Consider the following 121,896-nt stretch of genomic DNA (forward strand, 5'->3'; position numbering starts at 1 on the left):
TATCGAATTTGGATTTATTCAATACTAAATGTGTTTAATGATTAAATAGTGATGCACATAAAACATCCCTTGCCCAAAGGTATAAGTACCATCCATTCCAAGGATCGAACCCCGACTATCATGTCTCTACCCAGACCCCTTACCAAGTCACCTCTGATACTACACTCTAAATTACAGGGATTTGAAATAAGTCCACATGGACTGTATAAGGGACCAATCGAATTCCGGATTTAGTTTCAATCCTTAAGATTAATTTTTAAATCTCGAAAGATTTAAATTTAAATCATTTGAGATTTAAATCTAAGTCTTTAGGATTAAAACTAAATCCAGAAATCGATTGGTCACTAACTACAGTCCATCTGGACTTATTTTTACATCCCTATCATTTAGATTGTAGTAACGCATCTACCATGATAATAATAGGGCGATACACCTTTTGATGTATAGTATGTTTGTCTCAAACTGTCAATTATTTTTTTTTCAATGCAAGTCAGCTTAATCAGGGGCCTGTTGCAGAAAGAGGTGCGTTTAAACGCAAGTCAAAAAATCAATCGCAAGTCCCAAATGCGCGCTGTTGATTGGTTGAAAATCAAGTTGCGCGTGATTTTTTGAGTTGCGATTGATTGCAACTCTTTCTGCAACGGACCCCTGGACTGATCATTGCATAGCGCACAGAGGTGAAGAGAGGGTACCTACCCGCCCCGCCCCCATAACGACCCAAATAAAGGATTGTTTTAGCCTGTCAATTTTTTTCAGATAACATTCACACTTTCACACATTCCTTGTAAATCCTTGATGATCTACTATTGATACACAACCATACAAAAATCAACTGAATGCCAATAAAGATGTCATAAACCTATACAATATGACACTTTTGACAGTAACTTACTACCCTCGATAAGCACACTAACTGTTATAGATGTTCATAGTAGTGTGCTTATCGAGGGTAGTAAGAAACTTCTATAGCTTATTATTTAAAAGAAGAGTTGGCAAAAGAAAGTACTGTAATTCAGTTATTTTCATCTGCTTATTTATATGATACTAAATTTTATTTTCTTATTGAGTGAGGATCCCTCATGAAATGGATTAAGTTGTAGGTATTAAAAACAGAAAATTAACAATACGAAAACAGAAGGAAGAAAAAAATCATTGAAATTAAAATTATGTGTTTGGTGCCATGGTAGATGGAAGGTGATAAATGAAATGTGCAGATATCGAAGAGATTACGTTCTTCCTTCTTTTCGATGTGAAATCAAGGGGCGGGGAGGGGGGTACAAATTGTGGGGTGGAGTGGGTTAAAGAGGACGGCCCCATAAAGAGCAGAGATCTTAATTGGGCGTGCAAGTGACATTCATTGATGGATGATCAAGCGGGCAGGCCAGGCAGCCAGGCAGGCTGGGGGTTACCATTGACCGGTCGAGTACTGTCTTAATCAAACACAGAAATGTCTTGAGATTTGACAATTTAAAGGGTTCAGTGCCCCAGTAAGTGGGGCCCATGTGGATTTTCTCACATGCGATTCTCTTTCAGGCACGAATAGAGTTGTTTGTTTTTACCACTTGTGCGGGAATTAATATGAATGGACAGAAGACACTATAATTATGGCTTCGTCTTCAACTTCATGAACTCAAGATTTGCAGATGCTTACGATTACGATCATAACCAGGGATAGTAGTGTGGGGGCTATATAAGAGGCTGCAGCCTTTAAAAAAAAATCACAAAAGAGATATTTTGTAACATCATTATATTGTGTTTCCAGCATTGCCATTATATTAACTTTATTATTCCGCCTATTTTACTTTTTGCGTGCAACCTATATGTATATTACAAAATTAATCATCAATTTATAAATTATCGATTCTTCTATATATGGACACTCGATATGCTCTTAAATTAGAAAACTAACAACTTAAGTTTACTTTTTCAATTCAATTCAATTCAGGTTTATTGCAAAAAACATGATTGGCAGTCACAGACTGAATAGTACATGTTTACACAATACCAATATATAACAATTATCAAAATTACTAAGATAAACAATGAATATACAAATTAAAATTACATATGTGCAGTTTTCAACCTGATTTGTAATAATCTTGAATATAATTTTCTGTACAGGAATAATTGAAATATGTTTTGTTATTTATATATGTCAACATGTACAGAAGAAACTGTAATTGTTGAAAATGGAAATAAACGAATGAAATGAAATGTAGTGAAATCAAAATGGATTTAAAATGGATAAAAATAAAATGATAGATAATAGTACAATATTGCACTTTCATTACACAAATTTCAAACTTATTTACCATGGTACTTATTTAATAATCTTGTCAGACTTGGAAGAGCACTGTTCTGAAATCTTTTTGTTTTACATGGAATCTCCTTATATTTATTCATATGTCGTAAATTGAAAGTGTTTGTTTTCAGTGGAGGTAACCAGTTTTTGTACAATAAAATTCATTTCTAACTTTAAAGCGAAATCTGTGGTAAGTTTTACTCTTCGAATTTCAAGCGATGTCAAATTTAAGGTATTTAGAGCCATGTCGTAAGATAGATACTTGGTTCCCAAGTTTGTTTGTTTGTTTCAAAGTAAGAGATGCGGCGAATATAGGTACACAATACTCTAGGACTGGTCTTACATACCCTAATTACACTGTTAACTAATCACATTCAGATAGATTGTAAGCTTTCAATCTTCTTAGCATGTATAACTTTTTATTGCTCTTTTTCATTATTTCGGTTACATGAGCATTCCACTTTAAATCATTCTGAATTGTAATTCCTATAGGATTTTCTCCCCCCCCCCCTTCTCCCTCTCTCCCCCTCATTCTCTCTCTCCCTCCCTACCCACATCTCTCTCCCTTGATCCCTCCTACATAGCACCCTCTCTTCATATCTCTCCTCGCTCCTTTTTTCGCACACACACACACCCTCACACACAACTCACACACACCCTCACACAGATGCCGTGTATGCCATAGCGCTTTGCCTTCGTGTAATCCCGTTGAGAATTCTGTCCATATAAACATGATAAAGTTATCACACGAAATCACCAATTTGTACAGTAAATAATACCAATAATCCGGTATGCCTTGCAGTCTTTTTAGGACGTATTGAAAAAGAAAATATTCTTATTGGTTCCTCTTATTCCCTCCTGCCTTCTGACCCCTTCCCTTGCACCATCTCATCAAACAAACCTATTAGTGAGATTTTGGACACGCACCAGTAATGAAATTGCATTAAAATTCGGTCTTCCTCAATCGCTCTCTCATTAAATCCGCCTATTTCTTCATCGCTCGTTTAAACTTGGCCACGGAGGCAAAATGCCTCCAATTTTCTCGGTGCGGATATGAAAATAATTCTTGCCAACTCGAACACGTATTTGTTCATTTTTGGGGTATATCCGTTTCTTAATATCGTGCACGCTCAGAGGACATTCGAGGCAATTCTAACCATTTAAGGGTACAAATTTCTCTCTAAAATCAGATTGCCCATTTCAATTCGTCTTACAAACGGTAATTATCGTCCCTTTTGAGTCAATTCGCAACCTTTGTAATCAGGGACGTTCTTATATGATCTGGTAATGAGTTCGTGAACAAACTTCACGCATAATCACACCAGACTTGAGTTGATTCTTATTATTCCTTTTTTATTTTATTTATTCATTTTTTTTTTTTTTGGGGGGGGGGCTTGGAGGGCTGTAGCGATATATGTGATCTTTGTCAGCTTGTACAAAATCAAACAGCATGAGACAAGCTGACACTGTCAAATTAGAATGTATTGCAATAAACTTCCTTGCAATTAATTTTAAATGAATAAGATTGAAAAATTGATTCTGCGGCAAATCATATTTATCCATGCATATATTTTCCGGTGCAGGAAAAAAATCAGGAATTCGCTAAATGTGTATACATTCATTGCAAGACTTATTTGGTGACTGAAACATTGGTTAAGGTTAATAATGTGAACTTCCAAATCTGTAGTGAATATCTAATCTTTTTTCATCAGTTGATTTTGACAAAGACCCAAGACATTTACATTTCACATTTGATGATAATTAGTGTTCTTTCTGGGTAATGTTATAATTATTATTTTCATAATGGCCTTGTACCAAAAATAAAATCATATATATAATATGAAAAATATAGAGAATACTTGTTTCTCGAGCGCAGAAATTATGAGCATACGTGAATTGTAAGAGTTCCTGAAATGCTTAAAAGTAAATGAAAAAGGGAAAAGAAAACATGATTGTTTTCATGTAAAGCCACGAATAATCTACTGAAACACGTTTTTTATTTTATTCAATCACACCATTACAGCTCTAGGATAGACACCTTTCAAATAAGTAGTGATGACTGGAACAGTGAGCAACATATTTCATTTGAACTTCCGAACTACATGTATAGGGAGAAGTTTGAAGTATATCATGTCACGTTCCCAACAACTATGTATCCGGATGATTTGGCAATAGATATTTATCGTTTTTACTATTCCGAATTTTTTAATACTCAAGGGAAATGTGTCTCGTCTTCTATTATTGAAATACAATTGTATTACAACGATTGGTAGACATGGGGGCAGTGACTACATAAATTAGGGGAGAAGGGAATATTAAAAACTAGGGGGAAAAAACAACCAAAAAACGGTTATGCGTCCAGCAGAGAATAGGGAAAGGGGAGGGGAAAGAGAAATAGGGTCGAGAGTCAAGTATCGTGGAAAAGATAAAGCAGTTCATGTGTTATACATTGTACTCATTAAGGAATGAAAGTTTTAGGTGTTTTTTAACATAATAAACTAAAATAAGAGTAACTAAAATTTCTAAGATTTTTTTTTAAAGTTTGATGTGTCGTTCAAATACTGATATACAGACAAGAGTTTGATAGAGAAAGAAATAGGGAGGACGAGTGAGTGGGCAAAAAAATGAGGGGGACATAGAGGGAGGGGGACAAGGAAAGTGAGATTAAAGATTGAAAACTGATTATATCTTCGAATTCTATAAATTGACCACCTGAAAGAGAGAGAGAGAGAGAGAGATAGTAGGAACATGTTTGTGATTTTGCTTAACGGAAATGAATTCAACTGAAGCAGTGCTGTCCATCCTATGTTGTTTCTTGAGCATTTCTTTTTGCAGTGTTTAATTGGTAACACGGCCAGGTCGCGCGCTCATCAACGGGATAGGCCAACAACGTATATAGATGAGCAAGTCGAATACGTGCAAATAATGAGGCCTCAAGTTTCTACCCAGGGCGTTGTATTTTGCAAGTGAACATGATGAGACACCGCCATTTGCAGTACATTAATTCCGATAAGATTTATTGATTGCATCAATTTCAGTCAAAATATATGAAAACAAACATTGTCTAATATGAATATCAATTGAACAATCAGTCTCATCCAAATCGATTTTTTTTTATTTGAAGCCCTAAACACATAAATCTTCCATCAACATTTTGAGCTTAGATGGAGTTCCAAAATAAAATTAGGTGAAATGGAAAAATAAAACTATATATGTCAATCTCTCTCGACCCTTTATTATCATCCACTCATCCAAATAAATAAATATAAAATAATTATACATAGTTCATCCATGGTTTGGTCATCAAAGCATCCCCCAATAGAACCAGCAACACGCTGTATTATTATCGGTATCCGACGCCATTGGGGGAAACAAGTTGCAGTATTTTTATATAAACATTCAAATGTAAAAAAATAATACAAAAAAATAATAAAAAATAAAATCAGATTGATCAGAGACCTAACTAATATTATTGATACTAAAGATAACCATCATGATTATTGCATGCCAATAATAGGTGTATTATTTTATGTTTTAATAATTCGTGACTACAGTGATATCATAACAATCGACTACGAATTAAAGTCGAATTTTACCCTTTCTACAAGCAAGGAACTTATTCACAACCAAAATGTCGATATTGGTATTTGTTTAACATTTCCATTTTGAACCTGAAATATAGACATTTCAGCTGTGTATACTTCCAAAAAAAGTGTGACACATTCTTTCTGTTGTGAATGAGGTCGCAGGTAGATCGTAATGTGTCCGGCGTTTCTCCGCTGATTAATCGTACCAATAATGAGTTCATATCTACGGTAGTAAGCAGGCAGTGCTGCTGTTGCCATCCGGTTGGGTATTGAGCGTCAGGGGTTAGTTCTTATTTGATATAATCCATTAAAACGCTGTTAATTGATTGGTGAAAAGTAAACCACGTGACAAATTCTATATTTGCCTACCAACATATAAAGTGGTGCTTGCTGACCTCACAGATTAACAACTTTGATATATCCTGTCATAATTGTTGTTTTTATATAATATTATTTTGGCACGTTGGGTATGCACGAAATAATGTATATTGCAGTGTGTGCTACATTAATAAATGCGACGCAATTATCACTATTTTAAATAAAAGTTCGTTGCCCTTCGTATTATCTTTTTATCATCCGCTCTTCAGTGGATTATTAAAAACTTTTGCTCTCTCGGTGACATGAATGTACTAGTCACGCCATCTTTTATTAGCTTAGATTCGGAAAGAGCTCAACCCAAATCTATTCAGATATGATACTTTGTTCTATTACTTTCACCAACAGTAATTATTCTTTTAATGTTACGAGGATTAGAAAAAAACAACACTCCCTGAATTCTCACTTTAGTTGACTGAAACAAATTACAAAACGGAGAATGAGATAATACCATGAGTTGCAGGATGCACGCACAATCTTCCGAATTGAAATACTGCACAACTGCACGGTGAACTGCCAGGGGAATACCTTATTCCATTTATCCACAACTTCTTCTTCAGTCTTCTTTTCTTCTTACCCCTACATTATTTTTCCTTCTCCTCCCCCTCATTCCTCCATACTATTCTCCCTCTAATCTCATTAATGTAAGTATCTCTCTCTCTCTCTCTCTGCCTCCGTCTGCTACCTTCCGCCTCTCTTTCCTCTCTACTCTCTGTATTGCTCTACCCTCTCTCCCTCTCTCTCTCTCTCTCCCTTACTCTTTCCATTTAATTCGAACTTAACTTTTTATAATTATCTCTGATAACAAAAAATATTGAGATCTTTTTAGGCACATACATTTTTATACATTCATTCAAAAAGTTGTTCAATTCAAGTGTGCTCCTGATTTCCCCTTTTTGTATCCCGACCTGCCATTATCTTTAAGACTTTCCGGAATTTAATAAAGGATACTGTCATTATTTCAGATTTGGTATAACGGCAATCATGCTCAAGTTATTTGGGTATGCGTCATTATATTACATGTATAATGTATGGTTTTATTTGATAGGTGACACAATGTTATGGATATCACAAAGATTCTACATTTTAACCAAAGGCCAGTAAACAAAAGGGTGTCATCCAGAAACAGGATAAAGTACAAAGCACGGACACGTCCGAAATTTTTGCCTCTTTCCCGCCTTTTTATGATTGGTATTGACATTCGTTTTGTGTATTAAAGATATTGATAACACGTCTTACGAATCAAGTTAAATTGGTTTTATATCGAACTACTTGTGCATGTAATTAGAGGTGGTCACTTTTTACCAGAACAGCTTTGTCAGTTCGTGCTTTGTATTTATATCAGCCTCTACACAAATTATTACATTATTTGTATATTCATTTTCATCATTGTTGTGTCATATAGTTTCCATTAACTATTTTCCTTGTAAACTGATGATCCTATTTAAAGACCATTAATAAAAAATCAAATAGCATCCCGTTATTTTACTATCACTTACGATTTCTTTCTCGGGAGGCAATGATACGTAAATTGATTTTAAAAAACCTTATGGAAGCGAGCGAGCAAAGCAACTGAGCATGTCAATATGAAAATAAACGATTTGGTAATATGAACATGATGGCATGCCTGGATTCTTATTATTAATTTAGTGTTACAAAAAGAGGATTTTATTTTGAGGAACCTATCTATTTGTTCTAAGGGGAGTAAAAGAACATGGTGAATCCATTCTAATCGATTCATAAACCCATTATTTCGTGATTGTTAAAGGTATTGTTTAACTTTGTGAGCAGCCGATTTAAAAAATTCTCAAACCAAGATGAAACATGTGTACAAGTGCATGTATTAGAACTAATAAACCCTGAAAACAACCATTATTGAGAATAAAAAGCTAAAACTACAAGGCAAACCCCGATTTTGTAAATAGGTGTCTTATAGACGCCTAAATACTACACATAAGTGTATGGGATGAAATTAAGATGGTGTTTCCGGTCCCTTTATATTTCAATTTTTGAAGCACTAAATAATTATTTTCGAACGCAATTTTTCTGGGCTTCATTTTTTTGTAAAATATCACATACACAGGTGACAAGTGTGACCTTCTAGCTCAGCTTTTTTTTAAGTCAAACCAATGTTAACAAATCACTTTAAGGCATTTCTACCGGCTGAGGAGACATGTTCTCAACCCACTCATTTCGCATTCTTGTATTTTTCTCTCAACATTCAAGACCAGTCCTTCACTCAACCCATTGTTCCGCCACTTATTGCGTGACTTCACTCTCATTAGCTGGCAAGTGAATCAATGAGGCAAGATTTTTCGCACAGACTAACAGACCATTCATAAAAATGGCGCCAATTTGCCAGATGTCGTCATCAATATCGGCCCCCCAAATCTGGCATGAATCACAAGTTTACTTTGTCACTATTACATCGTGGTCTTTATAGAAAATGATCTCATCCGCCCTCCCTTTCAGAACTCATCATGCCCGCTGTTTATTATCGCCAAATTGCCGATTGTGAATAACAATGTATTCGTCAGTATGAGTTCTACTGTATCCGACCATTATCAAGATGTTTTTTTCTCCTGCTCGTTGCTTAAGCCTGCATGAGTCTTGCGTACATTCCATTGGCCCAAAATACCGAGCGTTGAATGCTTCAGACATTAAAATATTAATGTATGCAGGGTTTTCTCAGCATATAGTCTGCGAAAGGAATTATAACCAATCCCGAATACGTGGATTTATTTGCAAAATATTCATCATGATACTAACATGTTAATCTATTTGTATATCGAAGGAATTACGAGGGTACATCCCTTAAAACTACAAAGTAAACTTCCATTTAGTCTTGGGACGAAAATTGTGATCGTTATGTTATGTGAATAACGATATTTTCATCATATTTTATCACAATAATCATGTTCATCTGTTCATCGTGATTCTAAGGGCTTATTATCTGCATTTTCCGCTGTTCATTTCTATTCTACAAAGTATTCGTTGATGTATCTGAAACGTGATTGATTAGCAAGATTGTGTCCTAACCGAACGTCATTCGAGCATTAAATGACTGTGACCGTGACATTTTGAGGGTGCAAGGTGCTAGCTCATGAGACGCCTCCATCATCATCATCATAATCATATTCTCCTCCTCCTTCTTCTTCTTCTTCTTCTTCTCCTCCTTCTTCTTCTTCTTCCATTTCTTCTTGTTTTTCTTCATCTCCTTATTATCATAATCAGTATTATTATTATTGTTATTATTATTATCATTATTATTATCTTTTTTTCTTCTTCTCCTTCTTATTGATATGTGAATTGTGGAAGTGGTTATGATGGTGAGGAGGGAATTGCTAATGTGACGTCATGCTTGAATAAAAGCCAACAGAAAAATGTGTTTCCATAAACATGATAATGAGCAGATGTGTTATGCTACAATAAAATTGTGTAGTCCCATCCATGCCTTTCTTTGTTTCAAATGTTCCCATTCACATAGATACTGACTTAAAACAACACGCCACTTCCTGCTAGTGGGACTGCTGTAGCATCAGGGCGTGCCTATTCTTCGTCCACTACCATGATCATCAGCGCAGACGACCCCAAAATGACCAAAAGAGAGGTAGAGCATAAAGACAAAAAAAATCTCAACCTCGACTTGGCGCCGAGTAATTTGAACAGAAAAAATTGATCAGCCCATCCCGGGTTTATCTTTATTAAGTCCTTAAGAATCTCTCGCTATGCGTGTCTGTTGTCTACGAGGCGACGGAGGGGCCTGTAAAATTGATTCCTCATTTCAATTAAGGACGGACTGAAAGGAAAACATTGGCACCGTAGCACGGCTCGTGTCTCCGCTCTAAGCCAGATAGGAAAATATGAAATGACCACTAATGATAAAAACTAGATCGTAATATAGGAGCCTATACCTTGGGAATTATCCGTTGCTTTTTTGGCGTGCCATCAGAGTGCGACACACGAGCTAAAAGACAGTCCTTAACCCGTTTCATTCTCTCTACTACTTTAATTATCTTAATAAAAACATAAGCATGATTCATCAAATTATGAAATTAGTTGTACTACACTTCTGACGTCTTTGACTAACGAGGAAGCGCTTTAATGGAATAGATATATGATTCCATTTATTCCGACTCGGCTTGGGTGTAACGAAATGTTTCTGAAGAACTTCAATTCTTCTCGCTCGCATCTAAGAAATTTGCTTCAATTTGGAGATGTATTTAGACTTATTGGGACGGGCGCGGCGTGCTCATGCTAACATCGCGAATCATCACACTTCCTTCTCGCAATTGTCTTATGAAAACTTTGACGACGAATTCTGGGGGGTGTAATTTCTGTCTCGCTTTCATCTCTCTTCGCCACTGGCGAAACTGAAGATGACGGGATGGTGGGTAGCCAGAGGGTAACGGCAGGAGAAGTATTGGAGCAGGCGCGGGATGGGTGATGGATCATTAGTCCTGTTCTATCTTCTTATCTTCAGTGTCAAGAAAGAAGTGCCTGTCTCATCTCCCGACCCTAAGGCGATTCCCCTTGTCTTCTTAACCACAGTCAAAGTCCCTCTCTCTGGCAGAACTTCCACATTGCTTAGTTGCTTAGATTCTACAAATTCTGTCAATTTGGCATGTGGTTTTTCATGGTAAATGTATCTTTATCACTTGGTGTAAATTGGCAGTATGCAACGTTGAACTAAATCCCTTTTTTCGTACATTAGCCATCTGCTTTGTGCAAAGACCTTTTCCATTCCTCGTCTCCCCTTCACCCCCCCCCCTAGCTCACTTCACCTTCCCAAACCTCCTTCTCTTCGGCCTCATCTTAACCATCAGCATCTTCTTTTCCCTGAATGCCATCTCTATATCCATCTGTCTTGTCACACTTTATTTGCTTATTGTCTACAGTTTAGTAAGCAACCGAATAAGATGAACAAAATCTTTCAATGTTACTAAAAAAAACGAATACAACTGTCAATTTGAGTACTATCATTTTAACAATTTACACTCCTACATGCTCTCCCCCACCCCATATCCTGTTAAATTGTCACTTGGTCTACACAAATTTCTGATATCTAATATCCTTTTAGCCCCCGAAATAACATTTTTTTTCCATGTTGAATAATTTCGAGTTAGACCCGCTACGCCTAATATCCACATGGTCTAACACCGCTAAGTCCATGTTATATAACTGTTTATGCAACATTCTCTTATTTGAAATGAAAAACAAATAAAAAAAGGCCCTCTTGGCATCGGAACAAATGAGAATTAGCCTAAGTAGGTAATACTAAGTAAGCATAGTGTAGGTCAAACGGTATAGACAAAATTGACAGTATACCTAATGGTTAGGATTATCTAAGAAATAGAGGTAGAGGTATTGTGGCAGAGTGGATAACTCTCCGGACTTTGACCCACAAGATCCGGGGTTCAAATCCCACCACATCACTCGCATCCTTTGGCAAGGCGTTTAATCTACCTTTGTCACTCTTCGCCCAGGTGTAGTAAATGGGTACCCGGTATAGGAAGGAATTCCTTGAACTAATACCGTGCTAAAGCCGGGGTAATAGTTATGCAGCGCTTTGAAACATCTACTAGTATATTAAGCGCTATATAAATGTTGCATATTATCATTACTAATAGACCATTATTGATTGTACACCGAGTGAAAATTATTCGTCTCACACCAACATACATGGTGCCATGATATTTGCTCCGGCGACAATTACACTTTAATGGAGTGACCAACATCAACCCTGGATTTGACACTATACCATATCCCAATCCTAACCCCAAACCTAACATGTATAAAACCCTATTTCAACCCTTGACCTTAGCCTAAAACTTAGACGAAATAAGACCTGGGAGGTGTTTCACAAAGATTTAAGTATGACTTAGGTCGCTCTTAAATGTCGACGCGTACATGATATGCAACGCGCAATCTTATTGATCAATACGCAGTAGTGCGCGTCCTCTTGGCATGATCTGACCAATGCTGTCATGCCTTTTATACTGCGCGCAACTAGACATTTAAGAGCGACTTTAAGTCATACTTAAATCTTTGTGAAACACCCCCCTGGAAGCAATAATTGTCGCAAGAGCAAATGTCGTGCCAACGCCCTACGACATAGTGAAAAAAGGTTGTCATTTGTTTGTACAACGCTTTTTACTATATGAACCTTACCATAGTTGTTTAGACAGTTAAAATGGATGTTTAAAATCTCAAAAATAACAATGTTTAATTTTTTTTATATTTAGTTCGTTTTGAATAAATTAAGCGTGGTTGTTTAAACTGTTAAACAACTTATGTAAGGTTCATAGCAAACAATGTTGTATAACATTAAAAAAAAAAAGTTTTAGCCGTGCATGTTCTCCATGTCACACCACCTCCCTAAATACATGGCAATGCAAACGTATACTGCTCGAAAGAACCTCTGTCCTTCCGGTCATTCTCCTCTACCAAAAATAGACCATTCATAAACTTTTACAGAGAATAACAAAAGTGAACTTCCATGCTCTAATAGTTTCTGACAGCGACATCGCATTGTGTCGTCGGGTTTATGAATGAATAATATCATAGAATAACCCCTCTTTCATCTTTCATGCCATGATTTTGCCTTGCTTGCATGAATGCGGTGTGTCTCGGTTTATTTTGAAGGATTTTGAGTGGGATTTTGTTCTTTCATTATTGACATCACTTACACCAAACGTTCGCACACCCACGTTTCGTGTAACCAAAAATTATTTCGTTTGCATGTTTACATATTTATTATCATGTAAATGTATGATGTCGTATCAAAAAAATGTAAATACATAGGTCTTGTTTCTCCATTGTTGTTTATGTATTCGTGGGTGTCTTTTTTTTTTGGGGGGGGGTAAACGCTCGCCTCCGTGAACTCTCAAGCTATCAATTTAGCCAGTGTTAATTTTTTGTTTTGTAATGATTTATTTATTTATTTCGGTATAAAAAATGCACATAGCAGCCTTACGGCTGAATTGTGTATAATTTACAAAAATAATTGATACATACAATACATATACAATAGTTAAAAAAATGAAGATATTGAAATAGCACACAAATAACTAAACTCTGATCTGGATTCAATGAATAATGGTAGAAGGATTTAACCAATGAATCTACTAAATGAAGATTTTATAACGTAATTCAATACGGTTGCTTTGGGATGTATATGTCAAATAAATATGCCATCTTTCATGTACCCCGTGTAAACCAATCACCTCTGCTGCAATGATTATACTATATCAGCAGCAGAGGCAAAGGTCTTAAAATCACACAATTCAAACCATGAAGCGAATTATTTTTTAATCTCAATTTGATAATGAAAAACAAGTTGACATATATAACTGGCATTTGGATAGTCGCAACTTTATAAAAAAAAACAGTGCTCGTTAATTTCATTATAATTCAATCAGGTTTTACTCGAAATGAAGGAAACTAGCGTTGATGATTTTTTTTTTTCAAATATGAAGTATCCGAGCCAACTTCCGCTTTCTTGCTGTTTAAGTCGATGTATGTGGCTTGTCGCGCATTTTGTGCCGCTTCGTTGCCCGGTCACCATGCCCGACATCATGGCGAGGTGTTTGTCTTACAACAGGGGGTATAGCAACATCATCATTCACGAAAGCGATGACCGTGTCATTCTGAGAACCTTTGCTGATTTGAGCCAAACTGACATCCCAAACTGGGTTAGAATTTGATTTTGAGGCTGTCAAAACAATGATGTGCTCGGGTCAAGATTTGACATAGTTCAAACTGACAGCCGTAGTGTATTCCACGTGGAAATTTACGGATAGTATGATTTTAATCCCTAAAATGAACGATTTAGAATGATTTTGAGATTGTCTGAACGTTTGTTGTTGTTCATATAGGCAGATCCAGGAGGGGACGAAGCGCCCCCCCCCCCCTTCCAACGCCAAAAAGGTAAATATATATTTTTTAAATGGAAGGAGGGGTGAAGAAAGAGAGGAGGAAAAGAATAAATGGAACAAGGGGAGGGAAATAATTGGAAAATATAAAAACTTTCCCATTGTTTTTGCGATACAAAGCTATAGTTCTTAATTTTTTTATAAATTACTTAAAATGTATATAGTTTTCAAAACTATATACTAGAGCTGTACGCTCGCATCAGTTGTTTGATTGTACCTATGGTTACCAAAAGGGAAATGAATGTCCAAATTACGAAGTGCATTGTTTTTTAAAGAATGCAAAATACACAACGCTTCGCAAAGGATAAAATGGGGGAATATTAACAATATACACCATGATTTAGTATTCACAAAAGAAATATCTTTCATGTGATAAATATCAAAGCATTCAAAGCAATTCAAATAAAATCAACAATCAAGTAAATGCGTAGCTAAAGTAAAGCAGTATTAGTACAGATTGAGAAAAGGTATAATTAATAACTTATGTTTGAAAAGTATTACTCAGTAACTCAATACAAAAAAAACAAATCTTTAACGAAAGCGCTCTATAGTTATTTCAACCTTACGGTCAAACCTCTGTCGACAATTTGTACAGGCGCCATTCTCGCGGCCATGACGTTATACGTACAAAGAGATCAAAAATAATGAACGCAATGGGCATTCACCACACTGCGGCGCCACGTTCGGGCACACTCCTTCAATATTATATAACAAAATCTTTTCTCTTTTTTTTTGCCTTATACACCAAATCTGAAATGAATAATCAATTTTACATTATGTATTTATAAAGTATGAAATTATACTGACCATCTAACTCTATATGATATAAACAAAACAAAACTCAAATGTTTTATAAAAAAAAATTCAACAGAGATGAAATTGTTTAAACGGGATACCTTGCCATCATTGACCCCTTACGATTTATTTTTACGACAAGGATATCATTAGACATGTTAGAAGATCTAAATATCTACACGTTCTGATGTTAACGTTTTCATCCGAATGTATAAAAACACTCTAAATATTGGTATTTCTGACCCGGGTATTTCTGAAAAGTAGGCTTGCAACATTGCTGTGGGTTTTTTTTTGTAATAGCTGATAAATGCATTTTTTTATCCATCTTAGCATCACTTCATCCTTTTGCATGTTTAAGGCCATCAAACGAGTTATTTTTACTCATGGAGGTGCACATTCTTCGTATTGATCAGTGTATGCATTCACAAGGGAATTGGACAAATTAGGAGGCGCCAGGATCTGACAAGAGTGATCCATTCTTTGAAAAATGCATGGCTTCCTTATTGACTGTCAACCTATTCTTGAAGAGGAGTTTTTAAGGAAGTGTTTAATCCTTTTAATATCTATTGGTTTTATCTGCTTGCTGGGGTCTTAGGGAGTTCACCAAGCGGAACTAGCTCACAGAATCGATGGGTAACCTTCCGTGAATTAGATGCATATCGGGGAGGGGTAAGCATGGAGGGATATTGTGAGAACGAATGGGAGGGGGGGTTAAGGAGTAGAAGGGAAAGGGGATCAAAAACAGTATAGAACATGTAGAAGGGGAAGAAGATGAGGAATGACAGGAAAATTATCTCAGGTAATTACTGAGAAGTAACCATCCAGTTATGTGTTGCACCATGCTATCTGTTGAAAACTTAACAGGAAGAAGAAGGGGATATTTCTATTTTTTTAAAAAGATCTGAAAATATAATAAAAACTCAAATATGAATGTGAAGATAAACAGGACAAGAAAGAACGATAGAAACACGAAGATGGACAAAATTGGGAAGAAGTGTGAGATTCTGTTTGTTTCGTTTTGTTTTGTTTAATTTTGTTGATATTTACGTGTTCTGAAGGGCTTGCATGTATATTTCTTATGCGTTTTGTTTTGAAGGAGCTTTCAGAGACAGGGGGGAGGGGGTGGGGGAGGAGGGGGATGAGAAAAGAGGATTAAGCGGAAAGGGGTGAGTAAATTATCAAAGTGCAAATTCTTTTGAAAAGGGTGTTTATGTGTGAAATGTCAGCGATAATTATCCCGGATAAAGATCGATACGCGTGTTAAAAGTATTTGATTCAGTAATAATCCACGAGTGTTAATCTCCTTTGACTCTTTCCGTTACAGTCACTGCACTGAGTCTCGGTGGCTTCACTCCCAATACGTTAAAGACCACCCCCCCCCCCAAAAAAAAAAAATAATAATGATACGGTAACAGTAATGACGAAAATACTTAAATAGATAAATCAAGCGATAGAATGATAAGTAAATTATCTATGAATACGTAAGTTAATAGATGAATGAATAATTAAACAAATAAGCATAAATGTATAATGTATGTATAAATGTATAAATTTGTATAGATGTATAAATTAAGAATTAATGAATAAATAAATACATTCATACATACATAAAGAAAGACATGAATAAGTCTGTAAATAGATAAAAAAAAAGATACTGATCAAATAAATAAATATAACGACAATGAAAAGAACAAATAGAATAATTTAATTTTATATGACGAAACTTGCATTCATAGATATACCTCAAATGAAGGTAAAAACATTCTTCCAAATGCATACATCGCCACATGACTGTGGAGATCAATCGTATTTGCTTTTTAACTATTGACCTTTTTATTATCAACGTTCTTAGTAAAAATAAGCATAGCATATACCCATGACATATAACTGAAGTTTAGTATGTTAAAATGGAAAGACAATGGACCAATTTTAAGAGAATTTGGGGACGGTAGGGCAAGAGTGCCCCCCCCCCCCCGCCCCTGATGCAAATGTTAATGACCTTTATTTTTTGCGTGTCCGGAAATCTTTGGAAGCTCGCTTCCGGAAATGATAATGAACTTTGACCTGTTTGTCCCCCACTTCTCCCCGACTCAGAAGATCATACGTCACGATGGTTTATTTCCAATTCGTCCAATTGCCAACTCGTCTACTATCATTTGGTCTTCCATCAGTTCGTCCACTCACCACATGGTCTACTTTCATTCAGTTTATTGTCATTCCGTCTGATAACCAGTTGGTCCAATAGCCATTTAGTCCATATACCATTTGGTCTGATTAAACTAAAGTGCTAATTGTGCAAAGTGAATGAAAATGAAATGGGTATTAGACCAACTGCTTATTAGACGAAATGGTAATAGACGAAATGCTTATGGATGGAATGGCATTAGACTAAATGAAGGTAGACCATGTGGTGAGTGGGCGAGTTGGCAGTGGACGAACTGGCAATTTACCCGCCACGATAAAGATACATGAAAAAAAACACAAGGCTTATCCACGATGCAACATACACCCCCCCTGTTTTATTTTTTTCTATCTCTTTCTTTGTATCTTTTTTCTTCAAATCTTTCTCGAAAACATTTAATACAAATTGAATATAGATATCGCCAATTAATCATAGGTATAATTTACGATTCTTTGAGAGTTTTCAAAGGGATTATCATTCTTTGTTCTTTCCTTCTTTAAATCCCGAATGGTATTCGCACACTTCAAACGCAAAATGCCGACCTTTTCATCACAAAAGATCCAGTCTACAATTATATTTAGTGTGGTTTTTAACCTACAACAAATCAGATATAAATAATTATATATATCCGGGCAAAAGCCGTTGTTTGTCTACAGATGTAAAATCGGGGTCGTACTTTAAAATCTGCTTAGCGTAGTGGAGAGTTGGTAAATGGGTGACACAGTTTGTGGTGGGGATCGATGAATCGACATGTCTTCTTTTTGAAGGGGTATATATTTTGGTCTTCATTTGCAATAGAGAAGGCGATAAAGATCGATGCGATGGATTTTCGAGTTGCGACTTTAAACTCCCTGCAATTGATCTGATATCCCCTTACTTGTGGGATCCATGGTAGAATATTTTGTTCCAATTTCACATTCCTGGTTGACATTTTTTTTATAAAATTGAGATTTTACATGACACAGAATTTCACTTTTGAATTTCGAAACAAATTATTTACTCTCTTTTTACATAACTTTTTTTAAAGGTAAAAGTCGTGTCAACTTGGTGTTTGGTAAATCCGGACAAGAAGTTTATCTTAAGAACAATTTTCTTTGATTTTTTTATTGATATTCGTTATGTGGGGAAACACAATCGTTGCTAACAATATTTTTATTTTGAGAATGTTTAGGGTTAGTAAATATATGTTAATTTTCCTCACATCTGATCTATACAAAACTCTTTGATTTATTGAAATCGAGTAAATTTACTTTGACTAAACCTATATTTGCATCAATACCTACAAGATTTAAGTAACTGAATTTATTTCCTCTATCTAAGTACTATTCACTGGTATCACTCGTTAAGTTGATTATAATTATATGGGTCATTATTATCATGATGATTTAAATGAAAATTGTGGGCAATTCAGAAATTCTATGGCTACAAGGTATGAAATAAAATAAACTAGTTGTTTGGAACACTTTGTATCTTGGAATATTAGAGTTTTGTTTGTTTTTTTTTTAGTTGTTTTCTTTGTATGATTCTTAGATTGGTTGTATTCATTTTCGAATAAGTAAGAATTAAAATAAAAAGAAATTAGATGTACAAAATGAGAAATAAAAAACAACCTGTATGCATGGATAACACATTGGAAGAAAGCCCAATTAAGCCGTTTCAATAAAGCAGTAGCCTTCTACCTTAATAAGGTTAAGTATGAAAGTTCATTAACCATCTTTATGGGGATGTAATTGGGAGGACGTGACCAGACAAGCCGAGAGGACAGCCCCAGATGTGGAGCCCCTAAATCACCATGATACCGATTACCGAAGATCGTTGGGTGAAGATCCGCATATCCATTGTACTCAATTGTTCATGTCCTAAATACAAAACTGCTTAATTTGTGCTATCTCTTCTCACTCTTAATAACCGATCTCGAACTATTAAATCTACAGCGCTAGGTGACTCTGGCGCCACGTACCCAAAGCTGGTATGAAAGAACCCCGATAGGAAGTGTATAGCTCCCTTATTACCCGTCTCCGAGCTCAATGGGGTGCTATTCTGCACCCCTATTGTCGACTGGCGCTCCTCCGTCGGAGCTCCTATTGTAACCGTTTAAGTGGCAACATACAATCTACTAAAGAATTACTTAATATAAGTTGCTCTTACTATTAAAGTGTTGTGTTAGAAGGGATTAACGAACGCTGGACCTGGGCATCCTATTCTCAAACTTTTTTCTTGTCGAAACCCACAATTTCTTTGATGTTTGCGAGACGCCTTAAACTCTTTATACAGCTATATACACTCGTGACAAAACAAACGATTCTGCTAATCAAACACTTTATTGCCATTTCTATTCATTGCGTTTGAAAGCAATAACACTTGTCAGGCAAAGAAGGTTTGTTGATTTATCCTCTGGTGGAAATGACTACTGTTCATTTTTTGCGACTTCACGTCGAGTCTGTGAAAAAAACTGTCTCCAGACTGCCAATTGCTTCAAATCGAGGATAGTTCGAAACTTAATTAGGCCATCCCTTCATGTCCATTCACTTCAAAACAAAATTATTTGTTGGCGAAAGATCAACCTAGCTTGCACTATCAACCTATTTATAAAAAATATGAATTATGAAAAAAAACTAATATCAAGTGAAATATTGTATCAGCGTTACATAAAATAGAAACAAAGACCATTCTGCAATCAAAATTTTATCCATCTTTTTAATTATAATGTTGCAATGCTCTGTTATATTCGTTATCCTTGCATGGCATTATGAAGTCATTATGATCATTCAGAATTCATGTATAACTTTCAAACAGAGGAGCTCTTTTTAAGTCTTCTAATCGGTCATCAGTGCTTTTGGAAGGGCAGAGGAGACGAATAATAATAATTGGTCAGCACATCGGTCGTCACCGTACTCGTTTTCCTTTTCGACATCAAAGATGGCGACACGAAGGACGTCTTTGTTCTACAAGGGGAGAAAATATTTTTTGAGTCTGAAAGAATGTTGGGGGCTAATCACGGTTGATCTGAAGTGTATGAGAGTGGATGTTATCCCAAGTCAAGGAATAATACAGTCCCAAGAGAAGCCCAAATGTTCGCATAATCCATAATTGCATGCTATCAATCAAACTTTTAGCGGTGAATCAAAACTTTTCATGAAAGAGAGATTTTTTCTATCTTCTTTAAACCTCCCTTTTTTCTCAACATCCAATTTAGGAAGCGGTCTTTGATGTGAATGAGATAGAAACGAGTGGTAATCATACATAGATATAAAAGTTAAAAGTTTGGCGATTCTGAATGGTTTCAGTAGATTTTACATCGAAACTACTAAAGCTACGTACGGTCACACTAACGAAACGAACTCCAAGCCGACGAAATGTATGTCGTTAAAATATCGTCGTAACTTCTGTCGTCGACCTGCAGTCGGTTAACCCTATGTGATTGTAACAAGACAATGAAGAAAATTAAGTCTCTGTGTCATGAAAATCGTTATCAAATTATAGAAATTGCATACGTGGAAAAAATCTTACTCATTACCAGTATATTAAATTATTGTTATCTGATTTACTTGGTGTCATTAAAGAAAGAAATCATGGGATCATCACGATCATAGTCTTTCACAAAATGTTATTTTTGATATGAAATGACCAATTCGATCCTATATATATTTTGCATCTAAAAATAAATATAAAACAACCTTTAACATTATCATATTTATAGAAGATGTGTACTAAACTATTTTTCAAAAATCTCATTTTTGTTAATTGCAACTTCGATGATGATGGCGATGGATTTACGACACTTTTTTGTTTGCATGTAGCGTGAATATTATTATAAACACTGGCGCACTTTTTAAGCATTCCTGCTGATCCATGACATTCGCTGTTAGTGCCGGGGCCGGATTCTTGAGACTTTTAAATTATAGGTCTTTTTCATCTTCTTTTTCCTTTTCTTTTTTTACATATACATTCAATTGGATTTATGCTTAAGTTGTCATCCCTTTGTACTTTTACACTATGTATACGAATATTTGTTTTTATAGGAGGCTGTATTCTATATACAAGCTCCGCTTTTTAGCAGCCATTCTCAACCTGTTTATATGATGTTTATGATTATGATATTCACACAAATTTTCTTTTTGTCTTATTGCTTAAAACAAATTGTAAACACATAATATATGTTGGAAATGGAAGGAAATGAAATGAAAATAAATAACAACTTTTATTTAGTTTCTATTATCACTATAGCATCATTATTATTGTCACTGTTATAATGATGATAATGGCGATTTTTAACATTAGTAGTAGTATTATTACTATTATCATGATTATTATTATCATTATTAATTAGTAATATTTCGATTTTTACGTTATATAGTTTTGTCATCATCATTATTCGAAACTTAAAAACAATAGTAAATACCGAGTTAGATCCGGGAAGTATCTCACCTACCGGTAAAAGTCAACCAGGGAAATGTGAACACGGAAACCCCAGGCACCCGGCCACAAAGAGTTCGCCGGACGGGCAAATACCCGATGTGTGAGGGTAAAACCGTCCCCTACAATATTGGGAGGGAGAAAGGGAGGGGATATGATGTATCAATCGACTGTCCTCGCTATCTTGTTTTGTTGTCCCGAAACACGTTAGGTGAAAGGCGAGGCGCGGCGAACAAACGGATGATTGGATCTTTGACAGCCGGGGCGACAAGTTGCCAGACAGAGAGAGGTCTCCGTCCTGAACACCAACAATGGAGGGATGGCGTCGAGGGGACTTAGCGCTCTTACCAACCAATTATCATCCAGAAGAACTTCTATAGGATCATCACCCGCCTGTAACAAAGAACCCCTTCCACCGAACACCAATGGCACAGTGATAACACCGAATGATAGCAGCATCATAAAAGAGAGACATAAGGATGATAAACTCTATTCATTTTATTGCAATTATACTCGATTGCTAGTTGATTTAATGTCGATTTTTCTCTGTCTCTCTCTTTCCTCCTTCCAAGCGGTTGGAAGGTATTGGTGGTAATAACCGGTCTACAATGATTGGTTCGATGGGACTTCTTGATAAAGTCATTCTTGTGGTGTTGGAGCCGAGACTCTTTAGGCGCGAATCAATTTATTGAGAAAATTGGGGATGTTTAAATGTGGCGTCAGGCGAATAGCCTGGTAGGGCTGCGCCGTGTTTTTTTTTTTTTTTTTTTTGGGGGGGGGGGTAGAAAGGTGACGGGGGTCTTTATTGAAGGGCATAAAGCCTACACTTACCGATTTCTAATCGACAATCACACGTCAAAGACCTTCTTCATGGGCACATGGATTAGAGGGGGGTAAAGAAAGAGGGCCATTTCATTGACTCCGGGCTTCGGGTTTATTAAAGGAAGGATGGACTAACTGCATCTAAATTGCAGCTAATCATGTGATTTAATGCTCCGTGGGATAATGAAGGTAAAGAATGGAAAACTCGCCGGACGAGCTCGGATGCAGCTTCATTGAGATAAAAAGAAGTGATAAAAGAACATACAACGGAAGAATCCTTTCTTTGCTCAAGTCAAACATTTCCGTAATTGAATAATGCTTGATTAAAGATGAAGATATTGGGAGAAGTCAATTATGGAAAAGAGGGATATCAGAAGATATAACCCGAGGATGTGGGGTTTGCACTAAAATCAACTTCTGCGATGTGGCGCCAAGTATTGTTCAGACATAATCACTCGCTTTCACCTCGTCATGGATTCCGATGATAGTTCTCCCCTCCAATAACAATAACTACCGTTTTTCATTCATGCAACTATCAAATAATTTCGTTTTTTGAATTGTCCTCTTTAAAAGTCAGACTTATGCCCAAGAAGTCGATGAGATTATTTTCAGTTTATGACCATTTGCGGAAAACCAAACAGAATGTGTGTCTTTAAACTCGGAATGTTTAATATAATTATCTGTTTCAATGCCGTTGCTATTATGTAGTATGATTATGATGTGTAAGAGTTCATTGCAATGTATAAACAATCATTATTTGTTTACAAGTGGACGTTAGTTTATCCTTATCTTCTTAAATGACAATGCCAATTAGATATTAGGAGAATAGTTTTATTTACGGGTTCAAATCAGTTTTAAACAACATTATTACCATCGAAACCATTTAATTTCATTTCAAAGTAAGTCTGATAATTTGAAATACTTCTTAATTTTGAAACGAGATGAACCTTTATTTTATTTAATCATTATGAATAGCCAAGTAAAGGAATGAACAAAGGAAACAAACTCGTTTCAGCATATATAATTGGGCTGAACTTTCTTTCAGGGGGCAATGTGGCATTACAGAACAGAAAACGATTACCTGTATTTTTTTCATGATTCAGACGTTCACTCAAAATGAGAATGTTTACGAAAGCGTTTTCATCAATATGATTGTATCGTTTGACGGTAGTCGTATATCTGATAACACTTTTTCTGGACTGTGAATGGAAAAGAAATAGAAGTGTCTGAGAGTAACCATGGAAACGGTCGGATAATCTTCCTTCCACTACCACGGATCACGCTAATAGGGTGCAAGGTGTTACAGGTAACTGTCTAGAAATAAAATGAATTTCATCTTCTTTATGCTTAAAGGAAAATTGTCATACTCTGTCCTGGTCTATATATGTCGTGCAGGATATGTGCAAGTCGAAAGTCTGGAATAGTTCTCAAGCCTGGTCAATAATCAGGTAGATAATGTATTATATATAGTTTCTAGATGAGGCAAGTCTTTGAAGGGGCTCCGTTCAGAATTAATGATCAAAACTTAGCAAATCTGCGAGATATTGAAGCGAGCACATATTAAAATCTAAGTCAACTCGACCGGATGAATGAGTAATAATAATATTTTTTTTTATCTTTGCAGTTTTTATTCGTCATAGAAATAATCAAAGTATACAAAACATATCGTTGCACTTCAATAAAAGAGAACATTGTATAACTACATACAACATAATCTTAATTTACAAGAAAATTGTACCCTAGCGCTGCCGACAGGACGATCCATTAACCGAAGAAGAAAGGGGGTACGGTAATACCCAACGGTCCCGTGTCGACCTGGCGGCATCGCCGGGGTATAGCGCAACCCCCAAAATATGACATTTTCATGAATTAACATGACCGAAAACACCACTACAACATGAACAGAAGATAAAACAAAGTCACACAAAAAAAAGATTACACAAAATATTAATCTACAGTGGTTACAATTTATGCTATGGAAAAATACTTGTTTCTGTTTTGCCATTTTACATTGTGTAATAATAATAATACTATAGGATATTTATATTGCGCACATATCCACCTTGTTAGGTGCTCAAGGCGCTCCTATTACCCGGCTAAGCTAGGCGTTCATAGCGCACACAGCTTCTTAAAAAATTACTTCCTACCGGTACCCATTTACCTCACCTGGGTTGAGTGCAGCACATTGTGCATCAGTTTCTCGCTGAAGGAAATTACGCCATGGCTGGGATTCGAACCCACGACCCTCTGTTTCAAAGTCCGAAGACTAATCCACTGGGCCTCAACGCTCCACAAAGAAGAGTAAAGAAATCATTAGCACTCTTCTTTTCGGTGATAATCATAAGAGAATGATTTTTACTGTACCGAATGCTTTAGATATTTTCGTCAAGGTTGCAATACCTTAAGGATTAAATACAAATGAGCATTGTTGCTGCAGTACCGTAGTAATACATTTTCATTGACCAATAATAGTTTGATTGGTCTTTTGCGAGCACTTACGACAAATTATATTTTCCAGACGTAAGATAAGAAAATTGCCCCTTCGTGAAGATATTTTTCTTTGTGTGAATGACAAGCGACTTGGGGGTATTAAAATACACCGCGTTTTTTTTTCAAATTTCTCATCCCGTTCCATGCGAACACATTAATGACTCATAACCGATGATCCTATTATTGTTAAATGTCCAGGCCTTTCATGACCCATTATGTAATCGTGTTTTCATGGTATAGTGTCATTATGACCTTCTTTGCTAATGTTCCAACGCCACCTATAAAGAGAGCCGTTCCGTAATTCTAAATCTTCCATGATAATTGGCGTTCGAAAGGAGTATCTCTCGTGGTGCAAAAAATCCCTATCCTCGTTATTCCTATTGTTATCATTGACATACTCCCACCTCATATTCATTGTAGCATGAAAAGAGCATTCGGCGCCGCTGTCATCATTCGAATCACGTGATTAGAGAGGACCAACCGTGTGTCTCTGCCGACGGTAAGCTATTTGACCAGCGTCAAAGTTTTGTTGGTAACGATTAGCATATCTTTTGCTGCGCGTCACGCCGCAATAAGCGGTCTAATTGGCGTTGCCCTTTTGGTTTAAATCACGGTTGATACATCTAAAAACTCCATTTTATCCAGGCATGCTGAAATAGATGATGGAATATCCTTTTATCTCTCATCCTATTCATGCTGTTTCGAGGGTGAAAAACGGCACACATCTGCTGAGGTTCTTTTTTGTCAAGATAATACAGGAACTGTTTTAATAGCCGGGTGCGTAACACTTACAGCCCGCGAAATAGCCCATTGTGAATTAATTCCACCCTATCTCGATCACTTGGAAGTTCATTAAATTGGTCCTGTTCTGTATGCTGGCTGGTAGTTTAGTTGTGTAGGGTTGAATGGTCTTTCTGCTGCCAGTTAATTAGGAGACTGGATTGAAGCAGGAAAATGGCACCAATAAAGTTTGACAATGGTCGTTAACAGATCGAGTGGACTCACCCATTCTCCGGTTGTGAAACACGAAATTGACAGTTTCTTGTTTGCGATTGCCATGACCCTTCCGCTGTCAGATTCATGACTTCTTTTCGAGATCCATTGTTATTGTCAGGGGCGGATCCAGGATTTTGAAATAGGGGGGCGCCAGCGGCGAGGGAGCGAAGCGACCGAGCGGGGGGAGGGTGTGGGAGGGGGGACGGCAAGGACTTTTTCAAAAAATCATGTCCAAAAGTCGTATTTTGAGAGCACCTTTAGAAGAAAAATGCACACTTAAATCACTGTAACTTCATGAATAAAAGACACATACTGACTCATTTAGGAGCTGGTTTCCAGTCACACACCGTATAAGCGGTCATTCAAAACATACATTTGGCAAAGGCTCTTCACTCGCTTGCATCGTGTGATTGAAACGTCAAATTTAAATGATACGAAACTGAGACTTGTAATCGATAAGTTCCGAATAATCCATTCTGTTTATTGTCATTTGTGTATTTACATTGTGTGTTTCAAGCGAGAATTGTTTAGTCGTATGGCAACATGCATAAAATTTGGTTCTTTTTTCTCCAAAATGCACAGTAAATTGTTACAAACTACAGAAAAAACGACATCATCTTCTAGTAATCAACCTTTTCCAGGCGCGTACGCAGGATTTTTGAAAGGGGGGGGTTCGAGCTGATTTTTTTTTTAAATCTCCCGCCCAGTCTCTAAAAAGTGATGAGCGGGGGGGGGAGGTGATGATTTTTTTTTTTTTTTTTTTCAGCGCTGCAAATAAGACAATAACATTTAAGTGGGGATGGGGTATGTAACAGTGCGGTCATGACCCGCGAGCGAGCAGAAATGTTCTTGTTTTTGCGTTGAAAACATAACCTTTTTGTCAATAGTTTGTTGGTATCATAGTCGATGCTACATGTCCTTCGGATCGTAGCACTCATGATATGGCCTTGATCAGAACACTAGAAACTTGAGAAATGTCATGAATAATTACGAGCGAGCGGAGCGAGCGAGCCGAAATGTTTGCGTTTTTTCCGTCAAAACATACAATTCTTCTCAATAGCTTGTTGGTAATGATTACATATTAGTTGATGATACATGTCCTTCTGCTCGTAAGTCTCATGATATGGCCTTGAACAAGAGACTAGAAACTTAAGAAATTTCATAAATGATTACGAGCGAGCGGAGTGAGCGAGCCGAAATTTTCGCGTTTTCCCGTCAAAACATACATTTCTTGTCAATAGTTTGTTAGTAAATCAAGTATTAGTCGATGCTACATGTCCTTCTATTCGTAACACTCATAATACGGCCTTGAACAGGAGACTAGATACTTATGGAATTTCATAAATTATTACGAGCGAGCGGAGCGAGCTAACCGACATTTTAGCGTTTTCCGTCATTTTGGTTTTCATATTGGTAAAACATATTTTGTAAGAAAACGTATGTCTTTGTCTTGGTTCACTTGTATTCATAAGTATAAATCATGATAATCATGTATGGCCTTGTTAATGGCGATACCGTGATCATGTCGGCGACATGCGGAAATAAAAGATATAATAAAATGGAGCGAGCGGAAATTTTTTCTGTGTTTTTCGTCGGAAACATGAGATTCTGTTCATTATTGCTGTCACATTATTGGGTAGGGGAACTGTCCGTAACCAGACCAAGGAGTTATCAGGCGCTTGCCCGATAACTCCTTGACCAGACCGACCTCTGGGGAGACAAGCAAAAAAACAAAAAAAAGGGGAAAAAAGGAAACGAAAAGTGGGGGGGGGGGTTGAACCCCCTAATACCCCCCCCCCCCCTTGCGTACGCGCCTGACCTTTTCCCTCGTATTATTTTCAAATCATCTTCAATAATCCAGTCATTCTGCACAACCTCAAAGTAATATAATGCTTCTTAAGGGGATTCTCATCATTTTTATTGTTTACGTTCAAAGTCTCTCATCGCGTTGCCATCTTAACTTATGACCAGCCAGGATGAAATTGTATTTATATTTATTTTAACATAAGATAATCAATTTTTACGAAGCACTTGTTAAAACTATACCACAAATAATTAAATAAGGTCAATGATAAAATGCTAGAAAATACATGTAAGGAGCTTTGATATCCAGTCCATAATTGTATAAGTTATAACTATCAGTGGTAGAAAATGTAAAATAAACCGAGGCTCGTCTTCGGTATACAGAGTTCAGAAGGCATTTTGTAAGCTTTTCATTTATGAAAACAACTGTTTAGACCATGAATTCATATAGGCTTCCAATTTGATGTTTTTTCTACATGTTGAATCAATGTATACTAGCTTTCCAACCAACTTAGTCTGCACGAAAGTATTTTTATTCTCCCCCCCCCCCCCCCCCCCCCCCCGTCACACAAAATCTTCGCTCCTTACGCTGTCATATAGCTGCCTATACACAGCAAACGCGGAGTGGGGTCGACTGGTGATTGAGAATATACAATTTTGCTCCTTGATAATTCGTTGGAATGATTGCTTCGGCGAAACTTAGTTGGGGCGCCCTGCCTCTGAATCTACCAGAAAGTGTAAAAGTTAGTGTACATTAAATACAAATATGTCTGACCTATACATTTCAGTGAAAACGTACATGACCAAGGCAGAATGATAATGCTGCGCACGTGGCGCCCGATATAGGGCTTCATCTTTGAGTGAAGAATAATCTCGGGGATAGACATTATCATTCGCATCGTTGACACTTTCTCTCGCGATCTGTTACTTACAATTTACATGTATTTGCCATAAAGACGGACAAACGCATGTTACAAAAAACACAAAATTTCGGGAAAAAATGATATCCAATCCAACATCTTCACACTGGTCACTGCACTGCAACTCCCGATTACAAGTGGTGCAACTTTCCAACCAATCGACTTGCGCGCCCTGGAATTCCGGAATTTACATATTGCAATACAGTATGACAGAGGTGCATTTGTGCGAACACAAAGGCCATGAGCGTAAGTTAAAATATAGTTTTGACTAGATCTAGCCCTTGAAATTGACTACATTGTACCAATCCAGTAAATATAACCATCAAAAAAAAAAAAAAAATCCGGCGAAAATAGGGGGGGCGCGCGCCCGGGGCGCCCCCCTCTGGATCCGCCACTGATTGTCGTACTTTGACCCGACCTTTCCACCTCCATTTTCTTTCTAGCCATTTACCTTCATCATGATATTATGTTATGTTAATCCATATGATTATCATCATGATCAGAATCGGCTGACCGGGCTCTTACCGGCCATTTTTTTTTTTAAATCTCCCGCCGACTTCCTTCCAATACTTGACTCATTCGATATGGAGTTTATTTCCACAATGTTTCAACAATCATGAACTAATTTATAAGAATTTCAGGTGTAAAAGCACTCCTGAAAAAAAGAGAAATTAACCGTATGGTATGAAAGATCAACATGAATAATGAGGATTCATACACTTTATCCACATACAAAATATGAATAAGGGACAAGATTGGTAGTCATAGCATTGGCGTGATCAGCTGATACTGTAACACTTATAACACAAAGGGTGTGCACTCAATAAATAAAGAAAAATATTGTAAACGTATTATATATATATATATATATATATATATATATATATATATATATATATATATATATATGCTAGTAAAATCATTATGTAATGAATTACTATTAATGAAATTGGCATGGAGTGTTAGATTCTCATAATTCATCTGCCGAAGCTAGAAACGAAAGGGCTTTGAACATGTTTGTTTGTTTGTTTGCTTGAAATTTATTTCTGCGTTCCACATGTTCAACATAATACAACATAGTCAATTATTACATAGATTTTACATATATATACATTTTAGACACACGTATCATTTACAATCTCTTTCTAAATATAAAAAAGTATATGAAAATATTATTTAACTGAATTTCAGAACGCAGGAGTCCGTCGTCATGAGCGACCTGCTTGATGTTGACGACGGCCTCAAGGTAAAATGTGATTTAATTATGCTGATATATCTTTCTCGCTCAGTTAACAAAACTGTTATTTACACGGGTTTATAATATAGTATTTGCTAATAATTTCCACAAGCCAATGCACATTAAAACTTGCCATGATATGATTTTAAAAATCATAATAGGATATTTTAATCATATGTCTGCTACATCAATGCACTGGCTTATTTAATCTGTATAGATACTTTGCAATCCACTGAGAAGCATAGATCCTGATTAGGAAAAAAAAGATTAAAATGTCATTATACACGAGATCTTTCCAAATTTTAAGAGTGACAAAGACGGTTACGCCTTTGGGGGACATATATAGGCTTTTGTGGAGACATAAACTAATATATACAGAGGCTGTATATCGTATCTAGTCAACCCCCAAGTACAGCATCGATTCATGTTTGATGATTTTAAACCATTTCTTGTTGGTCTTTCTCTCGAGTCATGGTGTGGTAGCACGCCAGGTAGGCGCCGAAAAACAATCCCTAAAACATAGTCTCTCATCGGCGCCTCGAGTGGCCTCAATATTGGTTCTAGGACCGGTTGCTGAAGGAGTCGTCATCAAACACAACTTCCTCCAAATCAGACGTAGCGTGAATTTGACCCAATCAGAAGGGAACATCTGGGGTTTGCGTTAGATTTTCTGGGTTCCGTTTAAACGCAATTCTCTCTGTAACGAGCCCCCGCTCATCCATCTTGCGTTGAATGGGGAAGGGAAGGTAAATACCAAAACTGTTAATTGTGGAGTGCGGGCTGTAGTGGGTTCTGGCATTCCTTCGGTTGGATGGTGTCAAAAAACTTCTGTTTTTATCAAGTGTTTGGAGAACCATTCTCGACGGTGTTTAATGCCGCTGGTTCAGACCACTTCAATTTCTTTGTTTCATTTCAAACTTACTGGTTTCGAGGGTGCAGCCTCTGGAAATTGATTCTACAATATCGGATCAAATATAATCATTTCTATAAAGGGAGTTGACATAAAAGTAAATGAAAATGGGGAATTGAATGAATTAAGTTCTGTTGATCAATAATTAAAAGAGTTATTTAGATTACACATGGCAACTAGATGAGCGAACTATACCCATTCATTATAGACAATCATTAATTCAAATAAAAAAATACTATACCATGTATACGGTAACATAATTATGATGTATCATAATTATGATGTAACATGTGAAATTCACGACTCAAGCAATATCGGATAATGGGTAATGTCATTAAAATGCAAAAGGGATTTAAGAATTGTTATTGAGCGTCTATAATTATAGTGTCGAAAGAAAGAGGGCAAAAATGAATTCTCAAAATTGTATGACGATGTTTTAAATGCACTAAGACTTTTGTAGGGCTTAATTCCAAGCCAGCTAAAGAGGTCTTCTGAAATTGGCATGTTATAGCCATCAAACCAGTAATGTTCTTGACGTTCTGATGACAACAATGATCAAGATTGTCGTGATATCATGATGGTCGATATCATTCGATTATGATGGCTGATAAATGTCACTGTCACCGTGAGTTTTCTCCAGATCCTACCCCATGAATTGCCCTCAAGCTGAAATTAAACAAAGCCCAAGAAAGAAAAAATAAACATGGCAATCTAGGTTCCACTTTTCATTACTATATCACGGAAAAGTTAAGATGAAAATTAAACAAAGCCCAAGGAAGGATAAAGGCTTGAAAAATAAACATGACAATTTAGGTTCGACTTTTCATTACTACATCACGCAAAAAAAGTGCATTTAGGCTCTCTATTCTCGAATGTTTAAGGAAATCAAAAGGATTGGCTGCTCAGGTTTTTATTAAAAGTTGGTGGCGTGAAAGACAAAACGATAAGGAAAGTGAGAACAGGAGGAGCCTGGATTTAATTCCAAAGCGACGAAGGTTGACTGTCAGGTTAGAACATGATGGATTAGTCTTTTCCTCCAGTTAACAAGCCAGCGTGCAAGCAGACGATCGGGTTTTGTCCGCCAAAACGCGCGGCTATTTATTCGGACACGAAACGGGGTTCCTCCCCGCTTCGTTCGCTCAATGTCGGTGTATGTCTAATGAAGACGACATCCCAACGCCGCATTTTCTTATTACTAGATACGTGTACGGTGACACCAATAGGAAACTCTCTCTAGATTGCGCGCGCTATGTAATTCGTTCTTTTCAAAAAGGCCAGAACTCGTACATGACTTATATTCCTAGAACCTAATTGAGAGAAAGTGTCATATATAACGTCTGCGTGGTCTATTTTTTATTTTTAATTGTGATTTATTGGGGGAGTGAGGGGAGATGGCAATTTCCTTGGTAGTTCATATTGATGTTGGGTCTTTCGTGTACTTGGCTTTATTCGTGCCACCACCATCCTTGCACTTGGGGGAATAAAGTTGTTGTAAGTAAAAGGATTATGGGGAGGATTATGATAACGTGATGATAATCATCGCCACCATCATATCTTTAAGATAATGTTGATGATGGAGATATGTCAGAGCTGAATTCAGAGTTGTATGCAAAAGAGAGGAGAGAAGGCACTGAAATGATCGAAGTGTGGAGTCTGCAGCTTTTGCATTTTCCATCAACAAATGGAGCGATGTAGAGCTTACTTTGGGAAATTTTGTGTTTTTCTTAACATTGAGTGCATTGGGTAAAATTGAATTTATTATGAGAGGACAATATGCCTTCAATTTCGCTGTAGTCTAACTTAAATTGGGGCTCAGAATATGCGAAGAAATTTAACCATGAATAAAACAAAACGCTTTCATGAAATAGGCCTATGTGGTAAATAATAACAAGCAACTCTCTGTACAAAAATACGTTGGTAATAGACAACATCTCACCACAAAGACAATATTGACATCTATACCTGTACGTTTTGATTTTAGTAGTGCCATGAATATGTGAACAATTAGCAATTATGACCAAAATAAAACCAAGGTGACTTGTTAAGTATTCGTCTGGGTAATATGTACAAAGCGATTAATCTTCATTCCACTGACAAACAAAGCAATCAAAAACCCTAAAGATAAATATTGCTGGTGTACCGTTTCACAAAAATGGCTATGTTTGAATTGTGTTGAAATCCATATATATTTGTGAGTTTTTTAAAGTTCATACTTAGAAGAGGATCTAGTAAAAAAGAAATCAGTGCCCTTCAGTTTTCTGAGTGTCGGCTGTCGAAAATATTTCTTTGTTATAAGTGTGATAAAAGTGATGGTGTATTATACTAAAGTACCTGTCATTTCTCTGTTTACTCTCTTCAATGGTTTTCTGTGACTATTCGTGAAGCAAGTAGTGATGAAACGAAATATACAGTATTTGCGTCACCCTATATGACTTATGCCTTGATTTTAATTTGAAATATTTTCCATTCGACATTACTTCACCTTATCATACTCCTATTTTCTGAGAATAACAGCATCATCTATCATCCCTGATCTCCCTCTACACTTTTTCACTTGATCTTTATTTTGTTGGAAAGAAAATGAAATTGAATTTAAATATAAGGGAAAATAAATTAATTGAAATTAGATAAAAATATGTGAATTTAAATTAAATGAACTTTCCTTTTTCTCTTGCATCCCCTTATACTTTGACTTATCAAAATAATGCACATTTGTATATCATGTATATCCCTCTTTCAAAAATATGGAATTCACCCCCACCCTCCCCTCATCACGTAATTTACTGCACCCTTATGGAATTTTCCTAAACTTTGGGGTTTTACTAATTGATTTGCTTTATTATTCATTTCGATACAGCATGGGAATAGGAATAAGACTTGACTCAATGCGTCGATGACCGGGAGAGGTTTAAATCAAGGTTTTTCTTCCAATAAGTCAAATAAGATACATACATTTGAATTCTTGTAAACAGGATGAATTAACATACTGAAGTAAGCCGATTTTCATCTGTATAATCATTATTTGACCTATCACCCATTATTTGCTTTTCAAAGAAATAGGTATTTTTACTATTTTGTACCGATTTCTTTGTGTTTTATATTCTTGAGACGTTTGATGAAAATATTTTTTCAACTTTTATAGATTTCTTTCTCAAAGTAGCTATTTGCATGTTTGTTTTTCAATAACTAAATGAATGTTTATCTGTTTCTGTTTGTGGTAACTCCCGTAGGAACTCGGCAGGACAGCATTTTGCTGGTAAACGCCAAGCTGGTATATAACCAGCTATGAAACATTTTACGTCTAGGTTAATCAGTCATAGTGGCTGACGTTATAGACGACAGATATCACTCTCGGGCCTTTTTATCAAAGTGGGGACAATGGCAGAGTTGGGATTCGAAATCACAACCTTGCAATTATGAGTCCAATGCTCTAACCACTGGACCACACGACCCGTGTGGGTCTCAGAATGCGGTGAGGACTAAGAGTGATATTTTTCTATAATTCGTTCTATTCATAGTTTATGAATTGAGAACAGCAAAATGTCATGTAACATAAGCCCGTCATCAGTTATTTCAGGTCGAGAAAGTGAGCTTTTTTTTTTACTAATAGTCAATGTTTATTTCGATGATTAATACAAGACCGTCATTCTTAATGCAGAGACAGATGTGAATAGCCATAATTGGGCAAATTGAGTCGTCTGTATGATTATGCAAAATAGATAGCGATTGCTCGACGCAATTCCAAATGGAACGGATAGCAGAGGTGACGTCACAATGAAACAAACACACGCGGACGAAAATGACTTCCGCTTTATGGTTCGAGTCGAATCCAAATTATTTCATTAAATTAGCACCGACTGCATTATTCAATGCGGACTTTAAATTAGATCTATTTAATGCGATAATTAGATGCAAAGATTGTAGATGTGATACGTCCAAACATCATTCTCTTATCAATGTTTTTTTTTAACCTGACAAGACAAGGAAAAGATTGGAGTGGAAAAGTAAATAAAATATATCAATTAAAAACTAAGTAGTTGCAGTAAAGCACTGATTTCGTAAGAAAGTCTGTAAAACCAAGGTAAGGTATTACTATATCACCGTGGCTTTAGATCTGGCACAGTTACATAAACTGATGTTTGTGAAATCATAAAATCTAAGCTGAGAAAACGATCACACTGAAGATCACCAACACAGATATAGGCACACGTTGTCGGGACAGTGTATCATTATTGCTTGAATAAATAAAAGTGCCCGAATCCGCGCCTATTTTGCTAATTTCTCAGCAATTACACAATTTCTTCCAGAATCTTTTGGCACGTATTTTTTTATTCATACAAACAGACACTTGGGTGGTCATTATATTGGATTCTGTAAAAAGCCATTTTGAGATCGTTACCACAACTGGCATTTATCTTTAACATTGTGAGCGGCGTGTTAAAAATATGAAAAAGGGTTTGTGTGTACGATGAGAAGAGTCTTCTTCTATCTTGACAATGTGATCCCAAATAGAAAGTGTGTTGAAACGGCAGATTACAGAGATGAAGTGTTTTTTTTTGGGGGGGGGGCGGTGAATATCCATGGATTGTCAAAAATTATTTGTTTTATTTTCTTTTTATATATATCATTCATGGTATATGAAACCATTTGGGGTAAACTGAATATCAATCTACGGTAGATTAGTGATGGATATAAGAAGCGATGATAATGATGGTAATGGTACTGATATTATAATAATGATATCGATATACAAAACAAATAACAATGATAAAAGTGATAAGAATCATATAGAGACTATAATGATAATAATGTCAATTATGTTAACAATCATGATAAGAATGATATAGAGACAAACACAGATTAAATGATAAGAAAGTGAAAAGGTGGAAAAGGAATAAAAAATAAGGGATTGAGTTGAGTCGTCATCGTATGACGTCATTTTGTTTCCATTTCGTCACCCTTATGGTCAACCTCATCATCGTCAACATTATCATCACATCACTGTGATGATAAGGATGATTAGCGATACATTCATCATTTAATTCATAATGATATTATCATGATCACCACCGCCAGCTCAAGTTCTTGTCAGTTCAAACCTGCAAACCAAAGCCATGAAAGGTATAGAAGACGGTTGCTCTATACGTCATCTCCCGGCTCCAAGATGGCCGCGTGCCTCCAGCTGTAATCATCTTCCCCCAAATCCCGTCCTGTCGTGGATTTGTCACCCCAATTTCTTTCTGTTTATCACCCTCCTTCATGTCCTTCAAGCTGAAATATTGATGGGAACCAAAGGGGAAGGGTATACTTATATCGTAACTATAAAATCGTCCCATCTTTTCACTTGGAGCATATAACAATGAACCCTATAAACGTCTCCAGCCACCAGACCATGTAGGCACCCACCGTTCTATTTCGCTTTGTTTTTTTTCTTCCCCGCCGATTTTCGTCTTTGTCAACACCATACTGAAAATCCTGTTTATATGGAGATCACAATAAAAAATATCACCTTGTAAAATGGGTTTTTGTGAAAGAAGCATTTAACCATGTTTTTTCTCTCTCTCATCTTTGCTGTCAATGACGCTAAGTTTCAACCGCAGTTTCCGTTTGAATGTCTGTCCGTTGTAGAAGGCGTCCGTCTGTCTGATTAGTTTAATGAACTCTCTGAATGCCTCTCTATATTCTCACTTTTTGACGCTTTAGGGGATACAAATCAACACCACCTATGATATTATTATCAGCTTTTCTTTACGATGCTTTTGTATCTGCGGTATACTACACTCGTGCCGGTGTTGTGTTGGAGCGTTCATCATGTTCATTGGTGAGGTTCCCTTACCCGCTAAGAGGTCGTCAGTGCTGATTCCGAAACTCCGAAATGAAACAAAGAACATTTGCACCTCTTACACAACCCCACCAGTATAAACAATACCACAACAACAATAACAACACAAACGCCAACAACAATAACAACGTCATCATCACCATCATCCCCGGCCAGGACATTGAAGATGTACCCTCTGCTATATACATGTTATGTACCTGGCTACTTTTGACGAATTCGAAAAATCGATTTTGTTTGTGTGTTTTGCTAAATTGAATTGAATACAAGTCTTTGATTTGCACGGTGTAGAAAAAAACGAAATCATAAACATTATGAAAACATCCTTTTTAGTGTTACATTGTGTTCCAAGCTTTTTTTTGTATTCAATAGAAATGAATTCATTCATATGAAATAAATCAAATTAAAAGTAGCGCCTAGAAATCAAGCTATAGGTTGCAAAGTCTAAAGTTTGGACTTTGAGTCATTCCTATAATAAAATAACACTACAACTGTTCTTTTAAAGAATACTGTGTTTTAACATCTTCAAGATATATAAATGTTTTGGTTGTGGTATCATTAACAATAACTTGTATGTAGTATTCGCCAGGGGCCAAACCGCGGCTTCCGATATTTAGGCCTTTGTCAAAAGTGCAATGAAAGGCGAGAAAATGACATGAATTAAAATGAGTGATCAATGTGTCTGTGGGTAATATTGCCCTCATAATGTGCTTTAAATGAAAAACATCACACCATGTTTGATATTGGATCGACAAATAGATAAATGACTTCCTAAAAATAACATTTTATTTATTCAGTTATTTCTTTAAAAGAGAGAAAGAGAGAGAAAAATCAATGTTAAGTTTTCAATAAGTCAACCGAGTTTTGTGCAGGGTAAGAATTGTTTCAGACGTGACCGCGCTCCTATAGTGTCTGTATTTTTCGTTGATGACTTTTCTTGTCCCTGTATTTCATTTTCGTTTTGTTGCTGTAGTTACATAAGTTTTATCACATAAATCAAGTTAAATTTTCATTAGGTTTATATATTCATATCGTAAAATATCATGTAAAATATATGCATATATATGCACACCCTTTAAATATCTTTACTGCCTGCTCCTTTATCGGAACTGACGCCAATATTCCTAAGTTATCATCATTCGAGACTGCCATGATACGCAGACTCGAAGAATACCATATGCCATGCTTTAAATAATTATCATCGTTTTATCCTTCACCTACTCAAGTGACCATATTTTCCTCCTATAACCTTCACCATCTGTGATATTTTTTCTCACCTTTAATGTGATTTTATTAAAAACCAAATGGGTTGACACCTCGGCTGTGGGATGCCAAGCATGACGACCTTCTAATAAAGCCTTCGTCAAACATCAAAACAACTTCAAGATAAATTTCAGAGATCCCGGCTTGGTAATTTCTATGGCACTGAAACCAATACACAGTTTTGTAATAGATAAAACGATTAACACTAAAATCAAATGCCTTACATATGCAATAGATAACCTTTAATATGGTTCTGCTTTCAGAGATTTATTGAACAGAAATACTATACTACATTCAGTAATAGACCAATTATTAATAAAAATACACAACCGTTCTCCGAACCATTCGTTGTCATTGTCTGCGTTACAAGCTGCAGCTTTTCGAAATAAAAAAAAACATCGTAAACGATGTTAATGTCCTCTTTTATCTTTTATATTCTGTATCCACGGCATTCACATATAGTAATAGAAATAAAACTTTAAAGCATGCATATATCATTTCATTTAGAAAATAAAATCCCGAATGTGATTGGAATAATAGGAGGTAATGTATGGGAATGTTGATAAAATAAAAACATGCTTTCTTGACTTAAAAAAAATGTTTTGATTACTATAATCATCAAATAAAAAAGCAATCAATCTTTGAATAAAAGTATTTTGCATGATTTATTGGCGTACTTGGTATAAATGCATTCTATACATCTGTGAGTTTGATATGACACCTTCCCAGCAATTCCAAGTTGGTGGTAACCACTGATCTGGATATCCAGATTAGTACTTGCAGCTGCTGAACACGTGAAGGGGGCGCTCTTATAGCTTCGAGCCACAGTCTGTTCTTTTCCCTTTCTTATTTCTCGTGGCGCCTCAATTTGCAATGACAATAGTTAGCCTATTATGACCGTTACTCCAGGATTCCGTTGGATTACAGTTAACGTGCCTTCCAATGGTGTCATTCATAGAATCATTTATTCTAATTGGTTGTTGAGTCTTGTTACCATGGTAGTTACCATTGGATGGCAAAGTTACACTGTTAAAAAAAGCGTTGATTTCACAGAAAAAAAAGAAAAGATTTTGCAAAAAACAATAACAGATTCATTCTGTAAATTCATAAAACGGGAATTTTTCTGCAATTTAACAGAACAGGTCTGTTTAAAATGGGAAAAGGGTGTTTTACTTAAGGAAATTTGCAAGGTTCCATGCACCAAATACCGATTTCCTGTAATTTTACATGATTTATTGTAAGTTTACGCAATCTGGTAAGATTACAGGTGTTCTCGAGACTCAGTGGCAGGAACTTCTTTTATAAAAAAACAATAACAGAATCATTCTGTAAATTCATAAAACGGGAATTTTTCTGCAATTTAACAGAACAGGTCTGTTTAAAATGGGAAAAGGGTGTTTTATTTAAGGAAATTTGTAAGGTTCCATGCACCAAATACCGATTTCCTGTAATTTTACATGATTTATTGTAAGATTACGCAATCTGGTAAGATTACAGGAGTTCTCGAGACTCTGCTGCAGGAACTTCTTTTATTTTAAGGATACATTTTTTAACAGTGTACCATGATAACTTTTTATTCGATGGATCCGTGATATAAGTTCACTGCAGTGGACGTTGATCTGGACGTTGATAAGTTGTAGAGCTTGCATTTTACTAACCTATCTGCGCATGATCAAAAGATTCTACGCATGATCAGAGGAAGGTCATTTGTACTAAAGTGACATGGTGGTTTAAAATCTAATGAGATAAGCACCGACTTTGATGTCTTGATTATTCATATATTCTTTGAATAGTGGTTTTCATTTGCATCCACAAAAAACAACAATGCATCCACGAACGACTGTTTGTCAAGTACATTGTGCTTCAAAGTAGGAATGCAACAAAAACCTTTATAAAGTGTTCATTGGTTTGCTATTCTAGTCACCTGGTCTATTCAATTTCTTCATCCTGCTATGTAAGGCAAGCTTACGTAATATCTTTGAAATCTGCCTATCATAATGAAAGGTCATTTGACCAAAATTGTCCATGAAGTAACTTCGAACTGGTCTATTAATCTACCCCCCCCCCCCCATGCTGCGAAACAAACATCGAATTCTGGGAAATATGAGATTTCCACCAACCACCATTTTATGTACTACATGAAAGCCGTATCTTCTCAACCATTAACATCATATAAGAGGAATATTTCCGAATATTTTAGGCCAACCGATATACCGTCAAAAATCAATTTATCAACGCCCAAAACTCAAAGTCACAAACGATTATTGTGTAATCTTCTATGTAACTGTCTAATATGATAGATGGCAGTCAATTAAACACAAAGCATTTCGTGACAGGGTGACATTATGTGATTTGAGTCAATACAGGTTTATTGCGACCAAAATGTATCAATTTTGTTGACAGAATGAAATCTGACAAAACGAAAATATTCTTATTTCTTTTTTTCCCCATTGATCCCAATCATTAGGTTTGTTCTGTTTTATGTCGCCCAGTACCGATGCCATTTCTCTATTATACTTTTTATGATGCTATTCTTTTTCAGCTTCCTAGCTAACATGGGAGATAATAATACACTATGTCTTTGGTAGTTCAGGTTGTAAAAACAATAACAAATAAAGATTAAAAAATAAATTCACGTAGAAAAAAGTGACTCATTAATGTAACCAATAAAAAAGAAAAATCATTTTATATTGTTATGATTTCATAATTTCACCATTTCAATGAAAAATGTACAACCAATAGCATCCCCCATGAATCCGCATGCCTATTCAATTGCACATATCGCTCATTGCCATTATCAACATCATCACTGTCCACTGCCTCTACACCATCATCTAAACCATCAACGTCATCATCATCCCCTTTTGAACCATCCCCACCACTACCATCATCACCACCACCACCACCACCATCGTCATCATCATCATTAACCCCAATATTACCACCACCATTATCATCAACATCAACATCATCATGGTCATCATCATCATCATCAAAAACATTATCATCATCCTCATCATTATTATCACTACCACCACCAACACTATCATACAACCCCCACTACCACTACCATCATCATCATCATCATCATCACGATTATCATCATCATCATCCCTCATCATCATCATCATCATCATCACCATTATCACCATCATCATCATCATTATTATCATCATCATCATCATCATCATTATCATCACTATTATCATCATCATCATTATCATCATCATCACCATCATCATCATCATCATCATCCCTCATCACCACCCCCACCACCAGACCGCCATCACCATCACTCCGCTACCATCATCACTATCGTCGTCATTCGTATCGCTTTCTTAGTATCGCTGCAGCAGGTCTGTTGTGAAACAGTTGCATAACTTAATATAAGCAACCATTAAAAAAAACCACGCATAAATGAATATAAGAATTGATGAAAAAGATCTCTGATTTCCATCAAATTATCAACTTCTCTTAGAAGTAATTAGCAGATATAGAACCCTATGTTTTTATCCACATCTTCCAATTGGAACACGCAACACAATGCGTTTTCGTCGCTAAACAGGCGTCCATGGTGTTTGTGAGTCCGGTGGGTGGGGGTATGTCTGATGAGCGTGCTCGGCTGTGTTAAATGGGGCGTGTCCTATCTTTTGTCTTCAAGACAGCGTAACAGATGAGGCTTGTATTCAATCGATGGCTACACCAAGTTCACTGGCGCCGGACGGGGACGAAGTGGCGTAGTGAGATTAAAAATGTTGCAAGAATGGGGTTTAATAATTATTGCTGCTTCTGATAACAATTCTCCGTTTATATATCCTTTTTAATAACATTTAAGTAGTATCTATAAATCTAATCAAAATGTGTTAACAATGATCAAACTCCTAAATTAATATGGTGTAAATAGACAAGCAAAGAAACTACATTACTGTATCGATATATGGTCGTCGAATACTCTTTGTAAAAGTGTCAGCATTGTCATCTTCGCATCAACGCCATCACCATCAGCACCATTATCATCGCCATCACCATCGTGATCACACCCATCTTCATCGTCATCATCATCACCACCACCACCACCACCACCATCATCATCATCACCACTATCATCACCATCATCATCACAATCACCATCATCATTATCATAAACATCACCATCAACATGAAAAAGGGTATTAGCTTCTTGAACGAATCAAACATAAAACCAATAGACATCTACAAAATTGACTATCCTTTGTAAAAGATGGGCGTTTGAATTTCGAGGATGCTGCTATGAACATAATCATTATTCATGATGTTACACGTGTGCAATTTTATGACAATGTGACAATGTCAGTGAGGCGGTGCCACGTCCAAGATGATGTGATAATGAATTCTCTACAACCAGGGGCTTCGGATACCAGTCAAGAGTAGAAAGGGGGGTAGAGTATTACCCCTCGAGACTCCCACCTGCTTCCTTACGCGTGGCGCCTCATTCACCGTGATGTTTACTCTAAGCATGGGATCTTCCTATTGTTAGGCGCAGTCCGGTTAATAGGGTCTCTTTACGGGACACCGGGGGTGTCAATCTGCCGTAACATTGCTAATTCAGCTTGGTGACTCTCTGGAAAGGGAGAGAGAGAGAGGGGAAGATCGGGAGAGAGAGGATGAAAATGAAGGGAGAATAAGATGAGTAGCAAGTGAGAGAAATGCCTATTATAATACATGTATATTAAACGATGAAATAGGGAGACTTCTAATGAATTGAAGAGAGGCAGAGAGGGTGGGGGGGGGGGGGTAGAGAGGGAGACAGATAGCATGGATAGAGAGCGTGAGAATTAGAAGTTTTATGGTAATTTTTTGTTAAATGCTCCACAATAGGAAAAAACTGGGAGGATTCTATAGAGAAGGGGAATGAGTCAAACCAATTTAAATACAATACCGAAGTTTCCTCGATTTGCAGTTTTCGTATTATTGTTAATCTGGTGAAGAACCAAAAACATAAGCATTCGTAATATATTCATAATTGTAATTAGCCGAAAATAAAAATCATAAAACAGAAACAAAAGATACCGAATTGAACTTTCATGACTCTTATTTCTCAACGTTTGATATCCTTTGACGAAACTTGGGTCAAGTTTTTACGTTTGGGTTCACAAGTGGGCGTCCACTTAAAACAAATGTTATGAAGAGATCCAAGGCTATACACACAAAAAGGGACAAAGGAGGATAATATGTGAAGAGATGGGCAGGAATATTTTAATCGTCTAAGAAATCAGCCAATTGTGATGCTCAAATCGGATCCACCATCCTTTTGGGAAATAGCTTGATGAACTCTTCTTCCACTTAGTAGGGGAGTGGCTTTAAGAACGATCTTAATCTTATCCCTCAGCGTGTGAGAGCTTTTTAGTGTCATTCTTAATCTGATTCTCGGGGGGTGGAGGGGTCTCTCAAAGTAAAATAATATGGATTAAGTGCTCAGCTGAACAGCGGAAATGTTCCATTCTTAAAAAAGCTTGAAAATCAAAGTAAAGTCAAGAGCAAGGAAAGATTAACGGGATTATCCCCTTATTCAATGCCTGATACATTCCAGCGTCCAAGGGGGGGGGGTGATTTATTTCTTATTCATATGCTTGACTTTGCGCTAAGTAAATAGCTAAAGAGGGGACAGTTTCAATTGAAAGAATACAATTTAAACAGTATTTTTAGCATGTTGTTTAAGCCCGTCACTCTAACAAGTTGTTTTAACTTTTAAACAATTATGTATATATTTTTTTTCAATTGTTAAAACTTTTACAAACAACTTGTTTAAAACTTTAAACAAATTGAAGTGCCGGGCTTAAAAAACGTGCTTAAATTAAACAGCGTTTTACAGTGCAAGATTACCAAATAAAGCTGTACCATTTTCACAAATCTCTCCGGATTCGCCTACTTTTTAATGATTAATAGAAAAAACATATTTATGGTGGCAACCATTAAAAAGATTAGACCCTATCGATTCGACAGGAAATCACTTTTCCCATCTTTCACAGGATCATAAAACCATTCTCCCGTGATAACCGGCTCATTACAACCATTTACATTCGAAATTATGAAATATATATCTTTAATAACACACGGGATAAAAAAATCATCAAAATCAAAAAGCTATAGAATACAGGTGACGCCGCAAAATTGTGGTCACATCTGTGGTGCCACGACAATGCCTTGGGTGATTTTGCTCGAAATATTGACCTTTTTGCAAAAACCACCGAAAAGCGATCAACAACAAAAGAAATAGCGTGTGGAAAATAATGGGTATTATGCAGGATGTGTCTATGGGATGATTGACATAATGTGAGCCGAGGTGTACACGGTGCTCCAAAAGAAAGGTTCGTGTAATGTGTGATATAGTCAATATCTTTTACCACTAGAAATTAAAATACGAATTCAACCTAAAAAGAACAAAAGGTTATAATATGTAACGCTGATGAATTACAAATCTCAACCTACAGCACCATTTCAAACGCTAAACATGCCCAGAATATTCCTGTTCATATGAAATGAAACTCATTTGGACATCGATGGATTGTATACGATCACCACTCCCCATTATCCAGCTAAAGTGTTCTTCTCTCAATTTCATTTCTTTTGTTTATTTTAATGAACATACTGGCGGGAAGTGCACTTCACGCAACGCCGGCTATTCGCGTCCATTGTGCATAATAATGCTCTCAGTGGCGCGCATAGTTTATTTTTCATTGACACCACTAAACCTTTTACAACTTATTTGTTCTGTTGAGCATGGTTACATTTAATAATTCATTATGAAAAGAAGAGGTGAGAACGTGCTTTAGGCAAGGTTATCAACCCCTAAAGTTAATCAATGCGAAATATTTCGATCACTATCTCGTCAGTAGTAAAAGTCTAATTATGATAACGAAATTTCAAGGAAGTATGATCATTGAAATAAAAAATAATGATCTGTGTGGGAGGAGCGTCCTATACACAGAGCTTAATTCATTAAAATCATACAAAACAAAGGGCGACCGTGACCAGTTTATTACTTGCTAAAAAATACTAACCCCCAAACCCCAAGTTTTCTGTTTTCCAAAATGCGAATTCCGCGTTCCTCGGTGATACATAAAACTCCGTTCTTTGTAACATATCACAAATATTGCGGATAGTGAAAATCGTTAATTTTTTTTTTCAAGATTCAAGAAGTTTATTTCATTTCCAAAACAAATATAAATCGAATACAAATACAAATCAAAGTACGAATACAAAATAATTTTAACTTACCATACTTATATAACAAACGCTTGTATAAAAAAGCGTATATGGAAATGAGGGGATCCACTAAAAAAGCATTGCTTGTAGAGCTTGGATCCCCTATAGCTAGTTGAATAAATAATTTATATTAAGCAATTAAGACAAGACAAAGCAATACAAATTAAGTAAATATGGAAATTCATTCGGCTGAACGAATATACAATATCATAAAATGGGAAAGTAAAATGTGATAACGTGATATGTTATAACGTCTTTGCATACACATACCATAGCACACACACCCTCTCAAACGCGAAAGTATGTTTATTAAAAACGTTAGGCGAACAGGCAACGTCGGTAGATTTATTCATTCAAGTAATGAATTTCCCTTGATTTGCAAGATTTTTCACTGTAATTTTGAGTGATTCATTTTGGGAGCCTGAAAACGGTTTTATCCGCGAAATCAACTTGAATTTTTCCGTTTCCCTACCATTGGGCACTTCAACTATCTCTTTGGAAGTTTACCGTGCAATTACACATGCGTAAAAAATATACCCCCCCCCCCAAAAAAAAAAAATAATAAATAAATGAATAAATAAATAAATGAAATAAGAATGCCAAAGATTACTCACGTCGGACTTAAATGAATTATTAATGGCAGCAATAATACGTTTAAAGAGACCTGTAATTCTGTATACTAAACTCTTTTTAGAGAGGTCACTTCGGCAGCCAGTTATACCACCATTTAATAAAACTCTTTCATTAGCTTTGAATTACTGAACTTGGTTTGCCAGCATGTGACTTATTTTTTCCTCACATTTTGAAACACAATATTTATCGTACATACATGCTGTAGTTTTAAAAGTCAGCACTGCTGATGGATAGAAGTGTGTGAAGCAGGTGAGACTGCCTTCTTGTTTCAACTCTACTTCTCTCTTTTCCTTCAACCCCCCTCCCCCCCCCCCATTTCCCCTTTTCTGCTCCTTCCAGTCCATAGTCACACCAACAAAGCAGATGTCAGGACGACCTGGGGGCCCGTTTCATAAAACTTTTACAACAGTTGAAAGCTGCCGAAACCTTTAATCTGATTGGCTGAGAGTACATTTGTTTTAGAATTTCTGCATTTGTTATCATAACAAGTCTTTATGAAACAGGGCCCAAAGCTTTTGCATTTCCATTGACAATTGGTCAGTTGTGAGACGGTTTCATTGGTGTGACTGTAGCCTTATAAAGACATAAACAAAATTGGTTTTAAGATGGGAAGAAAAAGAAAACTTTGATATATTTTTTGAATAGGTGGAGGGGCATCACATGACCCCCCCCCCCTCCCCTTCAACAAGGTAGCCTGTTGAAAGATGAGTAACACTGATCCTAACCCCTCCCCTGTAGCATTGTAAAGACATAAATATTAGTCTTAAGATGGGAAGAAAAAGAGAACTTTGAGGATATATTTTTTTTAATAGGTGGAGGGGTATCACATGCCCCCCCCCCCCTCTCGCCCTTCAACAGGCTAACCAGTTGAAAGATGAGTAAGACTGATGCTAACTCCCTCCCCTGTACAGACATAAACATTGGTTTTAAGTTGGGAAGAAAAAGAAAACTTTGAGGATATAATTTTTGAATAGGTGAAGGGGTATCACATGACCCCCACCATTTCCCCTATTAACAGGGTGGCCAGTAGAAAAATGAGTAATACTGTATCCCACCCCCCCTACACACACACACACACGCAGACCCACACAGACGTGTTCCCTTCACTGTATTGTCTCACTACTGGGGACCACTTCATGAAAAGTTTGTCAACAATTTGGAATATTTACTCTCTGCCAATCACATGCAAGTATTTTCAGAAGCTTATAACGAGTCACTGAGACTCAATATTTTTTTTCTCATGGAATGCTCCCCTGGAATCCCCAATCTGAATGACAATGATTAAAAAAAACAAGCAAATGAAAAGTGACATTTATATGAAAAAGAAGTTTATTTCATAGTTTAATTTTATAAATGCTAAGCATATGCTTTACTCTAATCAAAAATTTGTTAGAAGAGTACATGTCATTGGGAATGACATTCAATGTGCTATGTGTTATTTAAATCATATAGAGTACTATAAAATCATTTTGAACTTATCATACTTGTATATATGTTTTAAATCTATACAATCATCCATTATATATCTAAATTTTGCACAATATGTGAATCTTTTCCTCTTTTGCTTGGAATACGCAGAAAAAGTCCAACAATGCGTTTGCCATAGGAAAATGAATACATAGACACGGCAGATGTAAACGCTTATCATTTCCTCACGAATAGAAGACAAAAACCCCATCAGAACAATTACAGAGCTGCCAACCTGAACAAGAACATTTCATTATTTCTAAAGCTGAAAATCAGTATTTTGGTGAGGAAATCAGTATTTCCAAGGAAATAGCATAGGACAACACATAAACCGAAACTTTAGAAAAAAGTACTTTGCATGAAACTATAAGTATTCTTCTCATTTTTCAGTACTAAATACTGAAAATCAGTACTACTTGGCAGCTCTGCAATTATTGTACGTCTAATCCATGATATTGCCATCATCACCATTCATCAAAAAAGTTCTTACAGTACATATGTACATTAAACAAATAAAAATAAGCATGGCACAATAGTCTGCATTAACCATTTCACAAATAATGTAAAAAAATGTTTTAAATTGGCACCACATGAAACCAGGACAGATTGAGGATTTCAGAATATGGGAGGGGGGGGGGTGTGGGTAGTGATGGAGGTACAGAACTTTTTCTTCATGTTCATCAATGTTTCAGATACTTACCCTCACTTTTCAAAACATTGTGGCCCTTAGAATACATATGAATTTCTGTTTAGTATATGGTAATATAAATATGTAATTGGTTGTGCAATTGTTCATGGTAGTAAAAACTTAATTATTATTATGTAATAGTACTGTACTGTACTTTATGACAGTACAAAAATAACATATAAATGACTCAACCTAAGTTGGCTTCAGATACATTTTTATATCTGGTTGGATCATAACTCATATTTTTCCAAAATTAAGCTAAAGCTATTTCCACTGAATAAAGTAACCAAGTTGCAAATTGGCACCACATGAAACCAGCACAGATCCAGGATTTCAGAATAGAGAGGGGCGGGGCGGCGGGTCGAAGGAGGTACAGAACTTTTTCTTCAGGTTCATCAATGTTTTAGATGGTTACCATTACTTTTCTAAATGTTGTCGCCATTGGGAACAATAAATACATGCAAAATACTGCTTCCATTGTTCATGGTAGTATAAACTTAATTATTATTATGTAATAGTACCATACTGTACTTTGTAATAGTACAAACATAACTCATAAATGACTCAACCGAAGTTAACAGTGCACTTCAGATACATCATTATATCTGATTGGATCGTAACTCATATTTTTCCAAAATTAAGCTAAAGCTATTTTCTGCTGAATAATGTAACAAAGTTGTAAATTGGCACCACATGAAACCAGCACAGATCCAGGATTTCAGTATAGAGGAGGAGCGGGTCGAAGGAGGTACAGAACCTTTTCTTCAGGTTTATCAATGTTTTAGATGGTTACCCTAACTTTTCAAAATGTTGTCGCCGTCAGGATACATAAATACATGTGAAAATCTGTTTCCATTGTTCATGGTAGTATAAACTTAATTATTATTATGTAATAGTACCATACTGTACTTTGTAATAGTACAAACATAACTATAAATGACTCAATCTGAGTTAACAGTGCACTTCAGATACATCCTTATATCTGGTTGGATCGTAACTCATATTTTTCCAAAATTAAGCTAAAGCTAAACATGAAACCAGCACAGATCCAGGATTTCAGAATAGAGAGGGGCGGGGCGGCAGGTAGAAAAAGGAACTTAAATTTTTTCTTCAGGTTCACTATGTTTAAGATTCTTACCCTCACTTTTTGAAATATTGTGGCCCTCAAAATGAAAAATACATGTGAAAATCTGTTTCTATTGTTCATGGTAGTATAAACTTCATCATTCTTATGTAATAGAAGTGTACTGTACTTTGTAATGTCATTGTTCATGTTAATACATTCATAAACTTAATGATATAACTATAAATGAGTTGACAGTGCATTTCATAAATTTTTATATCTCATCAATCATCATAACCTATAATTCTCGAAATTAAGCTACAGCTATTTCCACTGGTACAGCAGATTGCATAAGGTTATTGGTGACCCGTTCAACAGAGATTTGTAATCAAACACAAGACAAATTATCAAACGTTACTTGAGTATGTCACAATGAAAACAACTTAATCAGGACTTGTGTTTGATTCTTTTTTCTTTAGTTGCGCTTGGATAAAATTTATCATTTGTTCTGCAAAGGGATTATTTGATTAATAATGTTGTCGAAAATGATGAAATATTGTATTTCATCTAAGGTAATACAAGTTTTAGGAGCACTGATGTGGGTAAGGTTAATTCTCCAGTGAAAGTATTTCATAAAGACTACCCAAGAATGATGAGCAAGTTGTGTTTACAGATGTATATTCCTGTAATGCATGTTTCCATTAATTTGGGACAGCTATTCAAAGCCAAACAAAACAAGTGGTCTCAACAGACAAGTGAGCCTTCTATACAGGAAAATGCTAAATAAGGTTTCCATTTCATAAAAAAAACTTGCTATGACAAATCCCCACTTTCCATTGCAAATTTACTATCATCTAATGAGAATAGATTAAAGGATTTTGGTAGTTTTTACTACTTCTAATAATAGGCATTTAAAGAGCGCCATCTATCTAGAAATATTCTTTTCCGAGAAACATTGTTATTATTTCCCCAGCTTTAGCTTGAGCTGCCTTTCAGTGCTCGTGCATCCAAAGAATTAATTCACCTCAGCTGGGTTGAGTGATGCACAATGTGGACACATTTCTTGCTGAAGGAAATTAAGCCATGGTTGGGATTCGAACCCACCACCCTCTGTTTCAAAGTCAGAAGGCTTATCCACTGGGCCACAACGCTCCACACACTGTTTAATTTTTATGAAACAGACCCAAGAAGTGACAGTACAAATTAAATTCAGCCGTTTCATTGTGAATAAATGCACAATACACTCTCCTCAAATGACCCCTCCCCCCCTTCCTACATGTATGTAAATACTTGGTCTAAAAACGTCAAATTATTAAAATAGGGTTAACTGAGAAAATTTTTTTGCTTGGAGCATGTTTCGATTCTGCTAATATGGACCCCCTTCTTTTCTCCATTTTGTGGACTTTATACACAAGTTTCTACTTTTCTACATATCAACACTACTTGATAAAAATATGATTCCAATAAACTACATCTATTCATTCTGTTTTTAATCTTTGGATGATGAATCCAATTGATTGGCAGTATATCATGAACGTAAAGTGTTGAGTCACCATGGTTAATCTTGCAAACAGGTTATTGCACTGATCTGAACCTGGTAAAACCAATTAAAATATAAATGAAAAATCTGCTGGTTAAGATCAAATAACTATTCACTTTGAAAAGTTCATGTGATATCAGAGTTTGAAATCTAAACGAATGAAAATGTAACGATGGAAGGAAAAAATGTTTGCGAAGGACTTCTCAATATCCTTGAGTAATGTGAAGGTTGATGGATTCAAGGATGAAAATTGAGAAATCATGCACGAAAATTGTCTTTTCAAACTTCCATTTTGTTAATTTAGGATTTGATATTTAATATCATATGAAAATTTAAAAATTAATCATGTGAATAATGAAAATTACAACATCTAAGCAAATTCCAGGTTTTCATTTGATTCTTAATCGGTGGCATTCGGTGCAATGGTTCTGAAAATTGGAAACAATTGGAAACACAGAAGCCAACCTAGCTCAGACGTTAAAACCTTGAAGTAATCACCAAGAAAGCTAGTGTACTAACTCACCTCCTAAGGTGGGTAACATAGTACTATTTCAAGACAAATCAAGCATTTAATTACCATCATTAGTGATCGCAGATGATACACAGACAAGGACAAAGTACTAAACAAAAAACCCGGCCAACTAAGATGCCAGCAAATCTCCCCTACATTTAAGACCTGGGCCCTGTAACACAAAGCTTGGCAATGATCGTAGAACATTTTCTACGATTGACTACAATATACAATCAATAGTAGAAATCAAGCGTACGATCAATTAATAACCTTTGTGTTGCGGGACCCTGGATCATTTTTTTTTATTACGATGCTTTTATTACCATTACATTACATCACGTTAATATGATCATGTATCAAAGTGATTGACCCACCTACATAAGCAGGGTTTTGATAAAAATACTTTGCCAATAAACTTTAAAGGTTCCTTGAAATTGCTCAAGCAACAATTGCTCTGATGAAAAATCTGCACATTAAGCCAAACATCAACTTTGCGTTGGATCCCAAATTAACAGCACTAAAAGACAGTGAAATAGTAGTCTGAAGGGTAGCACTAGAAGCATCAATTTGTATGAATAACAAATATCCCACTACAGTTTCCTAGTTCACCGCATGTTCAACAACACAAAGTTATGTATCATCTCAATTTGTTCATATCTACTTGAGATGGGTCTATCCCCATTTTTAAGGTTTGAAATCTAAATTTCACTTTGAAACTGTCTCAAAAAAACGCATATCACCCAGCAACATTTCGTTATATCATTGACATATTCATGATATCAATATACAGAAGTGGAGATCAAAGTATTCTTTATGAAAATCTTGCTTTGTAGGCGGTCAATCACTTTGACACATGATATTAAGTAATGCATAAGCATTCCGTTGTCTGTAATAAAAAAAAAATGATCCCGGTTTTAAATCTAGGGATACTTGCTGGCGCCTTGGCTTGATAAAGCTTATTACCTGTGAAATTCAACTCCTTAATAAAATCTTAAATACTTCCTCCTACCAATATCACACTCTGAACTAAAAAGAAAAGGCAGTAATTCATGGAATCGGGTAGATATAATGAAAGTATACCAGCTTCTTGCATAATAAAGCACTGCATGGTTGGAAATCTAAAAAAAAAACAATATACCTATACAATATGAAGAGGAGGTCGTTTCATAAAGCTGTTCATTAATTAAGAGAGACTTTAAGAACTGGTGATCCTTTCTTGGGGTAAATTATATTCACCATTAAATGTTCATTGGTGATTATTCAGCACGTAATAAAGGTTCTCCAGTCGTTCTTCAAGTTGCTCTCAACTTACGAACAGCTCTATAAAACACGCCCCAGGCATGTGAAATAAGTATAAATTTGTTCCTCTTCTGAACAGCAACAGCTCATTACTTTAATATTTCATATAGTTTCTGGAACTTAACTCAGCATACAACACTTTGATCATGTAGCCTCATGATATATATGCCAATTATATCTATTCCCATTATTGTTCAAGAACAAAAAAAAAGGAAGTTGATACTTATCCTTCACTTTTTGAAAGTTGATTAGGATAATCATTACCCAACTGCAGGGTGACATGGCAGGGATTCATCTTCGAATTTTGGAGGAAATAGAGTTTATATCTATTCAAACTGATCAATTTCCGATAATGATTTTTTTTCCTACATATCAATATCCCTGAAGATTAAGCATTTTAAAACAAGATAGAAAACTGATGTACATGTAGTTGGGAAAGTTCACCTGTACGCATACACTAGATACCTGAAAGGGAGATGAGATACATTTACACTTTCTCCATCCTCAAGACAATTTTCTTTACTCATTTGTTCTTTTGTGACAGTAGTAGAGTGCAACAACCAACCCCCTCAGGATAAATGTATGACTGTAGGGGAAGAGAGAGAAAGAAAGGGGGAGGAGTTAATGATGGAATCAAATAAACATGTGTAAATGTAGTCCATAGAAGGGGAGAAAGAAAGAGAAAAAGAAAATCAGAAAAAAAGTAAAATATACTTTTTTAATGTAGAGTATATCTTAAGATATTTTGGAGTTGACTATAAACTTCACACACAAATACCTGTATAAAGGATAGGAGTGGGGGGGGGGGGGGTGGTGGTAAAAGGGCATTGACATCTCAGTTCCCTGATAAAAGGTACATGGGTTGGCCCCTGCGAAAGTACAACTGACTCTACCATTAACGTTACTAGGCCCTGCTGATCATCACTTCAGGAAAACAAGGGAAATTCTTAACCAATTATTTGACAACTGCATTAATGACAAACGTACAAAAATGATTACAGTCAGAGTTTAATTACATGTGAACACAAAATGAAAGGTTCATTTCATCTACATCACCCATTTATCCATAAGCCCCCCCCCCCCCACATAAAAAGAAATCATAACTCACTTCTCCTACCACTTGTGATGAATTTGGTGCGGCTGCCACCACAGAGCAGCCAATCACAGGTGGTGTACTAGAAAGTTTAGGACCTTGCTTTCTCTTGTCATCACAAACAGAGCATACGATTGGTTGATAACAACAGGCATCTTCGGAACTCCAAAAGGCATTCAATTGCAATCCTACATGGGGGAAAAATAGGAAGGTACTATAAAAGGGAGAAAGAAAAGCAGTTTTACAGGAAAGTAGGTTTAGTGAGACAAAATAATGCAGGAAAATATAAAGAATTGTGAAATTGTCTCCAAGAATAAATCATTGATTAACTTGTATATGGAACACCAAAAATACCTACTCTCTCTTAACACTACAATGTCTTCACTTTTTCAGATTTCCCTTTAACTTTCAACAAACTTGAATACTTTCTTTTCAAATAAAAGAGCATGCTCCATAATATCATATATTTTCATATTAAAGTTTTGACAGCTAAAATCCATTTTGAAAATATTGGTTGCTGTGGCAGAATGAAAGATTACATTTAATTTCAGAATACACGTATATATGACAAGAAACAATAATCATCACCCAAAAACATTGATTTCTTTACAGTGCAGATTGTATACCATGTACGCACAAGCATGATAGATGGAGCTATTTCTCTTTATATGCCACATCACTCAACACTCGGGTACTCTAAATTCCATTAAAAAAAAAACAATAGGAAGAATTTACTATGTATATCTTACCACTTGGAAGTTCTGTTGCTTTCAATCAAAAAGCCTTGCTTACTCATAAATACAAATTTGTCTTTTTCATTCATTCATGAATTGATACATGTATCTTTTAACCTTCATTCATTTTCCATCTTTTAATTATCACTGACATCTATCTAATTGCTCTGTTCATAAATTTTCATTTTTGTTCAATTTTGTGTCGAATTATTATTTTTCGTCAACAGAGAACTATTGTTTGGCTAGTGACATCAGCATCCATGGACAATGCATAAGTCTACTCCATGAATTTATTCTAATATCATTACTATCATCATAATTTTTATCGTTGTTATCCTCATCCTCCTCATCCTCATCATCATCGCCATCATTAATTCATCATCAACATTTTTATCATCATTATCATCACCATCATTAATTCATCATCATCAACATTTTCATCATCATCATCATCAACATCATCATCACCATCATTAATTAATCATCAACATTTTTATCATCATCATCAACATTTCATTATCATCATCATCATCACCATCATTAATTCATCATCAACATTTTTATCATCATCATCGTCATCATCATCATCACCATCATCATTCATTCATCATCATCAACAATTTACAATGTAAACTGCAACAACGCAAGAAAACATCTTCTTCTGAAATGAACAGTAACCAACTGAAATCCCCTTTCTAAACCATATTGTTTTTAAGACGGGACATTATTGGCATCGACACCTTACTAATGTAAACCTATACAGTGGCTAATGGGAACTTGATCGTGGCTTCCCATAAATGCCTTCAGGGGAAAATCTTGCACTCTCGCCACCACAACCTCAGAGGCCAAGACGTGGACGACTTTAACATAAGAAGACACGACCTTTCCATTCATATCGATGGCACTGCGACTGAATTAAATGAAACTTAGCACCCCTCCATTTGGAGCCTTAGGGAAGGTCCTTGCCATGTTGTACATTAGGCTTGTTACATGATTAACCCAAATTGGGGTTAATTCACACTTAAGAGTGTTTGAGGGGTAGATATCATTCAACGTGTCGTGGCTAGTTTGCGTTTGTGACATCAAACTGCTCACTTTTCATTTTAATCAAAAAAGTGCGAAGAATGGCTAAAGAGTAGTTATTTGAAATTGTTGTGTACATGTAAGTTAATGGATTGAATCAGCTTTTGAGGGCCATTGAGAGTTATGAAAGAAATGTATTTTGCAGTTGAGAAATTGCATTACCACCATTATCCCATGACTGAATTAATAAAAAACTTGCATGGATTATTTGACAATCCATATACTTATTCATGCCAAGAAATATTATGATTGATACAATTTAGCATTGTTAAAGTATGATACAAGAGATCTCCCAGTCACAGAACTTTCTCTTAAAAAAGGGCAATATGGCTAATCACAAATAGCGTCCCATTTACCGTTATTAAGAATCAATAACATAATGCAACACATACATGTACACTTGAGCATTATCACTGGGGGAAATTGCCCCTGAAATGCTCAAAGAGCCCTAACAGATCAAAAAGAGCAAGTAAAAATAAAAATAAAAAAAATTTTACAGGAATGTTAAAGGTTATCCAATGCATTTACTGCTATCCAATGTGGCAGATTTAAGTAACCAGTTGTAAACAGAAGACCTGAAATAAAAAAAAATGTATACAATATTTTCCCCGACATGTATACACTGCTTGATTGTATTGATTTTAATGAATTTCTAAGGCATTCTACATAAGAAGAAATCTAGAGACACCTTCCAGTGGCGACCTGATGTTTCTAATGGCATGCAAAGGCTAGCGGAGGAGTTCTTCTAAGTGTGATGTATGGGAGCAAAGTGTGACACTTTCTCCCTCCCTAATCACTCCCCCATCATGAAGGAACATGACTCCCATTAGGTGTGGATAGCATCGCCTAACCCAAAACACATCCACGTTCGCCACTCTCCTGCCCCGAGACTTAGTTAAATGGAAGGTGATTTGGTGTAAATTGAGAGTAAATTTGACTGCGTGATGATGTGATCATCGCTCACTCCGATCACTAGGACTTAGGCAGATTCTCCATCAATCACGGATGTTGCACTTTGAAGAAAATGTCAGGGGTTGATGAGAAGTCCCTTCGACCAGACTAAATAAATCCACTTAATTTGATTAATACCGTATTAGTGTAGTTTATAAAATGATGCCTTTTATCCATAGTCTTTAAAACAATGTGCAATACTTGTGTGATAATTTTCGTAAACCATAATGAAAATGAACAGTCCATGTATGTATTGCATTGTTAAGTGCATATTACATGATATTAAGTCTCCATGAGCTTGCAAAGGACTTAAGGGTCATATCCAACAAAAGGTTGAATAAATAAAGAAAAATATAAAACAAGCATCATTTCCTGATCAAAGCAAGACCACAGAGACAAGTTTAAACTAACAAATTCAAAGATTTTCATGCATGTACAAAATATCTTGAAAAGACAAGTAGTAAACCACAACAAAAATTTCACTATCCATCCACAAAACTGAGTAATTAAACAATTTACACCTTTACTAGAGCTGGTTGAACATTTAACATTTAAATGAAAGAGTGAAATCAAACAAGTAAACATCACATTTGGGTAAAACTGCAGGGCTGAAATTAACTATTTTTTTTCAAGCACTGAGGAATGTTAAAGACTGCACAGCTTTAGCAAAAGCCAGGGTAATTAATAAGTTCTGCACTTTTTATTATTGGGAAAAACACTAAACAGTGCATCTTAGGAATAACAAAACTGACAAAATGATGCTTGCATTTAATAAACTTTGTTTTCATTGATTGCTTATAGCTTTACATACATGTATGTATGGTTAATCATCATTAAAATGGAGTGTCGACTAAGTCTGACAGCTAGCGTGTAGAATGTCATTTATGAAATCATTAAAAATATTGTATATAAAGGGACAGAGCTTTGTTATTTTTCTCTAGGTTGTTTGTTTGGGGGGTAGTATATTTAACAGCAGATATGTATAACTTTTGAGACTTGTGATTTCTCTTTTTAAAATTCATAAACTGCTTGACAAATGATTTTCTTGTACAATCTTTCTAAAAGATTGATTTTACTCATTCAAGTGTGCATGAAGAAGTAATACATGTACCACATGAAAGAGGGAACCCATAAGCTCTACAAACAGAGGTCATCTGTCCATTTGTGATTAGGTAATGATACATCATCAATAACTCTCAGTGTTTTTTTCTTTTTCTGGGACACACTGTATACATCCATTATTACGAAGAGAGAGAAAAAAAGAGTGCAACTACAATCTCCATTTCATGTTCATCCCTTCCTTCTCCATCTCTCCTCTGTCTACCCTCCCCTTCAATTTCCCCTCTTCATCTGAAAAGCCTCCATTATGAATGGACTCTGATTGAAGTCCTACCCATCATAAGGTGTGCAACCTCTCTGCACTTTTTCTCACCGACGGTGACAAACGACGGTCGAGCCTCCACAATGGGAACAATAAGGGGATGTCCCCCCCCCCCTCCACCCCGCATCAATTTTGGGGTTGACGGCCCAGGCAAGTGTTGCAAGATGCACTTCATTTCCTTTCAATTAACAGCCTTGTGTGTGACAGGACGGGATGAGCCGGGGGAAGGCCACAGCACGTTGGGAACATTTGCCGGAATTCAGCCATGTTGGCTTTTAGGCACACTTGCTTTGGTTCAAGCTCTGCCATGAAAGAAGTGACGAAAATTGCTTTGATCCGCTTACGCTTTAACCAGACAACATGCTTTTGCAAAGTAAAAGAGCTCTGATAATTACATACATGGAAAACTGGGTTTATATACCCATTTCGCCTGTTATACATGTATGTGCAAGTTTGTTGTATTTGTTTTCTATAAACTGACAGAGGGTTCCAAGAAACCGACTTGGTTTGATTTTAGGATTATTTTAGTTTCTACTTTTACCTTTTCCTTTCACTGATGAATTGTATTTACTTGACCGCTAATACATGAGCATGTTTTTTGCAAGTCATGTATTGGTCCACAAACAATTACTCCATGTTGCATTGTTTCTAATGACAAACCATATTTGTCAGTTTTTAGTCAACCTCGCTTGAATGACTGCGACAAACATGTATAGTCACATCAAAATACTTGATTCTTGAATAATGACTGCATGATATTAAACCCATCCATGAAATAGGATCCTTTTGGGGGGGTAGTAATTTTTGGCCAATAAATTTCAAGAAGGACCCAAAAAAAATCATACAGAAAACAAACAATTCTATGCAATTGCCATCAAGTTTCAACAATTGTTACTATAACTTTTTTTTATTAATAAAATATTTGATCATATTTTTTCAAATTGAAAAGATAAAAACCACACTCTTTCTCCATGCGCTCTGGCAAAGTTTCAATATTTGAAAATATATTCTCTATCCATTGTTATTTGACCAAACTGAACTGAACTCTAGCGAGGTATGTGAGTATCATGTGGCTCCAAACTGTTACCTGGGTAGGTTAAGAGTTAAACACGGTACACCCGAAGATATTACATTTTTTTAATTATGCAAATAAAAAAGAGAAATATAAGGATATAAATTTGAAACATGAAGTGTTAAACAAAATAAGAATACATGAATGGGGAATGATCAATGGGGAAATGATGACAGACTCACTGATTTAGACCATTTTCCAATATAACTCTTCAAAAAAATCATCTAAAAAATTCAAGCTCATCAAAATATAGTATCTCCAAAATTATTTCTCACAACTAATCCATTTCTTTGTCTCTCTATTTAATATTTCAGTCTCTCCAAAATCCTAATCTTTCTCATTCAATGACTCCTTTGTCTCTGGGTATGTACTAAGTTTTTATTCAATTAAAAATACATTGTTATACATGTGTAACATTCATTCATAATCACCACTGGTGCCATGTATCTCCCATTTCAAACCAAAATTAATTGCGTGTATCAATCTCGAATTGGCAACTTCCCCACTAAGTAAAGATTGGCGGTAATCAAATATTCATTTTTCACTGTAATATTTCCAACATCTAACCTTGCATGAATATTCTTTGTATTATTTCCCACCACTCCTTTGTCATTAACCAGAACGATTTCTGAACGACGGTGGCATAATTTGCAGTAAATGACCCAATACGACTTAAATCAAAGACTGTCTGGGATTAACTTTAGCAAGTCAAGAATCATAATGGAAAAGCAATAAAGATTTCCACAAAGTATCCATATCGGATTACAAGCATCGCAATGAAAAAAGACTTATTAACAGAAAGGTTTGTATCGCTAAATGAGAGTTAATCCCCTTGCAAGGTCAAAATAAATTCATTCTATCCTGTCAATTCATCATTTTATTACTAGTATCATATTACACTTGAAATGACAGGCATTTTGAAGAGACCCGGTATAAGTTGCAAGTTTAAAATGTCAGCAAAAGTCCCACTCCATTTTCATTTTCAGCACACTTTCTTGGTCTCAGAACTAGAGAATGTGGAAACCAATATCTCAGTCACATTTAACATGTTTTGTACCAGCTACACATAGGAGAATTAAAGGGCTGTTTTCGACTCGCCTAGAGAAAATGTGACTGAGGTATTAGGTAGTACAAAGTGTGAACAGTTAACAGATCAAATTTTCTCAAATGAAAAAACCCAAAAACTATGTGACAAAAAAATCATCGAAATTTATTCATGATGAATTACATTTCTCTACTTCTTTTTTCATTGCAACATAGTGTTGACTATGGGGCAAAAGTAAATCCATTATAAAACAAGTTAGTCTTAACCCTTTTATTCGACCCTAAAAGCATATCTTTCCTAGCGAGATACATTACCCTTTTTTCATTATTTTAGTGTTTTTGACACCCTTATTATATTACGTATGTAACGTGCCCTATCTTGAAAAAGACATCCTTTTTAAGTGTTTTTTGGGTCGCGCGTGGTATACACTCATCAATGCAAGTGCCCCCCCCCCCGGGCCGTACTCTCATCCCTCATGGTCTAATCCATGTTAATCTACAATCAGTTTGTCTACTAACCATATGGTCTAATTGCCGTTCAACCCATTTACCCTTTTGTAGAATAAACTGTCAGGCTATATCCATTTTGTCTAACACCACTGATACAGTAGTAGATGAAGTGTTTATGAACCAAATTTCCATTTGATAAAACAAGGTAGTTCATGAACCATGAGTCTCGCCTGATATCGCGATCAATAGAATATGTAATATGATCCTTTGACCCCTCAATGACCTTCTCATCTGTATGAACACAATACCTAATAATCATTTGCACCAAGTGTAAACATAATTAATGCAGAAATAAAGAAATGAGAGCAATTTGAACACAAACTTGACCTTGTGACCCCATCATCTTCAACACACTTGTAGTACCACCCAAGGATCGTTTCTACCAAGTGTATTTAGTACAATTGACGGAGAAATAAAGAAATGAGAGCATTTCAAACAATAAAAGTTAAAATTGTTGTAACCAACAAACAGAGACCGACAGACTAACAGGAAAAAGAGGGCGATTAGACCAATTTAGCATGAGAATGAATAACAGTTAAACTAAGTGGGTATTAGACTAAAGTGATAGTAGACAGGGGCGGATCCAGGATTTTTCGATTTTTCATTACAAATTTTAATGCCTCTCAAAAGGAGGCGCACAGGCCGGCTATGCCCCCCTTCCCCCCCCCCTGGAGCCGCTAGTGATAGTAGATCAAATAGGATTAGCTCATGTTGTACCATCTCAGAAGTACACCAACTGCTTGTAGACCAAATGAATATAAACATTTATTCAGAAACAACGTAGCAATAGCATTCATAAAAATCATCACACTCTTTTCGAACCAAACGCTCTTAGTTCAATAGTGGTTGCATAAAATGTAAGGGTGGCAATCTAAAAATGGTATTACAGGTTTTAAAAACCACAAAGTTAACCACCAACCCAATGTACTTCACTGATGCTTATCAAAGCCATTCCTTACCACAAATTCATCCTCAAATGTATAGCTATGCTATTGCCAGAAAACACCATTTTTTATTCATTGTAAATGATATCAATCATTACTTCCCTTGCGTCTTTTGGGGTTTAAAAGCAAAATAGTCTGTACAGTGTTGCATACAGTAGAAAATCAATAAGCACCACTCACATACCTGGACACAATTTTTTTTTAAGAACATTGAACACTGACAATCAACAGAAACAGGAGTGTCGCTAAGGCGAGCGCATAATACGCCTGCCTGTAACACGGAAAAAGGAGTTATTGGTCAAGCAAGAAGTGAAAGGTGGCGACTTGACCTTGACCTTTTAACCTCAAAATCAAGAGGCTTCCTGGGATCCATGAAGGTATCATACATACCAAATTATACGAGCCTAGTTTAAGTTTAACTAAAGTTATCGCGTTTAAAAGGACTTCAGCAGGGAAAGATGAAAACACATTGTGACCTTGACCTTTTGACCTCAAAATCAATAGGCTTCCTGGGATCCATGCTTTTATCATACACACTAAATTATATGAGTCTAGGTTAAAGTCAAACTGAAGTTATTGCATTTACAAGGAAAAGTTAACGGACGGACAGACAGACTAACAGACACCGAGGATGGTACCGTAACAATAAAACGTCCCGTCTACAGCAGGCGTATAAAAAGAGCTCAGGAATGGGTGGTGCTAATCACCCCCTCCCTCCCCTTTATCTGCGCCTGGGTTAAAAACACAATTTGCTTTAATGGCTGCTCACCAGACATTCCTGTAGAATTCATACATGCATGTCTGACAACAGAGGTAACACAAGTTCACCACAATAAGCAAACAAACCTACCACAGACAACACATCCACCTACCACACACTTTCACATGCCATTAACAACATCATTTCACATACCAAATATCCCAAGCCAAAATAATTCAATACATAATCATCATTATCACAATGAATGAAGCTTCATACTGATGTATATATTGCAATCAGCAACTATGTAGTAAACTAGCAACCTGTAATTCCTGCCAACTTGCAAGATTTTGAGCCTACACTGTACCTTCATTCACAATAAAACCCATGAAACTTTTTTAATATTTTTTTTTTGGGGGAAGGGGTGATCATTAATGATTAAAATAACATTCAAACAATATCGCATGAATAGAGTGACAACTAAAGAAGAGATCATCATCACACATTACTGGCAATTGTCTTAAACTTTGGTTGAACTTCCGTAATGACAGCATACTTCTCGCAATTTATTGATTGGCTTTTTGCTTTCAAACCAAGTAAATGCATTGCATACTTTTGTAAGGCATTGATCTTCATCAAGAGGTCCCTCAAAAATGATGTAAAACCATATCTCAACAGCTCTACCAGAATCATAGACAACGCATTATCCCTCACCTGACTTATTCTCTGCAGTGATAGAATTACAATGCACCAGATTGCTTGCATCAGTCATTATTATAGATCCTTCCACTCCTTTCACTGCGCATCTACAAGATGACCTCTGACCCCTATCTTTAGTTGCCATGACATCTGATAAGTACTTATTCTTGACATCCTCAGGCATTAGACATGCCACACCTTGAAAAAAAATTGAAAAATCTTTCTATCATTCAAAATGCCCTCAAAAATTTAATAATAATATTACTACTAATATGCAACAAGTAGTGTTCAATACAAGGTTTATAACCATTGCGGACTTTTATCTGGTCTTTAGCACAGCTACCCTGATAAAAAGCTCAAGCAGTAACAGGACTTCTTGATAACACCTACCCATTTAGAACCCCTGGGAGGAGAGTAGCAAATTCATCTCAGAGATTAAATAGTTGTGACAAATCTTGATGTACAGGCTTATTTGGCACAAACATACTCAAAGGACTTCTATAAGTTTGTATATGCACTCAAACAAATCAGAATAAAACATCAAATTCAACATCTCTGAAAGCTTAAGATTTGTTTTATCTGATCAAATACATAGAAAGGTACATCAAATTATTGAGAGTCTAATAAATCCATTGGTAGTTCATGGTACAGGTCCACACACAATAATCAATTTTTCAGTTTCTTTTCCAATTCTTTTTATATTTTCATACTATTTCTTCATAAAAAAATATAACATGTTAATTCCCCACCTAGCCAAGATGAAAATACAATGTGAAATATAATATTGTTTACAATAGAAACATAATCACTTATTCCTCCCACTTTACCACCATACAAAATATATTTTAAGATGTCTCCATAGGGAATGATGTAGGATGGCAAATTTACAATTGGTTTGATTGTCTGCGCATGAAAACAAAGTATCAATTGATTTTCTATAGGTAAAATGAGTCCAATCGCAAATTAGCAATCAATGGCAAATAAGTTTCTTGCATCATCCCCTTGAAGAGCTAAATGATGTACATGACTTACAGGGTGCTACAAAACTTTTTAGAAGCACTTGCCCAGTCAGGCAAGAAACTTTTGAAATAGTTGGAATATGCTTGCCCAAATTTCTATTTCACTTGCCCCCAAAATATCCTTGAAAAAGAAAGTTTACCTCTTCAAAGGAATGTTTTGTGGTTATTTAAACCATTTACCTTTTTCTCTCTTTTGACATGAACTGATCTACTTTGTTGTTGCATTTCTTTTTCCAAAGTGATTTTATCGTGCCTGCCATGACCAAAATTAGGGTCAATATCACATCATATTGACCCTAATTTTGGTCATTCTACTGTGAGAATTTCGCTTGCCAAATCCGCGCAAGTAGTTTTGGTCTTTACTTCAAAACACTTGCCCGACTCTAACTTTTACCTGCCCCGGGCAATCGGGCAAGTGCTTATGTAGCACCCTGACTTACCATCTAAGTTGCGAACCAATGGTATACCACACTGGACACACTCTATATCATCTTTGCAGAACTTTGATTTCTAAGGAATAAATAAAGAGGAAGTAAAAGACTGATCATGAAGGAATCCGATTCGCACCCTTACAGTACCATGGGTGCCAAAGCCTAAACATATACCAAGAAATTTGCTCTATAGGTTTAATAAAGCTTAAAAACTCCTCTTCATACTGAAAACTGTGTTTACAGAGTTGTGTCCAAGAAAAACAATGTTGACCTTGAATTATTTTGAAATTTTGTTTGTTCGACTGCTCTTAAATGAATGGCATAGAAGGGTAAAAATAATTGATGTGGAAATGCAATGAATTCACTAAATATTAGTATTGCTATTCACAACCTGAAAAAAGATCATATTTTTCAAATTTCTTGGACATATGGATAAATGAATAAGTTTGTGACAAAAATGCAACACCTATGATACAATGCAGAAATATATCAATCACCACCCACAAAATTTACAAAAATACAACTTCCGCTCAAAATTAACTTCAAGTAATTACCAAAAATGAGCTGCCAAAATGATGAAATATTGGCAAAGCTGGCACATAGCATGTCGCAAATATGAATATGGGAAACAAAAAAGTAAACTAACCTCGACAGAATCGATAACTTTCTTAGGTGTTCTCCTTGTCCTGGCAGACCGACGCACTAACATGTGAGGTTTAGTCTCTTGAAAAGTAGCTGTTTGATCAACAGGAAAGAGAGCATCCATTTAATGTACAAGATGGGTTATCTTTCCTAGTTATCACACAAACATCTGTTTTAACCCGACTGTGATAATTAGTGATTGAAGAATTAGGATTCAGAAGACTGAATCACTGGAGAGACAAGACAATGTTCCTGTTCCTATATGTTATTCATTAAAACAGGTTTATGTGCACGATAATAATAATATTTGAAGTACTGGTACTAATCATATGTTTACGTTTAATTCCTGACAGCCAATAAGAGCTCAGAGTTTTCTGCAGAAATTTATCCAAATGTTCTATTACCTTCCATTTAAACATTTTAAAAATTTTCATCTTCTGCTCATTCTTGCTATTGAGGAATGATAATCAAATTGCATTTACTTCTTCAGATGGTGGAGTCTAATTTTCTTTTCATTTTATTAATTTAGTTTTGTTTCACTTTTTACTTAAATATAAAAACCTAAAATCAAGCAACATATCAAAATATTACACTTACATCCATTTACATCCTCCTTGGCTTCAATCTGTTCACCGTGATCCTTTCTACGACTGAGATTCCTTCGTCCCTTGATGGACAACCTCCTGGACGATCTATCACAGTCTCTCTCAATCTTCATTTCATTTGTGTCATCAGTCTTATCAGCTGCAATGTAACTGTTATTCTCATTTGTAATTTCAGAGATGTCCTCAGTACTGCACTTCCTTGATTCTTCAGGTTCTGCCTTGGTGCCTTGAGGGATGAAAGGAATAGGTTTCCCAGGTGCGTCACTTCCAGAATCTCCCATTTCAGAATCAAAGAGGACAGGAGTACCATTTTCTTCCTCCCGTTGTTTTCTCCTCATGTCCTCATCATAGTGTTCTTCCTCTTCATCACTTGTAGGTACACAAGTAGTTCTTTGATCTCTATGGTCATCTTGTACTTCTTCAACTTTTCCTTTAACTAATGTTTCCTGATTAGAAACGGTTCCACAAGAACTTTCAAACCTGCAACATATGTTGTCATTCCTTTCCTCCTTTTGGCACCCATTGTCATTTTCATCTTTGGTAAAGGCAAACCTGGAAAGTTTATTCTTAAATGATGTGAAAGATGTCTTTGTTGCTTCCTCCTTGTCTTTTGGTAGTGGTTCATCATCAAACTTAAGTTTTGCCTTTGGAGTTGGTATGTGAGTTCTTTGCACTTCATCTACATTTGACAAACTCTTCATGGGTGATGTCACATCAATGACCCCACCACTGTGGATTGGGATGCTTGGTAAAGCTTGCACTGAGTGTACAGGAACAAAACTTGTTGATTCTGCTTGGGCATTTTGGCAAGTGCCACTGTTCATGATCACAACATTGGGTGCACCGTTTGTCTTGTTGATGAGGGACATACCTAGCTGCTGTTTGGAAACACAACCGTTTGCATTTGATGCTACAGCTGGTGAAAATGACAGGAGTGTCTGCTGAGGTGGTACTTTCTGGGCAGCATCAAGTTTCTCTTGGGCTCTTTTCCCTCTAGGTTTTCTCTCTCTTCTTGACTTCCTCCCCTTTTTCTGTTCTTCCTGGTCTTCCTCTGCAATGGTCTGACATTGCCCATTGCCTCTTGCTACAGAGGAACCCATGGATCCTTGCTGACCTATATGGTGTTGCAATGGTGTAGGGTCATTCGTAGAGTTGCTAGTAGGTGTTAAAGCACTCTTGGACATAGGAATGAACAGCTGACCGACATTGCTCCGACCAAAGAGCATACCCTTCTCCTGCTTAGGAAGGTTAGTGTTATCCATCCTGCTGGTTTGACCACATTCTGGAGTACCAGGCATGCTGGTTTGATGGCCAAAGCGGAACGGCGTGTGGGAAAGATTGCTAGTGTTCAATGAAGAGGCACTTGGAGTGACTGGACTCAAGGTCTGAGAATTGGGCTGGGAACCATCAAAAACAGATGTGCTGAAATAGAATTGAATTATCAAAGATTCATTCTTACATTCTCTGCAGTCATTCAATAGGGCTGCTAACATTCTTAAGTAAAAATAGGGAGAGTTGTCTAGATACATGTATTACATAGGCTATGTAGATTTGAATCGGTAACAGATCAACACACCATACACGTGACCATAGCTGGAAGGATATTCAAGGATTGATGACACCTTGGTGAATATACATGTAATGCATTGTTTTGTAACCTGCCGCATATTCATTAAGGTGACGTCACTCGCTGGTAATAAGTTGCATAATCAGGTAGTTTACTTTATGTGTTTACCTGTCGATTGCAGCATGAAGAACGCACATGCTGTGTTTATCAAAAAAATTTCTATAGTGATTTAGATGGACCAGAGCTGCAGTAAGCATTACGAGTTGATCATTAAGCCAGACGATAATTGCAGTCTCTGATGGCGAATCTATAGACTATATAATATAACAGACATTGCCTGGTCTTTCTTTTTATTAAATAACACTTCAACTCCCCTCCGAAGCTATATATTTCCCTCAGGAGAATATTTCTCAGTCAGGCAAAATATAATCCTTTGGCAAAAATATAGCTCCGTAATATATGTATATAATATGGTACATGTATCCTGGTGGATCAAAACAAAGTAATAGTCAATGTAATCTTTATCATCAATCAATCATTCACTTAATTAATTCAAGTTTATTTAAACCCGATTCGCAGCTAAATGGCTGAATACATATACATATACATATGTATACAAACAATGAATAGACTCATTACATATTTCAAACAGTAAACAAACAATGACATTCAAAAATACTTAAGAATTATGTAGTTAAGGTTAAGAAGGCAAGATTACTTATCTTATAAACATCATAATCATCTTCATCATCACCACCATCTTTTATCATCATCATCATCATCATCATCATCATCACCATCACCATCATCACCATCATCATCATCATCACCATCATCACCACAATCACCACTACCATCACCAACCCCATTATCAGAAACCATCATTATCATAAACTATCATCACCATGAAAACCACTACCATCACCAATATCATCACCATCATCATTATAAACTTGATAAAAATTAATCTTACTCTGCATCAGGTGAAGTTTGCATCCTGAGATTGGCAAACTCAGAAAGAGAGGTGAGAGCATCTCGAGCCTGAGAATGATGATTCACCTTGCCTCGCACCCACTTTGAAATACCTGACAGATAATAATGAAGAATTTTGAATGAAAGCACACCTTTGGATTATTGTGATCTCTCAATTTTAAAACCTCTATTTTCTGTTTTCTTCAGAAAACATAGAAATAGCACATAGAGAAAGTAAGAGAGCTAGCTTGAGGGTATAGGATTTGCTGAATCAGGCAAAATGACAGAAGGGGTTGAGGGAAAGTGCTGCAAGAATAGGATGAATACAGCCATCATCAAAACCAAGATAACAACTAATTATTATTATAGGCTTTATCCATTATATTATAATTATATCTATCATTATGTTTAATTTCCTGACATATTTCTTATCTACATTTTACTGTATATTGTATAATCTAAAAGAAGAATTAATTGTAATGAAATATCAATGAAATAAATGACTGATTTTAATTTTTGTTTCTGTCAAGAGGGCGCTTTGTTGAACGTTATGTTCCAATAAACACTGATTTAAAAAAAATAAATTCAAACATTAAAACAGCAATGAAACTTATATCAACCCATGACCTAATAAGGCCTTTGCCCTAGATAATAGCACCACTGTCAAATTCCTCCTTGTTTACTCCTCAGATCCACCTGACAAACAAAAGCTTGAAATCTACAAGCAATCAGTCTCCTGTAATTTACATTCAGGTCTTGTAGATTTCTTGTCAGTTACATTTCAAACTGTCAATCAAATGTACATTACATCCTGAAATTAACACTGCCAATATTCAAAACATGATGTAAATATCACAGTATGCAAGTGTGCAGATTTCTTTGCACTTTGCACTTCTTTTCTGGGGGGATATATAATTGTCTCAGATATCTTTTACATGAATGCATTGTACAGAGTGCAACTAATTATTGATGGTGCTCACCTAAATTTTGAGCATTTTGATAACTTTGATGACTTGAACACAATCTAAATCATTACAAATACACTGTATGTACCAATTCATAATAATATCAATATCTTCTTATTTAATAGACTTTTGTGATAGGGAAACTGGTGAGGCAATCTTTCTTTTTTTACAGGAATGCTTTCTTTTGTTAAGTAATTGTAAATCTGGAACTAAAAATGTAGATTTATATTTTTTCCGCCAAGCCTTTGAAGCGTTTGGGTACACCTTTTTCTTTCACTTGTTTAATATCATCATAGACGATCGTAATGTTTCATATTTATGTTTAAATATTAATGTGTTTTCACTTGTATACATCATTTAAAAAAATAAATGAGAGTATTTTTAATCTCCTCTCAATTAATCAATCAATCATATTAAATCTTTGACATGGGAATATATGGTTTAAAAATGCAAAATTACTTTAAATGGAGAAGGGTAAAAACTCCTTTAATAAGATACATACCTGAAATGTATTTCTTTGGATTCCTGCTAAAACGCTCATCAATCAACAAGATTGCTCCCCAATCTTTCCTGTAAAATAGTTAATAGAAATTGCATTGTTCGGTATATATCGCAGAGAGCAAGCAAAAAACTTAATTGCAATTTATTTTTAGAAACAATTGCAGCTACACATGTTGTAAATATGTTACAAAAACCTTCGCTAGTTTCACCTGGAACTATACAACTCAAAGTCAATTAACCCATTTACATGTTGAAGATAATTTTACAAACCCTAAAAACTTGACAACAAATCTTTACTACTGAAGCTTACCCTGTTTATTATTGAAGTCTTTGGTATATAACAGCTTAAATGTAGGGGCCAATAAATTCATAATAAATAAGATAACTGCTTTTGCATCAATCAATTACAAGCAAATACATGTCTTTCTATGAATGAAACTAATATTCATATAAATACATTGCACAAGGAGAAACAAATTGTATAATCCAAAATCAAGAGATGGATTACTAGTAATCATATCTATAGATGTGAAATACAATTTTATGAAATAAAGTAACATTCAACAAGCAAATTATTAAAATCTTTAATCTTATCAAAATCAGATGGAAAAATAACAGTTATTGAATTAAATAAATATACATTATTTTGCTCAGTTTAGTGAAAGTACAAACTCTTCGTCCATGACATATTTTGTGAAACCTGTCTTATATATATATATCTTCTTATTAAAAACCATGATCTACGGACATGATACACTTGATAGAACAAACAATTGAAATTAAAATTTGTTGAAGAGTAATGCAGAAGTTGTTAATCTCTTAGATCAAACATCTTGGTCATATTGCCAACCGGAGGATCTCTACAGCTTTAGTGATTTTAACATTTGAAAGTCTCGGAACTTTCTTATTTTTTTATTTAATTTTCTCAAACATCATTTATCTGTTTCTGTTTGAAACAATAATTTGAACTGTTATTAAGGATTCTAATCTTTTTTTAATTTCAATCATATCATTTTCAGTCTGGAGTAGGCCTACCCCTTTAACCTTTTATCCCATTATTGACTCACTTGTGTCTAATGCACCTGCCCAAGGCTTGGTTAAGAGCCCTGTATGCCTGAACCTCGTACCATTCGCCACCGGATAGGAGCCCTCTAGAGGCAGCATACTGGTCATTGTAATGGCGTTTAGCCTCGACCTGAGCATCGCGAACATTTGGGTATGGAATGCCAACCTAGTGGAATGAAAAAAAAGATTGTGTAAATTCAACTTATCTTGTATATTGATGTTATAAAAATACATTGCAAATAAAATACAACTCCTGATATCTGTTGATAATTCATGGAAGTGTTTTCATAAGCTTTTGGAAAATTACATAAGACTCTACAATTTGGTGAATTCGCAATACGATGCATCACCTATCGTTTGCTGCTGTTTATCAGGGTCTAGGAGATGGGATATAATACACATACAAAGTACTGTGTGCTGCGTGCGCCTGTGCGTGATGTCGATCCGAAGAAATTGGCCTGTCCACTGCTACCAGTAAATGGCGCACCGTATTGTGAGTCCACCAAATTGAATGAAAGTATGAAGAACTAAGTACAAATGATAATGACAATAAATCAATGTCAATATGATTTATCAGACGCACATATCCTTTCTGCAGAGAGATCAACTTTTCAATTGTGATAATGACCCCAACTTTGGCCAAGCAGCCATCTCGTCACTTAAATGAGACTCAATTGCATTCAGGATTAATATTATTTTCTTTTACATGCTCCCTATTTGTTAAGTATTATTTTCACAAAATTTAATGAGCATTACAGAAAATACAGTCACATTTTATTACAATTAACACTGTTTCAATTGTCCTTGTCTTAACCTCATTTTTTTTCTCAACACTTCTACTTGGCAATAACACATTAAATATCAAATGAATCTTTGACCTCTGCCCACCCCATGCACCCTTTTTCTCTGGATTAAAAATGGAGTTCTTGTTACGTTCACGTTGTCATCATGTCATCATGTGGAGCGTTGTGGCCCAGTGGATAAGTCTTCTGACTTTGAAACAGAGGGTCGTGGGTTCGAATCCAAGCCATGGCGTAGTTTCCTTCAGCAAGAAATTTATCCACACTGTGCTGCACTCGACCCAGGTGAGGTGAATGGGTACCCAGCAGGAATAATTCCTTGAATGCATGAGCGCTGAGAGGCAGCTCAAGCTAAAGCCGGGGTAAAAATAATAACAACGCGCCACGGAATAGAATATTTCTAGATAGATGGCGCTATATGAATGCCTATTATTATTATTATTATGTTATGTACCATACAATACTCACAGTGATAACTGCTCTGGCATTGTTGTCAGCAAAGTCCATGCCTTCACTGATCTTTCCTCTGCAAACAGCAAACATCAGCACTCCCGTGATTCGCTGGTTCTCCAAACCTGAGGACAAATTCAGGCAATTTGATTCACAACCAAACTAATCTGTCAGTCATCAAATCAGTTCAGTCAGATGTTATCTTATACAACAGTCACACCAACAAAACCTAACTTAATGGGAATGAAACCTTTGGAATAAGTAGGCTTGTGTTGAAACATAAAAATCAGAGAATAAGAACAAAGAAAGTTTGAAAAAAATCGGACAAATAATGAGAAAGTTATGAGCATTTGAATATTGCAATCACTAATGCTATGGAGATCCTCCATTTGGCAATGAGACAAGGATGTGTGACAACTTTTCCTTTGATGGACTATAAAATACCCTCAAAATGTCTCTTTCTGCTTTTTCTTGTGATGCTACTCCTTATCCATGATGTATTCTTTAAAAGTCTGTATTACATGCCCTCCCATAGAAAGAACACATGATCTACTGACAGATGTGATAAAAGAGGCAATTTAAGTGAAATATATACTAAAGTAACGAGGAGAGTTGTTTACATGTGACATCACACATCTCTGTTGCATTGCCAATTTGAGGATATCCATAGCATTAGTGATCGCAATATTAAAATGCTCATATTTTTCTCATTATTTGTCTGATATTTCTCAAACTTTGGTTGATCTGTTTCTTTGATTTTTCTGTTTTCACACAAGCTATCTTGTTCCAAAGGTTTCATTCTCCTTTAAAACTGACCAAAGGTATGCCAGAGGAAATATACCTTTGTCAGTTAGGAATTAGTTTTGCATGTGTGACTGTATCATCAGGGACCAGGGTGGTGTTTCACAAAGATTTAAGTATGACTTATAGAGTCGCACTTAAATACCAAGTTGCATACGGTATGAAATGCTTGACCGCATTGGTCAGATTGTGTCATGAGGATGCGCACTACTGGGTATCTATCAATAAGATGGTGCGTTGCGTATCATGTACGCGTCAGCATTTAAGTGCCAATTAAGTCATACTTAAATCTTTGTGAAACACCCCCCCAGGGCTTGCTTGTAACCCAAGGTAATGAAGGCAATGACCATAGTTGCCAGCCCTCAACTACCTTGGCCCATGAAATGCCCATTTCTGACAGTGGCTCAAAGTTTGTTTTTCTTTAAAAACCTTGCTCTCCCAAGGGTTTACTGCCATGGCTGTTCAGAACTGGCAGGAAAAAAATATTCCATTGCAAAGGGCAAAACGCCTCCCTTTTTTAAAATCAAAATAGCCCTGAATAGTTCTAAGAAAGGCCTGTATCAAATTTCCACTGGATTCCATACAAAATATTATTTTGCATAATCAAGTACGAAAAAAGCCCATAATTTTCCATGTGAATCAAATGAAAAATAAGTAAACATTTTTTGATAAATCATCACTCAAGAGGGTACATATACAAGAAATAACATGGGACATAATCAAAGTCATAAACATACCATAAGGATTAGGGAAACTTGAGGACTTTTCTAAGAAAGGCATTTGCCCCTTCAGCTCCATCTCTCTGGAATGCTCTTCCACTGAGGATTCAAACAATTGGATCGCTTGAAGCATTCAAAAAGTATTTAAAATTATTTCTGTTTTCTTCTTACTTTTGTTGAATACTGTATGTTAATGTATTTTTTTTCTCCCTGTAATCCCTCCATCCCTCTGCGCCTCGGAATAGTTTACTTATCATTATTATTATTATTAATATTCCTGTAAGAAATATGTTTGACTTCTTGATAAATAAAGATTGTGGATTGAGTTCTCACCATCTTCTTCACATAGTTTGATGGTTTCATAGTACTCTCTTAGTTGTTCATCAAAGACTGATTTATCACCTCCTCTTGCTTCACACATCACTGACTTCAAAGACTGGAGCTGGTCGTACAGTCCTGTTGCCTGTTCAAAGACATTGGTTTAGAATACATCATGCCTTGACATGGGATCTAGGAGGGGCAAGATCACATTGATGAGGGGCACTTTTTCAAGAAGGCTAGACAGCATAGGGCACCGAGGCCACTTTTAAAGGGGAATGTAATTCAATATTCAAAATATCATTTATGAAGACAGGGCGCAACTTCAGTGGCATCGACTTTAATAAACGGGTAAGAGGATATCGCAGGGGCGGGCGCCAGAGGCAATGGCCTCCTGTGGCCCCAGGCTATTTTGAAGTCTGATACGTGTATTGTATCACAAGATGATCAATTAATAAATAACAGCACCGCAAAACCAAAAAGAGCAATATGATCAACATTATCATTGTCATCATCAGTTATCTTTGCAATCATTAACTTTATAAATACCACCGCAACTATGACCACCATCATCGTCACTGCCATCAACATCATCATCATTGACATCATTCTCACTACGTGGTATCAGTACTGTCATTACTATCATCACCATTATGATGATGATCATCATCATCAATATCACTACCACTGCCACCATCACCACAACCATCATGGCTTTTATCATCTTACCGTCCATCTTTCTATCACTTTGTTCATCATACTGTACGAAGACACAAAGCACAGAACTCCATACGGTATCACCTTACAGACCTCTAACACCACACGACCAAGGTCATCTTGGAATGCAAATGTCTGTAAAACAATAACATAATACGATACAATTTAATACAGCATAGCTAATTCAAGGTTTAAGCAACATTTTTCCTTGTGATCAAACATTTGTTGGCTCTTTTTTGATTTGCTTAGATTTAGATTGTGGAAAAACCTGCTTTAGTGTGGCACTAATGGTTTTATTCTTAAACCTTGAAGAAGTACTCTCCTAAAAAGCGTAACTTCTGTCTTGGAGAGGATTCTTAATGATAGAGAAGCTGGAGTTTTAACAGGAGATCATAATATATATAGTAAATCGGGATACAAGGTTTGTTATCCATTTACAATAAACATATAAAGTAAATTTTCAACATCAGCCATGGATGAATTAGTCTAGTATGGGCCCATTCATACATTATTGCACCTCATGTACTATCAGTAACCAGGGAAGATCAGTAACTTGTCATTCACACGTTACTGCCACACATGCGACAGATAGCAACTTTGCACACCTCACCAACAGCAATAATAATAATAATCCGCTTTTATATAGCGCTTAATCCATCGGAACGACGTTTCTAAGCACTTTACAGATATATTATTACCCCAGTCATCGGATTCAATCAGTCATTCCCGCACACAATGTGTGCACATCCTCCACTCCCAGGATTCCCAGCTCTTCAAGAAAACAAAATTCCTTGATTTTTCCCTGATGAAGTTAAAAATTCCCTGATAACTATTTAAACCCAATCCCAGTTTTGCATGTTTTCTAAGTTGTTGCAGTGAAGCTGAGAAACAATAATGTAAATCTAATTAGTACCACTATAACCAGTCATTCAATGGATGTTGTTTTCATATGCAACAAAATATAACAGAGGCTGACTGACTAGCAAGCTTTCGACTTTTGGGCTAATGAAAATTCCCTGGTTTTTCCCTCGTATGAGGCATTTTCCCCCGATTTAAGGTATTCTTTAAAATTAAATTCCCTGATTTTTCCCTGACTGGAAAAAAAATCAAAATGATCTTCCCTGATGGACTGGGAACCTTGCATTGTGATGTATGATGTGTGACAATGCACATTGTCCATGGTTACATCAGCATTCAGACGTGGTAGCAATGGGCGATCTATCACCACTGACTGGTTACTGATAGCACTATCATTCATGAGTTAGGGTAACATCTGAAAGTGGGTCGGTCTAACCTGACCCAATATCAGCTTTAATTTAAATTCATTGTCTATCAATAATTAATTAGTCTCATCACCAATGTTGGTAATAATATACTTGCCTCTGCGTTTTTGTAGGTAGCATTCAAGGAGTGTCCATTGGGACCAAAGGCTAAAGAGCCTACCCACACCTACGAATGAAGAGACAAAAATCAATCAAATCTAAATTAGCCATATACAATATTTTCATGCACTGTTTATTTATTCACTTCATTGAAAGCTTAATACCTGTACATATGATTTCTAAATGACTAAATAAATGTTGGATAAATAATTTGTAGATAGGTGATCTTTGAACTTGTCCTTGAATTCTTGTACGACACACCTCACAAAAATATCTGCCGAGTCAGTTACACACTGCCTAACATATCAAAATGACCAACATTAGGATTATTCCACCAATTTTATAAGTACCAGAATAAAATGCAAGTGGAGATTCATTTCATAATCAATCCAGCTGCAATAATATGAATAACTAAGTAAAATATCTTGTTTGGCCAATCTTTTATGCTACAGAGGCCCAAAATCATACATACACATAATATAGCATCAGTTTAATTTCTTGCATGCTCAAAAAAATTTCAAAAATAAAGAATTATTATTCAATTTATCAAAATAGTAAAAGGATGTCAAAATATTAAATTAAAATATCAAAATTGCTGATTGCTGTTTTCCATTAAGATTAGATAATAAAATGTTGATTTGTACAGATTGTTTCCTCACTATTTAAAGAGGTACACATCCTTTCCTAATTGATCCAAAAGGGGCTTTTAACAAATCAGAGTCCCATCAGATATGGAAAGGGAAAGATCACCTGAGAGGATTTGATGACATGGTTCGCTTCAAGCTGGATAGGAAAAGCCACACCAAGCTCTGAGGCAAAGGAACTCATTGGTGATAGGGTTCCTGAAGTCAGGATGATCGTCCGAACTGAATTCCCAAAGTCTGTGAAAGCCTGTAAAAAAAATCAATATTAAAGGAAATTCTTTCTATACTAGTATGGGTATGCCCAGGGATCTGAGTCCACTTTAAAATCACATAATAAAATCAGCCTTTAACAATGCTGTGAAAAGTTGAGTTGCATCACTTTGAGAAAGAAAAATACATACAAGGACCCTTCATAGGCGAAATCAATCCCTCCCTTTGGTATGGCATATTTAGGCACAATGTGATAAAGAATGTTGAGATTAAAAGGGATGGTCCAGGCTGAAAATATTCATATCTCAATAAGTAGAGTAAAATTCACATAGCAAAATGCTTAAAATTTCATCAAAATCGGATAACAAATAAAGTTATTGAAATTTAAAGTTTATCAATATTTTGTAAAAACATTTATATGCACATCGTTAGGAATATTCATAAGGTTGGCTGATGATGTCACATCTCCACTTTCCTTTTTGATATGTTATTACATGAAATCATAAATACATAAATTCATACATGTGTAAATGATGTGTCTTCATTATGATGAAAAAGGGTTGCGGCAATAAATAACCAATGCACTAAATCAGTTGCCAATCCAATTGTTTTAGTTCTTAGTAGAAAAATTTAGAATAAACCAATTTATCTATAACAAAATACAAAAGAACAAGTGGGGATATGATATCATCAGCCCACCTAATGAATATTCATAAAGATATGCCAAGAACTGTCTCACCGGAATAATACAAATCTTTAAAATTCAATATTTTTGTTATTTGTTATCCGGTTTTGACCAAATTTTCAGCATTTTGCTCAGTGAATTGAGATGTAAACATTTCCAGCCTGGACCATCCCTTTGAAGAGGGGAATTCCTTTAATAATCAGGTCAACACTTTTTGTACATCCAACCATTTTTTCACCAATTCTTTCTTCAATTTAGAAATTGTACATCAATATAGACATAGTGCACGCTCTTGAGTTGAATAGAATGTATTGTAATATAGGAACTCATGGACTTTATGATTTAACTGAATTATATATGACCTAGGCCAGCGCTTCTCAACCTTTTTTTACTCGAGGACCACTTTGACTCCCAAATTCCTTTCGAGACCCACCTACCAAAATCTTTAAGAAAGCGATATGACTACTTGTATCGACTCAAAGATAGACAATGATTATGTTGGGCATATTAGTGCGTATAACTTTCAGTAGCCCGGCCTTTTTATATCAGCATATATGATAAGGTTCACATCAAAGTTAGATTGAAACCATCATAATCTGTATGCATAGAGCAACATGCATAAAACATGCTTTTCCTTTGTTTGACCCATGTAGACCGATCAAACATAACATATTTGGGCTGTCGGACAGGTCCAGGGCCCGTATTCCATACTATAGTCCCCCCCCATTTTTTTTTCTTCCTCTGGAGCTTCTCGCGGCCCACCAGTGGGCCGTTTGAGAAGCGCTGACTTAGGCCATAGAATGAGGTGACATTTAACGACAGAAATTCTATATTTCATTCATGTCCTTTTGCTATGATTAATCATTCTACCTCCATGGGTTAATGTTGAGTCCTTTCAGATTATTATATATGTGTAAGCTCACATCAATCAAAAGTTTTACATATATTCTAAATCTTGCCTAATTAACATTGTTGGTGAATTATGTATGCACTTCAAATGATCTATATTTGAGCCTTAAGCCGAGAGCCTTCAATACAATTTCATAGTAGCTCTGCACTACATTTACATGAATAATAAATTTCCATTTTTGTCTTTGCAGAATGATACTTTAAAAAGACAGAGAGCAAAGAATGCTAGAATTCATCTCAGTCAAGCATTACATATCTAAATGTAGAACAAGTGGAACTAAACTGGACCAAAAGTAAGATATATTCCCTTGAATTTTTCACAACCCCTGACAATTTTTACTTTAGAGTAGCAGTAGTGTTAAGTAAACTTACAACAGCTGGGTTCAGGCACCAGAAGTTCAATGACAATGTCCACACAGCCTGGTTGCCTGTAAAAAAGATAACAAGCGATGATGCATCAATACATATACAAACCATGAATGGTTAGGGTCAAATTTCACATCAACATATCATTAATACTAGTATACAAATGCAAACTCATGTGATAAGTATTGTAAAATTATCTATAATAAGAATACAATTTGTGTTTATTTCCTCCAAAAGAAGAAACAAAATGTCATAGCATATGATATGACATATAGCATCATACAAACAATATAAATTGAAATATATACAAAATATTCTTCATTTCTTTATTAGTAAACATAACAAAATATGAGAGCAAGTTTTCATACACTATCAATATTAGTGGAAATAGGGGGATTCACTAATAAGCTGAGCAAATGGTGTATTCCAATAGACAAGCCTATATTCTGTCAATCGAACAAAGGGACACTAAGACATGAATTAATCTTTTATACTTACTTCTTCGTCTCTGGATCCATCTATTGTTCTGTAAAATAATACATAAAATAAAGGGAGTAAATAGTAATAGGAAGAATGCACTGTACATTACACAACTTAAGAATGTTCTACAATTTCTCGGAAGAAATACAATACCATTATTTCAATAAAGTAGCAGGTAAAATTCAGTTTTATCAAATCTTCAGTCAAAATCTATTTCCTCTTTCAAAATCCAAATGAATCAATTGTTGGTTATCTTTTTCAGCCATACTGATGGGGGGGGGGTCAAATAAACCCTTTATATATCATTCAAAGATTTCCTATCTATTTATCCAAATACCTAACATCTAAAGGCACTCCAAAGCACTCAGTTGTTTGAATTACTTCTGATTATTGAGACAATGTGTCTGCAATAGATTGCAAGTGAATATGAATTCTGTAGTATTGACTATATTCAAAGGCACATACAGTTCATATTCACATTAAAGGCATGATCACACCACCCGAGTGTTGTTGGAGTGGTCGTGGAGCGGAGAGAAAAAAATCATCACCGCTCACTACCATTCACCATTTTTTATTTCGATTGGTCTTTTTTTGTTTTCGATTTTGGTTTTTGATTTTTTCCCCAATTTTGTGAGCGAAATTTGACCCTCTTTTCCTATCGCTCCACGACCGCTCCAACAATGCTCGGGCCTTAACATACCATGATCATGCAATAGAGGTGGATGCTGTCACTCTACATAAGAAGCCGCCTTCATACTGGCAAGCTATATAAGTAAACCTAACAGACACACATAAAATATGAGTAAAACAATTGTACTTACTGTGTTTGGGAACTGATTCTTGGCTTTGGTCTTCAGCAGTGCAACCCTAAAAAAAATGTAGACAAATCCCCACAAAGTAATATTCATACGCACTGTTTTCACAAACCATCTAAAGTTACAAAGAATTGAATTTTAACGTTTAATGTGTTTAACGTTTTAATTTAATCTGTATGGTTAGATGATCGGTTCATAAATCAAATTTTCATTTGAAAAAATGCAAAATAATTAGTAGACAAAATAAAAATTAGACAATATGGCCATTAAACTGGAAAGAATAAGATAAACTGGGTATTAGGCCAAGTGTACTGTGGACCAAACAGGAATTGCACCAAATATGAGCCAAAGGGTATAGCTCATGTGGTATAAGATGAACTAAGTAGAGCCACTGCTTTTAGACCTAGTATATAAATATAAACCAACTATCCTAAGCAAGAATTCTCTATTTGGTAACTACCAACAGATGGAGAGGGAAGCTACAAAACCCCAAATTGTAAGTCTGTACTTATAAGAGATAAACTTTTAAAGAAAAAAAAACACCAAAAAAATTCTTACTTGTAATTTAAAAAAATCTTATTATTAAAAAAATAATAATAAATAATAATTCTTTTTTTTACTTGTAATCTTTGGTGAACTTCATATCATCTTTGAAGAGAAAGTTAAAGATGACAAAGAGAGCTTTGAAGAGTGACCCAGTAGCCGCGCCCAAGGTCGGACCCATCTCTTTGATCCCTCTCTCATCCTCATCTTCCATAAGGGCTGCCAGATGATGCTATGGAATACAGAGATTATTATACAATATTAGGGCAATCACATAAGTATCAATTTTGTGCCCCTATGCCGGACTTTCCATTTTTTTCATATGAAGAAAATGAAATGCTCTAAAATTATCATGACTTGAGCAGTGAAGCAAGAGCAGAGATAACTTTGTGTCAAACCCTCATATTTGTTTTATTACATGTAGACAATAATTATATAATAAATACAATACACTGCCTGCTTGTAGAACAAATGATTCTAAATCTACTTTCTGTAGCAAAAAATTTTCCATTTAGTCGCCAGGGGCCTGGGAATCATTTTTGAAGCGGGAGTGCTGACTCAAAATAAACAAAACAAAATTGACTAGCAAAAAATAAAATGGTTTTGGCTCCATAATAAACATGATATTGGTCAAATTTCTACATGACCTCATTTCCAGCAGTCCCACTTCCCAGGGCTGTGTTGGTAGCACCCAACATAAAACCCTCACGTGTAAGTTTGTATGGAAAAGTATATATAGGAAATAAGGAATAAAAGGTGGTTGGAGATGGTGAAGAGTTCCAACGAGATACTTCAATAGCTCCCAAGATCGGTCCCATCTCACTGACCTCACCCTGATCCTCATCTTTGAGACTATTGAAAAATGATAATAATAAAAGGCATTTATATAGCGCTATCTAGAAATATTCTATTCCGAGGCACGTTTTTTTTTATTATTATTATCCGGCTTTAGCTCAAGCTGCCTTTCAGTGCTCATGCATTCAAGGAATTAATCCTGCCGGTTACCCATCAACCTCACCTGGATCGAGTGCAGCACAATGTGGATAAATTTCCTGCTGAAGGAAATTACGCCATGGCTGGGATTCAAACCCACGACCCTCTGTTTCAAAGTCAGAAGACTTATCCACTGGGCCACCACGCTCCACAATGAACAATACAATGAACAAGGCAAATTTTCATGATTTAATAATATGTACCTGCAGAGTACCCAGTGTTCCTGGTGAGATTCCCATGTTGGCCAGCGCAGCCACCATCTCCTGGCCAGTCCACATCCTTGAGGCTCTATCAAAGTCATTCTGCCGCAGGGTGGTGGAGAAGTCGTTGATCCATCTCAGGATACTTGAACCCTATTAAGTAGGATATATATATAACACATGGAGGCCCGTATTCTAAAGTCCGGTTTAACTTAGACCATGGTCTAACTCAGTACTAAAATTATGGGAAGCCAAATGTGTCAAAAATTTTATTAAGTTACATGTTTCGTATGTTTACTGTACTCTTTCCTGATTCATCAATGGTGAAGACAATCATCTGTTTATACTTCCTAGACAATTATGAATGATTTGAGAGCCAAATGAGCTGAAGTATGACATCTTTACTGTTAGTGATTTATGTAACAATTGGCTGTCTGTACTCAAACCACAACTATAAACCTGAGTTTACATTAACCCTAAAAAGACTGGGGGGGGGGCTGATTCAGCCCCCCCCTCAACATTTTTCGCAATAAATCCGCCGCGCGAAATTTTTTGACCGCGTCGCTCGCTGACATTTTACTTTCAAGTCTTGCGCAACTTTTGAGACCAAAATTGTGACCCCCGGGTAGGCGGTTCCAAAATTACGCAACATTTCGTAAGTGCATGCAGACCCAAAATTACTCAAAAACGTGAATTTGTGTACAAATCCAATGCAAATAGTGTTCTTAGCCAAAATTCATAAATGTATCATTATTTTTCCTTTTACTGCTTAAAATCAATCAATTTTATCTTTCTTACGGTCAAAATAAATTCCCTGACAATTTCCACTGAAAAAACAATAAAAAACAAAAAGTCAAAAAACAAAGAAATACATAAGAAATTTAGAAAACAATAGAATACATAAGAAAATAAATGTGATTTCGAAATTTTTTAAAAATCAATTTGATCAGATGCCTATCTAGAGTATGTGAAACAAAAATTAGCATTTCAGGGGCATTATTTTATTAATTAGAGCAAACTTTTGATTTTATGCATAAATTAGCATAATTAATGAGACATGAGATTTTTTGCAGAATTTGATGTTATAGTTTTGTAGATAATGCCATGGGTAACGCGTGTGCCAATTTTCGTCGCGATCGCGCGATCGACGGCCGAGATCATAAGGGGGGGCTGAATCAGCCCCCCCCAGTCTTCTTAGGCGTCGAAATAGCCCAGTCTATTTAGGGTTAAACCCGACTTCAGAATACGGGCCGGAGAGTTTGGCCAACATCAACTGGAAACCCAAACTCCATTGAACAGGATAGGGATATCACATACATGTATGGAGACTTGACCCTATGATAGGCTATTGATATCATACATAGACACTTGTAACCTATTGAAAAGGCAATTTATATCATACACGTGTAGAGACATGAACCCTTCTGAATACGATATCAATATCATATATAGAGGTTTAAACCATATATAATAGGACATAAATACCCTATAAAGAGACTTATAGACATGAAAGCTATTGTATATGTTATAGATTTGAACCCAATACAGGGTTCCCACAGAAATTTGTAAACAAAATTCTATGAATTTTCTATGACTTTTCCATGACTAAATTGCTGCTTTCCATGACTTCCAGTGATGTCCCGGGAGTTGTGTAGTATTCGGGATGTCACAAAACTGGGGAAAATGGAAATCATTAACACCAATTATGATAGCAGAGTATGATCACAGAGTATGAGAGTTGCAAGACACGACAAATTGGAAAGCTGCCATAGCCAAGAGATGAACGAAATTCCATGACTTTTCCATGACTTTTCACAAATTTTCCTAATTCCCTGGCTTTCCATGACCACAAATTTTTCCCGGATTTTCCATGACTGTGGGAACCCTGTTTTATAATATGAAATAAATATATCTACGGACTAAGAGTAAGACACCTGACTTCTATTCAATAGGACATGGAAATCATATGTGGAGACTTTAAGACCTATCAAAGGGGAAACTTGAAAGCAATGTCTGAATTTTGCAATCAAGATTCAATCACAGAGGTATACCTGCTTGATATAATCAATAAGAGGAAAGGAAAGCAAGGAACGAAAGTGTTATTAGCTGTATAACAGCAAACTCAGTCTGAACATTTATAAAGAAGCCAACACAATAACATGATGGTTAACCCGACATATCTCAAAGCAGGATCAGTCATTTTTTTTTTTAAAGGACAAGTCCACCCCAACAAAAAGTTGATTTGAATAAATACAACAAGCATTACACTGAAAATTTCATCAAAATCGGATGTAAAATAAGAAAGTTATGACATTTTAAAATTCCGCTAATTTCACATAACAGTTATATGCACTTCCTGGTCGGTATGCAAGTGAGGAGACTGATGTCATCCACTCACGTTTTCTTTTGTATTTTATTATAAGAAATATTCTAATTTTCTCCTTATTGTCAATTGACACGATTAATTCCTCCCTGAACATGTGGAATTAGCATTGTTTAATACTATATGGTTCAGTCAAGTTGGTCCTTATTGTCAAACCTATAAAAATGAAATATTGCATAATTCAAACAATAAAAAAACAAAATAAATAATGATAGACATCATCGACTGACTCACCTAGTTGTGCATATCACTGTTTTGTGAAAAATAAGCGAAACTTTAAAATGTCATAACTTTCTTATTTTACATCCGATTTTGATAAAATTTTCAGCACTAGTATGCTAGGTTGATTTTTCTCTATTTATTCAAGTCAGCATTTTCCTTGGGTGGACTTGACCTTTGATGGTGAAAATGCATGAATTCTTACCACACTGTGAATAACTCTGGTGTGTTCTTCACGAAACTTGAAAGATACTGAAAATGAAAATGATAAGAATGCAGGGTCATGAAGACTAATACTTTTATTCCATTCTTTCACAATATAATGATCTGTTAAGACTGTTATTGACAATTATCCATGATTAGCAATTTGTCCTGTCTAACACATCTTGCTATCACTGCATATATCTTACTATTTGGAACTTCACGGTCCAATAATAAAGTTCATTTTTGCAGTATGCAAATTGTCCCGGTCTTTAAATGACATTCCCTCACACCCAGTGGCGAAACAATGGGAGAAAAAAAGAAAAAAGTAGTGGTGGAAGAAGAAATTATTGTATATTTATATCATATTATGTTCTATATATTATGTTATATTACATTAGATTTTTTGTTCAGAACTTTATGAAACATTATTGCTTAGGGCCTATGTGTTCATCATCACCGGTGTTTGCATTGTCTGTTCAATGAGATATATACCGGTAATCCTGTTGTACTACAAAACATCCCGTTTTCAAGTCAATATACACCAAATATATATCCTTGCACTTCAAGTTATTATTGATTTATAGTGATGAACAAAGCATTACAACATAAGAAAGGTATCATCAAATTTATCTAAAAGGACATACAGTCAGTTTATGACTAAGATTTTTCAGATTAAAAAATATTGAAATCATAGTTCCATTACATGCTGAATTTTCTTATTTTAAAACGTCCAATATCTGAGACATCCAATCCAATTGACCAATAGCTCATTTTAAAAAATATCTCGGATCAGTAACCTTATGTTATTTTATTTTCAAAGAATTTGTACAAATACAATGCAAGAACCTACATAGCTTGTCAAGCTCATCGATGGCATCTTGAAGTTGTTCTGTTGTGACAGTGAGACTGGCAGCTTCCCGAGCAGAATCTTCAATGTTATGCGCTTCATCCAAGATGACCACCTGTCCCTTCAGGTCAATCTCCATCTACAATGGTGGACATGAACATTGAAAGTAATATTCCTGTTCTTGGGAGGGAGGAGAAAAATGCATTGTGAGTTTTCGACGAGGAGGACACTTTAGAAATACGGTCCCAGGTAAATGATTAAACACCAATCCATCTACAGCAAGACCGTTGTTAGAACCTGTAAGACCTGTAAACATGCTTGATCTTTCAGTGGCACTTCAATGATCTCTGGGGTCTTACATGATTCCAAACATATCTTACAATTGACTTTGTGGTCTCCATGGGCTCCAAAAGTTTTCTACTCCATGGTTTGAAATAGTCTTTCAATGAACTTCCAGGATCTTTTTTTAGTCTTTCCACGATCTTTTGACAGTCACTCATCTTTTTTGTGGATAATGAGTGTTTCATGAATGGACTTGTCAAATGTTTTATCTTACAAGTCCTATTTCACACAGCAGTTGCGTGTGTTAACCTCGTGATATTGTTGGAGACAAACTGAATATCTTATTTTTTGTCTTTATCACCCAATGAATAAATTATTCCATCAAGTTCCTATTCTATCTGACAATTGCCATAGTAATAGTTTTTATTTGATAGCCAAATCAAGGAAGTTGTCAGATCTGAGAGCCTGTTGGACAAAAAGTGTGGATGGAATGCTTCCATGATATCTACATTAAATGATACACTTGAATAGAACCATCTTATGAAGACGTAGCCAATGGAGGGATGACTTACCGATTCTCTTATCATAGGATCTATGAGGTAGTTGTATGGACAGAAGATAACCTCAGCTTGATCCTTCAGTGATCTGGATGAAAAGTATGGACATGCCTGGAAAAGAATAGTAACAAAATGGCCAACCATTCAAACATAGCAAAGGTAAAAAAAAAAAGTCAAGTCCAAACCAAAAAAACTTCATTTGAATAAGTAGAAAGTTCAAGCACCTACAGAAATTATTGTTTCATTGAAATTTGAAAAAACATGAAAAATTTGATTTAAGTATGAAATATTTGAATTTCCTTTCTACTAGAGTAAAACCTAGTTTGATTCCTCACGGCAAATGTAGAATCATCAGCATCATAATTTGCAGTGATGTTACAGCAACATTTTCAGTGAAATTCTGGAATTAGAGTGGCTTAGCAGTTTCTGTGTTAACTGTCAGTTAATGATAAACTTTAATGAAACAGAGCCTCAGGTAGAGCTGTGCGATATTTCGATATAATCAAAATTATGCAATATTGAACAAAATATTGAATATTCAATAATGGTTTAATCATTCTGTTGACATATCACAGGAACACAATATGACCAAATATTTTCGATTATGAAAAGTTCACTATTATTGACCAAAAATGCTGCTCTGTATGGCTTTAAACCAACTCAGAACTTGAAAGTTGGTACCCAATGCCGACTTTTCCATGGCAAGAACACCAGAAAGTCTTGTTTTCATTCCTCTTTCCTGCTCTCATGGAATTGTAGCTTATAATTAACATATATATATATTGAATTTTCAGACTCGTTGGTATATCGTGTCATCAGCGATGGTTTTCTGGCGATAATTGACTACATTGAAATCAAATATCCAGGTACCATACCACACAGCTTACCAGTGGATCACACAACTCATTTTCTCAACTGGTTGTACGTCTATCAGACAAAAATATTCTATGATCAATTGTAAAGCTTCGTGTTGAGGGGCCCAAATGTTTACATGGTATGATATGGCTCTTACCTTGACCCGTCTTCCCAGGTTGACTAAATCTTCTATATCCCAAGCCTCTGTGAGTCCATAGTCACGGATCTGCCACTGCTGTTTCATCTTGTGGACGTTAGTGAAATACTTGCATGTCCCTCCCTGCATAGAAAAACAAGTTGAAATTGATCAGAGTAGGGTAAGGTAGGGTTAATAATCACTTGGCCTACATCTCAGACAGTCTAATACCACAGGGGCTACACCAATTTGGCCTACTATCAATCTGGTCTAATTCCTGTTTGGTCTGTACTTAACTTGGTCTCAAACCTACTTACACCATTCTCATTTAGTCTCATTCTTAGATGTCTTCATTAACCTCTTCTCAGGGTTACAAATATTTTCTGGTAAACAAGTTCATGAAGCATTCTCAGGCACTCCAAGCATAACCAACAATCTATTCCTTTAAAAAATTAAGATTCAATAGGTTTTTAACTCAAGATAATGGTTCTTTCCTGTTAAGTTCTTCCTTTGGAATGATCTCCACCGTGAGTGCCTCTAGCACAATGGAAGATTTCAAGTTTGGTGTTGGTGTTGGAAGCACACTTTGGATTGCGTTTCCTAGCTCCAAACCCTATTCTGGGTTAAACAGATGATCCAGTTCACAATATTGACAGCTCAACACCTAGTGAGTGACTTTTTAGGACCATCTTCATTTCACGTTTGGTGTTAACTCCTGTAAGAATTGACCTAACACCAACACCAAGAGGTCAACACTGAACTTGAAATTCACCCAATGTTCATAGCAAAATTCCTGTCTTGCATCAATCCAAGGCAATGCAAGGTGATTGCAAAGTGACTGAGGTGCTCACCTGAAGTGCCTTGCTGCCCTTGAAATTCCCCTAATACAGATAATGGTTTTAAGGCAAAAAAAAAAGCCTTGTTCTCCTAAGGGCTTGCTGCAAGGGCGGGTGAATTGCTTCACAGAGAATTTTCATCCAAATATATTGTCTGGTTAGGCAATGCACCAATCAAAATCAAATGAACATCTAAAAAGGTATATTTTGTATACTAAAGGTGCCCTACTACCAGACCTGCCAACCTCTGGGAATGAAAAACTGTATTCTGTAATAAAAAATTTGTTTTTTTCCCCAAAAAAGTGTATTTCATAATAAAATGCTTGGCGCACTCGCTGATCGCAGCACTCGAGCTGCATGCAAGCTTAAATGCGCACTGCTCTTGCAGATGAAAAAAAAAACATTGAAACATGTGTATATCTCACTCAGGTTTTAACAAAATGATTGAAAAAAAAAACAAGTTACCTGAAATTACATTGATCTAATAACCATATTTGTGTATGTTTTGTGAAATAGAGACATATAGAGATGATTTTTCGCAATAAATTACGATTTTGAAAAAAAAAACACTTAAACTTACAAAAAACATATTTTTATAAGAAAAAACGTACCGCCGTATTTTGGTTGCAAAAACATACTAAATACACCTAAAACATACTGGTTGGCAGGTCTGTACTACTCACTGTTTTGTTATCAAGAAGTTCCTTGCATCCTTCATTCTTGTTCTTACTCTTAGAGACTTCAGGATGGACACATGTATGCTCCCTGCTTCCCAAAATACTCATTCTGTAAACAAACAAAACTTTGATTATTAAGGCTTGGGGCATGTCACAAAGCTAAGCAACATTTTTGTGTACAAAGTAGATGGGAAAAGGGGCATCTAAAAATATAACGTTGTAGATAATAGCATGTATGGTGACTTTCATTTTGTTGCCATAAAGAAAAAAAAATCCTTTGCACTCACAATAATAAACAAAATTTGCAAGGATTAAGGGTTTTACAAAATATTTGGCTTAAAAAACAGCATTTTTCTCTTTTACACGATGGAAAACTGAATAATAATTTAAGGAATAGAGTATTACCTACATTATTTATTCAATCAGTATACAACACAAACAAAAAAGGGGAAAAGTAGACATTGTTGTTTATACCAGGTCCCTTTCCACTCCCTCACCTCTCTTCCTTCACTATCTGTCTTACCTGACTGACTTGTATGCAGTCCGACCAAGCTCTCGTATAATCTGAGCAATCTGCTTGTGAGTTCTTGTACCAAAATAGATCTTAGGTACTCTGAAGTAAAAAAAAAAAGAGAGGAAATATTGGTAATGAATAATTTCAAACATCAAAATTCAGCTTTTTAAAGTATTAAGTTATTGTTGAGCAGTTATCTAGTTATTTGTTATTCAATGCAGTGAACTAAAAGAAAATGACAAAATCTTCCCACTTATTTTAACACTTTCAAAAACATAAACACTTCTGTAAAATATAAAATAATTTGAGTACAAATGAAAATGATAGTGATTGGGACTGTACAAATACAATTTATGTAGTGATCTAGGCAGAAAACAATCAGTTACATAAACTTTCAGAATGCTACTCAAGAGAGCATGTGCATTTTGAAATCTTGTCGTTTGCAGTCCCACTTCTTGCCTTTTGATAAGACCACATTTCTCATAACTAACTCACAAAGCAACATTTGTACTAAACTGGTATTATGAAAATTACACTTAATTTCTGTCCATTGTGAGAAAAAAGGTCAAAAGAAATATTTCTCAGACTTTAACAAAATCTTAAATTCTTTTAAAGTTAAGAACCAACTTTTAATGAAATTATTTAAAGACCTTAACATGGGGCCCATATAGTGACAGAGTGACATTTCTTGCACTCATAAATCAATGCAATCATTTATAAACACTATCCTTAGAATCCATCGTCCAGGACCCTGTTTGAATAAGCTTGTTATCAATGGTGATTTACAAGCTAGTGTTACAAGCTACTCAAATCCTGCAACGGTATCGGCTAACAGCAAATATGACATCTAAACTACAGCATTTCTTATTAGTAATAAATTTCATGAAACAGGGACCTAATTTTGCAACTTACTTTATTGGTTTGGGGGTGTCTCCTTCTTTCTTCATACCTTTCTCCTCCTCCTCCATCATCTTCTGGCATTTAGAGATATGACAGGAACAGGAGCATGGTGACGTGTCATTCTTTGATCCCGATAGTTCATTGGCTCCTGCCTTAGCTACAAGTATAATAATAATAATCATGTCCATTCATATCGCGCAGTTACTATGTGCATATAATCAACTACACTTTGATACTTGGACCATATTATTACCCCAGCTGTAGCTGAGCCGCCATATTAATAGGCGCTAAAGCGTTCAAGGAAAAATCCTACCAGGTACCCGTTCACCTCACCTGGGTTGAGTGCAGCACAATGTGGATAAATTCCTTGCCGAAGGAAATTACGCCATGGCTGTTACAAAACAGGAGGATATAACAGAGACAATAACGAATGGGTTTCAGTCTTGCTTAAATTAAACATGGATGCCTGCACATAATGATATTGACAATAATAGTTACATAATAATTACATTTTATGGCACTTAATACTTGCATTTGTAGGAGATTTCCATGTAATTATTATTACATTGTATATACATTAAAAGCATATTTCCATCAAAGATTGTAATGCTGTAGCACACCTTAATAATAATCTGCTTTTCATATAGTGCTTGATACATCGGAACGTGTCTAAGTACTTTATAGATATATTATTACCCGGTCATCGGATTCACACTTTTATGCAGATTCTAATTGGTGATGTGTCATACACTTTAAATGTTTGAGAATTATGAGTGATTTCGAGTTGGATTCATCTTTTAGTCAAACAAGCTTTAGAATTCCCTTTTTTTATTTTTGTAATAGCTTCATTGTTCATGAAAGAATAAATGATAAGTCTATTATAATTATTATTGATGTTTTATTTGGTAAAATAAATACAAAATGCAATTACATGTGTCAATTGAAAAAAGACATTTCCATAATGCAGCAGTGAGAGTCAGTTCATGGGTACAAGATGAATCTGTATCATTTCATCATATGATTTACAATGATTTCTGATTTACTGAATTAATAGATCAGTTTGATCACAAATTTAATATATTAATCATTAATTCATGTCATCAGTCAGTCTTATATCAATTCATCCATCTGTTGAATCATCAATCAATCCATCAATTTATTCATTCATCCACCCATTCATCTATTGATCATTCATCCATAAAAGCCTGCTACCAAGACTCAAATGGTGTCTGTGTATGTTTTATTCACTCATTTCAAACATTATTTCATCAGCTAACCTTTCCTACCTTTAGGTGTGACTAATTTCATCTCCCAGTGAGCCTTGGTATGAGGATTAGGAGACTGCTCTACAACATCTTCAAAATCATCATCAAAGACTACGCCCTTCTGACGCTTTGTCTTCTTAGCAGTACCCTAGAGGGAAGAAAATAATGACACAATAACGGTTAGGAGGTTGTTCTACAACATCTTCAAAATCATCATCAAAGACCACGCCCTTCTGACGCTTTGTCTTCTTAGCAGTACCCTAGAGGGAAGAAAATAATGACACAATAACAGTTAGGAGGTTGCTCTACATCTCCAAGATCATCATCAAAGACTAAGCCCTTCTGACGCTTTGTCTTCTTAGCAGTACCCTAGAGGGAAGAAAATAATGACACAATAAGGATAAAGAGATTGTTCTACATCTACAAGATCATCATCAGCTTCATCTCCTTCGCTGTACCCTAGAGTTGGTGGAGGGAAAAGGTTGATGACACAATAAAGATAAGGGCCCGTATTCTGATAGCAGGTTTAACTTAAACTCAGGTTTAAAGTTGTGGTTTAAGTATGGAAAGCCAAAAGTATCAAAAAATTTATTAAGTTGTATGTCTCTTACGTTTACTGTGTTCTTTTCTGATTCATTGATGGGGAAGACAATCATCTATTTATACTTCCTAGAGAATTATGAATGATTTGAGAGCCAAATGAGCTGAAATATGATATCTCTACTGTTAGTGATTTATGTAACAATTGGCTGTCCATACTTAAACCACAACTTTAAACCTGAGTTTAAGTTAAACCTGCTATCAGAATATGGGCCAAGGAGATCGCTCTACAACATCTACAAGATCATCATCGAAGACTATGCCCTTCTGATGGTTCATCTTCTTTGCTGTACCCTAGAGTTGGTGGAGGGAAAAGGTTGATGACACAATAAGGATAAGGAGATTGCTCTACAACATCTCCAAGATCATCATCAAAGACTATGCCCTTCTAATGCTTAGCCTTCTTTGCTGTACCCTAGAGTTGGAGGGAAAAGGTTGATGACACAATAAGGATAAGGAGATTGCTCTACATCTTCAAAAGCTGCCTTGCTGACACCTGGGGAGCATTTCATCAACATTTTTGTCTGAAAAGTTGTCAGATCATTATATAAATTTAGATAGATATTATTGACAACAAACTAGGTGAAATACAGTATACCACTCATTCAATTAGGATTTTTTGGGGGGTTCTCTTGATTACTCAATTCATCCCTTGTGAGATCTTGATAGTTGGAAAATAATTATGATTATCTCACTAATCGCCACTTTTTTTGTTGCTAAAATATATATCATGAAACAAACCTCAATCAAATTTATGTTTAGCGTAATTGATTGTAACTTTTAAGAATATCTTGAATGTTCAGTGCATTTTATGACTTTCTTACCATTGGACCAACAGACTTTCGTGAACGTTTCTTAGAGGGTTGAAAGTCAAAGTCATCATCATCATCTTCCTTTTTGTTGGCTCCATCCTTTTTTTCGTCCTCATCTTCAGATATGAGAATGGCACTTTCTTCTTCTTTCCCTACAAAAAGAAATTAAACAAGTATATTAAAAATTTCTCATGAGGTTAAAGCCATGAGATAACCAACCCTCTTGTATGTAATAAGTGTGCAAAGTTTTATTTTGTATGATTAACAATAGGGAGTTGAAGGAAGTTAACACTTGCCAGTTATCCAGAATCTTTAAGTGTTATTCAACCAACTCATGTCCTTGGCAACCCAATTGTGATGGATCGTGAACTTGCTCACCACAAAAGCAATGGTTGGTTTCCTTCCCTTGACCCTAATTTGTCAAATTAGATCTGAAATCAGGTCAGAAAACAAAACTGAAAATATAAGGTAATCTGAAAGGATACAGTCACAAGAGGGGTAATTGGAACCATCATTTATTTAAAAGGGGTAAACAAAAGTGAGTTATATCCTCCTCATTGTCAAACCTCAAATCAATAGACATACCTTTCGATTCAAAAGGAGGCGATATTTTGGAAGGCTTCTCATCATCTTGAATTATCGTACTGGAAGTAGCCGTGGATGTTGAAGGACCAGGGTCAGTAGTCGATGTTGAAGGCTTGTTGCAACTACAGGTACAAGGTTTCCTAAAACTTTTGTCATCATAATCATCATCGATAGGTACTATTATAGCCAAAAAAAGAACAAGAACAAACTTGATCTGAGAATAATAGAAGTAGATCATTAGGATAACACAGATATACTTATTTCCAAACTTCAAACTATCATTTCTTTATTAAAAGGAAATTATAATTTTTTTATTCAATTTTTAATAGGGAATGCCATAAGTTTATTAATATAAATCTATTTGAAAGTCCAATCTCTTTTTTTTCCATTCTTTCTTTCTTCATGAACTGCTAAGGCCATTATAACCATTCATATGTCAGGGCTGCTGCTCAACACTACCACTTGCCCGGGGCAAGTAGAATGTCGCATCTGGCAAGTCAAAAAAGTTAAAGTGGTTAGTGTTCCCTGTATGCGAACAAAAGGCAACAAATCACTTCAGGAAAGTCTTTACAGAATTGCCTAATACTGAATTTTGTAAATCATCACTAACATCTGAGGAAAGAAGTAACAAACCGAATAATGAGAAAGAACCTCAATTCCTGACATTTTGACTTTTGATACAGACATGTATTTGTAAAATCTAGTTGAGTTCTATCAAATTTTCAATGACTTAAATAATATGCCAACAATGTCCTGGGCAGCTTTCCTTTCAATAAGAACTCAAATATGACAAGCCAGTACATTGAGGCAACATAAACAAGAAATATATGAAATATCACATATCCCTTCACTGTCTAATCAATGAATACATGTACTTTATTAGCTTAACAAGATACTATCATACTTACTGTAGTCAGCCTTGTTGTACGCTTCAGCAGCTGCCTTTTTCTGTTTCTCTAAAAAAAAAACAAGCAAAAAATCAAACAAAGTATTCAAGCATGAATCATAAGTCTGTATGACTGTTTTTTTTTGGGGGGGGGTTGTTACTTAACATTTATAGTTGTATGTTATTTCTGACAATCGTAAGCACTGTGATACTTTTTGTGTATAGCGCATATAAATAAGTTATTATTATTATGTTTGTAAAAGACAAAGTTACTCTCAGATGCCGAAATATCTATTTTTTACTAAAACCTATTGCAAAGCATGCGATGGACTGAAATTTCAGGACACAAACATTGAATCTATAGCTTTCTGATATCAAATCACTGATCTGTAAGGTAGTGCTCGTAGAGCCCTTACCAAGAAAAATCAAAATATATTCAATATACAGCTATAGATGATATCAAAGAATTGAATATTTTAACTCTCAGTGAATCACATACAGTTGAAAAAAAAAAGATTCAACAGCCATCGGCTCCTACACTTTCTGTAAGATTGGTATGTTACATGATACTCTACCATCATCTACTACTGACACCTCACAATTCCCCAATTTAAAGAAAATAATAATAGCTGGATTTATAAAGCGCTTTTTGCCAGAGGATACAATCGCTGCTATTATTACCCCAGCTTTAGCTCGAGCTACCATCACCGGTGCTCAGTGCATGCAAGGAATTACTCCTGTATAATTCACATTCACCAAAGCTTAATCCGGACTTTAATGGGATTTCCACTGTCATCAGGGGTTTAAAACAAAAGAAAAACAAACTTTTTACCTCTTTCTCCTGCCTGCCATCCAAGTGATGAGCAGAGAAGCGCAAGACTTTTTCCACTCCCAGTAGGACTCTCAAGGAGGCAGTTCTGATGTCGATCAATACCTTTGATGATCTGAAATGATAATAATATAGGATTTGTATAGCACACATATTCACCTTGCTAGGTGCTCAAGGCGTTCCTATATCATATATTATTTATCACAATTTCGAATTTCTTTTTATGTACAGATAACCTGTGGGGCCTGTTTAATAAAGACTTTCAATTCTGGTAAATTGTCATTACCGTATCTACTAACTACTATGAAAACATGGCTCAATACCTGATCAAAATGTAGAATTCATTGGTAAAACTTTACAATAGTATGGTAGAGTTACCATCGGTCTTTATGACACAGGGCTTTAGTGATGTGATAGAATTGTAGAATTATTGAATGCTGTAAGATTTTGGAATAACCATATAAACAGGACTTAACTCTATTTTATAACATTTATGCTGAAAGTAAAAAAAGAATGCATGGAATCAAGATTGTGGTGTTTATAAACAGGAGGTCCTTCTATAGAGGTGATTACTAGATATGGTTTGACTGTATAGAGATATGTATGTTCTCGACTCACCATGGACATCATAGAAAGCTGGGTAGGATAAGCCTTGCATGGGAAGGCTAGCTTCACACCCAGGATGGTGTATGTTTGTTCCATCATCTTGTAAACTCATCCGTAATCTCACTGTATCCTGGAACATGAGTGGATACTGTGTGAAACCAAATGCATAAAACCAGCACCATTATCAAAAAAAATATACAAGTGGAGAGCACCTGGCAGTATCGTCTAGTCTTCTATGCAGACTCTGAATGGCTCGTGAGGTGGGATCTGCTACTGGTTTGCGAAGCAAACCAGTCTGAAAGGGTAAGCGTAGCGAGCCATTCAGCCCCAGTATGCAGACTCCTTGAATCAGCTGTGATACACAAACTGCAGATGTGGGTCTACAGTTGTAGACTAGTATCATCTGCATTACACAATTCAATAGCAGGAGTGTTGAATTTGTGATTCTGGTATCAAACAATTTTTTCCTATCTCACTTTACTTTTGAATACACAATATGATAATCCAAGGCAAAGAAATCTGGATCTACAGGGCCTGAAAGTAAAATTCAAGATTACCTTTAAAGTTAAGACATTTCAAAAACTTACCTGACTCAGATGATCTGATGTTTACGATACTGAATGGCCCTTGTGAGACATGCATACGTATCGTCAAAGATGCCACAAGTAGAAGAATGAACACAACAGAGATATTTTTAAAATGCCGCGGTTTCACAAATAAGGTGGTCACCCAATTAGCGTTGGTGGGTAGGTAAATATTCATATATAGCATGGGGTTGTGTGTATGGGGGAATGACCGAAAGGATAAGGGTGTGGCTGAGGAGCGGCACAAGCTTCCGGTTAGCGATGCCATTCTGAAGATTAATTTATAGATAAAAATTATTATTTTACAAATGATAAAATATATTACGTGATTATAAATAATTGATATAATAATATCAAATATTTATAATCACGTAATATGTTCTATTATTTGTAAAATAATAAGATCTATAAATTAATCTTTAGAAAGGCATCAATAACCGGAACAAAGTACGTAATACATAAGCGGTTCAAGGGTCGACGCCATTGTATTTGCCATTGTTTACATCGGTATTACATGTAGATTGAGGGGTCTACGCAACATCGGTCTGGTATGACAGGCTACCTTGCCTGCAGGCCTCTGGGCCTTTTTAGGTGTGCCTCGCAAGCCTTTATTTTCAGAACACGTCCTTTCATTTTTTCCTTTTCACCGTAATGATTAGTTAACATGTATTGTATTTTACCACAATGCCTTATGGAACATTTATATATCCTGCGATGAGCTACTTTTCATTGTTACATTTTTATCTTTGAACTGTTTATACTGTATGTATGTTGTTTTTAAAGAGCCTTTTTAATCGGCTTGTGAAATAAAGATGAATTGAATTGAAAGAATCCTTTATTTTTCACTTTTTTCCTGTTTTTTTAAACCTTCCTACGCATTAGGTGGAGGAAGGTGTAGAGTTAAATAAAATCATGACCAATTACGTGATTTTTAATAAAAAAGATGGATTTCCAAGGGGAATCCATCTGTATTTATTTGGTTCTCTTAAGGGTATATGGGCGGGGATTCAAGACTCCATGATGAAGAAGTATATGTCCAATTTTTTTTAAAAAGAAATAAGACATCATCATGGAGTCCTCAAGACTAGGTCTTTCCCACTCCTAGTACCAATGAGGTCCAAACATTAACATGTATGGACCTCATAGGCGACATTACCCAAAAATATGGGTTAGACAATGCTGTTCTGATTTCCAACCCAAGACTTTGGTAAATGTACGCCTTAATACAAATTGGAGTTACGTGATATGACTTTCATTTGTTGGGGAGACATTAAAAGTATTAATTAAGTAGTTCAAATTAAAATATATTATCATTAAACTTACATTTCAGGCCCTTTTTGTTGATTTTCGGTGAGCGTTCCACACAGCTGCGACGAGTGATCAACTCCGAAGTGATACGCGAACTGGTCAGCTGATCGGTCAGGTGATCGGTAGATTATCTTTTTGTCAGACGTTCATAATTTATGTAAAGCGTATCAATCTTCAGTATCTTGATTCCAAAGTATCAGTATTGCAGATAAATGTCATTATTGATTGGAATCAGTGGCGGATCGGGGGGGGGGGGTGGGGGTGGGGGTGAGCATTTCTGCCCGATCCCCCTATTTAGATTTGTAGTAAATATTTTGGAATTAAATACGTTGTTCATACTAGTTATGCGACCCCTCCTTTATGATGATCACAGCATTATTTGTAATGGGGATATTTCGTTCATAATTATTCTTGTCTCTTCTTTCTCCTTTTTAGCCTTTTTTTGCTTGTTAAAACCTTTTTTCCTTTTTTTTTTTGGGGGGGGGCTCGCCAAATTTTACGTGGGTCAAAATTACCTTCATTTTTTTAGTGACAATCTTTTTTTCATTTGTCCAGTTCTACGCGAGACAAAATTACCTTCGATCATTATTATAGTTAAAAACTTTTTTTTATTTTTTATTTATTTATTTTTTTTTTGGGGGGGGAGGTTGCCAAATATCACGCGAACGTTTGTCAGCTTTTACTGTTTTATTCGACTTATAATCAAATATTAAATGGGGCTTACCCTGTTTTTCTTAAAGTCAATTCATAAGAATATTCCTCCTCGGGATTTGAGCTTTCTTTCATGAAATATCAATTTTTTTCATGATTACCAAAAATACTTAAAATTTTTTATCGGTGTATGCCTATAAAGCTTTAGCTCATGCGTTGCGCCTGCCATATTTTAATGCTGATCAACTTTATGCTTTTAATGAATTCCTAAAAACAATAAATTCTCAGATCATCAATTTTGTCGCAATCGAATAATTCGATTGCGTCTCTCTATCAGTTTTGAATATTCATAAAAAATATCAGCTCGTGCTTTTTGCTCATAATATTTTGATTAGTAAATTCTTCTCTTATATAATCGAGTCGGATAGATAGATAGATAACTAGAGAGAGAGAGTTGGGGGGGGGGGTCCCTCAGCTACTTGTCCTCGCTTATTTGTTATTATTTGTTATTATGCTCATGTTGTGAGAGCTTTGTGTTTTCACATTTTTTTCTTTTTCAACCTTTTTATTGTCTCGGAGCTTCCCTCTATTTCTTTACACTATATTATAATGTAGGACCCTGTTTCAATCATTGGCGGCGGAAGCCCCAAATTTTAGGAGGGGACAACCTAACAAATTTTGACAAGCAAAAAAAAAGGCTCTCAACCCAAACATTTTAGGGGGGACGTAGGAAAATAAATTGACAAGCAAAAAAAAAAAAGGTCAACAACAAATTTAGGGGGGAACGTCCCCGCTTCCGCCGCCTATGGTTTCAATTCTTTTTTTGTTCTCATTTCAATGAAAACATCATTATTAAACTGACGTACATGTAGAAGACTTTATTACGAAATTTTGACATTGTTTTGTTTCATTTGTTTGGCTTTCTTTTTTTCTTCTCCTCATCTTCTTTTTCTTACTTTTTCCCTTTCCTTATTTTCTCTTCAGTATTTCATTCAGGTATCCGCCAATTTATACAACACCAAGCATATAGAGGCGGATAATCAGTGAGGGAGCATGACGGTGTGCCGCTCTAAAAAAAAGGAGGAATATTGGAAGAAAAAAAAAAGAAGAAGGGATGGGAAAAAAAAAGAAAAAAAAAAGATGATGATGGCAATGACGATGATGAAAATTATCTTGGTGATGATGATGGTTGTGGTGACGGTTGTGGTGATGATGATGGTGATGCTAATGATAGTGGTGATGATGATGATGACGAGATGTAATTTTGTTATTTTGTCTTTGAAAAAATTAAGTAGTGCAAAGTTGAATTCATTTAAAGTTTATTATGAAAATAGCAGAAAAAAATTGGTATGCGTTCGAGGAAAATCCATCCCCCACCAATCTTTTTCAAAGGTAAGATTTTTTTTTTGCCCGGGGGGGGGGCCACTTCCATTCACGAGTGGATACCATGCGCGACCATGGGGTCTCGAAAAGCACCCTAAACACGTAATTTCCATATTCTGAAAATGCACCCCTTAACAAGTATTGGCGTGTGAAACCCTACCCTTAACAAGTATTGGAAACAAAACGATACTCTTGGCAAATATTCCCTGAAATGAACCCCTAAACAAGTACAGGAATGTTTTATTGTTACGGGTCCTTCGGTCGTCGGCTTTACCTTATTTGGTTTAGTACGACCCCATCTTCTACACCTCGCGCAAATCGGACTCTAAACACGAAGTGTTGGAGCAAAAAGGACATCCTTTATAAAACATTTTGATTTTGTTTTATCATCCCCGCAAATTAGACCCTAAACACGACGGTTTTCCTAGCGAATTAATAGATACCTTTTTTTCGTTATTTTTGTGTTTTTGACACCCTTATCACGTTACGTAGGTAACGTGCCCTATCGTGAAAAGGACATCCTTTTTACGTTTTTTTTTGGTCGCGCATGGTATCCACTCGTCAATGTAAGTGCCCCCCCGGCCCCCCGGGTTTTTTTGTGACGGCGTAGGCCTTTGCAAGCAGCTATTATTATGGTAAAAAAGTAAATGAAATGTCAAGAAATACATGATAATGATTTTTATGGTACATTTTAGTAGGCCTATATCAATTCATACTTGTTAACAAAAAGAAAAAAGTGGGTCGTTACGGACCATTAAAAATGGGAAATTTGGGCATTTTATATTTAGGATAGAGCAACTGCTCGTTATAGACGTCACAATAAATCAAGCATTCTAAATTCTATCAACTCCATTTTTTGTCAAATAACACCTTCATCGATATTTTGAAATGATTTTTCTCATATTTTCATCATCTTTTTATCAGGGTGAAATTCCCCTTTAATTTACAAAACAGATTCGCAAACAATATCAAGAGTAGTGGGAGGCAAGGGTGGAAATCTAAGGTAGGGGACCAGGGGCTGGAAAACAGGCAAAAAAAAACAAAAACAAACTAACAAAAAAAAAAAAGGAAGGTTTATCACCCCCAAAAGAAGGTTGTCTCGTCCAAAATACATGTTTTACTTCGATTTAAATGATGTAGGCCTATTTCTTTCCATCATATATAAAAGAACAAAAATAGTAGGGGGACATTTGATAATGTGCCCCTACTATTTTGGGTTAGGGGGAAGTGTCCCCCTGGGATTTGCGCCCATGTGGGTGGGGGGTGCTGCACCTCCTTTCGGAATCATTATGGAACAGTGTGAATAGTCGCTGTGATTTCGATCTCATACCTATAAAAAAATAGAACAAAAGAACGCCTTGACCACAGGCCAAAATGCCTAACAATTTTTCCGCGGCATTAACAACTCTCGTAAGGGGCGCTCCATTTATAAATAGAGTTGCATGTGTAGCTGTCTATGGCAACAGAATCCATCGCAGAATTGAAGCCAGAAGCGTGGGAATTTGGCAGAAAATTCAAGAAAAGAACCGGTGAGTACCGATTTAAGAGTAGTTATATATTCATTAACATTTATTGAATAATAAGAATAAAGATTTTTTACGGAAAGAAAGCTTAGTTCTAAGCTAGGGCTGCCCAAATGCGCGTGAGTGGAGTCTCAGTTTCTTAACACAGGTAAGTATTGCGGTGTCGCCTAGAGTGGGTCTTTCCAAGGACCGTCTTTAGTGTCGCTCATCTTTTATGATGCTCTATAAGCGGGGTGTTCCTGAAATTTATGATAAAAAAATAAGTCGTTAGCTTGCTTTTAAAATAAATTTCATAGAATTTCATGATATCACATCATTTTATAAACAAATATTTTATTTTAGACATCATGACATACATAAGAAATGGGCGACACGAAAGACGGTCCTTGCAATTTTCGTGCAATCGAATCGGCCCTGTGGCCTGGGTGACTTATTTCATGATAATGCCAGCCAAGCAAGATATGACTTGTCCAGCTGAAGAACTAGTCTACTAGAACTCAACTCGCAGACTCGTGACGCCGGATCGACCATCCGCCACCTCTGCTGGCTCTAAAACTTGTTAGCTCTTCGCTTCCGCCTTGCTTGCCCGCAGGCTGGGACTCCATTGGGAGGGTTGACCGCGACCGTCCGTCAACCCGCGCCCGATGGCGGCGATACACAGCTAGATCTTCGCCTTCGGAGTTCGGACTCTCTCGTTGTTTTATCGCTTAGTCTAACTGCATCTAGATCTATTCACTTTCAAGATGTCTATAATCGTAGCATTACATTAATACAAAGAGAATGGTCGATATTAATATTCGAATTGCAAGTACCGGTACATTTCAATTTATTTACTTACCGAAATTTGTCAGTCATCTCGTTTATAATACCGTACCCTCAATATTATTAAATCAAATGGCGCGCCCACTGATCTCTATAAAAAAAAAAGATTTTTTATAGAGATCAGTGGGCGCGCCGCGAAAATCAAAGAATGAGACAAATTTGAAAAGAAATAAAGCGAGAAAACGCTAACCGGTTAGGGAATTGCTGATCTTCCGAAGATCCATCAAAACCTTGGAGTTGAATACATCGTGCACCCTTTTAATTCTTTCTCATTTGTGCTGTAATAAATATCTAGACATGTGAACTATAGAAAAATGGCCTATAAGTGGTTCCAAATTCATCCTCTTAATTGGCTCACTTCCAACGGGGCTCATTTGTTATCTTTTATAATTTTATAGTTGCCTATTTTGGGGGAGTTATGACCGGCTGCAACTTTGTGCATTTACACAAGGGGTAGTGGCAACTTTATACATAGCCAGGACATAAAGGGGGCCTATTAACCTTATTCATGATGTATTAGGAATTTTTACATAATGTGATTTTCACCCAGAGAATTAACAAGTTAATTAACAACGTGACGAGGGGCAAATTTCCAGCTTTATGTCTCTACATACAAGTAAATTCAAGTAAATAAGTTTTGACAGCGTTATCTGTCTTTCCAATTCAATTTGGAATCATCATAATTTGGTAAAGACAGAAAAGCAAACAAGCATAATGCTGATCTTTTTTTTTGCAGCTTCGCACTTCAATTTCATTTTTACTATTGTTTGATAATAATTCATTTTATTTTGTATTTTGTCTATTCAGTGGCGTAACTATACGGGGGGCATGAGGGGCACGTGCCCCCCCCCCCCTCCATCGGCTAGCCAAAAAAAAAAGATGGGGGGAAAGGAGAAAAAGAGGGAGAAAAAAGAGGCGTAGTCGAGAAAGAAGAAACTAGTGTATATTCTATTATATTATGTATCGCACTTCGAGTTATTGTTTTATGTAGTAACATGCTTCTCTTTCATGATTTTTTAAAGAGATTGCCTCATTTTGAAGTCTGAATATAAAATATTCCCAGTTAGTGCTTACATTCGAATTAGTGAATTGGTGAAATATGTCTGCTCTTCGTGAATTCCTGAAAATAGTCCTTAAAATTTTCCCTTTACTGGTATGAATACTCTATCTGAAATTTTCAGCTCGCGCTTTGCGCTCGCAGTGTTTAATTAGTGAGATACATATCATATTCATGATTACAATGAGTACAAACAGTGCTTTATGTGTTTAGATGTAATTCTTACAAAATCAGCAAGCGCTTGACGCACGCATTAGATGACTGGTGAGATATGTATGCTCTTCATTAATTCCTAAAAACTAGTCCTGTTTGGGGTTAATACAAAAATTTCAACTCGCGCTTCGCGCTCGCATTGTTTGTTTAGTGAGACAGGTATGTATCATGATTGCAAAAAACTGCTTATCTCCCTTTTTTAGGTCTGAATGTCAAAAATTTTCAGCTCGCGCTTCGCGCTCGCATTATTTAATTAGTGAGATACATATCTATTTAATGACACCGTCCTTAAAATGCTTCTCAGTATACGATGTCACTCACTATTTCTTATGTTTTTGATGGATTAATTTTTCCATTTTGATCCACTTTTTACATGACCCTCTTCATTGAACCCCTTTGAACCACTAATGTTTAGAACAATGGCCAGTAATCTAAAGACCTGTTTTACATGACAATATTTATTAGGAAAACATTAAAATATCTCATATGATAAAAATACAAAATAAATTGTGAGTGGGTGATGTCATTGGATCCCTTATATGCATACCGACCAGGATGTGCAAATTAAGCGAAACTTTAAAATATCATAACTTTATTATTTATATCTGATATTGATGGAAATTTCACCGTTATATTTTTTTTATTTCTCTTTCTTTATCCAAATCATTTATTTTTATTCTCGGGATTTTATCAAGGTAACCTTCCTCCTTTATAAAGGGTTTGAATGTTTCGATCAAGTCGCCCTAAACTTTTTTAAATGCCACGTGTGTTGGGATTTTTGTTTCGTTTTCGTCTTCTGTGCACTCAGTACTAGTAGGCAGGGGCGGATTCAGCCTTCGCCAATATGGGGGGGGGGCAGAATTTTTTCATCAATATTTATTTTCGCCGATCAGCTGCTCGAAGATGATTATTTGGTTTCTTTGAAGGGGTAGTTCTAATAGTCACTTCTTAGCTTTATTCTTATCATGGACCTATAGGTCCATGTTCTTATAAATAAATATAAGTATATCATAATCCTTATTTATATAATGCGTGCGCGAAGCGCGAGCTAATTTTTTTTTTAATCTTATGTATTTTTTCCTAAAATGTTAATATTCTGGGCAATGTTTGTTATCCTTAAAAAGATGTGTATGCAACTAAATAATTACTACGAACGCGAAGCGCAAACAGAAATGAACTGCTGGAAAAGATATCTGTTAAAGACTGCATGCAGTTAGCCATGAAGATATGTTAAAAATCAAATAATGCGAGCGCGAGCTGAAATTTTTTGACATTTATACCCGAAGAATGGAAATTCTTAACAGAATAGGTATATAACCAAACAATTGATGCGAGCGCGAAGCACGAGCAAAAATTTCGAGATTTAGACCTACTGAACGAGACACTATTCATGTTTTGTAAATCATGAAAAAGGATGAGTGATTTAGGATTTTCCTTACATTAATAATGCAAGCGCAAAGCGCGAGCAGAATTTTTTTATATACGTTTTGAACTGATCGAAAATATACCTGTTAAAGACTGTGTGCACTTAGCCATGAAGAGGTTACATAAGTATTTCAATAAATAAATAATGTGAGCGCGAAGCGCAAGCTGAACATTTTTGACATTTCTACATTAAGAATTTTAAGCACTTTTTTGTCATCTAGAAAAGGATAGCTACTTAGGCCTAACTAAACAATTGATGCGAGCGCGAAGTGCGAGCGGAAAATGTTAATATTCAGACCATAAAACTGACATTTGTACAGAGCACTTAAAAAAAATCAATTTGTAAATCACACAAAAATAATGAAAGTTCGATTTCCGAGGTTAAATATGTTTGTATATTGACTTCCAAACTTGATATTTAAACTCCATAAGATATGAAAATCACAAGCAATGCGAGCGCGAAGCGGGAGCGAAATTTTTTTTATAGTGACATGAAATATTCTTATTTTCCAGGTCTTCCCCTCATTTTATTTTATTCACTCGTTTTCCTCCTCTTCTTTCGAAATTGCTGTTATTGTACCTCCCAGGAATTTATATCAGCTTTTGAACCAATGACAACGTCAATAATCTCAGTCTTGTACATTTTAATTCAAGAAGTATTAACTGAAATTTTGACTCTGTAGAAACTTCTTTAAATTCCCTAAACACATTTTCATTTTCAATTATTGGTGTTTCTGAAACTTGGCTAAGTTCACATTCCCCAAACATAATACAATATTATATTATACAATAAGCCGGCGAAAATAACATGTAATATCTACTGATACTTAGGAAACAAATCACTAAAACTACACAGCAAAAACTGTGGTGTTAACCGGTGTATAAAGAGGACCACACCATTTATTTTACACCGGTGTTAAATTGGTGGTGTTAGTTTTACACCTTTAGGTGTTATTACAACACCTTTTGTTGTTACATTTACACTCTTTGGTGTTATGTTTAATCTCTAGGGTGTAATTTTCACACCTCAGGGTGTGGTCCTCTATTAACACTAATTGGTGTCAGTTTTAACACAGCAGTTTTTACAGTGTACCAAAAGATTGTACCATTTTCTCCAGAAAGTCGCGGTAGAAATCACAGAATATTACATAATCTAGATAAATGCCACAACTGAGTACAACTGAGTCGATATCTCTATTATTAGTACGACTCTTTTACAGGAGAGGTTAGATTCACTTGAAAATTAAATCATTGATAAGAACAATATTTAACTGTCGCTCTTTCTTTATGGAAATGCTACAGAGCTAGATTTTCAAAGGTAATGTGAAACAATGCACCTTGTAATATCATTCTCCACAAAAGCATGTATCAAACCAGATAAACACTGTTTTAAATAAATCGTTTTCCGAAGTGAATAAGACATCCTTTTGCAGATGAGCTCTATTATATTATATACTTTAAGCATGTAAAGATTGCGTAACTTTAAGGACAAGTCCATCCCAACAAAAACCTGATTTGAATAAAAAGAGAAAAATTCAACAAACATATTACTGAAAATTTCAACAAAATCGGATGTAAAATAAGAAAGTTATGGCACTTCATTTCACAAAACAGTTGTATGCACATCTCGGTCGGTATGCAAAATTAATGAGGAATTGATGACATCACTCAATCACTATTTCTTTTGTATTTTATTATATGAAATACGAAATATTTTTATTTTCTCGTCATTGACATGTGAAATGAAGTTTCATTCCTCCCTGAACACATGGAATTCCATTATTTTAACATTTTGTGCTTCAGGCAAGGAGGTTCTAATCGTCAAATTCGTGAAAGTTGAAATATTGTATAATTCAAACAATAAAAAACAAAAGAAATAGTGAGTGAGCGACATCATCGACTTTCTCATTGGATGTAACTAGCTCGTTCATATAACTATATATTTTGTTAAAAATAAGCGAAATTTTGAAATGTCATAACTTTCTTATTTTACATCCGATATTGATGAAATTTTCAGCATTGTCTGATTTTTCTTTATTGATTCAAATCAACATTTTTCTGAGGTGGACTTGACCTTTAATTGGTTGACTGTGTTCGCCGGCTCGATATACGTTCTTGTGTTCGCAAGCTCAAGCAAATTCCTATTCATTTAGTCTCACTATTTTTATTATAGTGGAAAGTCTTTACCACCTTTAAATGTATATCACTTACAGTTTACTAGAGTGTCTTCGTTATTACATATATTTTTTTCTATGTTTGGCAGTTTGACGTTTCGTTCAATAATTGCCACAGAATGTTAGGTAATTCAGATGTTCTTCCTAAGCTCTTTTATATTTTTATATTTCTTTTTTTTTCTTAAATCATTTAAGGCATCTGACAGATGGACTAATATTAATCCAAAATCCTTTTACCTTTTTTCACATGGATCATCTATGACAGCTTTGAACATGTTGAATATGATATACAGTTATAAGTGTAATTCAAAAATTAAAAGATTGGATCTTAATGAGTTTTGGATTGGAAACAGATCCATTGTTCGGTTGGCCAATGTTTGCGGCCCTCCAGTTCTGGATTTGTTCTGAGCCTTAAAATCTTAGGTATACTTGATATATTTAATTCATCCATCATTATTTTGTATCATGCTCAATTTATTTTGTTAAATGTTTAAGCATAAAAAGAACATTATTGATGTACTACTTTCATAAAATTTATGATACTTATTTTGCGGAGATACCATTTAGACACCCGAAGTCCCACACACAAAATACAAAACATTTCCCATCAATATTAGAATTGTTCAAACATGACTGTATGCACTCTGCACCACACCCCCGACACCTTTCCTTACGCTTGGTCCTTACCTACCTTTTTAAATGACCCTAATTTAGAAGAAATAGACCAAATAAATAACAGGAATAATATTCGAAATTGCTGTTATTATACCTCCCAAGAATTTATATCAGCTTTTGAATCGAATGATAACGTCAATAATTTCAGTCTTGTTCATTTTAATTCAAGAAGTATTAATAGAAATTTTGATTCTGTAGAAACTTTTTTAAATTCCCTAAACACGTTTTCATTTTCAGTTATTGGTGTTTCTGAAACTTGGCTGAGTTCACATTCCCCGGCATATACAATATACCTAATTATCGCATGTTACATGTTGATAGAAGAAGAGGCGGAGGCGGAGGTGTGGCAATGTATATCAACTCAAATCTAAAATACAAAGTAAGATCAAACATTTTCATTAATGACATAGAAACTCTCTTTATCGAAGTACACAGAAAACACATTGGGTAAAAATATAATAGTAGGAACATTATACAGACCGCCTAATAACAACATCGGCAATTTTATCAATAATTTTTATAAAGAACTTTAGAAGATATCACGTGGAAATAAACATATATACATAACGGGCGACTTCATTATTGATCTATCAGATATTTTATATAACAAACTATATTATAATAACTCTAATAAAGTAAGGAATAAAAAAGCAGTAATATAATGCCAACATATTTCTCAATGTACTTTCCTCATATGCTTTTCATCCTTCAACATACCTACAAAAATAACGTCCACGTCAGCAACATTGATCGATAATATATTCATAAATTCTTTTAGCAATGATAACAATATAAGTTTTTACTTATGATATTACGGATCATTTGCCAATATTTTTTATTTCTTCAGGATATGAAGTTAATGTAGATAAAGAAAAGATTAGGAAAACACACAGGACAGAAAATATAAATATTTTTTCAGCTTTGATTGAAGATTTAACCAATGAGAATTGGAATGACGTTTTAGAAGAAAATGATGCAAATGTCGCTTATAATTTGTTTATTGATAAATTTATTCATTATACTATGATAAAAACATACCACTTATTCAAAGCAAGAAGCGTAGAAATGAAATCAGAAATCCATGCATGGATTACTCGAGGAATTTTACAGTCTATCAGAAAACGTAATAAACTTTATAAATCATTCATTTCTTATAGATCTGAACATAATTTTATCAATAAAAAGTATCGAAATACACCCACCGGCGTAATTCGATCTTCGAAAAAGTATATTATTCAAAAGAAATAAACGCATAAGGGAATTTGAATGCAACTTGGAATGTTATAAACAAATTAATAAACAAAAGTAAATTCCATAATACAATTGAAAAACTTGAAGTTGAAAATAAATTCTTTACTGAACCTTTTGAAATTGCTCAAGCGTTAAATCTTTTTTTCGCGGGCATTGGTCCTGACCTGGCCTCAAAAATACAAAGTGATGGTAAGAGTTTTACTGAGTATCTCTCCGAGCCCAACTCAAATACAACGTGTTTTATTCCAACATATCAACATGAAATACTTAAGATAGTTGAAGCCTTAGCATCTAAAAAAATCTACAGGATATGACGGAATCAGCACACAACTTTTAAAACATGTAATATATAGCATTGACTTTCGATTAAAACATAATCTTTAATCTATCTCGACTAGCTGTTGTCGCAATTTATTAAAAATAGCAACAGTAGTCCCATTGGTCCGATCGGATTCTTTTTTTTCATTACATAAAATTCTTACTCCAGCCCAATTCGGCTTTAGAAAAAATTCTCAACCGTTTTTGTAATAACTAAATTACTTGATAATGTTGTTAACTTTCTTTCAAAAAGAAGTCATATAATCGCTTTATTTATGGACCTAAGTAAAGCCTTCGACGCCATTGACCATAGCATTTTATTACATAAATCACATAATTACGGAATACGTGGAGTTGCCTGGTCATGGATTAAACGTTATCTTTCAAATCGACATCAATTCGTCTCTATTAATGATATTAAATCTCCTCTGTCCTTTCTTTAATTGTGGAGTGACACAAGGTTCGATTTATATATCAATGATATAGTAAATTCTTCCCAAATTCTTTCGTTTATTTTATATGCTGACGACACCAACATTTTGTTATCTCACAGAAATTTAGATGAATTGATTAATAGAATGAATTTGGTATTAAAAATGTTTCGTCGTGGTTTAAATGTAACAAGTTATCCTTAAACATAAGTAAAACTCATTTCGTTCATTTTCAAAGTACCCATATAGGAATGATGATTTTTCCCCAAGACATTCTAATTGACAATGAGCCCATAGATAAAAAATAATATGTGAAATTTCTTGGTATTACAACTGACAAACATTTATCATGGAACCAACACGTAAGCATATATCCTCATCAATGGCTAAAAGAATTGGAATATTATACAAATTAAAGTATTTTTTGCCAGAGCATTCCCTTTTAATGACAATGCATTGGTACTACCATATATTAATTATTGTAACCTTATTTGGGGAACTGTAGTAAAAGTAACCTTGAACATTTACTTTTATGACAAAAGCTGTCAGGATCTGCACAAAATCAACATATCTTTCACACACTAATCCTCTTTTTTATCGTTTAAAAACGTATAAGATATATGATATAAATACTTTACAAATAGCTATTTTTATATATAAATATCATTACAAACTGCTTCCTTCTGTATTTACCAATTTCTTTTCATATAATAGCAACTTACATTTATATCCAACACGGACTTGTGAGGATATTCACTTAGACAATCCTAGAACACTATTAGCACATGAAGCACTTAGACATCATGGACCTGACATATGGAATACATTGCCAAATTAACTCAAACAGTTAAGATTCATTTTTCCTTTCAAAAATGGTGTTAAATCATTATCGTTGAATAAATATTAAAGTTAAATGGAAAATTGTTCTTTCTCTATGTCTTATGAAACACATAATTTCAAAGCAGAAAACACAACAACCAAGAATCAAAATAAAAAACATACATTTGCTTGCCAGTTATATGTATATCATTATTGTATCTTCTTTGTTAATGTACTTCTGAAAAAGTGTTGCAGAAACCAATAAATGGAATAAAAGGGAGGCAGCGTAGCTCTGAGTCGGTTAGAGCGCATGTTTCGGAAAGATCGTAAATCTCAACGTGAGGGGTTCGAGTCCCGCCCATGCCGAAAAGCGTCTGACAAAAAATCTGATGCTAAAGCGTTGTGTTAGCGTGCCTCACCACTCTATTCAGTGCAGGTGTGAATGTAGTTTGAAAATGAGCTAAGGTTAAGAACAGATTTCTTTGTTTTGCAATTTAAGACGAATATAATACGTTGATAATCTTGATCTACTAGACTCATGTCTATCAAGTACATATTATTTGATAAACTTCCCCAATCTCGGTTCACATTTTTCAGAACTAAAATCCTTGTACCATTATTTTCTTTTAGAGAACTTTAACCGTTTGACTGTCGAACTTTGAGGAAAGTAGCGACGAATCTACACATTGGTCGATCCCGTTCCCCTGTCAGATGTACCACCAGTGCCCGTTCCGCTCCCCAACCCCACGGGATGAACTGTTGTCCCTCCCGGCAGGAGAGCCTGACGAACCCCTCTTCGAAACGCCTTGTTCTTGAAGACGTAAATAAAGGGATTCACACAGGAGTTGAAGAGGGCGATGATGACCGTAAAGTGGTAGTACTGAGATGCGAAGTCGATGGGTGCACCAAATGTGAAGGCAAGAAAGAGGAAATGGTTGGGTCCCCAGCATAATGCGTAAACCAAAACAACGATCAAGAGTGTCTTCTGCATCTCGGCTGCTGCTCTCAATTGCCATTGGTCCTTCTTGATCCCGGTCTCACCACCTATGGATATTTCAGATTTTCATGAATTTACCGAGTACTGACAATTTTGCTTGTCAATTTTTTCGGTTACGATTGAAGAGCTTTTTGATTGAAGGCCTTTTCTTTTTCTTTCTTTGCTTTCTTTTTTTACGTCGACTGGTTTACAATAAAAAACAACAACAACAACCACAAATTGGCTACAACACATACGAAACGATATCAAAGGTAGGACAGTAACCCGGAACTGTTTCTGCATTTTATTAGTTAAATTTACATAGCCTACTCCTGGCAAATAAGAAGACATCATTATCTCCACAAGTCTCAACACTGCACTTTTGGCGATCGCATTCATACTTTAAAACAGTGGCGTAATATGCGTCAATAAAATATAGAGGCAAAATTTCTAAAACAAAAATCACGAGCGAGCGAGCGAGCGAGTGACCGAGCAAAATTTGGGACCCTCTTGATAAGAAATGTTCATTTGGGAATAGATTATGGCAATACATTAATACAACAGTATCACATTGTACTCGTTTTCGTTTTTTTTTCATCTTTCTTCTCCTTGATAGTGGATATTTTGGGGGCAGTTGCCCCAAAGCACCCCCCCCCTCTATACAACAACGCAATTAATACTGTTTGATCGGCTGTGAGTTAAGCTATATCTAAATTCAATTTCCAGATTTAAAATTTGAAACCCAAATTTGAATGGTATCGGCTCAGAACTTTACGAATTCCCGGTGACGATGACAGCAGCAAAGCACAGAGCAAAACCACCCAGCTCAGTGTTATTAATTAAATACTTTATTTATTTATTCATTCATTCATTCAGTCGTTCATTCATTCATTCATTTAGTAAAATGATAAAATAAAACAAAATCTTCTTTCTGATCCCAGAATAGGGCCCGACGTTACCAAACTAACCTGCTTGTGCATCACCGCTTCCCATTGATTTGGCCTGCTTCCGTAGTGCAATGATGGCAAGGGTCTGGAGCACAAGGTTGGTTATAATGGGCAGGGCATACATAATCATGAAGATAAACACTCCCAAGATCTGAGAATGTGAAACAGAGACAATCTAATAAAACGAAAACCATGACTGTTTAGAATAGTTGCTGAAAATTTCAGGATAGGCAGCACAAACGAAATAAAACATAATCCAATATAACCTCTCACGGTTTACACAGGTGACTTTGATATACCGTGTGAGTGCAATAAACATGATAAAGAAAACCTTTACACCTCACGCATCCCCAATTTAAGAAAAAAAAACGAACGCATAATCATTACAGTATTTTCTCACAAATATACCATATTTATGGGTTATGTGTTTACGCTTAGATGATCAGGAGGCAGGGCGGTGGAGCGAAGTTGAAAGTGGGGAGGAGGGCACAAGGAAAAAAAGGGAACCTTTTCTTTGGAAAGGGGCACTAGATTTATCTTAATACAAAGAAGAAATAACTTATCTGCAGTGAAGGGGCCAAAAATTTTGAGGGAGCTAGATATATCGTATACGACGTAAATTTATAAAAAGCTGCGAGCGAGCCAAAAAAAAAATTCATTTTATAACGAAAATCCAATTTTGTGATAGATTTTGACAACTAATATTCAGAAAATAATATCATATTTCACCATTCTCTTTTTCCTTTTCTTTTTTTTCTTGTTCTTGAAAAATTTGGGGAGGAGCTAGAGCCCCCCCCCCCCATCTGTACGCCTCTGCTTATCTACCCCGCTAACATGACCCATGAAGCTTAAGGCACGTAGGATAATCCTTAATACAAGTTTTGTAGTAACATATAAAAATGAGAATATTGTCTATGGGTCCTTCTCAGTTGAAAGGGGCACAGAACACGTTCGTGAGGGTGCATTTTCGGTAAAAATAGGCTAGGATTTGAGAAAGGGCATTTGGTAACACCTAAAACGGGTCCTCCTCAGGTTAAAGGGGCACAGTACACGTTCGTGAGGGGGTATTCTTTTTCTTGCATAAAAAGGACACTTTTTAAGTGCTTCAAAAAGGGAGGGGCACTGTGCCCCCGCCCCAGGGTCGCCGCCCCTGTCAGGAGATATTCTTTGCAGTGATGTAAATTTTGATTCACGCCAAAGTAAGGCATGAATGCAATGAATGAATCCAGATGTAAATGATGTCATTATCCTACATGCGTTAGTACATAATTGCAAATCCCCTTTCAATGAAATTAACTTAATAAGTGATACTAAAAAGTGTTTATTAAACAATTATAAGGTAAATTACTGAAAAGGGTGGGCGTTGTGGCGTGCACCTGTAATCCAAGCTGTGGGGAAGTTACAAATTGATGCAGAGGGTCGAGGTTCGAGCCCTGGTCACGTCTTTCGGATGGTGACGTTAAAGGTCGGTCCCAGACGTAAATAATCATATCTGATTGATACACGTCTGACAAAACTCAAATACACACACGGGTGTTTTGAAATGGATTTTAACGCAACTCTTGTAGTAATGACATCATTGACATCTGGATTCATTCAGTGCAGTCATGCCTTACTTTGGCGCAAGTCAAAAATTTACATCACTTCAAAACAATGCCTCCTGATCATCCAAGCGTTAACACATACCACATAAAATAACATGGTATCAAATTATTTGGGAGAAGATACTCTTTCCAGTCATAAATAATGTGCATACATTCATGATAAACTTTTTTTCTTGAAATGGGTATTTGTGAGGTATCATGTTTTATTGGACTCACACGGTAGAGGCGACCTCTACCATTGTTTGATCCGAGATTCATCAGGATCCCGTTACACAGGTACTTAGTCCTGGGCTCCGTAACACAAAGATTAGCGATCAATCGCTAAATGAACTGACCAATCAATATATATGTTACACGCGCATTGGGTTTAAAATACTGGCCAGTGACCAATCAGTGCAGTTCTTCCAAATTTGCAATTCATCGCAAACCTTTGTGTTACGGAGCCCAGGATAGAAGAGGCATAACCTTGCTTTTTGTCATTTATACAATATTTTTTTATTATTTCTTGTCAATTCGAGGGTGCTGATTACGAATCTGAATGATGCCACTCGTGTAACCTTAAGAATTTTCCGCAAATTGGCAAAATCCAATGCGGCCGCCAAAATATGCATATTACCCATGAAAATCATAAAATTGCCCGCACATTGGTTATAAAATGTATGTATTTGTGTTGCAGAAGTGAAATACTCTCTGAAAAAAAAATTAACAAAATATTTATTTCTTGATATTCAAAATGGCCGCCCAAACCTCTGTATACCCTATTATGTACAATATGAATACACTGTTAAAAAAAACCTGATTTTACAGAAAAAATAAAAGAAGATTTTGCAGAAAGCAATACCAGAATCATTCTTTAAATTCATGAAACAGGAATTTTTCAGCATTTTAACAGAACAGGTCTGTTAGAAAAAGGGGAAAAGAGTGTTTTATTTAAGGAAATTTGTAAGATTACACACACCAAATACCAATTTCCTGTAAGATTACGCAATCTGGTAAGATTACAGGTGTTCTCGAGACTCTGCTGCAGGAACTTCTTTTAGTTTAAGGATAAATTTTCTAACAGTGTAGGGAAAATTAATTTTTCACAAAAATGATCACTAAACTGCAAGTAATTGTAATTTATGGACGAAGTATTACATGAAAACCATCAATGCTAATATGATATATCATTTGTTATGTCATGTATGGGAAAGTTGTTGTATTAATATTCAAAATAGCTGCAACTGGCCCAAATAGTATTTTCTAAAGGGGCCAACAAAAATCGTAAAGTGAGCACTAAAATGTATATTATCAAGAGAAACGAGTGGAATAGTGACTAAAACACGATTGCTAACGAAATATATCATTTGATATGCCACGTATATTAATGCTGTATTTTTATATTCAAAATGGCTGCCAAAAGCCCTGACAGTATTATGCACAATGAGAAAGAGGACCAAAGAAATCACAAGAGTGAGCACTGAAATGCATTTATTTGTGATGATTAAATAGGATACTGTCTGAAAAAACAAAATTTTTAAAGAAATGTGTCATTCAGGTTTTAAGTTTGTGTTTAATACTGTATTTTGACTTTCAAAATGGCCGCCATAGACACTTTTTGTATTATGTACAATGCGAAATAAATTTTCACACGAGTGAGCACCATAAATGTACGTAATTGTGATCTGTGCATGAGTAAAATATTGTCTGAAAGCATAACTTGTAACAAGATATATCAGTTCTTCTACCAGGTAGGTGATAAATACTGTATTTTGAAAGTCAGAATGGCTACAGGCCCCAACAGTATTATGTACAATGTGAATGGGGACAAATGATTTTAACAGTATTTTGGCTTTGCTTGATTAAATGATGTTGTATGAGTGAAATATTGTCTGGAAACATGATTACTGACGAAATATATCACATCATCTAAAATTTAGGTGATAAATGTTATATTTCAAAATTCAAAACGGCCGCCATATGCCCTTTTGTGAAAATTATCTGTCCTCATTCAAATTGTACATACTACATCAAGGGCCCATGGCAGGCATTACAGAATGCAGCATTATTCAGGTTACACTTCGTAATTCCGAAGCTTCGTAATTCCGAAGGTTCGTAATTCCGAAACATGTAAATTGCCTATACCTCGATGTTCATTAATCCGAAAATGAAAAGGGGTTCGTTAATCCGAACATTTGTGGCGTTATTCCGAAGGTTCGATAATCCGAAAACGAAATAAGGTTCGTTGTTCCGAAGGTTCGATAATCCGAAAACGAAATAAGGTTCGTTGTTCCGAAGGTTCGTTAATCCGAAAACGAAATAAGGTTCGTTGTTCCGAAGGTTCGTTAATCCGAAAACGAAATAAGGTTCGTTGTTCCGAAGGTTCGTTAATCCGAAAACGAAATAAGGTTCGTTTTTCCGAAGGTTCGTTAATCCGAAAACGAAATAAGGTTCGTTAATCCGAAAACGAAATAAGGTTCGTTAATCCGAAAACGAAATAAGGTTCGTTAATCCGAAAACAAAATAAGGTTCGTTAATCCGAAAAATGAAAATCGGGAAAGCAGAGCCAGAGGCCAGGGGAGGGGGGCGGAGGACACTGTTGCCGTTCAATTGTTATGAGGATGGGAAGGCAAGGGCGGCCGAACGAATTTTCGTTTGGGGGTAAAGCCAAAAAATGAAACTCATACGTCAAAATTGACACTTTGGTGATATTTTCCCCTTAAGATTATCATCTGCTTGAAGTCATTGTGTGTTTGATAGTGATTAAGTAGAGAAAAACCTTTTTGAAGTGATTTCTTATTATGGCAAAACGTATATTTAGGCTTTATTTTTCGGGAGAGAGTGTAATGAGCGAGCGGCTTGGTAAAACAAATTCAAAGGTGAAGTTGTAAAACGTTTTTTGGGGTCAATTATTCTTAAAATGGCATAATTGCGAGGTGTTGCGAGCGTGAATCACAAGCTAAAACTTTAGGGTATTTCAATAAAAAAATGAAAATAAGTTTTTAAAAATCCGAGCAGATTTCTGCTGTCATTAAAAAGATGTGCATCTAACCAAAAAATTAACACGAGCGCAAAACGCAGCTTAAACATACTGACCAGAAAAGGAACCTGTTAAAGAAAGCATTTAGTGACCTCTTTAGGATGCATATTTCACAAATCGAATGAGAGTGCGAAGCGCAAGCTGAAAATTTGCAATATTCCAGCCTGAAAACTTAACTTGGATACTTTAAAAGAGTATTTTATTTTGAAAAAACACGAAAAACGGCATATTCATTTTTGAAAAAGGAACTTTCCCATTTTGGAAAATATTCATTTCCCTGTTTTTTATTTCATTTTTGGGGTGCAAGTGCCCCCTGCCTCCCTCCCGGCGGATCCAACTTTCGTCAAATAGGGGGGGGGGATATTTTTTTCAGCCACATTTTCCTCGATCGGCAGCTTAAAGTTGATTTTGGTTTGTTTCTTTGAAAGGGTAGTCCTAACAGTCAATAATTAGTTTTATACTTGTAAAATAAAGTAAATATGTAATAACATGATAAACCCTTTTTAAATAATGCGAGCGCGAGCTATATATATATATTTTAAATATGATGGGCAATATGTTTGTGATCTTCAAAACGAGATGCCTATGTAACTAAATTTAGATAATAACTGCGAGCAAGATCGCAAACAGAAATTTTAAATATATAAGCTCTGACCTGATCTAAAGGGGACATTTAAAGAACTTTTTGCAGTTAGCCATGAAGACGATGCGTGTTTCAACCAGTGGCGGCGGAATATATTTTCCTTGGGGGGGGGGGGCAAAGCCAAAAAAAGGGGCCAATAGGGGCAATTATATATTTTCACCATGAGATTATCATCTGTGTAAAGAGGTTGTGTGTTTTGTAGTAATTGAATTCTGCGAGCGTAGTGAGCAAGCGGTTTTGGGGGAAAGAAATCAAATCTGAAGATGTAAATTTCGCCTTTTTGGTCAATTACTGTTAAAAGGGCATCCTTGTGAGATGTTGCGAGCGAATCACGTGCTCAAACTTTTGGAAATTTCATGTAGGCCTAGAATGATAATAATGATATAGATATTATTTACCCAGGGAAGCCACTTCAGTTCTGAAAACTGTTCTCCCAGCTATTAATATTTTTTTACAAGAATGCTTAGAATGTCCAGTTTTCAGGTTGGAAAATCGGAAAATTTTGGCTCATGTTTCTCGCTCGCATCAAGTATTGTTTATTGAGGAACTCATTCTATTCCTGGTTACAAAAAAATATAAAATGTCCAGTTTTCAGGTGGAATATCACAAATTTTAAGCTTGCGGTTCGCGCTCTCATTATTTAGTTCGTGAGATATATATTCTATTCATGAGTCACTAAATGCAGTCCTTAAAAGATTAATTAGAAGCCTGTTGCATAAAACTTTTTACCTGAGAAAACTGGTAAAAACTGAAAACTAAGGTTAGTCTGATTTCCGCCATTGACTTTAGCACAGGGCAAAAACTCCGGTAAAAACAACCTGAGTTTTCTCAGGTAAAAAGTTTTATGCAACGGGCCCCAGGTCAGTATATAAACAAATTACAGCTCGCCCTCGAGTTAATTCTTTAGAAAGATACACATCTTTCTCACGATTAAAAAAAACTGCTCAGAATGTTTAAGTTCACGTCTTGTTACATGAAATGTCTACTAGTTTGAGCTTGCGATTCGCGCTTTCAACATCTCACAAGGATCATTATTATAGTATTATTTTTATTTTTATTACCAGCAGAAGCTGTTATTAAAAATGACATCCCCTCCAATACAAATCCTATTATCTAGAGGTTACTCGCACGCGACCAACACACTTGATCCCCTGCATCTTTAAACCATTTGCTTAGGCAGCAATTGCTCAGATAAAATCGAAATTAGCCTATGCTTGATCAGGGCGCATATTCTTAATGAAATACATGCTTTTGGCCACAACACATGCATGTATCATCGATCGTCATTGCATAATATCGTGTAATCTTGTAATGACAACACCGTTTTTGTTACTAAAATGAATAATTTTTCATTTTCGGAAATACGAACCTTATTCAATTTTCGGATTAACGAACCTTATTTCGTTTTCGGATTAACGAACCTTCGGAATTGCGAACCTTATTTCGTTTTCGGATTAACGAACCTTATTTCGTTTTCGGATTAACGAACCTTATTTCGTTTTCGGATTGACGAACCTTCGGAATTACGAACCTCATTTTGTTTTCGGATTAACGAACCTTCGGAATTACGAACCTTATTTCGTTTTCGGATTAACGAACCTTCGGAATAACGAACCTTATTTCGTTTTCGGATTGACGAACCTTCGGAATTACGAACCTTATTTCGTTTTCGGATTGACGAACCTTCGGAATTACGAAGCTTCGGAAATACGAATGTATGCGCATTAATCACCTTAAATGCACCAGATATGATATACCTCGTTAGGAACCATGGTTTTAGACAATATTTCACTCTTACATCACAATTATATGCAATAATGCAAGCAAAGACAAATTCTGTCAAAATTATATGTCCCAAATTGCTATAATTTTAGGGCCTTTGGCAGCCATTTTGAATTTCATAGTACAGCACTCATTACCTCAATGACCAATATGTGAGGCTTTTATTTAGAATTCATGATTAAGACAATAATTACTATTACTCATACATCACAGCTACATGCATTTTATGATTCTCATTCTTGTAAAAAGTAGATTCCCTTAACGCTATGTTTTCAAATAGTGTTTTATCATACAACAGGATTTTATTGATTTCATAGCCATAGGCAAGTAAATCCAAATTCTTGCAAACTTAAATGTCCTCATTTACATTGTAGATAATACTGTTAGGGCCTATAGGAGCCATTTTGAATTTCACAATGCAGCATTTATCTCATGCATGACAAAAGAAATATGTTTCGCTAGAAAATATGTTTTCAGACATTATTTTACTCGGTGATCACAATTACATGCATTCTATAGTTCTTACTCTTGTGAAAATTGATTTCTTCAATCGTATTTTACGTAATAATGGGCCTATGGCGGCCATTTTGAATGTCAAAATACAGCATTTATCAGATAAATTACATTTATATTTCATTAAAAATTATGTTTTTAGCCAGTTTTCCACTCGCTTATCTTAATAGTAGTAATATGCATTTTAGTCACTCTTGTGATTTTCATTTGTCCCCTTTAACATTGTACATAATACTTTCAGGGAATATGGCAACTTTTTTTAATATCAAAATGCTTCATTTATTACATACATGGCATAACAAATGATACATTTCGTTAGCAATTATGTTTTCATTCATTATTTCACTAAGAATCACAATTACTTGCATTTAGTGCATTTTGTGAAATTTAGTTTTCCCCATTCATATTGTACATAATACAGGGGTCTGTGGCGGCCATTTTGAATATCTAGAAAATATTTTTTTTTCAAATATCGTTCTTTCAGAGAGTATTAACTCTACCTGCAACACAAATACATACATTTTATAACCAATGTGCGGGCAATTTTATGACTTTCATGGGTAATTTGCATATTTTGGCGGCCATATTGGATTTTGCCAATTTTCGGATAATACTCAAGGTTACACGAGTGGCATTCATAATCAGCACCCTCGAATTGACAAGAAACCATATTAAAAAATGTACATTTGAAAAAATAAGGTTTGGTAAATTTTCTATGGGGTCTTTCCTGGACTAACTCCGGACCTTTCGCTGCAAAACGCGAACGGACCTTAACGGCTGTAGTTGATTTTGGAAAAGACTTTTGGGCCCGTTGTAAAAGACTGTCCTGCAATGCAAGTTGAGTGACATGAGAATTTGATTTTGAATTTCGATTTGCGCTAAAGTAAGGCAACGTGACTGTTATCAACTTCCACGTACTCGTACTCTCCTCGCTCAGAGAACAATAGCTTTTGAAGGACCCAGGTTATGGAACAGTCTTTTTAATGAAGTGGGACATAGTACCTTTCTTAATATATTCAAACGTAAATTGAAATTGACGTTGATTTATTCATATGATTTTCTTGTGTAGGTTGTATTGTAACTTTTACGATTATTATTATTCACAGGCAGCACCCCAAGGTATTTTGGAAGATGTGTAAAAAGAATGAGAAATGTAACCAAAATGACCATCATTTTGCAGTTAACCCCCCCCCCCCCTTTTCAAATTTAAATCAGAAACCCCACAAAAAATTAATAACCGATATCCAGGTGCTGATTCAGCAGGATGAGGGTTAGTTCACTGTAAAAAAATGAAGTGCTAATTCAGCACTTACAGTGCTTGTATAGTGACTGCACTACGAGTGCTGATTTTCTAGTTTAAATTTAAACTAGAAAATCAGCACTCGTAGTGCAGTCACTATACAAGCACTGTAAGTGCTAAATTAGCACTTCATTTTTTACAGTGTTGTGTTGGGCTTCGAGCAGTGGACGTTCTTCCTAAAGAATATCTAGGCAGTTTACTTACCATCGAATTAACCGGGCTCCGGAGAGGGACGAATACACAGATTCCGTTGGAGGGAGCAAAGGACGCCATGTGATACGAAGCCAAAATCAGAGAAATTACCCAGCATGCAACAACAAAGATGATGGTCAGTCTTGTTGTGAAGTAGAACTTGTACCGAACGGGGTGAACAACGGCGACATAACGCTCTGTTGTGACGGCGATAAGACTAAAACCCGATGCGACGATAGAAGCCCAGAGCAGAGACTTGGAGATGAAAAGACGACAGTACAGCTGGCCCGCGAAACCGGACGGGGCAGGGGGAAAGTTCGGAAACAGATGCAACGGAATGACGAAGACGGCTGTCACGAGGTCATTGATGGCCAGATTGATGATGAATTGACTGGTTCGAGTACGGAGTGAAGGGATTCGTAGGAGAACGAAACACACGAGGGCGTTACCCGTAATACCAGAGAAGGCGATGAAGCCGTAAATTGTGCGAACAAAGGCGCTATTTTCAATTCTTCCCGCATTCCAAGCCACGACATCATCGTCGACAGTGAAACCATTGGTGTCTATCGATTCAGTTGGTGTTTCCATAACTTGGCTCTTTCTTGTACGAGCACGATCAAATAAGAATTCCTGTATACCCTTAGTAATTATGAATATACACGTATTACAAATAATTCCACTTCGTCAAGTCGAAGTGGTTAACAATATCTGTGTCTAGGAGTGTGCGACAGGATTGGTGATTAACAGATCAGAAAATCCTGAGAAAATGAAAGTGGAAAATCATTGTAAAAGTAGGAGAACCAGACATGAATCAATTAATTTTTCCTTTTTGTACATACCCTACTGACCCGAATCTAAGACGAGTCACAGTTTGTTCTCAGCATCGGTATTATTATGAGACACGGGTATTCTAAAAGACTATTGATCATCGATGGCGCATGATTTTATGAAACAATTACATCGTGC

At 35.7% G+C, this 121,896-nt stretch overlaps 2 protein-coding genes across 2 annotated transcripts; both read right to left on the reverse strand.

The window, feature by feature from the left end:
- Positions 1-51,252: 51,252 nt before the first annotated feature.
- Positions 51,253-101,635, reverse strand: LOC121408459 (Fanconi anemia group J protein homolog). The gene is made up of 33 exons (XM_041599936.1): positions 101,608-101,635; positions 95,333-95,468; positions 94,718-94,829; positions 93,908-93,955; positions 93,000-93,176; positions 92,427-92,566; positions 91,024-91,150; positions 89,750-89,894; positions 88,847-88,936; positions 88,330-88,432; positions 86,832-86,954; positions 85,835-85,930; positions 84,984-85,119; positions 84,135-84,181; positions 81,331-81,480; positions 80,212-80,366; positions 79,598-79,643; positions 78,795-78,822; positions 78,303-78,358; positions 76,233-76,373; positions 75,481-75,549; positions 74,113-74,235; positions 73,399-73,528; positions 71,564-71,670; positions 70,298-70,461; positions 69,232-69,299; positions 67,766-67,877; positions 65,218-66,647; positions 64,625-64,713; positions 63,988-64,057; positions 62,544-62,726; positions 53,426-53,598; positions 51,253-52,903 (listed from the first exon to the last, which is right to left on the reverse strand). Exons 2-33 carry the CDS (start codon positions 95,417-95,419, stop codon positions 52,841-52,843), a joined length of 4,788 nt encoding a protein of 1,595 aa, XP_041455870.1. The 5' UTR covers positions 95,420-95,468; positions 101,608-101,635; the 3' UTR covers positions 51,253-52,840.
- A 6,526-nt stretch (positions 101,636-108,161) lies between these two features.
- Positions 108,162-121,532, reverse strand: LOC121408460 (somatostatin receptor type 4-like). The gene is made up of 3 exons (XM_041599937.1): positions 120,943-121,532; positions 111,899-112,028; positions 108,162-110,998 (listed from the first exon to the last, which is right to left on the reverse strand). The coding sequence occupies exons 1-3, from the start codon at positions 121,516-121,518 to the stop codon at positions 110,634-110,636; spliced, it is 1,071 nt and encodes a 356-aa protein (XP_041455871.1). The 5' UTR covers positions 121,519-121,532; the 3' UTR covers positions 108,162-110,633.
- Between the last annotated feature and the right edge of the window lie 364 nt (positions 121,533-121,896).

The sequence above is a fragment of the Lytechinus variegatus genome, chromosome 2 (assembly GCF_018143015.1).
Source record: "Lytechinus variegatus isolate NC3 chromosome 2, Lvar_3.0, whole genome shotgun sequence".
In the NCBI taxonomy this organism is placed as follows: Eukaryota; Metazoa; Echinodermata; class Echinoidea; order Temnopleuroida; family Toxopneustidae; genus Lytechinus; species Lytechinus variegatus.

Coding starts and splice junctions, on each gene's coding strand:
- LOC121408459 (XM_041599936.1), bottom strand. CDS start 95,419: ATGATGGAACAAACATACACCATCCTGGGTGTGAAGCTAGCCTTCCCA. Junction 69,300..70,297: donor GGCAGGTGCATTAGACACAA/GTGAGTCAATAA, acceptor ACTATTTTACAG/GAAAGATTGGGGAGCAATCT. Junction 67,878..69,231: donor TCCAAAGAAATACATTTCAG/GTATGTATCTTA, acceptor ATTATCTGTCAG/GTATTTCAAAGTGGGTGCGA.
- LOC121408460 (XM_041599937.1), bottom strand. CDS start 121,518: ATGGAAACACCAACTGAATCGATAGACACCAATGGTTTCACTGTCGAC. Junction 112,029..120,942: donor GGAGCCCGGTTAATTCGATG/GTAAGTAAACTG, acceptor TCACATTCTCAG/ATCTTGGGAGTGTTTATCTT. Junction 110,999..111,898: donor AAGCGGTGATGCACAAGCAG/GTTAGTTTGGTA, acceptor AAATATCCATAG/GTGGTGAGACCGGGATCAAG.